This window comes from Dendrobates tinctorius, unplaced genomic scaffold (assembly GCF_039654945.1).
Source record: "Dendrobates tinctorius isolate UK_male_01 unplaced genomic scaffold, ASM3965494v1 ptg000003l, whole genome shotgun sequence".
Lineage (NCBI taxonomy): Eukaryota > Metazoa > Chordata > Amphibia > Anura > Dendrobatidae > Dendrobates > Dendrobates tinctorius.
Window position 1 is genome coordinate 77,635,026 of NW_027361671.1, and position 144,179 is coordinate 77,779,204.

The following is a 144,179-nucleotide window of genomic DNA, read 5'->3' on the forward strand; positions in this document are numbered from 1 at the left end:
TTGGCCTGATCATGAGGATTTTGTTCAAAAAACTGCCACACTGCACTCTTCCTACTTTGGCAGACATTTTGCGGCCTAGCACGCTGTGATCTTTTGACCCTCTGGACAAGCTGTCCAGCAACTCTTTTGATGTTTGGAACCTGTCTTTGGAGTGCTCCGGGCCTGCCAGATAACAGCTGTTGCGATGTCGATGTCTGCTGTGGATGCTCCTCATCTGAGCTATTGGAAGCAGCACCCTCTTCCCCCAATGGATGCCAATCTGGGTCAACAACTGGGTCATCCATCACCTCCTCTTCTATGTCATGTGCACCTTTCTCTGTGTCACCGTGTATGGTGGTATAGTGTGCGGGAAGGGGCACCTGAGTCTCATCAGGGTCAAAATCTGGCTCTGTACACTGCGAGGACAATGTAGTGCTCTGAGTGAATGTACCAGCAGAATCATCCATCAGCGGCTGTGCATTAGTGCACTCCATGTCAGATTCATCTTGGCCTGGGTAATTCACCATTTGACTTGATAATTCAGGCATGGTATGTGAAAGCAGCTCCATGGAGTAATCAGTAGTATGGCCTGCGTCATCCTTCAATCTTGGTTGGGGTGAAGGACACAAGGAAAGGTGTGGTTCATGAACATGAGCCTCCAATGACGACTCAGTGCTTTTACTTTTTACAACTGAAGAAGAGGAGGCGATAGAGCTGGAGGCTGAGTCAGCAATGTAAGACAAAACTTTTTCCTGATGCTCTGCCTTTAAAAGCGGTTTGCCAACTCCTAGAAAACTAAGCGTTCGAGTCCTTATGTAGCCAGACGATGACGCAGGGTCAGCACCTCCTGCATTCGGTCCTATTTTGCTCTTGCCACTACCATCAGATCCACCACCACCATCATTACCAGCTGCCAACCCCCGCCCAATTCCACGGCCTCTTCCACCAGCCTTCCTCATTTTTGGTAGAAATGTAGACAAAATCCAACAAACTATATAGTAATGTAAAACAAGGTACAAGGTGTCTATAGGACAGGGGAGTTTTAGAATTTCTGCACACACTTGTGGACAGTGGACACTTGTGGATTGTGTGCGGCCCACTGATATCTGAGCGCTATGTGACACGCTCGATGGCACAGCTGCCTGTGACCAAAGTGACGAGAGGATAATGGAGATTTTGAATCTCTGCGTACACTTGTGGACAGTGGACACTTGTGGATTGTGTGCGGCCCACTGATATCTGAGCGCTATGTGACACGCTCGATGGCACGGCTGCCTGTGACCAAAGTGACGAGAGGATAATGGAGATTTTGAATCTCTGGGTACACTTTTGGACACTGGACACTTGTGGATTGTGTGCGGCCCACTGATATCTGAGCGCTATGTGACACGCTCGATGGCACAGCTGCCTGTGACCAAAGTGACGAGAGGATAATGGAGATTTTGAATCTCTGCGTACACTTGTGGACAGTGGACACTTGTGGATTGTGTGTGGCCCACTGATATCTGAGCGCTATGTGACACGCTCGATGGCACAGCTGCCTGTGACCAAAGTGACGAGAGGATAATGGAGATTTTGAATCTCTGCGTACACTTTTGGACACTGGACACTTGTGGATTGTGTGCGGCCCACTGATATCTGAGCGCTATGTGACACGCTCGATGGCACAGCTGCCTGTGACCAAAGTGACGAGAGGATAATGGAGATTTTGAATCTCTGCGTACACTTTTGGACAGTGGACACTTGTGGATTGTGTGCGGCCCACTGATATCTGAGCGCTATGTGACACGCTCGATGGCACAGCTGCCTGTGACCAAAGTGACGAGAGGATAATGGAGATTTGAATCTCTGCGTACACTTTTGGACACTGGACACTTGTGGATTGTGTGCGGCCCACTGATATCTGAGCGCTATGTGACACGCTCGATGGCACAGCTGCCTGTGACCAAAGTGACGAGAGGATAATGGAGATTTTGAATCTCTGCGTACACTTGTGGACAGTGGACACTTGTGGATTGTGTGCGGCCCACTGATATCTGAGCGCTATGTGACACGCTCGATGGCACAGCTGCCTGTGACCAAAGTGACGAGAGGATAATGGAGATTTTGAATCTCTGCGTACACTTTTGGACAGTGGACACTTGTGGATTGTGTGCGGCCCACTGATATCTGAGCGCTATGTGACACGCTCGATGGCACAGCTGCCTGTGACCAAAGTGACGAGAGGATAATGGAGATTTTGAATCTCTGCGTACACTTGTGGACAGTGGACACTTGTGGATTGTGTGCGGCCCACTGATATCTGAGCGCTATGTGACACGCTCGATGGCACAGCTGCCTGTGACCAAAGTGACGAGAGGATAATGGAGATTTTGAATCTCTGCGTACACTTTTGGACACTGGACACTTGTGGATTGTGTGCGGCCCACTGATATCTGAGCGCTATGTGACACGCTCGATGGCACAGCTGCCTGTGACCAAAGTGATGAGAGGATAATGGAGATTTTGAATCTCTGCGTACACTTGTGGACAGTGGACACTTGTGGATTGTGTGCGGCCCACTGATATCTGAGCGCTATGTGACACGCTCGATGGCACAGCTGCCTGTGACCAAAGTGACGAGAGGATAATGGAGATTTTGAATCTCTGCGTACACTTTTGGACACTGGACACTTGTGGATTGTGTGCGGCCCACTGATATCTGAGCGCTATGTGACACACTCGATGGCACAGCTGCCTGTGACCAAAGTGACGAGAGGATAATGGAGATTTTGAATCTCTGCGTACACTTTTGGACACTGGACACTTGTGGATTGTGTGCGGCCCACTGATATCTGAGCGCTATGTGACACGCTCGATGGCACAGCTGCCTGTGACCAAAGTGACGAGAGGATAATGGAGATTTTGAATCTCTGCGTACACTTGTGGACAGTGGACACTTGTGGATTGTGTGCGGCCCACTGATATCTGAGCGCTATGTGACACGCTCGATGGCACAGCTGCCTGTGACCAAAGTGACGAGAGGATAATGGAGATTTTGAATCTCTGCGTACACTTTTGGACACTGGACACTTGTGGATTGTGTGCGGCCCACTGATATCTGAGCGCTATGTGACACGCTCGATGGCACAGCTGCCTGAGACCAAAGTGACGAGAGGATAATGGAGATTTTGAATCTCTGCGTACACTTGTGGACAGTGAACACTTGTGGATTGTGTGCGGCCCACTGATATCTGAGCGCTATGTGACACGCTCGATGGCACAGCTGCCTGTGACCAAAGTGACGAGAGGATAATGGAGATTTTGAATCTCTGCGTACACTTTTGGACACTGGACACTTGTGGATTGTGTGCGGCCCACTGATATCTGAGCGCTATGTGACACGCTCGATGGCACAGCTGCCTGTGACCAAAGTGACGAGAGGATACTGGAGATTTTGAATCTCTGCGTACACTTGTGTACAGTGGACACTTGTGGATTGTGTGCGGCCCACTGATATCTGAGCGCTATGTGACACGCTCGATGGCACAGCTGCCTGTGACCAAAGTGACGAGAGGATAATGGAGATTTTGAATCTCTGCGTACACTTTTGGACACTGGACACTTGTGGATTGTGTGCGGCCCACTGATATCTGAGCGCTATGTGACACGCTCGATGGCACAGCTGCCTGTGTCCAAAGTGACGAGAGGATAATGGAGATTTTGAATCTCTGCGTACACTTGTGGACAGTGGACACTTGTGGATTGTGTGCGGCCCACTGATATCTGAGCGCTATGTGACACGCTCGATGGCACAGCTGCCTGTGACCAAAGTGACGAGAGGATAATGGAGATTTTGAATCTCTGCGTACACTTTTGGACACTGGACACTTGTGGATTGTGTGCGGCCCACTGATATCTGAGCGCTATGTGACACGCTCGATGGCACAGCTGCCTGTGACCAAAGTGACGAGAGGATAATGGAGATTTTGAATCTCTGCGTACACTTGTGGACAGTGGACACTTGTGGATTGTGTGCGGCCCACTGATATCTGAGCGCTATGTGACACGCTCGATGGCACAGCTGCCTGTGACCAAAGTGACGAGAGGATAATGGAGATTTTGAATCTCTGCGTACACTTTTGGACACTGGACACTTGTGGATTGTGTGCGGCCCACTGATATCTGAGCGCTATGTGACACGCTCGATGGCACAGCTGCCTGTGACCAAAGTGACGAGAGGATAATGGAGATTTTGAATCTCTGCGTACACTTGTGGACAGTGGACACTTGTGGATTGTGTGCGGCCCACTGATATCTGAGCGCTATGTGACACGCTCGATGGCACAGCTGCCTGTGACCAAAGTGACGAGAGGATAATGGAGATTTTGAATCTCTGCATACACTTTTGGACACTGGACACTTGTGGATTGTGTGCGGCCCACTGATATCTGAGCGCTATGTGACACGCTCGATGGCACAGCTGCCTGTGACCAAAGTGACGAGAGGATAAGGGAGATTGGATTGCTTTTAAAAAAGCAGTTTGCGGAGCAGTGGGTAAACAGCAATGCCAGCGTGTCAGGAAGCCTTAAAAGGCAGCCCAACAACCAACACCACTGATACACCACAATATAGCCTCCCCTTGCACTGCACACACAGTGACTTGTGTGTTGTGCAGGCCAAATCGCTAGCAGCAGAAGCAGTTTTTTTGTCTTCTTCCCTGCCTAACGCTCTCCCTACAGAATCAGCAGCAACCTCTCCCTATACTAAGATCGGCAGAAGTAAGATGGCGGTCGGCGTGCACGCCCTTTTATACCCCCTGTGACGCCCACCAAAGCAAGCCAATCACTTGCATGCCCTTCTGAAAGATGGTGGTGACCCGTGCCTATGTCATCACGTTGCCCACAGTGTCCGTGGATCCTGATTGGCTGAAAAAGAGCGCAAAACAAACTTTTGAAACGCGACTTTGGCGCGTAAGTCGCCGACCTCGTGGCCGACCTCATCCTAGGGTCGGGTTTCGTTTCATGAAACCCGACTTTGCCAAAAGTCGGCGACTTTTGAATTTTTTCGACCCGTTTCGCTCAACTCTATTTATAACAATTTTGGTTTTTGCAACAGGTATTTCAGTTTCATATATCTAATAACTGATGGACTCAGTTATATTTCTGGATTCAAATGAGGTTTATTGTACTAACAGAAAATGTGCAATCTGCATTTAAACAAAATTTGACCGGTGCAAAAGTATGGGCACCCTTATCATTTTCTTGATTTGAACACTCCTAACTACTTTTTACTGACTTCCTGAAGCACTAAATTGGTTTTGTAACCTCATTGAGCTTTGAACTTCATAGCCAGGTGTATCAAATAATGAGAAAAGGTATTTAAGGTGGCCACTTGCAAGTAGTTCTCCTATTTGATTCTCCTATGAAGAGTGGCATCATGGGCTCCTCAAAACAACTCTCAAATGATCTGAAAACAAAGATTATTCAACATAGCTTTTCAGGGGAAGGATACAAAAAGTTGTCTCAGAGATTTAACCTGTCAGTTTCCACTGTGAGGAACATAGTAAGGAAATGGAAGAACACAGGTACAGTTCTTGTTAAGCCCAGAAGTGGCAGGCCAAGAAAAATATCAGAAAGGCAGAGAAGAAGAATGGTCAGAACAGTCAAGGACAATCCACAGACCACCTCCAAAGACCTGCAGCATCATCTTGCTGCAGATGGTGTCACTGTGCATCGGTCAACAATACATCGCACTTTGCACAAGGAGAAGCTGTATGGGAGAGTGATGCGAAAGAAGCCGTTTCTGCAAGCACGCCACAAACAGAGTCGCCTGAGGTATGCAAAAGCACATTTGGACAAGCCAGTTACATTTTGGAAGAAGGTCCTGTGGACTGATGAAACAAAGATTGAGTTGTTTGGTCATACAAAAAGGCGTTATGCATGCGCTGTATTGTTGACCAATGCACAGTGACACCATCTGCAGCAAGATGCTGCTGCAGGTCTTTGGAGGTGGTCTGTGGATTGTCCTTGACTGTTCTGACCATTCTTCTTCTCTGCCTTTCTGATATTTTTCTTGGCCTGCCACTTCTGGGCTTAACAAGAACTGTACCTGTGTTCTTCCATTTCCTTACTATGTTCCTCACAGTGGAAACTGACAGGTTAAATCTCTGAGACAACTTTTTGTATCCTTCCCCTGAAAAGCTATGTTGAATAATCTTTGTTTTCAGATCATTTGAGAGTTGTTTTGAGGAGCCCATGATGCCACTCTTCATAGGAGAATCAAATAGGAGAACTACTTGCAAGTGGCCACTTTAAATACCTTTTCTCATAATTTGATACACCTGGCTATGAAGTTCAAAGCTCAATGAGGTTACAAAACCAATTTAGTGCTTCAGGAAGTCAGTAAAAAGTAGTTAGGAGTGTTCAAATCAAGAAAATGATAAGGGTGCCCATACTTTTGCACCGGTCAAATTTTGTTTAAATGCAGATTGCACATTTTCTGTTAGTACAATAAACCTCATTTGAATCCAGAAATATAACTGAGTCCATCAGTTATTAGATATATGAAACTGAAATAGCTGTTGCAAAAAACAAAATTGTTATAAAGAAAAAAGGTTAACATTAATAGGGGTGCCCAAACTTTTACATATGACTGTAATTTGGGGCAAAACCTACTTGTTCTGCAGTCAGCTTAAGGTAGGTGATGTCTCAACTGATATTGATCTATGAGCCTCAACACTGCCTTAAGGTTGCAATGGTGGTTATAGTGAAAGTGAGTTCAATGTGCATGCACCTCATGTCTTGGAATTCTTTTCCACATTTCCGGAGGACGAATTAATTGCAGTGTGCAGGTTGTACTATTGGAAAATAAGCTGAATATATCTTGTCACACATCGACTAGGAACAATTTGAATCCATCTCCTCCTAAAAAGGCATTACCTTCTGATGTTATGAAAGAAAACTGACCATCAAGAATAGCAAAGCTCAGGCTGTCCCCCTTCCTCTCTTACTGATTGTCTTTCTGGTTCCATCATCATCCCCACCTATTGCTTTCCATGTACAAAGAAAAACAGATCAACTAATCCATAAAATTAAATTTCAAACTTTACTCCATATGATTAAAATTTGCACATTCTGATGATAGTTTCAGAAACACCACACTGAACTTGCTCACTGAGCCAGTGCACGTGTCCTGAGTAAAGCGAACAGTGCTCAAAGATACCTGTGGAGTGGGCAGCAGACGAGTAGATGCGTACTTCAGAGCCACAGGACCTGAAGCACGTGACTGCTAGGGGCGTGGCCTAAACTCTAGAGAGCTAGGAGCTGCAAGAGAACTCCTAGCAGGGTAACTGCGAGACAAAGTTACCAAGGGGCATAGACAGGGAGAATAGTCAGGATGTAGCCAATGAGTCACACACAGAGATAGCTGCAAAGTACAAGAGGAGCGAGCAGAGAGTAGTCAAATCACAGGCAATGAGTCATACACAGAGAGGATAGCGCAGTACAGAATCAACAGGCAAACTCACAACGGGAAACAGAACCGGGTCAGAGCCATATAAACAAGCTATAACAACGAACAGGCACAGGCACACGGAGGTCACCACACTCGGCCAAAGGCAAAAGTATAACTGGCAGGGATTGGAGCTTCCCAGGGGTTTAAGAAGCTCTCCCAGAACCAGAAAGAGGCCACAATTATTAAGCCCAGGTGTGCGGGTCAAAACCTGCACTGAGCTCCAGACATTAACCACTGACGTGCAGCTCAAAAACCTGCACTGGGATCATGACAGATAGATAAAAAAAACAGTTTGACTCGTTTCTGGCATTGATAACGCCCTTTGTTATAGAGCAGTGTTCCCCAACTCCATTCCTCAAGAGCCACCAACAGGTCATGTTTTCAGGATTTCCTTAGTATTGCCAAGATGATCATCGCATCACCTGGACAGGCAATAATTCCATCACCTGTGCAATACTAAGGAAATCCTGAAACCATGACCTGTTGGAGGCTCTTGAGGACCGGAGTTGGGGAACACTGTTATAGAGTATAACACAACATTATAGGTAAAGTCCGCTAATCATGTAGAACAACATTGTAATTAATGCTAATAAGCTGGAAAACAACATCTATAATTATAAGTGAATTACAAAGTAGCATATGAAACACAAAGGCACATCTTCCTCTGTTTAATGTTGTCATTCCTATAATTCATTCTTTTAGGCTGTTTCTTATTCAGTTTAATAATCCAAAAGTTCTGAACAAAAAACCCTTTTTTTCTGTCAACCACCTCCTCTATGAGAGGATTTAACTCTCACAATACCAAAAAAAAGCAGTATTACCTTTACCGTACTTCCAAAAAAAGTTATTGGTAATATTCTATAAATGTTCAGCTATTCTGTTTTTATTTTTCAACTGGTGCATCCGGTAGGTTTCATTTTGCAGACATTGCATTCACTAAAATATATTAGGCAAGAGGTATTACAATTAATGATAAAAGAATCAATATTAAAAAAGAGCATCAATTTGCTGTGTTAGTTTTGCATATTGGTACATATTGCACTTATTTCCAGTGCATTTAAAAAAAACTTTTAGACATAGCTACTGTAAGCAGTGTTTGTGTATATTTTATATTTACTCAGACGTAACATATTAACCAGAGATCTCCCCCTTCTAGCAACATATCTGGAGCCATTTTCCCAAATGGCTGTATGTACCGTATTTTTCGCTTTATAAGACGCTCCGGATTATAAGACGCACCACAAATTTTGAGGAGAAAAATAGGAAAAAAACACTTTTTTAATAAAATGGTGGTGCCTCTTATAATCCAGGTGTCTTATTGCTTACCGGGGGTGGTGGCTGCGGTGAAGTGAGGTCCCATGGTCGCTGCTGGAGGAGGCAGGAGTGTGGTGATACTGCAGGCCGCAGGGGGCTCGTGCTGCTACCAGGGGGGGCTCGTGCTGCTACCAGGGGGGCTCACGCGGCTGCCAGGGGGGCTGTACTACTGCCAGGGGGGCTCATGCTGCTACCAGGGGGGCTTTACTGCTGCCAGGGGGGCTCATGCTGCTACCAGGGGGGCATGAGCTGCTGCCAGTGGGGTCTGTGCAGCACCCCGTTGCTCTGCCCACATTTACTGGGTGTCCGTCGGCGCTGTGGGTGTCTTTCCGGGTGCCCAGCCGTGTCTTCACGTGCCCAGCGGTGTCTCCGGTTCCAATCCTGGGGCTCTGGCGACATTTTGCGACAGGCCAGAGCCCCGGGGCTCCCTCTCGGTTCCCTCTGTTTTGGGCTCTGGCAATATGGCGGCCGCTGCCGGGGGCGGCGCATGCGCTGATGGTGATCTCGGGACTGAGATCTGGAGAGATGAGATTTCAGCGAGATCTGTCCCGAGATCACCAAAATTGGGCAAAGACAGGTATGGCTGCCACGTTGCCGGATGAGACAATAAGTATGTCACTCATATAATAGCCATACCAGATTATGTGGGAGAAAAAGGATTGGATTTGGGAAAAAAACAATCTTCCCATGAAGAAACATAAAAAATAGCTAATGAAAGGGAAAATGCATAATGAGCGTAGACTTTGATTTTTTTTCAGTGTAATACTTCTTTCCATGCACTTCTTCCTTTACCTCCATTGCATCATCAGTTCTCCTTTTGTGTCCTCAAGAAACATGCATTCAGTCATCCAGTTAGGTGGAAATTGTACTCACACATTTCCAAGATGACCGCAATTGATGCCAGACCATCTGGATTCCACTGCCTTTTGCAAAAGAATTGCTGGGCACAAAATGCAAACTTTAATGTGTTACGTGCATATATTTTTCATTAGAAAAAACTGATCAAGATTTTTTAAAAGTCAAAAATTGTTGAAAATTAGCAAAACAAAATTATTTGACTTCCATGACTGCAATGTTCTTTACCAAAATTATTATTTTCTCCCAAATTTGTAAAAATTTTTGGGGCAAGGGAATAATAGTACTGCTATTGCTACTAATGATTATAACAATACATATAGTAATAAAAAATGAACATTTCTATCTATTCAAACTTCTGTGGGAAAAATCTATCAGTAACTTGAAATCAATCCTGCCTCTTAGTGATAGAAAATCTCATCTGGTTCAAAAAAGGTATCTCATTACCAATATGCTACAAAAGAAACATCTCATAATGGGTAAAATCAGTGAGCTGTCTCAGGACTTTCACAACCTTATTTTTGCAAAACATACTGATGGCTTTGAGTACAGAAGAATTTCTAAACTACTGAAGGTTACAATAGGCTACAAATTATTATGTCCTCAATATGGGACAAATATACTGTGTATATAGGTAGGGATAAAGTGACAAGTGCAATTAGATAAAGACCACAATTACAACTAAACAATATATCTAATATCCATTAAAGTAGCCCTAAAAGATAACAACAAAAGAAATAGGAAATAACGTTTATAAAAAAGAAGTGAAAAAATAATTAACATCACACCTGAGCAATACATGCCACTAGTTTCTCCATACAGGAGGCATCTTGAAGCTGTCGTCACTCGTCACCAATAAAGGCTTTAGTACAAAGTATGAAATAAATTTCCGTAAGCATATTCAATATGTTTTCCCTGTGTAATTTCTCATTATTACATATAACTTAATTATGTCCTAATGTGTTCAATGTAAGATAAATTTCTCAATATCATCTACGTTTTCCTGTAGCAGAATTTAGGTTTATACACAGGTGGTTACCGGAGCTGCTTCTTGAGAAATATCCTGAATTAATTACCGTATTTAACAGAAAAGGGTTTTATTTTTTTTTTACAGAATATTTGTTACCAAAAGAAAAACCAATTCCATGCAGTATCCATGACACCAGAATGACATCTGTGTATAGTTCTTCTTTTGTCAAGAATCTAAAGAGATTAACATTGTAGAGACGTAAACAGGTCATGTGTAACGTGAAGGTTAAACTGAACAGTGGCATCTCTTCTAGTCTTGGAGATAAAAAGAAATATTGATTTCTCCCATTCTATCACTTTATAATCAAGTGGACAATCAATAAGTATCATAATCAACACAGAATGCTTTTCATGTCTCCAAATATTTAACCTTTGCACCAGAAGATGTCTTGACATTTATAGCCATCCGGCGTACTGTGTGAACAGAGAAACGTTACCACTGCGTGATCCCGACCTGTCAAGTCTTAGGACAGGAGCCTCAGACTTCAACAGTGCCCTTTTAATGGATCGTGAAGCTGTTGTCAGTTTATATTAGAACTTTAAAGTAAAATAAAAACCTGAGCAGGCAGTGGATTGTGCAGCGCGCGCTTGTGCTTTTACGTAAGGACAATATAATAGGATTTCAGGTATTGCTGTAGTTCTTTAGCTAAAAAAAATTAAAGAGGGAGTGTAGAGGCAAAAAACGATTGGTTTTGAAAGATAGCCGTCGTACCCATGTTATTCTATCGGGCCATGCTTGTGTCCGATTTTTTCCTAACAGTAAGGAATTTTTGACTAGTCACCGCAGCAGCACCGCCCAGATGACTAGCTAGACATACAATAGCTAGAATTCGGTTTATAAATTTAATTTCTCTCTCCTTATAAAAGCAGAGATTTCAATTTATGAGCCACGTAGAATGCTGGCGGTGGATTAGTAATTCGCATTTCTTATGACAGAATTCCTTTAATGTTATTGTAGCAATCTGGGGAAATGGTATTAAAGCTACGGCTGCTTACACAGCTATCTCTGCACGCAGCATGGCTTAAAGCCATATTTGGTCTTATTATTAAAAATTTATTGACTAATTGTACTTTTCTTTGGCTCCCAGACATAATGTGGCTGGTAAAATAAATTATTAATGGCTTTCTGTTGTCGGAACTGGTAATGTTTTGATTCTGAAACTCTGCATTAGATAAATAAATCAAATTAGCGGTAATTTGGCACAAATAGTTTACCACCGAGAAGCTTATGGGAACAGGTTGTGTATATGGCTCATCATATAACTAGCTGGAATCCAGCTCTATGCTGGTGAGACTCAAATACCCACAAGAACCTGTCTCTATGTAAGTAATGTCAGTTGTGTTTGGTGTTTCTTTTGTCAGAGAGCTGGAGGCATCAAGTGTAAAATATTTTATTTTTGGTGGACTGTTTTTTTAAAGGGAATCTGTCATCTCAAAAACACTATTAAATTACAGATATGGCGTTAATATGTAGATTAATAGATTTCTAAATCATTGTGGCCGCTGCACTGAAAGCCCAGCTGTCGGGTGAAATGAGCAGTATTCCTCCTGGCAGGCTTGGGATTTCAGTCATAGAGGCGCGGCTCCAATAACTGCTCAGTACATAGTGAGTGGTGGCTGTAACCACGCCTTGGCACTGAGTGACAACCGGATCAGCACTGATGCACTGCTAAGTCAGCTGTCAATCAGTGTGGGGGACTGGTTATAGCAGCCGCTCACTATGTACTGAGCAGTGACTGAGCTGCTCCGACCACGCCTCTGTGACTGAAAGCTGGAGGCCGTCAGGAGGAATAAAGTTAATTTCCTCATGGTATCTAGGCTTTAATTGAAGTGGCCGCACTCATTTAGAACTCTATTAACCTATAGATTAACCAATTATCTACAGGTTAATAGTGTTTGGGGACATGACAGGTTCTCTTTAAATGCAAATAGGTTTCATATTTCGAAAAGCTAATTTTGCATTGAAAGCATCAGTTGAATAGTTTTCTATTCCCTGGACGTCAGTGCCGTCCTTGTTATCCTCTTCTGAACTCTCCATGCTTTCTGTACCTGAGGTTGGAGTTTAGACAAGAGGTAACGTAGATCCTGTATCATTTCACATAGGGCTCTTCGTTGATTGTACTTTGAAATGTAACGCACCACTGCTTCTCATCTCTGAAATATAGCCAGTGACAGACTAGGACTGCTGAATTCAGCATAGAATTGTCCTGACACACTGTGATTAGCAATGTCTATAAATGCTGCTGACATGGAGGCCCATATTCACTAAGCAGTACCCCTGTTCAATTATAGCAGACATGTTTTGCAAATTATTGATGATAATAAAGGCAAACTGAGATTTCTAACTTGAAAGAACCTTATATGAAATATTAAATAACATCAATTCATTATATTCCCTTCCAACCCATCACAAAGTTATAGTCTGCATCTTATTCAGAGACTCTAGAGAGCCATAAAGTGATTACGGTAATTGATTTAACTGTATTTGAGAATCTCGTCATACAGTTTTCTTGATTTCAATTTTAATTATTTCTAACCAGTGTGTATTAAAGGATTTCTCCACATAGTAATGGGTCGCCCCGTCTCACCCAGGGCAGCGGGGTACTTGGTACCGGGCCGGTGTCAGGGGGATGCGTGTCACAGCAGCAGTGACCGGGTCTGTGGCCCTGGGTGCCCAATATCAACGGCGGTGATGTTAATAGTGTAATAGTTTATTTGGATAGTTCATGACGCCACCCGTGGTGTTTGGCAAGTAAGATGTTGAGCCAACGCTGCATGCAGATCTGCTGGGACTGATGGTGTGGTGCAGCAAAGATGGTGTAGCTCCCCACAGGTGGAGCTGTAGTCCCAGGGCAGTGTAGGTGCAATGGATGAGGAGAGGCGCAGAATGGTATAGATGTTGTTACCCAGGTGTAGCGGTGCTGGAATAACTGGAGGACACCAGGGTGTGCAGTTCCAAGGCTTTACTCACTGTTTGCAGTTCATACACACGCCTGCCTCCATACTGTGTTCTCCAGGTCAGGGCTCCAGCCAACCTCCAGACCAGATAGGATTCTCCCTTCCACACTCCGCCAATATGTACCTTCACTGTACGACTCCTCCACTGCGCCTTTAGGTGCGAAGCACTCCAGTACTTAGTTACCCTGGAATGCCTCTCTCTAGGTGTTCCTAGTCTCTACTTGTATGACAGACAGCTGTAGCCTGCTTCGGGGACTCCTCACTGTGTCCCGGCTCTCTATTCAGTTGCTGTTGTGCCCCAAGTCTATGATGGGAGCAAGGCGTTAGTGGCTCACTACTCCTCCGGTGTCTGTTGCCGGACATAAAGATCCAATCGACCTCGGGATCTGGGCCCCGGCCTTTGCGCTCTGGACTGGAAGGGTTCTCTATCTTTCTTCAACCAGCTTCCCACCGTCCTTCTATTTTCCTTCGTTCTGATCTGTTCTATCTCTCTTATGGAAGGTTAGGTTATCAATCTTATCAGTCTCTTTCTTCTGGTCTTTCTCGTGCCAGCAGCCCTGATCACTGGGACCTGCTGCAGCACACCCTTCAGACACCCATCTTCTCTCCAACTAACCAACAACCTCTAACTCTCACTCTTCCCACTCTTTTATATCATCTCACTCCACCCGCCTCCCAGCACATCTCGTGTTACGAAGCAGGGTTCCACGAGGGGTGCCCTGCTAACCCCCAGCCTGAAGCTGTTAGGTGGCCCCACTGAACTATCCTGTGTGTGGAATGCAGGTGTGGAGTGTGGTCAGGAGTTCCCACCTTACCTGGATGGTGGGGCACTACACCTTAGGAGAAGGTGCAGTACCTCTGTGGTGACTGAAGCCTCAGGGGCGCCACAGTAACTATAAAGTAAAGATGATCTGTCACCAGATATTATAATACAAAGCTATTGAACAGATCTTAGACCTAATGAGACTGGTGTACATGCTTTGACAATCTATTGAGTTTATTCTGTGAAATTTGATGAGAGATCTACTTTAAGTATAATATGAAAAGAAAAGAATGCAGCAGCCTCTGTAAGCGCTAATATGTATGGAAACCCTGAACATATGATATTTGGACTGCACTACTGGTATATAAAATATACTTATAAAACGAGAGTAATTAACCCACATATTGGCCAATTCATGAAATCCCAACAGCCATGACAAAGTGAACTTTCTTTGATGGGACCCTAAACCTAACAATTATCATACATGCCTCTCCTATTCTAAAAGCATACATATTTAACGTGGCGTAATTTTACATACACATTCCCCCTGTCCATACGAGCCCAGAGAGGCATGGGAAGTGAAAGGATGTGGCCCCCACGCAGTCCCTGACGTGGTACCACACTCGCTGACAATCCTGACAGGCGGAGAGGCCCCTTTCACCTAAGACCAGGGAACCAAAGCCTTATCAGTATAGTAGGACTGCCACCAGTTCCTCATTACCTCGTTTGCTGCCAGCTGATTCTTGTTCCTCCCAGCACGTTACTCGATGTGGCCTCTCCCTTTAGAAGTGAACAGCAAGCATTGCCTTACACAAGCCTTTATCTCCTTGGTTGGTACCTCCTTTCCGCCTCTGGGAGGGGCCTTGCCCTCCTCCCCTGCGTGTTTGAAGCTAAAACTCCCAAAACCTATAAAGGATCATAACTTCCCAACAGAAGGTCATAGGGTGAAGGTTCTGGTGCCATCACATCCAGCCAGGCCCCTGTTACACTTGCACACCAAAACCAGCTTCTCTACCTGGCTTCTACTAGCCATTCTGTGTATCTCCCCACCCTGGGCTACTAGAACAGATTTAGACCCTTGCAAGAGTTTGGCTCTTTCCAGAGATCTTGAAAATGTATCAGGTATGTGGCTAGGATGTACGAAAACTCCATATTCTCCTTAAATCTTTTTATGAAATCTTATCTGAGTGGACAAAGCAGATACACAGGTGGGTTCCACAGGAGGTCATCTTGTATGAGCTTGGATACTAGCTGGTGTGACTGGACCACCTGCTGAGCCAGGTGTCCAATTACAGCTATACATGCTAAAGGAGGAATGTAAGCTGCCATTAAATCCCCCCTGATTCTTCACACATGTTCAGTATTTGGTCAGTATTTTACCTCAATATTCGTAAGCCGAAACCAGGAGTGGGTGAAAATAGCAGAAGTGGTGCCGATGTTTCTATTATACATTTCCTCTGATTGTTTCTCTCTTAATTTTGTCTTACAAATACTGATGTAAAATCTGACCACATACTGAACTTGTGAATGTAGCCATAGGCTGATTTTAGAATTACTGGTCATACAGTTTTCTTCATTTGAATTACTCCTAATCAGTGTGTATTACAGGATTGCTCCTCATAGTAACTATACATACACTAAAGGGACCTTGCCATGTTAAAAAAAATCTCTATTAACCTGCAGATATGGGGTTAATCTGCAGGCTAATAGTGTTCTGTAGCTGCCCTGCGATGGCACTTAGAGCCCCACTTCCGGGAGGAAATGAACTGTATTCCTTCTGGCAGCCAGGCTTCTAGGTGCAGGAGATATCCGTTGTGACTTCTCACTGCTCAGTGCATAGTGAATGGTTGCTGTAACCACATCTCAGCACTGACTGACAGCCAGCTCAGCATTAGGGCCGGCTTTCAGTCAGTGCCAGGATGTAGGTACAGCCGCCGCTCACTATGCACTGAGCAGTGACTGAAGCTGCGTTGGCCCACTCCTATGATTGAAAGCCTGAGGCTGCCAGGAGGAATACAGTTCATTCCCTCCTAGCAGCAAGGCTCTAAGTGCTAGCGACTGACAGCTTCATAACACTATTAACCTGCAGATCAACCTCATATATTCAGATTTAAAGTTTTTTTTCTACATGAAAGGTTCCTTTCAAAGAGTATCTGTCTCCAGAATTAACAATACAAACTGTATAAGCAATTGAGCTTATACTGTGAAATTTGATGAGACACTTATTTTAAGCATAATATGGATACTTGTATGTGATGCATGTTTGTAGCTTGTTTATAGGGATTTTCTGAAAATAAGGGTAAAGCAGTAAATTATATGAAGTAAACAGAATCCAGGGCAAGCACCACATTGTGCAACAGATTGACTCAAACTTTCAGTCACATAGTTATCTCACCTGTGTTATATATGTACGTCCAATTATTTGCATCTTACAGCTTAAATTTACTTCTGAAATGTGAAATTCGGAGCATTTACATGGTCACAAAACAAGAATAGGCACTTTGCAAGGAACATAATCTATCATTCCTGCTAAGAAGGTTTAGTTTAAATTTTTTTTAAAATTTGATTTGATAAGAACCAATCATTTAACCCCTCCTTTACTACCTCATAAATTGGATTGGTGATCTGATCTTACAAAGTCCTTTTGGAGACATAGAACAGGTTTTTAATTTTTCAAAGTGTCTTAAAGACAATTGCTAAAGGTCCCTGATTTGGCATTCCTGGATGTGTATTTAGAGATATTTCCTATTAAGTTTAGATTAATTATTCACCTCTTTCTTATTGCCATTAGGCTTGCAATTATATTATCGTGGAAGTTATAATTCTGTAGTGGATATTAGAAGAGGTAATAAACTGTGTCCTCACAAGCTAATATTATTTCAGCCCATGGCCTCTAACTAGTGATGAGCGAGTATACTCGTTACTCGGGTTTTTCCGAGCTTGCTCGGGTGACCTCCGAGTATTTTGGCGTGCTCGGAGATGTAGTTTCTGCCGCCGTAGCAGCATGATTTCCGACTGCTAGACAGGCTGATTACCTGTGTGGAATGTCTGTTTGTTAGGGAATTCCCACATGTATTCAGGCTGTCCAGCAGCCACAAATCGTGCAGCTAAGGCGACGAAAACTAAATCTCCAAGCACGACAAAATACTCGAAGGTCACCAAAGCATGCTCGAAAAAACCCGAGCAACGAGTATACTCGCTCATCACTACCGCTAACTCTTGTCTTAAAATACTTTGGCATCTGTGAACCCAATTTATACATGGTGCATAAATCTTTTCTGTTATGTACAGGTATAATACGTTAACAATCAGATGTACAATGCATTGGGAGTCATTGTAAATCTTGCCTTTTATGTAATTTTGCTTCTAAGTTGATAACAGCAATTAAGAATGTAATCATGAAGAAAAACAAAAACGTGATAATTGGTCATCAAAATCTAACAGAACTTTACATAAACCACAGCCCTATCATACGTAGAAATATATTCATGGGGAAGACTTTTTTCGCAGATTGGTTTTGGCACTGACTCATTATTAGAAAAGTATTTTATTACGGAAATTATAAAAACTACACATAGACTATTGGATGATGAAAGTAACAAATGCGCACAGCAAAAATAAATACCTGAAATGTATGATATAAACTTTTTGTTTCTCTGTTGGTAAGGGCCCATGACTGAAGCAGCCAGCCTAGACGTTGTTCACAGTGTTGTCTTCCTGCGGTGTATGTATGGATATTTCGAAATCCGGAGTACCTTGCCACGATGGAATTACATCTTTGTGCTTGTGCCAGTGTAATCTCAGCAAAAATCCAAGTGTCAATTTTTTTCCCGTTTATATTTATTTTTATTACTGGTGTAACAAATGCAATTACTGTATGCTGCCCATTAGTGATGAGCGAGTATACTCATCACTCAGGTTTTCCCGAGCATGCTTGGGTGTCCTCCGAGTATTTTGGAGTGCTCGGAGATTTAGTTTTTGTCGTCTCAGCTGCATGATTTGCGACTTGTAGACAGGCTGAATACATGTGGGAACTCCCTAACAAACATTCATTCCACACATATATTCAGCCTGTCTAGCAGTCGCAAATCATGCAGCTGAGACGACGAAAACTAAATCTCTGAGCATGCCAAAATACTAGGAGGACACCGGAGCATGCTCAGGAAAACCTGAGCAACGAGTATACTCGATCATCACTATTGCCCATATGTGGGTGGCCAAGTTCAATTTGGCTGTTAGAAAACCAGATGTACACAGTATTGTTTTCTGTGGCCCAATGGATGGTATATTGTTAATCCCATGTCACCTTATTAAATGAATAATGCTCATGCTCAATCTTTGCAAGACTTATAAAGAGCACATTAATTATTTATCATAATTTATCTGAGATTGTGAATTCTGTTTATTTCACATTGCCAAATGATGATGGAACTTTACTAGCCAAGTATGTTTAATGCATCTCTATTGAGAAGTTGGAGCTAAATCATCAAAGTTGTCACATTCCAGGGGACAACCAATGTATTAGTCAGATAAGGATCCTATTTTACAAGGGCTTGTCATGTCAGTCACTACAATGCTTCAGATGTCAATCTATAAGAGCGTCTTTTTCTGCTTTTAAGTGTGGAAAGCACAGAACAAAAAAGCTAAAAAAAACACCACCAAAGAATGAATATTCATTCTATGAAAAAATTACTTACATTTAATATACTCAGGCTTGTGGGGGTCTTTTAAAGTAACACTCCTGCATTTTTTTTTTACTGTAGTACTGGAGTGATGCTACTAATCCAAGTTCCCTGACTTGGTCTTATACGTACCAGCCACCATCTTCAGCTGTTCCCTGCATTGCTTCTGATGGTCTCCAACAATTTGTGACCTAATGGATGACTCCTGTGTTTTCTGAGCGATCCAGAAGTCACAACTCAGTGTAAATCTATTCTGGCTCCCATAGACTTACATTAAGCGCTTGCAACCATTACCCCTGACTTCCGGTCTATAAGAAGTTGTAGTCGCAAGACTGGTCTGGTGCCAAGAAGAGCTGAAGACGGTGCCTGATAACTTTCATAGTGGCATAGGTTGAAAAAAGACCTAGGTCCATCAAGTTCAACCTTTCTCCAATAATTTAACTATAACCAACAATGTTATGTATATTGAGGAAACCATCCAGCCTTTTTTTAAAAGCTGTCACAGTGTATGCGATTACTACCTCTTGTGGTAGGGCATTCCACAGTCTGACTGCTCTAACTGTAAAGAACAATTTCCTATTTAGCTGCCGGAATCGCCTTTCTTCCACTTGCAACCTCTTATGATATGAGAGGCCTTCCATCCCTTGTAATAATCTAGTTGCTGGCTTTGAACTGACTCTAACGTCTGAAATACTCTTTAAAATGTGGAGCCCAAAACCGGATCCCATATTCTAGATGTGACTTCAAAAGTGAATTATAAAGAGGTAATAATGCGAAAATAGGCTAGCGCCGAAACACGGAACCTGGCAGCACATTTAATCTTGGTAAATAATGCCTCTTGATTAACTTTACATATTTTATGGCAGCATTTTATGTTTAGCTCATTTGCTTTAGCACTAAAGCCCCTGTCACACACAGCGATCTCACCAGCAAGATCGCTGTGTGTGACACTTATCAGCGATCGGCCCCCCTGCCAGGTATCGCTGATTGTGCTCGAATGGCCTGGACATTTTTTTGATCGTTGGTCTCCCACTGGCCAGCACACATCGCTGCGTGTGGCAGGCGGGAGACCAGCGATCAGCGACCTGGACCTGGTAACCAAGGTAAACATTGGGTTTCTAAGCGCCGTGCAGCACCTAGAAACTCGATGTGTATGTTAGAAACCAGCGCGCTGGTGCAGGGAGTTGGTAGCCAAGGTAAACATCGAGTTTCTAAGCGCTGCACGGCGCTTAGAAACCCAATGTTTACCTTGGCTACCAGCTCCCTGCACCAGCACGCTGGTTTCTTAATGTACACTGCGGGTAACTAAGCGACGTGCGTCGCTTGTTACCCGCGTGTCGCTGTCCTGATCGCTGCTGAGATCTGCCTGTTTGGCAGCTCACCAGCAATCATGTAGCGACACACCAGCGATCCTGACAAATTCATATCGTTGTCAGGATCGCTGGTGAGTCGCTATGTGTGACAGGGGCCTTACATTAGTGACTCTGGCTACTTATGCTTTTGGTATCAACTCCTGAGTAGTGTTGAGCGATATCATCCGATATCCAGAAATATCGGATCGGATTGGATCGGCCCGATACACAAAAAGTATCGGGTATCGCCGATTCCGATACCGGAAGTCCCATTCAAGTCAATGGGACAGAAATATCGGATTTAAAAAAACCCCTTTCTTTCCTTGTACATCCAGTTCGGGAGGGGGGAAGAGTGTGGGTGGTGCGTGGGTGGACACTGTGCGTGTCTGTGTGTGCGGACGGGCTCTGTGCGGGCCTCTCGGGGGTCTGTACGGGCCTAATGGGGGTCTGTGTCGGCTGCCGGCGGTCTGTACGGGCCTGCCGGGGGTCTGTGCGGACTGCTAGGGGTCTGTGCCAGCTGCCGGGGGGTCTGTACAGGCCTGCCGGGGGTCTGTGCCAGCTGCCGGCGGTCTGTACGGGCCTGCTGGGGGTCTGTGCCGGCTGCCGGGGGTCTGTACGGGCCTGCCGGGGGTCTGTGCCGGCTGCCGGGGGGTCTGTGCCGGCTGCCGGCGGTCTGTACGGGCCTGCCGGGGGTCTGTACCGGCTGCCGGCGGTCTGTACGGGCCTGCTGGGGGTCTGTGTTGGCTGCCGGGGGTCTGTGTATGTGATGCCTGCTACAATGGCAGTGATTGACACATTAGCCAATGATGGGACAGTAGTAGTCCCATCATCCGGCTAATGTGTTGAATGTAAAAAAAAACAAACAAAAAAAAACAACATACATACTACATTTATACAACATTCATACAACATACATACTACATCCATACTTCATATTCACTACATTCATATAACATACATACATACTACATGCATACTACATATATACTACATTCATACAGCATACATGCATACTACATACATACTACATACATACAACATTCATGCAACATACATACTACATACATACTACATATATACTACAGTCATACAGCATACATACATACTACATACATACTACATATATACAACATTCATACAACAAACATACTACATGCATACTACATTCATACAGCATACATACATATTACATACCTACTACATATATACAACATTCATACAACATACATACATACTACATATATACTACATTCATACAGCATACATACATACTACATACATACTACATATATACAACATTCATACAACATACATACATACTACATACATACAACATACATACTACATTCATACAGCATACATACATACATACTACATACATACTACATATATACAACATTCATACAACATACATACATACTACATGCATACTACATATATACTACATTTATACAGCATACATACATATTACATACATACTACATAAATACAACATTCATACAAGATACATACATACATACATACTACATGTATACAACATTCATACAACATACTGTACATACATACTACATGCATACTTAATATATACTACATACATGCTACATACTACATATATACTACATTCATACAACATACATACATACTACATACATACTACATATATACTACATTCATACAACATACATACATACTACATACATACATACATACAACATACATTAAACATGCTACAGATATACTACATACATACTACATACTACATACAATACATTCATACAATGCATACATATAGACATACAGTACATATAACATAGAGTACATACTCACCATTACTTGTCACTTTGATCCCCGAAGCCAGTGTCATCTATGAAAAATATGAAAAAAACAAACCACCAAATATTCCCTGTTCCGCAGAAATCCACGAGTGAGTGTCCCACGACGATCTTCCGTGGAGAACAGCAGCATCAGCTGATGTGACCGTTCTCTAGGGGCTCCAGGAATCCAATGACGGGAGGTAGGTATCCTTCCGCACTGTATTCCTCTACCACTGTAAAAAAAATAGTCCCTAGTCTCACTTTTGGCATTGCTGTTGTGTTAGAAAGTTCCCACGCAGCTTTTGCCATAAAGTGAGACTAGGGACTATTTTTTGCGATACAGCAAATATCGGCCGATACCCGATATTTGCAGTATCGGAATGTTCAACACTACTCCTGATTTAATTATTAGCACATTTTATCTTTGCATTGCAGCACTTTCCTTATCAATTGCTTTCAGTAGTGACTTGGGCAGTGTATATTTTTGGTATTAACCTCTTATGTATATAACAGCACTATTGTTTCTTGCACTGCAGCACTTTCCACACTGTTTTTTTTTTTAGCAGTTTTTTGTGAAGTATTTTAGCACATTTGCACTTTGTGGTCTTGTTTGAATTTATATAATCTCATTGTGGTTTATTGTTTTTGATTTTTATTGAGTAGCATTTGTAGCACTTTGTCACTTTATTGTGGATCATTATTATGCACTGGAATATACAATATATTTTTTCATATATATATTGATGTATATATATATATATAGTTTATTTATTTCTTTTTTGCATATCATTATCGAAGTGCTTGTATGAACTTTATATAGCCATCTCTATATGTTGTTTTTAGTTTTTTTGGGCTTGTTTACTATATTAGCCTATTTGGACTTTACATCATATTTCTTAAACGTGCACCATTGATTTCTGCTGTTCTATTTTTAGTTTATTATTTGTTAACCCCTTAGCGACACAGTCAGTTTGCAGCTTATTGACCAGGCCAATTTTTACAATTCTGCCCACTGTCCCTTTATGAGGTTATAACTCTGGAACGCTTTAATGGATCCCACTGATTCTGAGACTGTTTTTTCGTGACATATTGTGCTTCATGTTAGTGATAAAATTTCTTCGATAAGTCTTGTGTCAATTTCTGAAAAAAATGGAAATATGGCGATAATTTTGAAAATTTTGCAATTTTAAAACTTTAAATTTTTATGCCCTTAAATCAGAGAGATGTGTCACACAAATTTCTTAATAAATAACATTTCCCACATGTCTACTTTACATCAGCACAATTTTGGAAGCAAAATTTTTTTTGTTAGGAAGTTATAAGGGTTAAAATTTGACCAGCGATTTCTCATTTTTACAACAAAATTTACAAAACCATTTTTTTTAGGGACCACATCATATTTAAAGTCATTTTGAGGGGTGTACATGACAGAAAATATCCAAAAGTGGCACCATTCTAAAAACTAGACACCTCTAGGTGCTCAAAACCACATTCAAGAAGTTTATTAACCCTTTAAGTGCTTCACAGGAACTAAAGCAATGTGGAAGGAAAAAATTAACATTTAATTTTTTTTTGCAAAAAATTTACTTCAGAACCAATTTTTTTTATTTTCACAAGTGTTAAAAGAGAAAATCAACCACAAAATTTATTGTACAATTTCTCCTGAATATGCCGATACCCCATATGTGGGGGTAAACCACTTTTTCAGCACACGGCACAGCTCGCAAGGGATGGAGCGCCGTTTGACTTTTTCAACGCAGAATTGGCTGGAATTGAGATCGGATGCCATGTTGCGTTCGGAGAGCCCTTAATGTGCCTAAACAGTGGAAAACTCCAACAAGTGACCCCATTTTGGAAACTAGACCCATTAAGGAACTTATCTAGATGTGTGGTGAGCACTTTGAACCTTCAAGTGCTTCACAAAAGTTTATAACGTAGAGCCGTGAAAATAAGAAATCCATTTTTTTCCACAAAAATGATCTTTTCGCCCCCAAATTTTTATTTTTACAAGGGTAACAGGAGAAATCATACCCCCACAGTTATTGTGCAATTTGTCCTCAGTACGCTCATACCCCATATGTGGGGGGAACCACTGTTTGGGCGCATGGGAGAGCTTGGAAGGGAAGGAGTGCCAATTTGGAATGCAGACTTTGATGGAATGGTCTGCGGGCATCATGTTGCGTTTGCAGAGCCCCTGATGGGCCTAAACAGTGGAAACCCCCAGCAAGTGACCCCATTTTGGAAACTAGACCCATTAAGGAACTTATCTAGTTGTGTGGTGAGCACTTTGAACCTTCAAGTGCTTCACAGAAGTTTATAACGTAGAGCCGTGAAAATAAAAAATCAATTTTTTTTCCACAAAAATGATCTTTTCGCCCCCAAATTTTTATTTTTGCAAGGGTAACAGGAGAAATCATACCCCCACAGTTGTTGTGCGATTTGTCCTGAGTACACTGATACCCCATATGTGGGGGGAACCACTGTTTGGATGCATGGGAGAGATCGGAAGGGAAGGAGTGCCATTTTGGAATGCAGACTTTGATGGAATGGTCTGCGGGCATCATGTTGCGTTTGCAGAGCCCCTGATGGGCCTAAACAGTGGAAACCCCCCACAAGTGACCCCATTTTGGAAATTAGACCCCCTAAGGAACTTATCTAGATGTGTGGTGAGCACTTTTAACCCCCAAGCGCTTCACAGAAGTTTATAAACGCAGAGCCATGAAAATAAAAAGTCTTTTTTATTTCCACAAAAGTGATTTTTTAGACCCAAATTTTTAGACCCCCAAAGTTGGTAAATAGTGGAAACCCCTCAATTCTTGCTCCAACCCTAACCCCAACACACCCCTAACCCTAATCCCAACACTAACCCTAATCTCAACCCTAATCCTAGTAGGCCCTAACCCTAATTCTAACCCTAGCCCTAACCCGAGCCCTGACCCTAGCCCTAACCCTAGCCCTAGCCCTAACCCTAGCTCTAACCCTAGCCCAACCCTAACCCAAACCCTAGCCCAATCCTAACCCTAACCCTAGCCCTAGCCCTAACCCTAACCCGAATGGAAAACTGAAAAAAAAAATATTTTCTTTATTTCATTATGTTTGCCTATATAAGGGGGTGATAAACGGGTGGTTATGTACTATTTTTTTTATTTTGATCACTATGATCGTTTATCATAGTGATCAAAATAATGAATGGAATCTGCCAGCCGGGGCCGGCAGATTCCCGGCGGGCGCACTGCGCATGCGCCCGCCATTTTCAAGATGGCGGCGCCCATCGGAGGACGCCGGCGGGACATGGGACCACCAGGAGGGAAGTGAGGACCACGGAGAGGTACCGGGGGGGATCGGGGACCCTATTTCTCTCTCCTCTGATGTGCGATCAGATCAGTGGAAAGAGAAATTTAATGCATAATCGCGGCTTCTTTTTTTTTTGCGGTCGCCGTTATAGGGGGGGATTGGGGAGCCTATTTCTATCTCCTCTGATGTGTGATCACATCAGAGGAGAGAGAAATTAAATGCAAAATGGCGGCTTTTTTTGCAATCGCCATTATAGGGTTAATAACGGCGATCGCAAAAGCGGGGTCGTTAAAAACCGACCGATTCATGTTCTCTGGGGTCTCGGCTACCCCCGGCAGCCGAGACCCCGGAGAAAATCCGACACTGCGGGGCGCTATGTACTTTCTCCACAGCGCCCTGAATTAATGGAGCTGTGGTTTTAATACCCTTAATTACCGCCGTTAAAAGGTGTATCGGCGGTCGTTAAGGGGTTAAACACTCTACTAAAATATATTTCAATTACTATTTTATTATTTTGTCTTTTTTGCTGTAGGATCTTATTCATTTTGTGCTCGACTTTTTATTCTATATACAATTTTTTCCATTTTTGATGTTGGGATCGCGGGATTTTCTCTCTCTTTTTCTACATCCTAAAATCTTTTGCGGCTGCAGCTTGGCATTGAGTACTGCTGCTCAGTTTACTTGTAACCAGAATACGCAAGTCCTTCTCCTGTCCTGTAGTCCCGCGTATGGTCCCATTTAATGTATATGCAGCCATAGGATTACAGGTGCATTACTCTACATTTATCTACATTAAATCTCATTTGCCAAGTGTTTGCTCATTCAGTCCTCTTATTCAGATCATTTTGCAATATTGTAATGTCATAGTCAGATTTTAATATTATACATAGATTGGTGTCATCAGCAAAGACTGACACTTTACTCTCAATCCCATCCACAAGTTCATAAATAAAGAGATTAAAAATAATCCGTCCTAGCACAGATCCCTGCGGTCCCCACTGCTCTCAGTACAGATCCCCAATGCTGACTATATCCCATTTAGAGAACGTAACATTTATGACGACTCTTTGTTTCCTGTCATTTAGCCAATTCCTTACCCATCTGCATATAGTTTTCCCCAGTCTATGCCTCTGTAGCTTCAGTATAAAGCTGTTACATGGTACAGTATCAAATGCCTTTGCGAAGTCCAGATAAACCACATCAGCCGCATTACCTACATCCAGATTTGCACTTACCTCCTCATAGAAACCCAACATGTTAGTTAGACATGACTTATTCTTCAAGAATCCGTGCTGGTTGTCAGTTATATAATTCTCTGCAATATATTTCTGCAGGTCATCTCTTATGATGCCCTGAAAAACTTTGCACACTACTGATGTCAGGTTTACCGTACGGTAGCTGCCCGGATCCACCTTCTTACCTTTCTTAAATATCGATACCATATCAGCCATCCTCCAATCCTGTGGCACTACCCCTGTTACAAGAGACTCTAAGAATGTAAGATACAGCAGTTTGTCAATTACTGAGCTCAATTCCCTCAGTATCCGTGGATGAATGCCATCTGGGCTGGGGATTTGTCAATCTTTAATTTGCTCAGAAGCAGGCAAATTTCTTCTTGTGTTAAACTAGTTATATCAGGTGGTGAACTTTGATTTTTGCCTGGTTGAAAGATCACTGGAACAAGTGATCATACAGGTCATTGGTGGACATGGTTGAAAAGTGCCTGTTTAATATCTCAGCCTTCTCTGTGTCCTCTAAAATTATCTTGTTATTATCGTCTTTTAAAGGGCAGATACCATCTGTTTTTTTTGGCATTGATGTATTTATAAAATGTTTTGGGATTCATTTTAATGTCGCCGGCTATTTGTTTATCTGTAGATAACTTTGTTAGATTGATTTATTTTTTGCATTTCTTATTTAGTTCTTTATATTCCTGAAATGCTATTTTTGTATTCTGGGTAATTGTCCTGAACTGTGGATAAGAACTTGCAGCTTTCATCACAACCAGAAGATTCTATGTCCCATTGAATGTCTGGATAGTTAAAATTATCCTTAATAAGGACCCTATTATTTTATGCAGCATTTTTAATTTGTTGCAGCATTTCATCCTTTACCAGTTATATTAGGGAGGCTTGTAGCAAAGTCCAATTAAGAGCATTCCATTATTGTCATCCCCATGTACATTTACCCATAGTGACTTTACATTGTCACAGCTTCCCCCAATGTCGCCATGAAAATACAAACCCCTCAACCTTTTTGTCTTTCCTGTCCTTTCTAAATGTAGTGTAATCCATGTCACCCATACATGGTTTTCATTCAGCCAGTTTCCATAATGCCCAACACATGGTATTCTGTGACCGACAAAAGAGTCTCCTGTTCATTCATTTTGTTTGCAAGGCTTGTTGCATTTGCCAGCAGACATTTAGTACTATCAGCACATTTGTTATACCTACTCAGCCTCCTACTTTCCTTGCATATCCCAGCCCCCCCGAAATCCTCATTGACCCCCCTATTGCCTCACTCTCTGTCTACTCTATTACCTTATTAGCACTTATTAACACTTATTAAAGCTCATCCATCGGTCTGAACATTTTTTTCCCAAGCATAGCTGTACTCTCCCCATTGAGGTGCAGCCCATCTCTACCGTAGAGCCTGTAGCCGACAGAGAAGCCGACCCAGTTCTTCATGAACCCAAACTCTTTTTTCCTGCATTCAATGTCTTTCTAGTGATGATCGTGGCATCGGCAGTATTTCTGAAAACACCACCTTGGAGGTCCTGACCTTCAGCTTCTGTCCTAGTACCCTGTAATAAATTTTAATGAACTTACACCTACCCTAACCCTAGCCCTAACCCTAGCCCTAACCCTAACCCTAATGGAAAAATTAAAATAAATTTATTTTTTTATTTCATTATATTTATCTGACTAAGGCTGGTTTCACATTCGCGCTTTTTAAGCGCACGCACGGCCGGGGGTAGCTCCGCCCCCGAGCCGGCTCTCTGCCCGGCGTGCCCGCCCCTTGCTTGTAGCGCCGCCTCCTAGTGGACAGCGGCGCCTGCGATCGGCGCACCCTATCTTTAGCATAGGGTGCGCAGATCGTGCGCAGGCCGTGCGCTAGTTGCGCTTTGACCTGCGCTGCGCACTTTTGACGGTGCGCCGTGCGCGCCAAAATCCGAAAAGTTTGATTTTGGCGCGCACGGCGCACCATCAAAAGTGCGCAGCGCAGGTCAAAGCGCAACTAGCGCACGGCCTGCGCACGATCTGTACACCCTATGCTAAAGATAGGGTGCGCCGATCGCAGGCGCCGCTGTCTGCTAGTAGGCGGCGCTACAAGCAAGGGGCGGGCACGCCGGGCAGAGAGCCGGCTCGGGGGCGGAGCTACCCCCGGCCGTGCGTGCGCTTAAAAAGCGCGAATGTGAAACCAGCCTAAGGGGGTGATAATCGGGGGGGGGGGGTTATTTACGCAGTGCACCGGCCGGCAGATACGCAGCGGTGCACTGCGCATGTGCCCCCCGTTTTCTTCCATATCCAAGAAGGCGGCGCCCACCGGAGAAGGCAGGAGGGACCCAGGACCACAGGGAGTGGACCCCGGACCACCGGGAGGTAGCGGGGGGGATTGGGGAGCCTATTTCTATCTCCTCTGATGTGTGATCACATCAGAGGAGAGAGAAATTAAATGCAAAATGGCGGCTTTTTTGCAATCGCCATTATAGGGTTAATAACGGCGATCGCAAAATCAGGGTCGGTAAAAACTGACCTGATTCATGTTCTCTGGGGTCTCGGCTATCCCCGGCAGCCAAGACCCTGGAGAAAATCCAATGCTGGGGGGCACTATTTACTTTCTCCACAGTGCCATTCCTCCTGACAAAACTGGTATAACTTATCCAGGGTTGTAGATGGCCTTGCACGCACCTGTCTTTTCAGCTTTGCCCATATATTTTTGTTGACAGCGGATTATTCAGAATACTCTCCAAGCGTGGGACAACAGAGCTTCTTTATTCAGGAACAAACAGGAACAGCTTAATAAATCAGGAATAAATAATTTGTGTGTCTCTATCTGTTCATCATCTACAGCAGGCTGCTTCTCGCATACACAGACACAGGAATAACAGGAAATACAGTCCCTGTGTGAGCATCTGGGAGTTTTTTTGTTCTAACTTTATAAACAGTATACAAATCTAGCAACTAAACACTCATAGACAGGAATGGAGTTGTTGCACCAAACATATTCCAACACCCTCACTCAACAGCTACTTATCCTGTTAGTCACATTGCAGTTCTGAAGTCCACAAACTTGGCTCTTAATAATGGCTTTGTCATCTTGTCAGACTCGCAATAAACAAACTCGAGTACATCACTTTCCACTAAGTCATGTAAGTGGTGATGCTTTACATCAATGTGCTTAGTCCTTGCACTAGTCTTATCACTGCTGGCAAGTTTAATGCCTCCTTGGTTGTCCTCATAGATGACTGTTGGTTGAGCTAATGGCTTGCCAAAATCTTCCAAAAGTTGTGTTATGGACTGGCAGAACGCACCTAATAAAATAGACGTAGCGGCTAGGTGCGTTCGCAGTCCGGGGTCCACCGTGCAGAGATGTTAACTGCTGCTGGACAACAACGGATGGGATATGATGGAGGATAGCGGAAAACCGGCGGGTAACCACTGACTCCTTGTGAACAGGAACAAACTCTGTTACTGCACAGAGTCCGCCCTTCCAAGCGTAGAGGCCACAACCTGTTATGCCTCACAGGCTATGGAGAGGAGAGCACTAGTGTGACATCACAGGACACTGCCCCAAGACATAGGGTCAGCGCCCCTCTAGACCCACTTGCGCACGGAACCGCTACAGCGATGCCAAGGGTATACCCTTAAGGTACGCTGTGCCCTGTTAACTGTCACAGTGTGCAGCAGACACTTGCTTACCACACAGAATGGGTATGGCGCCGCACTGGCGGACACCACTAAGCAGCCTCAGCTTCGAGCTGGAAATCGCACTATCTGCGCAGGGCGCCGCTCTGATGGACGCTACGGAAGCGCAGTACCAAGGTGTCGTGTGCTGAATGGCACCCTCAGGCGCTACTATGTCAATGGAGCTGAGAGCACTGTGGCACTAGGCAGTGCCAGTACTCGGTGCTAAAATATAATAAGTCATTCACCAGTCTCAGACATCCATCATAAAACACCACTTAGCAACAAGTCTCTATATTAGCGCATGGCCGGGCAGCCATGCAAACCTTTTATAGCTGCAGCCTTCCGGGACCTTCCTGGTGGTGCAATCAGAGCAGCAGCAGGACCTGAGCACGTGACCTCCGTCCTCCAATGAGAGGTCCTCCCACGGGAATGCCCAGTAGGGGAGAAGCAGGACTTAGTCCCAGGAGCATCTCCTTGCTGCTGACTCACGCATGATACAATAGTAGAGCCAGAAGAAACAACCAGACGCCTAGCATTAGCCTGGGCAAGGTGCTGGGACTGACATCTCCGCTGAGCAGCTTCCTCTTTGGCTGGAGAGGAATGGGAGACCACAGAAGGCAAGGCTCGAGTTCCCTCCTGTGAAGAGGCAGGAACCTGAGGCCTAACAAGTTGTTTCAACCAAATTGCTTCTTGACTTGTATAAGCAGCAGACATATATTCTGCTTCTGTAGAAGATAATGCGACTGACACTTGCTTTCTGCTGGACCAAGAAATTGAATTTTCTCCTAACTTGAACAAGTAGCCACTTCTTGATTTCTGATCACTTGAATCTCCAGCCCAATCTGCATCCACATATCCTCTGAGTGAGATCTCCTGATGCAGATATCTTAAGATTTAGCCTTTGATTTTCTTTAAGATATTGAAGAATTCTCTTAATTGCATTCCAGTCTCTTTGGCGTCGCTTGCTTACATGTCGGCGGAGAATTCCAACTGTGGGTGTGATATCCGGATGAGATGTGGTTACTATGTACAGAAGGGCCCCCACTGCTTGTCTGTAACTCTCATTGCTGGGTAGCAGATCTTCTTCTTCCAAATTTAAGTAGGACGGATCCATTAATGTTGATGCACCTTTGGCTTCTGACATTCCAAACTGGTTTAGTATTGGAGAAATTTTAGAATTTCGGTTGAGAAGAAAACTCCCATCTTCCTCTCTCTGGATTTGGATTCTCAAATAATATGTCACATTACCAAGGTCCTTAGTCTCAAAGTGCTGGTTGAGAATTTCACCTAGCTTTGCAATTTCTCTTTCATTGTGGTAGCTCAGTAAGCTCCCATGTGTGGAGTTGGTGAAGGGACTCCATCTCTTCATTAGCGGCATTCATCCACTTCTGTTTCTCGTGGACACGCAGTTTTTGCATCTCTTGCCATGACTGTGGTTGTGGTTCAGGAAGTGTTCTGACTATATAAGAAAGGTGTCTAACTGGGATACCTTTGTTTTGCCTTTCTGATCTCCTGACTGAAGGTTGACTTGGTTCTTCTGTGTCTTCCTTGGTGGTTTCAAAGCTTATCCACACTTCAGTGTTTTCCTTTTCGGTGTCTGGGTTTGGTGATTGAGATTCTTGTTCTTGCTTCTTAGGTTGAATAACTGATGTAACTTCAAGGAATTTGAGCAATACAGAGTTTTCATCAATCACTACATCTCTACTACTGCTACCTTGGATCTAATCCTTATAAACAGGGAGGAAATGGTTGAGGAGGTAAAAGTGGCTGGGACCCTAGGAGGTAGCGACCATGCTATTTTAGAATTTTGGATAACTAGAGGCGGAAGACCTGTGAAGACTCAGACGTCAAGGTTAGATTTCAGAAAGGCAGATTTTAAGGGATTCAGAAAGAGAATTGGAGGGATCCAATGGCTGGATATCCTTAAAGACAAAAATGTCCAGGAAGGATGGGAAATCTTGAAAAATGACATTCTCAAAGCACAGTTGTTAACAATTCCGAAAAGAGGGAAGAATAGGAAGCATTTAAGGAAACCAGGATGGATGAACACAGAACTTAAGCACATGCTAAAAAGGAAGAAAAAAATGTTTATAAAATGGAAAGAGGGAGGCATATCTAAAGAAGAATATAATGCTGTCTGCAGAACCTGCAGGGCACAAATCAGATTAGCTAAAGCTGAAAATGAATTGAGGCTTGCAAGAGATGTCAAAAGCAATAATAAAGGATTTTGGGGATATGTCAAAAATAAAAGAAAAGTCAAAGATGCTATAGGATTTTTACAGGATGAAAATGATGAAATGGTAAGACAGGATGTTGAGAAGGCTGAACTTTTAAATTCCTATTTTGCATCTGTTTTCTCTCAGAAAGGAAATGTAACATCAACTGTTATTCACTGTCCTATTAAGGGAATAGAAGAATCCAGGATATCTATAAACAGAAAGATAGTGAGGAAACACTTAGCTAACCTAAATGAATTCAAGTCTCCAGGTCCAGATGAATTACACCCCAGAGTACTGAAGGAGATAGCAGAAGAAATTTTTGAACCCCTCTCCATAATCTTTGAAAATTCTTGGAGAACAGGAGATGTGCCAGAAGACTGGAGAAGAGCAAATGTTGTTCCTATCTTCAAAAAGGGGAAGAAGGTGGACCCAGGCAACTATAGGCCGGTGAGTCTGACTTCTATACCAGGAAAGATCTTTGAACAAATTATTAAACAACATGTATGTCAATACCTGGATAAGAATGAAGTGATTAAACAGAGTCAGCATGGGTTTGTAACTAATAAGTCATGTCAGACTAATTTAATTTCCTTCTATGACGGTATTACTGATTGGGTGGATCAAGGAAATGCTGTAGATATAGTATATCTTGACTTCAGCAAAGCATTTGACAAAGTCTCTCATACAATCCTTATTGAAAAAATGACTAAGTATGGAATGGACAAGGCAACTGTTAGGTGGATTCATAACTGGCTTAGTGATCGGACCCAAAGAGTGGTCGTAAATGGCTGCACATCCAGTTGGAAGAATGTCTCAAGTGGGGTACCACAGGGCTCTGTCCTGGGCCCTGTATTGTTCAACATCTTTATCAACGATTTAGATGCAGGAATTGAGGGTAAACTGATTAAATTTGCTGATGACACAAAGCTAGGAGGGATAGCTAATACTAGAGAAGAGAGAGAGAGGATTCAAAATGGGCCCTGTAAATGCTGCTCCAGTGTCTGATGTCCACCTTTGGAATGTTCCAGTGTATGGTGGGCCCCATCTATCATTCTCCAGAGTATAGTGCTCCCCAAAAATTGCTGTCCCAACATTGAAAACAATCAAATAAGTCTCCTCGCTAGGGAATCCCTGTACTTGTCTGGACAGGTGCTGTAGCTTGCTTAAAAGCTCGCCAGCCGTTCTCACGCCCAGTATGGATTGCACGTGATTGCACAAAGGTTAGAAAGGGTACCGTATCCCTGGATAACATGTATGGATAGCGTACACATTCAAAATATATGTCTATACAGCATGAGGCAGGCTCAGACGGTGTTAGGCCCAATATGGATTGCACGTCATTGCACAAAGGTTAGAAAGGGTACCGTATCCCCGGATAACATGTATGGATAGCGTACACATTCAAAATATATGTCTATACAGCATGAGGCAGGCTCAGACGGTGTTAGGCCCAGTATGGATTGCACGTGATTGCACAAAGGTTAGAAAGGGTACCGTATCCCCGGATAACATGTATGGATAGCGTACACATTCAAAATATATGTCTATACAGCATGAGGCAGGCTCAGACGGTGTTAGGCCCAGCATGGATTGCACGTCATTGCACAAAGGTTAGAAGGGGTACCGTATCCCCGGATAACATGTATGGATAGCGTACACATTCAAAATATATGTCTATACAGCATGAGGCAGGCTCAGACGGTGTTAGGCCCAGTATGGATTGCACGTCACTGCACAAAGGTTAGAAGGGGTACCGTATCCCCGGATAACATGTATGGATAGCGTACACATTCAAAATATATGTCTATACAGCATGAGGCAGGCTCAGACGGTGTTAGGCCCAGTATGGATTGCACGTCATTGCACAAAGGTTAGAAGGGGTACCGTATCCCCGGATAACATGTATGGATAGCGTACACATTCAAAATATATGTCTATACAGCATGAGGCAGGCTCAGACGGTGTTAGGCCCATTATGGATTGCACGTCATTGCACAAAGGTTAGAAAGGGTACCGTATCCTCGGATAACATGTTTGGATAGCGTACACATTCAAAATACATGTCTATACAGCATGAGGCAGGCTCAGACGGTGTTAGGCCCAGTATGGATTGCACGTCATTGCACAAAGGTTAGAAGGGGTACCGTATCCCCGGATAACATGTATGGATAGCGTACACATTCAAAATATATGTCTATACAGCATGAGGCAGGCTCAGACGGTGTTAGGCCCAGTATGGATTGCACGTCATTGCACAAAGGTTAGAAGGGGTACCGTATCCCCGGATAACATGTATGGATAGCGTACACATTCAAAATATATGTCTATACAGCATGAGGCAGGCTCAGACGGTGTTAGGCCCAGTATGGATTGCACGTCATTGCACAAAGGTTAGAAGGGGTACCGTATCCCCGGATAACATGTATGGATAGCGTACACATTCAAAATATATGTCTATACAGCATGAGGCAGGCTCAGACGGTGTTAGGCCCATTATGGATTGCACGTCATTGCACAAAGGTTAGAAAGGGTACCGTATCCTCGGATAACATGTTTGGATAGCGTACACATTCAAAATACATGTCTATACAGCATGAGGCAGGCTCAGACGGTGTTAGGCCCAGTATGGATTGCACGTCATTGCACAAAGGTTAGAAGGGGTACCGTATCCCCGGATAACATGTATGGATAGCGTACACATTCAAAATATATGTCTATACAGCATGAGGCAGGCTCAGACGGTGTTAGGCCCAGTATGGATTGCACATCATTGCACAAAGGTTAGAAGGGGTACCGTATCCCCGGATAACATGTATGGATAGCGTACACATTCAAAATATATGTCTATACAGCATGAGGCAGGCTCAGACGGTGTTAGGCCCAGTATGGATTGCACGTCATTGCACAAAGGTTAGAAAGGGTACCGTATCCCCGGATAACATGTATGGATAGCGTACACATTCAAAATATATGTCTATACAGCATGAGGCAGGCTCAGACGGTGTTAGGCCCAGTATGGATTGCACGTGATTGCACAAAGGTTAGAAGGGGTACCGTATCCCCGGATAACATGTATGGATAGTGTACACATTCAAAATATATGTCTATTCAGCATGAGGCAGGCTCAGACGGTGTTAGGCCCAGTATGGATTGCACGTCATTGCACAAAGGTTAGAAGGGGTACCGTATCCCCGGATAACATGTATGGATAGCGTACACATTCAAAATAAATGTCTATACAGCATGAGGCAGGCTCAGACGGTGTTAGGCCCAGTATGGATTGCACGTCATTGCACAAAGGTTAGAAGGGGTACCGTATCCCCGGATAACATGTATGGATAGCGTACACATTCAAAATATATGTCTATACAGCATGAGGCAGGCTTAGACGGTGTTAGGCCCAGTATGGATTGCACGTCATTGCACAAAGGTTAGAAAGGGTACCGTATCCCCGGATAACATGTATGGATAGCGTACACATTCAAAATATATGTCTATACAGCATGAGGCAGGCTCAGACGGTGTTAGGCCCAGTATGGATTGCACGTCATTGCACAAAGGTTAGAAGGGGTACCGTATCCCCGGATAACATGTATGGATAGCGTACACATTCAAAATATATGTCTATACAGCATGAGGCAGGCTCAGACGGTGTTAGGCCCAGTATGGATTGCACGTCATTGCACAAAGGTTAGAAAGGGTACCGTATCCCCGGATAACATGTATGGATAGCGTACACATTCAAAATATATGTCTATACAGCATGAGGCAGGCTCAGACGGTGTTAGGCCCAGTATGGATTGCACGTCATTGCACAAAGGTTAGAAGGGGTACCGTATCCCCGGATAACATGTATGGATAGCGTACACATTCAAAATATATGTCTATACAGCATGAGGCAGGCTCAGACGGTGTTAGGCCCAGTATGGATTGCACGTCATTGCACAAAGGTTAGAAGGGGTACCGTATCCCCGGATAACATGTATGGATAGCGTACACATTCAAAATATATGTCTATACAGCATGAGGCAGGCTCAGACGGTGTTAGGCCCAGTATGGATTGCACGTCATTGCACAAAGGTTAGAAGGGGTACCGTATCCCCGGATAACATGTATGGATAGCGTACACATTCAAAATATATGTCTATACAGCATGAGGCAGGCTCAGACGGTGTTAGGCCCAGTATGGATTGCACGTCATTGCACAAAAGTTAGAAGGGGTACCGTATCCCCGGATAACATGTATGGATAGCGTACACATTCAAAATATATGTCTATACAGCATGAGGCAGGCTCAGACGGTGTTAGGCCCAGTATGGATTGCACGTCATTGCACAAAGGTTAGAAAGGGTACCGTATCCCCGGATAACATGTATGGATAGCGTACACATTCAAAATATATGTCTATACAGCATGAGGCAGGCTCAGACGGTGTTAGGCCCAGTATGGATTGCACGTCATTGCACAAAGGTTAGAAGGGGTACCGTATCCCCGGATAACATGTATGGATAGCGTACACATTCAAAATATATGTCTATACAGCATGAGGCAGGCTCAGACGGTGTTAGGCCCAGTATGGATTGCACGTCATTGCACAAAGGTTAGAAGGGGTACCGTATCCCCGGATAACATGTATGGATAGCGTACACATTCAAAATATATGTCTATACAGCATGAGGCAGGCTCAGACGGTGTTTGGCCCAGTATGGATTGCACGTCATTGCACAAAGGTTAGAAGGGGTACCGTATCCCCGGATAACATGTATGGATAGCGTGCACATTCAAAATATATGTCTATACAGCATGAGGCAGGCTCAGACGGTGTTAGGCCCAGTATGGATTGCACGTCATTGCACAAAGGTTAGAAGGGGTACCGTATCCCTGGATAACATGTATGGATAGCGTACACATTCAAAATATATGTCTATACAGCATGAGGCAGGCTCAGACGGTGTTAGGCCCAGTATGGATTGCACGTGATTGCACAAAGGTTAGAAAGGGTACCGTATCCCTGGATAACATGTATGGATAGCGTACACATTCAAAATATATGTCTATACAGCATGAGGCAGGCTCAGACGGTGTTAGGCCCAGTATGGATTGCACGTCATTGCACAAAGGTTAGAAAGGGTACCGTATCCCCGGATAACATGTATGGATAGCGTACACATTCAAAATATATGTCTATACAGCATGAGGCAGGCTCAGACGGTGTTAGGCCCAGTATGGATTGCACGTCATTGCACAAAGGTTAGAAAGGGTACTGTATCCCTGGATAACATGTATGGATAGCGTACACATTCAAAATATATGTCTCAGGAGGCAGGCTCAGATGGTGTCAGGCACAGTATGGATTTGACGGCCCAGATTACACAGCGGAGGAGCAGGGAGAGGTAAAGATTGCAAATGCTGGGGCCCTGGCCAAGCAAGGGGCCCACTCGTGGGCGTCGGTACTGGCACTGGGCCCCTCATAGTACAGCGGTGTGTCTGACGGCGGGTGTGCACCACCACCGTCAGAGACACTTGATTGCACTATGAGGGACCCTGTGCCAGTGCCCGCGCCCAAGAGTCGGCCTACCCACTTGTCCAGGGTAACGGCACTCGCACGGTGTCGTGCGGTAGGTGGTGACCCCGGCCATGGGGGGGAGGCAGCACAGTTAGGGAGTTTTAGAAAGTGGCATATGTTGATGTTGGACATTCAGCTGATGCAAAAGGCGAAATAGGTGAAGTACCAGGAAGAGGTGGACCAAAGCAAGCCATTTTTCTGTCACCCTATGTGTCATCAGGGGAAGGTGGGACAAAATCCTTGGAAACCCATGCATGGTTCATTTTAATGAAGGTTAGATCATCCACATTTTGGGTTGACAGACGGGTCCTTTTTTCTGTCAGGATTGATCCAGCTGCACTGAAGACTCTTTCCGATAGCACACTTGCAGCTGGGCAAGCGAGCTCCTGTAAGGCATATTGGGCCAATTCAGGCCAGGTGTCCAGTTTAGCGGCCCAATAGTCAAAGGGGAATGACCTGTGTGGGAGAACATCGATATGGGAGGAAAAGTAGTTTGTAACCATAGTTGACAACTGCTGTCTCCTGTCACTTTCCATCGATGCAGTATTACCAGTTGTGTGAGCGGTATTTGAAAAATCAGTCCACAACATTGTCATGAAACCCCTGTCTCCAACGCCACTTCTGCTGTGTGCACCACAAACACCTCTGCCAAGCTGCCCCCGGCCCGTACGGCTCATGTGAGAACCATCACCGCTGCTGTGTGCTGGGAATGCCTCAAGCAACCGATTTACCAGAGTTGCTTGTTTATTAGCCAATATTAGGTCAAGGTTCTCCTGTGGCATGATGTTTTGTAATTTGCCTTTATAGCGTGGATCCAGGATGCTGGCCAACCAGTAGACGTCATCGTTCATCATTTTGGCAATGCGGGGGTCCCTTTTTAGGATCCACAAGGCATAATCTGACATGTGGGCCAATGTTCCCGCTGTCAATGATGCACTGCGAGTGCTGGGTGGAGGAGCACTTTCTGGCAAATCCACATCCCTCCAGTCACGCACAAACCCTGTACCAGACCTTGCCATGCCAACATTTTCACTTGCCCCACGAGATGCATCCTCCTCCCCTAAGTAATCATCCCCATCATCCTCCTCCTCCTCCTCTTCTTCCTCCACCTCGTCCAGGAGAGGTCCCTGAGCAGACAATGGCTGAATGTCATCAAGGATTCCCTCCTCCTCTTCCTCCTCATCAACATTGGCTGCAGACGCCTGCTCCTTAAGGTGCGTCAAAGTTTGCATGAGCAGACGCATAAGTGGGATGCTCATGCTTAGGATGGCGTCGTCTGCTCTTACCAGCCGTGTGCATTCCTCAAAACACTGAAGGACTTTACAAAGGTCTTTCAGCTTCGACCACTGCACGCCTGTCAACTCCATGTCTGCTCTCAAAGTGCCTGGCCGTGTATCCTCCCACAAATGCATTATGGCCTGCCTCTGCTCGCACAGCCGCTCCACCATGTGCAGGGTGGAGTTCCACCTTGTTGCAATGTCGATAATGAGGCGGTGGTTGGGAAGGTGGAGCAATCGCTGCAGCTTCTGCATACGAACGGAGTGTACAGGCGACCGGCGGATGTGCGCGCACAGTCTTCGCACCTTCTGGAGCAGGGCTGTTAACTCCGGATAATTTTTGAGGAAGCACTGCACCACCAGGTTCAAGGTGTGAGCCAAGCAAGTTATGTGGCTGAGTTTTGAAAGGGCTATGGCTGCCACAAAATTACGGCCGTTATCACTAACTACCTTGCCTGCCTCAAGATGTACACTGCCCAGCCATGACTCAGTTTGTCGCTTCAAGTACTCGGCCAGCACCTCGGCGGTGTGTCTGTCGCCCAAACACATCATCTGCAACACAGCCTGCTGACGCTTTCCACTAGCTGCTCGATAGGGGGACACATCGTGTGCAACAGTGGCAGCTGCAGATGGAGTGCTCGTACGACTGCGCTCTGTGGACGAGCTTTCGCTTCTGGAGGAGGAGGAGGAGGAGGAGGGTCGAACGCCTACAGCCAACTGTTTCCTATACCGTGGGCTAGGCAGCACTGTCCCACCACCGATGTCCCCTGTGGACCCTGCATCCACCACATTAACCCAGTGCGCAGTGATGGACACGTAACGACCCTGGCCATGCCGACTGGACCATGCATCAGTTGTGAGGTGCACCTTTCCGCTCACTGACTGCTTGAGTGCATGGACAATGCGGTCTTTCACATGATGGTGGAGGGCTGGGATGGCTTTGCGAGAGAAGAAGTGGTGACTGGGTAGGTCATAGCGTGGTACTGCATAGGCCATGAGTTCGCGGAAAGCTGTGCTTTCCACCAACCGAAAGGGCATCATCTCAAACGAGATTAGTTTGGCAATGTGGGCGTTCAAACCCAGTGTACGCTGATGAGCGACTGAGTACTTTCTTGACCTACTCATAGTGTCTGGGAGGGTGAGCTGGACTTGAGAGCTGCATATGGTGGAAGTAGCGGTGGACAGGGCGGACTGAGAGAGGGTTGATGATGGTGATGGAGTTGGTGTTCTTTCTGATGGCCTAGAATCAGTCTTTCGTTGATATAACAGTGGGATTCCCTGACTGCTGTGGCCTTGCAACGACACCTCAACATTTGCTGCTGTGCTAACCGGTGGGCTTACAGTGGGGGAAACAATGTAGCGTTGCTGACTACCTTCGTTGTGATCAGTTGCACATGTGGCACTTGAGGTTTGGTGTTGTGTCCACGCTTGCAAGTGCATGGTGGTTAAATGTCTAAGCATGCAACTGGTATTCAAATTTTTCAGATTTTTCCCTCGGCTAAAGGTCTTTGCGCACTTCTTACAGATAACCTTGGCCTGATCATGAGGATTTTGTTCAAAAAAGTGCCACACTGCACTCTTCCTACTTTGGCAGACATTTTGCGGCCTAGCACGCTGTGATCTTTTGACCCTCTGGACAAGCTGTCCAGCAACTCTTTTGATGTTTGGAACCTGTCTTTGAAGTGCTCCGGGCCTGCCAGATAACAGCTGTTGCGATGTCGATGTCTGCTGTGGATGCTCCTCATCTGAGCTATTGGAAGCAGCACCCTCTTCCCCCAATGGATGCCAATCTGGGTCAACAACTGGGTCATCCATCACCTCCTCTTCTATGTCATGTGCACCTTTCTCTGTGTCACCGTGTATGGTGGTATAGTGTGCGGGAAGGGGCACCTGAGTCTCATCAGGGTCAAAATCTGGCTCTGTACACTGCGAGGACAATGTAGTGCTCTGAGTGAATGTACCAGCAGAATCATCCATCAGCGGCTGTGCATCAGTGCACTCCATGTCAGATTCATCTTGGCCTGGGTAATTCACCATTTCACTTGATAATCCAGGCATGGTATGTGAAAACAGCTCCATGGAGTAATCAGTAGTATGGCCTGCATCATCCTTCAATCTTGGTTGGGGTGAAGGACACAAGGAAAGGTGTTGTTCATGAACATGAGCCTCCAATGACGACTCAGTGCTTTTACTTTTTACAACTGAAGAAGAGGAGGCGATAGAGCTGGAGGCTGAGTCAGCAATGTAAGAGAAAACTTTTTCCTGATGCTCTGCCTTTAAAAGCGGTTTGCCAACTCCTAGAAAACTAAGCGTTCGAGGCCTTATGTAGCCAGACGATGACGCAGGGTCAGCACCTCCTGCATTCGGTCCTATTTTGCTCTTGCCACTACCATCAGATCCACCACCAACACCATCATTACCAGCTGCCAACCCCCGCCCAATTCCACGGCCTCTTCCACCAGCCTTCCTCATTTTTGGTAGAAATGTAGACAAAATCCAACAAACTATATAGTAATGTAAAACAAGGTACAAGGTGTCTATAGGACAGGGGAGTTTTAGAATTTCTGCACACACTTGTGGACAGTGGACACTTGTGGATTGTGTGAGGCCCACTGATATCTGAGCGCTATGTGACACGCTCGATGGCACAGCTGCCTGTGACCAAAGTGACGAGAGGATAATGGAGATTTTGAATCTCTGCGTACACTTTTGGACACTGGACACTTGTGGATTGTGTGCGGCCCACTGATATCTGAGCGCTATGTGACACGCTCGATGGCACAGCTGCCTGTGACCAAAGTGACGAGAGGATAATGGAGATTTTGAATCTCTGCGTACACTTTTGGACACTGGACACTTGTGGATTGTGTGCGGCCCACTGATATCTGAGCGCTATGTGACACGCTCGATGGCACAGCTGCCTGTGACCAAAGTGACGAGAGGATAATGGAGATTTTGAATCTCTGCGTACACTTTTGGACACTGGACACTTGTGGATTGTGTGCGGCCCACTGATATCTGAGCGCTATGTGACACGCTCGATGGCACAGCTGCCTGTGACCAAAGTGACGAGAGGATAATGGAGATTTTGAATCTCTGCGTACACTTTTGGACACTGGACACTTGTGGATTGTGTGCGGTCCACTGATATCTGAGCGCTATGTGACACGCTCGATGGCACAGCTGCCTGTGACCAAAGTGACGAGAGGATAATGGAGATTTTGAATCTCTGCGTACACTTTTGGACACTGGACACTTGTGGATTGTGTGAGGCCCACTGATATCTGAGCGCTATGTGACACGCCCGATGGCACAGCTGCCTGTGACCAAAGTGACGAGAGGATAATGGAGATTTTGAATCTCTGCGTACACTTTTGGACACTGGACACTTGTGGATTGTGTGCGGCCCACTGATATCTGAGCGCTATGTGACACGCTCGATGGCACAGCTGCCTGTGACCAAAGTGACGAGAGGATAATGGAGATTTTGAATCTCTGCGTACACTTTTGGACACTGGACACTTGTGGATTGTGTGCGGCCCACTGATATCTGAGCGCTATGTGACACGCTCGATGGCACAGCTGCCTGTGACCAAAGTGACGAGAGGATAATGGAGATTTTGAATCTCTGCGTACACTTTTGGACACTGGACACTTGTGGATTGTGTGCGGCCCACTGATATCTGAGCGCTATGTGACACGCTCGATGGCACAGCTGCCTGTGACCAAAGTGACGAGAGGATAATGGAGATTTTGAATCTCTGCGTACACTTTTGGACACTGGACACTTGTGGATTGTGTGCGGCCCACTGATATCTGAGCGCTATGTGACACGCTCGATGGCACAGCTGCCTGTGACCAAAGTGACGAGAGGATAATGGAGATTTTGAATCTCTGCGTACACTTTTGGACACTGGACACTTGTGGATTGTGTGAGGCCCACTGATATCTGAGCGCTATGTGACACGCTCGATGGCACAGCTGCCTGTGACCAAAGTGACGAGAGGATAATGGAGATTTTGAATCTCTGCGTACACTTTTGGACACTGGACACTTGTGGATTGTGTGCGGCCCACTGATATCTGAGCGCTATGTGACACGCTCGATGGCACAGCTGCCTGTGACCAAAGTGACGAGAGGATAATGGAGATTTTGAATCTCTGCGTACACTTTTGGACACTGGACACTTGTGGATTGTGTGCGGCCCACTGATATCTGAGCGCTATGTGACACGCTCGATGGCACAGCTGCCTGTGACCAAAGTGACGAGAGGATAATGGAGATTTTGAATCTCTGCGTACACTTTTGGACACTGGACACTTGTGGATTGTGTGCGGCCCACTGATATCTGAGCGCTATGTGACACGCTCGATGGCACAGCTGCCTGTGACCAAAGTGACGAGAGGATAATGGAGATTTTGAATCTCTGCGTACACTTTTGGACACTGGACACTTGTGGATTGTGTGCGGTCCACTGATATCTGAGCGCTATGTGACACGCTCGATGGCACAGCTGCCTGTGACCAAAGTGACGAGAGGATAATGGAGATTTTGAATCTCTGCGTACACTTTTGGACACTGGACACTTGTGGATTGTGTGAGGCCCACTGATATCTGAGCGCTATGTGACACGCCCGATGGCACAGCTGCCTGTGACCAAAGTGACGAGAGGATAATGGAGATTTTGAATCTCTGCGTACACTTTTGGACACTGGACACTTGTGGATTGTGTGCGGCCCACTGATATCTGAGCGCTATGTGACACGCTCGATGGCACAGCTGCCTGTGACCAAAGTGACGAGAGGATAATGGAGATTTTGAATCTCTGCGTACACTTTTGGACACTGGACACTTGTGGATTGTGTGCGGCCCACTGATATCTGAGCGCTATGTGACACGCTCGATGGCACAGCTGCCTGTGACCAAAGTGACGAGAGGATAATGGAGATTTTGAATCTCTGCGTACACTTTTGGACACTGGACACTTGTGGATTGTGTGCGGCCCACTGATATCTGAGCGCTATGTGACACGCTCGATGGCACAGCTGCCTGTGACCAAAGTGACGAGAGGATAATGGAGATTTTGAATCTCTGCGTACACTTTTGGACACTGGACACTTGTGGATTGTGTGCGGCCCACTGATATCTGAGCGCTATGTGACACGCTCGATGGCACAGCTGCCTGTGACCAAAGTGACGAGAGGATAATGGAGATTTTGAATCTCTGCGTACACTTTTGGACACTGGACACTTGTGGATTGTGTGAGGCCCACTGATATCTGAGCGCTATGTGACACGCTCGATGGCACAGCTGCCTGTGACCAAAGTGACGAGAGGATAATGGAGATTTTGAATCTCTGCGTACACTTTTGGACACTGGACACTTGTGGATTGTGTGCGGCCCACTGATATCTGAGCGCTATGTGACACGCTCGATGGCACAGCTGCCTGTGACCAAAGTGACGAGAGGATAATGGAGATTTTGAATCTCTGCGTACACTTTTGAACACTGGACACTTGTGGATTGTGTGCGGTCCACTGATATCTGAGCGCTATGTGACACGCTCGATGGCACAGCTGCCTGTGACCAAAGTGACGAGAGGATAATGGAGATTTTGAATCTCTGCGTACACTTTTGGACACTGGACACTTGTGGATTGTGTGCGGCCCACTGATATCTGAGCGCTATGTGACACGCTCGATGGCACAGCTGCCTGTGACCAAAGTGACGAGAGGATAATGGAGATTTTGAATCTCTGCGTACACTTTTGAACACTGGACACTTGTGGATTGTGTGCGGTCCACTGATATCTGAGCGCTATGTGACACGCTCGATGGCACAGCTGCCTGTGACCAAAGTGACGAGAGGATAATGGAGATTTTGAATCTCTGCGTACACTTTTGGACACTGGACACTTGTGGATTGTGTGCGGCCCACTGATATCTGAGCGCTATGTGACACGCTCGATGGCACAGCTGCCTGTGACCAAAGTGACGAGAGGATAATGGAGATTTTGAATCTCTGCGTACACTTTTGGACACTGGACACTTGTGGATTGTGTGCGGTCCACTGATATCTGAGCGCTATGTGACACGCTCGATGGCACAGCTGCCTGTGACCAAAGTGACGAGAGGATAATGGAGATTTTGAATCTCTGCGTACACTTTTGGACACTGGACACTTGTGGATTGTGTGAGGCCCACTGATATCTGAGCGCTATGTGACACGCCCGATGGCACAGCTGCCTGTGACCAAAGTGACGAGAGGATAATGGAGATTTTGAATCTCTGCGTACACTTTTGGACACTGGACACTTGTGGATTGTGTGCGGCCCACTGATATCTGAGCGCTATGTGACACGCTCGATGGCACAGCTGCCTGTGACCAAAGTGACGAGAGGATAATGGAGATTTTGAATCTCTGCGTACACTTTTGGACACTGGACACTTGTGGATTGTGTGCGGCCCACTGATATCTGAGCGCTATGTGACACGCTCGATGGCACAGCTGCCTGTGACCAAAGTGACGAGAGGATAATGGAGATTTTGAATCTCTGCGTACACTTTTGGACACTGGACACTTGTGGATTGTGTGCGGCCCACTGATATCTGAGCGCTATGTGACACGCTCGATGGCACAGCTGCCTGTGACCAAAGTGACGAGAGGATAATGGAGATTTTGAATCTCTGCGTACACTTTTGGACACTGGACACTTGTGGATTGTGTGCGGCCCACTGATATCTGAGCGCTATGTGACACGCTCGATGGCACAGCTGCCTGTGACCAAAGTGACGAGAGGATAATGGAGATTTTGAATCTCTGCGTACACTTTTGGACACTGGACACTTGTGGATTGTGTGAGGCCCACTGATATCTGAGCGCTATGTGACACGCTCGATGGCACAGCTGCCTGTGACCAAAGTGACGAGAGGATAATGGAGATTTTGAATCTCTGCGTACACTTTTGGACACTGGACACTTGTGGATTGTGTGCGGCCCACTGATATCTGAGCGCTATGTGACACGCTTGATGGCACAGCTGCCTGTGACCAAAGTGACGAGAGGATAATGGAGATTTTGAATCTCTGCGTACACTTTTGGACACTGGACACTTGTGGATTGTGTGCGGCCCACTGATATCTGAGCGCTATGTGACACGCTCGATGGCACAGCTGCCTGTGACCAAAGTGACGAGAGGATAATGGAGATTTTGAATCTCTGCGCACACTTTTGGACACTGGACACTTGTGGATTGTGTGCGGCCCACTGATATCTGAGCGCTATGTGACACGCTCGATGGCACAGCTGCCTGTGACCAAAGTGACGAGAGGATAATGGAGATTTTGAATCTCTGCGTACACTTTTGGACACTGGACACTTGTGGATTGTGTGCGGCCCACTGATATCTGAGCGCTATGTGACACGCTTGATGGCACAGCTGCCTGTGACCAAAGTTACGAGAGGATAAGGGAGATTGGATTGCTTTTAAAAAAGCAGTTTGCGGAGCAGTGGGTAAACAGCAATGCCAGCGTGTCAGGAAGCCTTAAAAGGCAGCCCAACAACCAACACCACTGATACACCACAATATAGCCTCCCCTTGCACTGCACACACAGTGACTTGTGTGTTGTGCAGGCCAAATCGCTAGCAGCAGAAGCAGTTTTTTTGTCTTCTTCCCTGCCTAACGCTCTCCCTACAGAATCAGCAGCAACCTCTCCCTATACTAAGATCGGCAGAAGTAAGATGGCGGTCGGCGTGCACGCCCTTTTATACCCCCTGTGACGCCCACCAAAGCAAGCCAATCACTTGCATGCCCTTCTGAAAGATGGTGGTGACCCGTGCCTATGTCATCACGTTGCCCACAGTGTCCGTGGATCCTGATTGGCTGAAAAAGAGCGCAAAACAAACTTTTGAAACGCGACTTTGGCGCGTAAGTCGCCGACCTCGTGGCCGACCTCATCCTAGGGTCGGGTTTCGTTTCATGAAACCCGACATTGCCAAAAGTCGGCGACTTTTGAATTTTTTCGACCCGTTTCGCTCAACTCTAATAGTGACCATTAGCTAAGATAATCTTTTCTGACTTGCTTTCATTAAGGTCAGTGAATAAATCCTTGTTATATGTCATATGGCTGCTTGCACCAGAATCTATAAACCATATATGCTTTGCAGATGGGCCTGTACTGGCATTAAATGCAGCTTCTACATATGCAGAATTTTCCTTTACAGCTGTTCTAACCTTTTGATGACTGTTCTGCTTTTTATGCTGACTCATTCTTGCTTTCCAAATTCTGCAGTTTGCTTTAAGGTGGCTGGGCTTTGTACAGACAAAACATTCACAAGTTTCTCTTAGATTGCTCTTATATTTAGGGAAATCCTGTGTCTTTAATGCTGTTTCTGCTCTGTATTCATTACTGCTGCTTACATGCTGTATCTTTCTCTTGAATTCATCCACAAGTTTGCCTTTAACATACTCGAGTGTCAGCTCATCATCTGGCTGTGCATCTAGTACAGTCACGAGTGTGTCATAACTTTCTAGAACACCGCTTAATAGAAGTGCAGCAGCATGAAAATCTTTAATTTCTTCTCCAATACCCCTGAGATTCTCCACAATCTCTAGGGTGTTTACTATATAGTCCTGCATATTCTGTCCATCACTTAGCTTAGACTGATACAGCTTTCTCATGAGATAAAGCTTATTGCTGAGATTTGATCTTTCATGCACTTTCTGTAACTCATCCCACATGTCCTTTGCAGTTGCACACTTACATATATGCACAATCTGATTATCATCTACACTGAGGGAGATTGTGCTTTGTACTTTCTGATCCTTCTCTAGCCAATCATCTGGTAATGGATGAGGCACTTGTTCCTGAGTATATTTCCATGTACCTCCTCTTATGAGCAGCATCTTCACCTTGAATTTCCAGGACTGCTAGTTCTGGTTAGTGAGGCTTAGCACTGTGAACTTGACAAGATTGCTGCTAGTGGACATCTCTGTTGCTCTGTGCTGCTTTTGCTTTGGGCTTCTGTTACTGTGTTACTCTGGGGTTCTGTGTCACTCTGGGCTCATAACGTGTTGGTAGCGGATTATTCAGGATACTCTCCAAGGGTGTGACAGCAGAGCTTCTTTATTCAGGAATAAACAGGAACAATATATGATAAGCTTAATAGACCAGGAATAAATCATTTGTATGTCTTTATCTGTGCAGCATCTACAGCAGGCTGCTTCTCTCATACACAGACACAGGAAAACAGGAAATACAGTCACATGCTCTTCATGTATGAGCCTCTGGGAGTTTTTTTTGTTCTAACTTTATAAACAGCATACAAATATAGCAACTAAACATATTTCAGCAATTTTCTATAGGATTGAGATCAGGGCTTTGTGATGGCCACTCCAAAACATTGATTTTGTTATGGTTTATTCTGATTTCATGTCAGATATTGAGAAAAACATGCAAATGTGTCTTTTTATATAGTGTATGTAAACTTCTAGTTTCAACTGTATGTTCTTTAGACACTATATTGTGTTTACATTCAAGAGTTATGAATAATACAAAAATAGCATAACATCCGACTATCAACTACATTCTGGTTCTTCAGACGGAACCTCAAAACCCACCTCTTCAAGAAAGCTTACAGCCTGCAATGACCCCATGGCCCCTCACCACTACCGGAGCTACCGCCTCACCAACACCGGAGCTGCCGCAACCCCTCAACCTACTGTCTCCTTCCCTACCATCTTGTAGATTGTAAGCCCGCAAGGGCAGGGTCTTCTCCCCTCTGTTTAAGTCTGTCATTGTAATTTTGTTTACTGTGATTGATATCTGTAATTTTTATGCAACCCCTTCTCATGTATAGCACCATGGAATCAATTGTGCTATATAAATGAATGATAATAATGATAACATATAATGTTGTCTGTGTAGTGCGCACTGTACAATGTATTAGGTAAGAATTTCTTGTCTTCTTGCTTGAAAGAACACTTAAATCCTGGTTTATCGTGTGATACAATGGACAGCCTGTTGTTTTACTCTGCAGCATGTAATATAATTATATGAAAGGGAGCAGCCTATGTTACATTTTCTCAAGGGTGTTGGACCCAGGAAATCCGCCATTCTCTGCATAGTTATACACCTGTGGATGAGCAACAAGCACTAAGTAATTGGAATCTGAATGTGTCTTGCAGTTCAGCAGTGCTGAGTCGCTGACGGAGGCTGCGGACTGTGAGTGGCATCCTTTTGCATGCACCAACAATCCTTAAGTTCTTTTCAATTTAATTTTTAAAGCCATAGAAGCCATAGAAAGTGACGCGCCTTATATGCTTCAATGATTTGTTTATGGACAGGACTGAAGGACACAAATGGGGATCACCATGAAGTCTCGCCGGCATATGAGTGCTAATTGGAATGAAAAAATAAAAAACAGCTGATTGCTGACAGTAATCAATAAAGTGGGAGAGGTACATTTTCTGAACGCATGGCTGTGTATGGTGTGGGAATACCCTGCGAAGTCTGCACTGCCGGTGAATTTCAATGTCCTTCTGAAGAGGATTTCAGACAGGCTGCACAACTGCTTCTCATCTACGGAATACACTGAAGCGAAGGGCTGCTGAGATAGGATGGAAATCAGCCTCGGAGAACATGGGTCAGCTCATCACATCTAACATTAAGGAGTCTGACTACATAAAAGTTACTTCCATTTTATTGCTTTACCAACACACTAGCCAAAATGTCGGGAAATAAGCTATTCTTACTTGGCTGGGTGGGAAATGGCAAGAATGACACTTGAAAATATTCACAAATAACTAACACGCCTGGGAATGGACCGAGTTTTCTATCGTCTAGAACAAGGTAAACCGGAAGCATGTCAACATCTGATGTACATTTCATTCTTCTCACTTTCTATGTATTATTTGTCTCATCTGCGTGACTCATTGCATGGTGACTGATAGAAGATATTCATATCTCCAGGCAAGAACACTGACAACATATGAGAATGGGAATCAACATGATTCTCTGTATCTCTCTCTCTATATGTTACTAATATGTTCCATACGTCATTACTCAATAAGCGTGTTCGGAGAGACCCAGAACACCAAAGTTTTGGGATACAACAGCATGCTAATGATCCTAAGACCACATTTACACTTTCAGTATTTGGCCAGTATTTTACATCAGTATTAATAAGCCAGAATCAGGAGGGGATGTTAAATACAGAAGTGGCGACGTGTTTTATCATGCTTTTCCTTAGATGTTCCATTCCTGATTTTGACTTAATATTGATGTAAAATACTGACCAAATACTGATAAGTGTGAAGTTACTACTTAAAGAGTTTACGTTTTCTGTTACTTAGTATTTTCCCGGTTGATCGCTTTCCATATGTGTGGCACGTCCATTATAAAAATCTCAATAATCATTGTTTAAAGATCGTACATTGGAAAAGAATATACCTAAAATTCATTATGATTTTTCCTTCCTTGATTTTACATGAAATTCTGCCATGCCTGTACAGGAAAAAGTCATTCTCATAGTTATAGTACATTTGGTTTGTTTGCCATACTGTAAGTAGCAGGAGGGAGTTATGGAATAGAATCATAATTACCATGTATATAAGGCATATAAATGGCTTGCATGGACATTGGATACTCCAGTTGATCTGTCGGTAACACAGAGTGCTATAACCTCAATAGTAATATTGATATACATATAACTTCTACGCTGGAAAGTAAAATTCAGTCTTTCCTTTTTAACAAAACAAAATGATTTGTCTTCAGGAAGAGTGTCCATACAGATGACCACACTTATTGCAACATGATTAATCACTTTTAGATCATTTTTTTAATTTGTTTCTTGTAGCTTTTTTTTTCTTTTTGACTTTGATGTGGATTCAATGAAATATTACAAATAGAGTGAATTTACTAAGCAATTGCACATGCAGGCAGCTGTTATGCATCAAATTAAAAGTTTGAAAATTAGCCCAGTTTATTTCTCTTAATATTTATTTTGGTGCAAAATATTGGTGCAAAAATGCGCCATGCATGAGGTGAACTAAGGAATAGAAATGTGTCCACTATGCCTTGTGAATTGCATAAAATGTAGAATATGTAGTTATGTGCCCCATTTCAAGAAGTAGAACTCACTGTTCACCGATTAGCAATGTCATGCATCCTATGGTCGTTAAACAATAAATAATTTAAAAAAATCTCCCCAATATTTTTATCATTTTACACAGATCTGATCTCAGATTATCTGACACAAATATGATCACAGATTATCTGACACAGATCTGATTCCAGATTATCTGACACAGATCTGATCCCAGATTATCTGACACAGATCTGATCTCAGATTATCTGACACAAATATGATCACAGATTATCTGACACAGATCTGATCCCAGATTATCTGACACAGATCTGATCCCAGATTATCTGACACAAATATGATCACAGATTATCTTACACAGATCTGATCCCAGATTATCTGATGCAGATCTGATCCCAGATTATCTGACACAGATCTGATTCCAGATTACCTGACACAGATCTGATCCCAGATTATCTGACACAGATCTGATCCCAGATTATCTGACACAGATCTGATCCCAGATTATCTGACACAGATCTGATCTCAGATTATCTGACACACATATGATCCCAGATTATCTGACACAGATCTGATCCCAGATTATCTGACACAGATCTGATCCCAGATTATCTGACACAGATCTGATCCCAGATTATCTGATACAGATCTGATTCCAGATTACCTGACACAGATCTGATCTCAGATTATCTGACACAAATATGATCCCAGATTATCTGACACAGATCTGATCCCAGATTATCTGACACAAATCTAATCCCAGATTATTTGACACAAATATGATCTCAGATTACCTGACACAGATCTGATCTCAGATTATCTGACACAGATCTGATCTCAGATTATCTGACACAGATCTGATCTCAGATTATCTGACACAGATCTGATCTCAGATTATCTGACACAGATCTGATCTCAGATTATCTGACACAAATATGATCACAGATTATCTGACACAGATCTGATCCCAGATTATCTGACACAGATCTGATCCCAGATTATCTGACACAGATCTGATTCCAGATTACCTGACACAGATCTGATCCCATATTATCTGAAACAGATCTGATCCCAGATTATCTGACACAAATATGATCACAGATTATATGACACAGATCTGATCACAGATTATCTGACACAGATTTGATCCCAGATTATCTGACACAGATCTGATCCTAGATTATCTGACACAGATCTGATCCCAGATTATCTGACACAAATATGATCACAGATTATATGACACAGATCTGATCCCAGATTATCTGACACAGATCTGATTCCAGATTATCTGACACAGATCTGATTCCAGATTATCTGACCCAGATCTGATCCCAGATTATCTGACACAGATCTCGTTCCAGATTATCTGACACAGATCTGATCCCATATTATCTGACACAGATCTGCTCCCAGATTATCTGACACAGATCTGATCCCAGATTATCTGACACAGATCTGATCCCAGATTATCTGACACAGATCTGATCCCAGATTATCTGACACAAATCTAATCCCAGATTATTTGACACAAATATGATCTCAGATTATCTGACACAGATGTGACAGAGTTACTCATACCAGTATCCTAAATGTACAGTGGCAATTTACATGTAAATGCATCAGGCAGAGGGACAAAAAGCTTATATTAACTCCTTCCAGACACACAATTTCTTATTTCAGCTCTTTTGTTTAAACCTTCCAAGAACTCTACCTTTTTATTTTTCAGTCAACATTACCTTATGAGGTCTAGCTATTTTGCAGGATGAGTTGCATTTTTAATGGCACTTGGTTGCTATCGACAGCAGCATCTATGGGGTTAAATTGCTGCCATCGGAGTCATCTCTCATCCGAGTGGTTGCTGAAGAGAGTCTATATAAAACAGCGGGCACCCTCTGCCAATGGAGTGGGCTCAGCCACTGAACAACTGTTACTGGTTTTTGACAAACATATATAGCGGAAGTTAGGGAACCGGTGATTGAAGCTTATACTTTATAAAGTAAAAATTATTATATGAGAAATAAAAGGTGGAATAAATCTATTATAGCTGTACAAATGTATGGTAAATTAAAGATGTAAGTGATACAAGTTTTCAAGATGAAGGTAATAATCAGCTGATTGAAAGCTATTAGATTCTATAATCCATACAATTTTAACCCCTTAGTGACAGCTAATTTTGTACTTAATGGACAAGCCAATATATACAATTCTGACCGCTGTCATTTTATGAGGTTAAAGCTATGGAACACTTCAACGTATCCCACTGATTCTGAGATTGTTCTTTTGAGACATATTGTACGTCATGTTAGTGCTAACATTTCTTCGATATGACTTGCATTCATTTATGAAAAAAAATGGAAAATTGACAAAAATTTAGAAAATTTTGCAATTTTCAAACTTTTAATGTTTGTGCCCTTAAATCCAAGTATCATATCACACAAAATAGTTAATAAGTAACATTCCCCACATGTCTACTTTACATCAGCACAATTTTGGAAATAATTTTTTTTCTTAGGACGTTATAAGGGTTAAAAGTTGACCATCGATTTCTCATTTTTCCAACAAAATTTACAAAACCATTTTTTTAGGGACCACCTCACATTTGAAGTGAGTTTGGGGGGTCAATATGACAGAAAATACCCAAAAGTGGCACCATTCTAAAAACTGCACCCCTCAAGGTGCTGAAAACCACATTCAAGAAGTTTATTAACCCTTTAGGTGCTTCATAGGAATTTTTGGAATATGAAAAAAATGAACATTTTACTTTTGTCACAAAAAAATTACTTTAGAACCAAGCGTTTTTATTTTCACAAGAGAAAATGAACCACAAAATTTGCAATTTCTCCTGAGTACACCGACACTCTGTATGTGGGGGAAAGCCACTGTTTAGGTACATGGCAGAGCTCAGAAGGGAGGAAGCACCCCTTGACTGTTTGAACCCACCATTGGCTGGAATCAATGGCGGGTGCCATGTCGCGTTTGGAGACCCCCTGAGGTACCTAGACAGTGGAAACCCCCCAATTCTAAGTCCAACCCTAACACAGCCTTACCCCTGACCCTAATCCCTTATCTAACCCTAATCACAACCCTAACCTCAATTCCAACACCACCCTAACCCCCAAATCCCAACCGTAACCCCAAAACAACCATAACACCAACACAATCATAACTCCAACACAACTAACCCCAACACAATCCTAACTCCAACACCACAACCGTAACCCAACACCACAACCATAATCCCCATACCACAACCATAACCCCAACACCACAACCGTAACCCCAACACAACCCTAGCCCAACACTAACCCTAGCCCAACCCTTACCGTAGCTCTAACCCCAACCCTAACCATAGCTCTGATCTCAACTTTAGCCCCATCCCTATCCGTAGCTATAACCTCAACCCTAACCCTAATGGAAAAATGGAAATAAATACCTTTTTTTTAATTATTTTTACCTATGGGGGGTGATAAAGAGGGGTTTGATTTACTTTTTTTATTTTGATCACTGTGATAGGGTTATTCTGTGAATAACAGTGATTGCAACACTGGGGACAGTATAAACCGACCCGAATCATGCAGCTGAGACCCCAGAGATTTTCTCACTCTGGGGGGCAATATAACCTTATTTCTCAGCGCTGTTAAAAAGAGGCGCTGAGGAAAAAGTACCCTTAACTGCCGCCATTAAAACGTGTATCGGCGGTCATTAAGGGGTTAAACACTAATGCTAGAAATTCACACAACTTATTCCAGCATGCTGGGTAAACGTGTACAAGAGTATAAGTTGTGCATTCTGAACATATTTCTTGTTTTTCTGCAATACTTTATTTTCTTCATGCAGTGATCTTTCAGCATGACTGGCAGATTCATTGATAAATGCAACACGTTGGATCATATTTGGTGTCACTCTTACCTAACCTTTACAGTTGGCAAGAAGGGAAGGTTATTATATTTAACTGGCCTTTCAATATATACTTAAATATTCCTCTGATCGCCTATGTGACACTATATGAGTACTTTTTTTACTGGACACCAGATGTGGTCTGAATTTTCATAAAGTTCTTAGATGTGGTCTGCATACTAAGTTTGCTGCTAATATTGTCTGCATATCGAAGTGGACACTACATGTGTTTCTGAATATTAAACAAGACATTAGATATTGATCTAAATATCTAACTACACATAAGTTTTTGAGCTCGCTCCCACTCACAATTAAATTTGGATTAAATGCGTACCAATTTAATCCTATGCTTGTGTTCTCAATTTTTTTCTGATCGCGATTGGATGGAAAAAACACAGCATGCTATGATTTCATGTGAAATTCGAATTGCATGTACCCATATAAATCCATGGGTGCATGTGAAACATCGCACTGCACTCAGATGTCACCCGAGTGCAGTGCATTTCCCTCAGATGCCAGCAATGGAGTAGATGGAGAAACTAATTTCTCAGTCTTCTTCGCAGTTGTGCTGCAATAGTCTCATGTGAGAGAATAGGAGCACAGAGCACTGATACTTGGCTCCTACTCGCAGCAGAGCAGCAGCTGAGTATCATTAGCATATTACATCTGATGGTGTCGCATCCAATGTGATACGCTAATGTGACTCCGTATAGATGAGCAGACTCGTAGCTGTTTGGGTTCGTCGGGCTCTGCTGTCCAAAGCTCAGTTTGGGCATCAAAACTTGACCCGAAATTAACCCCGAACCCAAACCCAATAGAAGTCAATGGGGACCCGAACTTCAGAGCTGTAAAATGGCTGTGAAATAGTCAAAGTAAGGGCTAGTGGACTGCAAAAGGAAGCATAATTGAGGTAGGAGCAGGACAATTGCCCTGCAAATAAATGTGGATAGGGAAATGACATAAAATAACAAAGAATAAAAAAAATAAAATTAATAATAATCTTGAACCAGGATGCGGAGGTCCAAGTGGAGGTGGACGTGGCGGTGTAGGTGGAAGAGGAGGAGGAGGAGGAGGAGGAGGTTGCCCACATTGTTTTTGTGGTTTGTTTTGCTTTGTTTTTTTTCTGGAAATGACTTAAAATAACTTAAAATAAAAAATAATGAAAAGCAACAATCTTGATCCAGAAGACTGAGGTCCACGTAGAGGAAGAGGTGGAGGTGGCTGTGTAGGTGTAAGATGTGGAGGAGGAGGTAGCCAGCACTGTTTTTGTGGGGGCTTTTAGGGAAATGACTTAAAATAACAGAATAAGAAAAAATAAGAGGCAAATGAGGAGGAAGCCAACATTGTTTTTGTGTTTTTTTTAATGGAAATGACTTAGAATAACATAAAATAAAAATAAATAATAAAAAAAGCAACAATCTTGAAAAAGAAAGCGGAAGTCCACGTGGAGGAGGAGGTGGATGTGGCAGTGAAGGTGGAAGATGCCGAGGAAGAGGTAGCCAGCTCTGTTTTTTTTTTTTTTTTTTTGGAAATGGCTTAAAATAACATAGAATTAAAAAAAGGAACAAACAAACAAACAATCTTGAACCAGGAGGCAGAGGTCCAAGTGGAGGAGGTGGAGGTGGACGTGGCAGAGTAGGTGAAAGAGGCGGAGATAGCCAACACTGTTTTTGTGATTTTTTTTATTATTTCAGGAGGCCCCGAAACATTGGGAATGGTAAATAGAACAAACAAACTTTGGTGGAGTATAAGAATGGCTGGGTGGGCTGGTATAGTTCTTTAGAAAGCCAAAGGTACGGGCAAGTCCTGTAGGATCCACTCCTGGCTCATTTTAATGAATGTGAGCTTGCCCACATTGGTTGTGGATGGTCGATTGTACATGTCTGTGATCACACCCTCCTGCCACGCTAAACACATTTTGACAACACACTTGCTGCAGGGCAGACCAGCACCTCTAAGGTGTAAAGGGCAAGTTCAAGCCAAGTGTCCAATTTGTAGACCCAGAAGTTAAATGGGGCAAATCCATCACTCAACCATGTTGTTGAAATGCTGACTTCTGCTAATATAGACCATATCAGTTAGCGATCCAGGATGTTGTGGCATGCTGAGGAAGGTTTTCCACATTTTGCCCATACTAACCCTTCCTTCTGACCTGGTGACGATGTCCCAGCTGCATTGGTGACTTCCTCCTCCTCTGCTTTGTTCTTTCACTGAGCCCCTGCTGTCTGGTGGGTACGCAGTCAGTAGTGCATCCACCAGCGTGCACCTGTATTCCCACATTTTCTGAACCCGCTCCAGTTACAGAAATAGGGGTAGAACATTGTCCTTGTAGTGGGGATCCAGCAGGTTGGCAACCCAGTAATTAGCATTAGTAACAATCCAGGAAACTCCGTGGTCATTGCGCATGCACAGCAGCATGTATTGGCTCATGTGTGCCAGGCTGCCCAGAGGCAACGACACACTGTCCTCGGTGGGAGGTGTATCATCTAGGATCTCTGTATCCCCCCAGCCATGCTCCAGTGATCCCCTCTGAGCCATGTGTGGACGACTAGTCTGATAATGGTGTGAATGTTCCCCGTCCTTTATCCTCTTCCTCCTGTGCCACCACCTCATCCATCATCCCATCCGCGCCTGAAGCATTTTTTCAAGAAGGTATAGAAGTGGGATAATAACGCACATGATGGTGTCATCAGCCCTGGCGTTGTTGGTGGAGTACTCGATGCAGTGCAGCATGGCACACACGTCCTGCATGGAGGCCCACTTGGTGGTGAAGTGGTGTTGTTCTGCAGAGCAACTCACCCGTGCGTGCTGCAGCTGAATCTTCACTAATGCCTGCTGCTGCTCACAGTCTCTCCGGCATATTCAAGGTAGAGTTCCACTTCTACATAAAAGTTGTTTGTTACTCCTCAGCTGCGGCTGCGACTTCTACAAGACTTCCTTGATTCAATTTTTACAGGACACCCATAGGATTAATAGTACAGTTCGACTTATAGACATACATTTTTGGTGGTCTACCATGGTTGGAAGCTACAAAGAATATACGCTCCACTGTGTAAGGTCAATATAGAATTGTCTTTTTCTTCTGCCCACCACCCAGAGACCAATAATAAGACAGATCATGGTAGGTCTATGATCATCAGTTTGACTGGGTAGAATATCTTCCCTTAACTAAGTTTGCTATTAATAATAAATATCAAAAATCTATGAAAATGTTTTAGTTTTTTCTGTAATTTTTTTTAATCATTCTCGATTTGGTTCTTTTTTACCCTCCACAATCATTCCTCCAGAGGCTGAAAAAACCTGTGGATATATTAAAGATTATATGATTTGAAGCCAGAAAGAACTTGAGAAAAGTGCAGAGTAAACAGACCTTTTCTGCTAATAAGAGACATATTGGTGGACCAAATTTTTGGGGTTGAGGACAAGGTGTGGCTATAGCATTTCAGAGTGCAGCTATATTTTCTTAGTTATATTGAAAAGTCGTGATGGTTTGCACCTGTTCACACTTGTCTTATTCTATTTGGAGGTGATGGTTAGACTTTTGATATTTGTAATCACTCTGTGGGTGGTACAGGTACTGGAATACCTGAACTATTTTACTGGCACTACACCAGTATTACACCCTGCTGCTAAAATATTTACCTAACCTTACCTGCCATCAATACCTACCTTAAGAATGCTTGTCCCATATGCTACTCAGGTTGAAACTTGTATTAACGGTCTTTTTGTAACTCATGATCGATGCATGGCTTATATTGTATATACAGTTGTGGCCAAAAGTATTGACATCCCTGCAATTTTGTCAGATAATACTCAGTTTCTTCCTGAAAATGATTGCAAACACAAATTTTTTGGCATTATTATCTTCATTTAATTTGTCTTAAATGAAAAAACACAAAAAGAATTGTCCTAAAGCCAAATTGGATATAATTCCACACCAAACATAAAAAAGAGGGTGGACAAAAGTATTGGCACTGTTCGAAAAATCATGTGATGCTTCTCTAATTTGTGTAATTAACAGCACCTGTAACTTACCTGTGGCACCTAACAGGTGTTGGCAATAACTAAATCATACTTGCAGCCAGTTGACATGGATTAAAGTTGACTCAACCTCTGTCCTGTGTCCTTGTGTGTACCACATTGAGCATGGAGAAAAGAAAGACCAAAGAACTGTCTAAGGACTTGAGAAACCAAATTGTGAGGAAGCATGAGCAATCTCAAGGCTACAAGTCCATCTCAAAAGACCTGAATGTTCCTGTGTCTACCGTGCGCAGTGTCATCAAGAAGTTTAAAGCCCATGGCACTGTGGCTAACCTCCCTAGATGTGGACGGAAAAGAAAAATTGACTGGAGATTTCAACGCAAGATTGTGCGGATGTTGGATAAAGAACCTCGACTAAAATCCAAACAAGTTCAAGCTGCTCTGCAGTCCGAGGGTACAACAGTGTCAACTCGTACTATCCGTAGGCTTCTGAATGAAAAGGGACTGTATAGTAGGAGACCCAGGAAGACCCCACTTCTTATCCCGAGACATAAAAAAGCCAGGCTGGAGTTTGCCAAAACTTACCTAAAAAAGCCTAAAACGTTTTGGAAGAATGTTCTCTGGTCAGATGAGACAAAAGTAGAGCTTTTTGGGCAAAGGCATCAACATAGAGTTTACAGGAGAAAAAAAGAAGCATTCAAAGAAAAAAACACGGTCCCTACAGTCAAACATGGCGGAGGTTCCCTGATGTTTTGGGGTTGCTTTGCTGCCTCTGGCACTGGACTGCATGACCGTGTGCATGGCTATTGAAGTCTGAAGACTACCAACAAATTTTGCAGCATAACGTAGGGCCCAGTGTGAGAAAGCTGGGTCTCCCTCAGAGGTCATGGGTCTTCCAGCAGGACAATGACCCAAAACACACTTCAAAAAGCACTAGAAAATGGTTTGAGAGAAAGCACTGGAGACTTCTAAGGTGGCCAGCAATGAGTCCAGACCTGAATTCCATAGAACACCTGTGGAGAGATCTAAAAATGGCAGTTTGGAGAAAGCACCCTTCAAATATCAGGGACCTGGAGCAGTTTGCCAAAGAAGAATGGTCTAAAATTCCAGCAGAGCATTGTAAGAAACTCATTGATGGTTACCAGAAGCGGTTGGTTGCAGTTATTTTGGCTAAAGGTTGTGCAACCAAGTATTAGGCTGAGGGTGCCAATACTTTTGTTTGGCCCATTTTTGGAGTTTTGTGTGAAATGATCAATGTTTTGCTTTTTGCTTCATTCTCTTTTGTGTTTTTTCTTTAAGACAAATTAAATGAAGATAATAATGCCAAAGAATTTGTGTTTGCAATCATTTTCAGGAAGAAACTGAGTATTATCTGACAAAATTGCAGGGGTGTCAATACTTTTGGCCACAACTGTAGTGCATATATGTATATTGACATTTATGCAGTGTTTTTTTTTCACAGCAACATTATGAATAAGACCCAGGAAGGGTAAAAACATTAACGATTTATGTCTCATATCCCTGCACCCGTCATGTCTATGCATACGTTTATTTTCTGCATGTGAAATAAAACTCTTTTGCATACCCAAAGAAGTGTGCAGTGAATTACTATCACTAGTCGTCCGGGGTTACACACCCCACTTCACCATGCACTAAATGCACGCCAATCCACCTTCTTGCTGGTACTGGAGGAGACATCATGAACAGTATATTTTGTGAGGCAGGGTGGCATAGATGTTGTCCATCAGAGATTAGTGTGTTGTAAATCAGTTCAATAAGTGTAGCTGTAGTAAGGTGGCCCAGCTTGGGGGGTGGTCCCCTGTTTACCGCGAACAGATGTCACAGACACGAGATGGAGGCAGATTTTGGGTACAACAGGTCTGAGTTTATTGGCCGTCCTCCTGACGACCTCAGCAATACACCGCAGCACTTCCACAGCTCTCCGTATTCAGGCCCGGGTACCTACACCTTTCGTCTGTCGCAGTGATGTTCCTCGCGGCTCTTTCACTGGGGCTGCGCTAGGCCTATCTACCGCCAGCACTTCACCGTTCAGAGGTCATCGTCAATTTGGTACCCCCCGGGGCCTCGTCTGTTCTGCGGTTCTTCGTGTCGGGGCCACCCCCCTGACTTCTTTTCTCCTCAGTCCCCTAGTTGAGTTCCCCACACTGTTCATACTCCTTCACTGACTCCTCTCCTACTGAGCTCCTCCCGGGACTGGAACTTTCTGGAACCCTCCTGTCCTATTTATCACTTTCCCGGGTCCCTGTTACCCCGCCCCCCATGACTAACGGTTTCTAGAGCCATAAGCTGCTGTCAAGTCCTGTACTCACACTCCCCCCTGCCATCTTGTGGTCAAACCAAGGTACTGCACTCATTCTACACTTTTTTCCAGCTGTTTCCCTTCTGTCATTACTAACATCTGTCTAAAGTGCACAAACTGTCCCTCCTTCCTTCTGACAAGTCCGTTCGTCCGGTCACCTTCCCCACATAACCAGCTGTGGCTAATGGGGCAGCATCACATTCTATGTAAACTCCAGGCATTATGCTAGTAATTGCAAAATATTGAGCTCAGTTACGTTTGACTTTTCTTATGCTGCTCCCATCATTGACTCAGCTTTTGTCTCGAATTTGTCTTACCTTTTGTCCCTCCTATTTCTGAACCCGGCTTGTCTGGCTTCGCTTATGACTGGCCTCCTCCTGTCTGACTCTGGCTTCCCCTCTGGTTTTGTCTGCTGTTTCTGTATCGGGTTTTGTCCCACTTGATAGTGCCCAGGCTTTGCTTGACAATACTTGCTGCAAGTTCAGACTTTACAAACATATTATGCCACACAATGAAAAGGGAAATGCCTTGGTGGTAAAAAATGGGACTGCAATACATGCATCTTGGATTTCTAGAGGTACAGTTGCTGAAATAACTTTTCAACTCTAAAAGCCTCCCTCATGCACCAGACTGTACTTGGCCCCTGCACCTCAACAAACATATACACAGACGCCCACATGCAAGCCAATATGTGGCCAAATCATCACATTTCGGACAACCACATAGCTCCAGTTCAGCATGTGGCAGAAGTTGTGTGCCTGAACAACAGTTGAAATCTCGACTCCTGATTTGCCACTGAAACTCAGTTTTAGCACAAAGGATTTGGAGTAGCTAATTGGGCCTCGTGGCTGCAACACTATATTAGGCCTAACAATTTTTAAGTGGAAATCTTGCCTTCTAATTTGTCACTGAAAAACAGTTTTAGCACAAATGATTTGGAGTACCTAACTGGGCCTCGTGGCTGCACCACTATATTAGGCTCAATGATTTCTTTGTGGAAATTGGTCCTTCTGATTTGGCACTGAAACTCAGTTTTAGCACAAAGGATTTGGAGTAACTAATTGGGCCTCGTGGCTGCATCAATATATTAGGCCTAACAATTTTATATGGAAATTGGTCCTTCTGATTTGCCATTGAAACACAGTGTTAGGACAAATGATTTGGAGTAGCAAATGGGGCTCCTGGGGACTGTCACACAGTATTTGCACAATCTTCTTTGATGCTGGAAGATCAATTTCACACAGGACAGGATCCTATCTATTTCACTGGCAAGCTCATTTTTAGCAGCACTAGCTCTAGCGCAGGAGTGACCTCTCTGCACTGTGACACTAAGCAAATGGCGTTAGCAAAACAAGATGTCCGATTTTTATATGGCCAAGGACATGTGACTTTGGCAACCAATCACAGAAGACCTTGTGTGATGACATTGTGGATGGTTTCTGCGCCCTGATTGGTTGCTGGAATCAACACACATAAAGTTAAGAGAAAAAAAAAGGTTGCGCCGCTCCTGTAATCTCTTCAGACGCTTCTTTAACCCTTCCACACCCCTCCCCTCATCAAATGTGTCCCCCCGCTCATCATAACAGCACCACTTTCCTAACCAAAGTCATACAAAAGCATTAGTGGAAATGCAATGATTTACTGAACTGTGACCGACTTTTTCCGACTTTGAGTAAAAATGCTCGTGAAAGCTAACACGACTCCGAATGTGCTACGTTTGTGACAAATTTGAGATTGGCAAACGTTTTCCGAACATGTTCACTTATCTCTAGTCAAGACACTCAGATGTGTTCACATCATTAATCCAATAGCTGGTCTGATGACTGAATGGAAAAGACTAGAACAAAGCTTTGGCAGTCCTGAGGCCATAGAAAATGCACCGTTCAAGCAACTACAGGATTTTCCAAAAATATCCATTAAGAACAGTTCAAAATTCCAAGAGCTCAGTGACCTCCTATTAGAGCTTCAGGTGGCCAAGGCAGACTCGCATCAACCTTCCTGGCCTCAGCTTCCTGGACACAGCTCGCAGAGTAAACCCAATAGTTTCTAAGCTGCTGTACTGTATTGAATAAAAATGGACCACACTTGTGTTAAGATATCAAAGAGAAAATCAATTCTCTTTTCATCCATTTTCCTACTTCTGTGAGTTTGTAAAAAATATTGCAAAATGTAAGACCGATTCAAGCTTTTTCTTTGGAAAACCCAGCGGCCCTGATTTATCTCTTCCTGAATATGAGAACCCATGTTCTAATAAGAGAAACCATAGAGTATCAGCGTCAGTGAAAAAAACTGATATTCTTCCCACACCTACATCAGCTCCAGACAAGAGAAGCAAAAGTGAAAAGGTTGAAAACCCTAATTGACTGTGTTCCATTCATAGGAGGCAACATCCCCTAAAAAAGTGTATCGGCTTCAGAAAGAAACCTCTACTTGAACACAAGGAGCTTCTAAAGAAGTATGGGGTTTGTTACAGATGTTGTGCTTCCACTGAACACTTTTCTAAAGACTGTAAAATGACTAATAAGTGTTAGAAGTGTGACAGTTAGGATCACGTACACCGCTTACGTCTTCTCTCACTGCAAGGCATGGTGGGGAAGGTGCAGATCATGCAGTGAATCCTACCACAGTATCGTCTTCATTCACAGAAGTCTGAGGAGAAGGCTTCTGGGAATAATTGTGTGTGAAGATATGCTTGGTTAAGTTGCACCCCAAGGGTCAACCAGAGAAAACCACAAAAGTGTACGTAATCCTGGACGATCAGAGCAACTGATCACTTGCAAGGTCAGAACTCTTTGATCTGTTCAATTTAAAGGGAAATGCTTACCTCTACACTTTGGGCATATGTTGTGATGTTACAGAAGTATCTGGGGGAAGAGCCATTGGACTTATAGTAGCTTTTCTTGAGAACAATGTGAAGATACCCTTACTCTCTCTTGTCGAGTGCAACCAAATACCTTCCATCAGAGAGGAAATCCAAATGCCAGAGGCCGCTCTTCATCACCCTCATCTAAAGACTACAGCTAACAACATACCAACCCTTGCACAACAATGCAGATATCCTGATTCTGCTTGGTTGAGACATTCTCCAGCTTCACAAGGTAGCAAATCAATGAACTACATAATGCTCCATTTGCCCAACACTTTGATCTTGGCTGGGTTATCATAGGCAATGTCTGCATAGAAAAGATGAAGAGTTCTACCTAATTTCCTCATTTAAGACTCATATCTTGCCAAATGGTCACATCACTTAATTTCAACCATGCCCACATCATTACTGAATGAAAGAACCTCAATCTGAGTTCTGATGTTCCTCGTATGCAATGCAGCCTTGGTCTGCCTTGGGGAATTAAACAGGACACATTGCAATTCCAGTTTTCAGCTAGAGACAAACCCTTCACCAAGCAAGGAGTCTTATCTGTTGTAAACAGCATCTAGAATCCTCTTGGGCTTATAGCACCCATTAACATTCAAGTCAAGATACTGCTGAGATAGTTTACCACTGAGAACAAAGATTGTGACACTCTGCTACAGAAACAACACGCGTGGGAGACATGGAAGAAGTCTATGAAGGTCTCAAGTCCCACGTAGATATTCCTTTTCAGCTGCTATCAGAAAGGAGGTCCATATATTCTAGGATGCATCTACAGAGGCTATAGCTGCAGTAGCCTATCAGAAGACCTCAGAAGCCAACAACAAGGTACCCGTACATTGTAGATTTGTACTGGGTAAGGCCAAACCAACCCCAAAACCCACTCACTCTGTACCAAGGCTTGAATTTTTTGCTGCTGTACTGGCAGTGGAGAATGTTGAAGTTACAAAGGACAAAATGGACATCGCTATTGATTCATTTATATTCTACACATATAGTAGAGTTATGCTTGGTTACATATACAACCAACTAAAACAATTCTACGTCTATGTCAGCAATAGAGTAGAGTGCACTAGACACCTTTCTACTAGTGATCAGTGGCACCACATTTCCACTGACATGAACACAGCTGACCAAAGGACAAGTCTCACAGTGGCATCAAAGCTCAATTACATGTGACTGTCGCCTCCAAGTCTCCTATATGAAGATTCTTGTTCATTGGCAAAGAAATCAGACCAACCATCTCTATTTACTACAGTTCTGTGATACCAGAATGGAAGCTAAAGTCTCATATCGTTGAGCACTTCTAAAGTTGGTCATCTGCAGTGCAGGCCATAGCTATTCTTATTCACATAGCTTATTGCTTTTCAACAAATCATCTGAGTGTTGAGGCTGGCATATGTGTAAAGGACACCTCTACTGTTGCTGACATTGAACTTGCTTTTGTAAGAATGAAAAAAATGTGTAATTGAAATGCATCAGAATGAAAACCACATTGATCAAGCGTGCAATGGCTGGCAGCTGCAAGCTCTTTTTTTGGTATTTTCAAATTCAAGATTTTATTGAGAACGTTTTTAACACACAGCAAACAAGATAACACACAACATAATGACAATTAGCAAATGTGGTCAATGCGGTCAATTGAACTATAAATGACCAAATCTAGGAAAAGAATGTCCAACAAGAAACCATGATAGAGCTCTTCTCCCTGACCACACAATCTTTAAAAAGAAAGTCCTATGGACAGGGTAAGACTGGTAAAGGGGACTGAAGGAAAAACCTTACATAACAGATAGAACTATATGAACCTTGGAAAGATGAATAAGACGAGGAATAGGTTAGAAGGTAGACTAAGAAACATAAGAGGGGGCCCCATGCGGAGATCAAGCATCATAAAGAATGTAATTGGTACAAGGCGCAGTGTTTTAGAAAATAAATACGGTATGCTATTAGGAACAGCTGCTAGCTCTCTTATCTATGTACCCTATTATTCAATCTCTGTTTTAGTCTATTTTCTTCAGACACTAATCTTCACTGCTATGCTGTCACACATATCATCTGTACAAATTATTCAGTATTTTATGACTTTCTCTCTTATTTCTAAACTGTGACCTTTTCTCAATCCAGATTTGCCACAAAATGGCTGCTGTATTTCTTCCTTTTGCTTTTATTCAGGCTCTGATAGTCCCTTCTGATTGGCTGTACTACAGCATGTCATGTGACAGCTGCAAGGTTTTATGTGTAAGCCTGCCCAGCCACTCCCGGGGTCATGTGTAATCTCTGGGTAATACAATCTACTTTAATGTGTAAAATGGTGGCTATTTTATGTAATTCACGCAAAACTAATCTCAAATTCTTTGTATTCATCAGGTTCAGTGAATTCCAAAATCTTTGACACAAATTTAATTAGCATCAAATTGTTTATCTAGTAAGTATTTTAATTTAATTCATAATACAGAAGTTGACAAAATTGTTGGTACCCTTCAGTTAAAGTAAGAAAAACCATTAGAATTGCTAAATCTAAAAACTTTGTTATGTCAAAACCGTTGTTCCAAGTAAACTAAGTGATACATTGTTGTCTTCATGGTTTATATACCTAACTCATGCTGCTCTTAGATGCTTAGATGAGGTAGCAAAGTCAGCAAAATACTGCTGATAGATTCACTTTAAAAAACAAACTATAGAAAATTACTGTCCACGTCTTTATATGGGAGTACCTAAAATTGATAGTGGTGTCTCTTGCACGCTCAACACAATTTAATTGGCAAAATTTCAGAATCTATCAGAACTCTCTTCCATCATAAAGTATATATGTTGGAATATGTTTGGTGCAACAACTCCATTCCTATCTATGAGTGTTTAGTTGCTAGATTTGTATGCTGTTTATAAAGTAAGAAAAAATTCCCAGAGGCTCACACAGGGAGAGCATGTGACTGTATTTCCTGTTTTTCCTGTCTGTGTATGAGAGAAGCAGCCTGCTGTAGATGCTGCACAGATAAGAGACATGCAAATGATTTATTCCTGATCTATTAAACTTATATATTGTTCCTGAATAAAGAAGCTCTGCTGTCACACGCTTGGAGAGTGTCATGAGTAATCTGCTGCCAACAGGTTATGGGCCCAGAGTGACACAGAACCCCAGAGTAACACAACAGTAGCCCAAAGTAAAAGCAGCAGAGAGCAACAGAGAAGATGTCCAGTAGCAGAAATCCTGTCAAGTTCTCAGTGCCAAGCCTCACTAACCAGAACTACCATTCCTGGAAATTCAAGATGCTGCTCATAAGAGAAGGTACGTGTAAATATACTCAGGAACAAGTGCCTCATCCATTACTAGACGATTGGCTAGAGAAGGATCAGAAAGCACAAAGCACGATCTCCCTCAGTGTAAATGATAATCAGATTGTGCATATATGCAAGTGTGCAACTGCAAAAGACATGTGGGATAAGTTACAGAAAGTGCATTAAAGATCAAATCTCAGCAAAAAGCTTTATTTCATGAGAAAGCTGTATCAGTCTAAGTTAAGTGATGGACAGAATATGCAGGACTATATAAGAAACACCCCAGAGATTGTGGAGTGTCTCAGGGGAATTAGAGAAGAAATTAAAGATTTTCATGCTGCTACACTTCTATTAAGTGAAATAAATAACACTGAATGCCAAAGATACAAAAAAATGGCACAAAGAATGTGAGGTACAAAATATAAATAATTTTATTCCTTCTGAAATTCACATACCATACAATCACCTAGGTCGCGGTGACAGCTTGGACACACACAGGTATCGCCAACCTTATATTCAGTAGCGCTTTTATGGTTGTACCCTTCACATAGATAGGACTTAATCCGCGGTATAGAAATCCAGGCACTATGTTTAGGATATGAATTGTCATTATGGCCATTTTTACAACATGGATTCTTAGCGGCATTATGTATGATTAGATGGGTATTGTATGCCATTCCATGCACTGGTTTACAGTTTATATAGTGGATATGGAAGTGTTTCTCTGTCCAAGCTGCTAGCAATTTTTTTGATATTTTGAGGCATCTATATGTGATTGTATGGTATGTGAATTTCAGTAGGAATAAAATTATTTATATTTTGTATCTCACATTCCTTGTGCCATTTTTTTTGTATCTTTGGCATTCAGTGTTATTTGGTCATTGCGGAATGTACCCATGGTTGGTTTTGGGTTTTAAGGACTAATATGTATACTTCTATTAAGTGGTCTACCAGAAAGTTATGAGACACACGTGTGTTGTGAATTCGCTTTCTGGCCTCCCTCTGGTTATTACTGAAGGTAGTGGAGCTGGTCAGATTGACAGAGGGGTTGCGAGTTCTCTTTCTGGGTTCCCTCTGGTGGTTAATGGAGGTAGTGGCGCTGATCTGATTAACAGAGGCTTGCCACCTGATAATGAGGACGACGATTGGAGATCTGGGGTTTCAGATTGGGATTTAAGACAGCCGACTCCCTCTATCCCTGCTGGTGATTTTCTTCTGCCTCCTGAGGTCTGATGTTTCCAGCTCAGTCCCTGCATGTTCAGGTAAGTATATATTTGCTATTCTGTTTGCATTTGATCTGGTTTTGTCTATCTCAGTTTTGTGTGGGTCAGCCAGCTCCGGTTGGGGCTGTGCTGAATCACCGTCCATATGTTACTGCTTGTGCCAGTTTGTTTTTGTCCCTTTTTAAATTGGCTTCTTTTTGCTCTGCTTTCAGAATATACCAGAGTGCTGATATAATGGGCGAAGTCGTGCGACTTCAGTGTTTTTTTGCATCAGACGTGTTGGACTTTTTGCAGGGTTTTTTGCGTGATTGCAGACAGCGTCTTTCCTTTCCTGTCCTATCTAGTCAATGTGGGCACCATCATTTGCTCAGTCTATTTTCCTGCCTGCGTTTGTGTTTTCACCTTGTCTCACCGACAATATATGTTTGGGGGCTATCTATTCCTATGGGGTCTGCTCTGGGGCAGTTTAGATTTCCCCTTTCTTGCTTTAGGCTTAGTTAGCTCTCCGGCTGTGCCAAGGTGTCTAGGATCATCGTAGGTACGCTCCATGGCTACTGCTAGTTGTGTGGATAGGATCAGGGGTCTGCAATCTGCTTAGTTACTGTTTTTCTGTGGCTTAGCTTGGGCTTGCTCTCCTCCTTGGTGACCCATTCATAACACTCGTGACTGTATTAGATGCATGGTCAGATGATGAGCTGACACTAGAGTATGTTAAAGGCAAACTGGTGGATGAATTCAAGAGAAAAACACAGCATGTAAGCAGCAGTAATGAATCCAGAACAGAAACGGCATTAAAGACACAGGATTTACCTACATATAGTGCCTTGCAAAAGTATTCGGCCCCTGGAACTTTTCAACCTTTTCCCACATATCATGCTTCAAACATAAAGATACCAAATGTAAATTTTTGGTGAAGAATCAACAAGTGGGACACAATTGTGAAGTTGAACAAATTTTATTGATTATTTCAAATTTTTGTGGAAATTCAAAAACTGAAAAGTGGGGTGTGCAAAATAATTTGGTCCCTTTACTTTCAGTGCAGCAAACTCACTCCAGAAGTTCATTGTGGATCTCTGAAAGATCGAATGTTGTCCTAAATGACTAATGATGATAAATATAATCCACCTGTGTGTAATCAAGTCTCTGTATAAATGCATCTGCTTTGTGATAGTCTCAGGGTTCTGTTTCATGCACAGAGAGCATCATGAAGACCAAGGAACACAACAGGTAGATCCGTGATACTATTGTGGATAAGTTTAAAGCCAGATTTGGATACAAAATGATTTCCAAAACTTTAAACATCCCAAGGAGCACTGTGTAAGCGATCATATTAAAATGGAAGGAGTATCACACCATTGCAAATCTACCAAGACCCGGCCGTCCCTCTAAACTTTCATGTCAAACAAGGAGAAGACTGATCAGAGATGAAGCCAAGAGGATATGATCACTCTGGATGAACTGCAGAGATCTACAGCTGAGGTGGGACAGTCTATCCAAAGGACAACAATCAGTCGTACAGTGCACAAATCTGGCCTTTATGGAAGAGTGGCAAGAAGAAAACCATTTCTGAAAGATATCCATAAAAAGTGTTGTTTAGAGTTTGCAACAAGCCACCTGGGAGACACACCAAACATGTGGAAGAAGGTGCTCTGGTCAGATGAAACCAAAATCGAACTTTTTGGCAACAATGCCAAACGATATGTTTGGCGTAAAGGCAACACAGCTCATCACCCTGAACACACCATCCCCAATGTCAAAATGATGGTAGCAGCATCATGGTTTGGAGTTGCTTTTCTTAAGCAGGGACAGGGAAGATTGTTAAAATTGATGGGAAGATGGATGAAGCCAAATACAGGACCATTCTTGAAGAAAACCTGTTGGAGTCTGCAAAAGACCTGAGACTGGGACAGAGATTTGTCTTCCAACAAGACAATGATCCCAAACATAAAGCAAAATCTACAATGGAATGGATCACAAATAAACGTATCCAGGTGTTAGAATGGCCAAGTCAAAGTCCAGACCTGAATCGAGAATCTGTGGAGAGAGCTGAAAACTGCTGTTCACAAACGATCTCCATCAAACCTCATGGAGCTTGAGCTGTTTGCCAAGGAAGAATGGGCAAGAATTTCAGTCTCTCGATGTACAAAACTGTTAGAGACATACCCCAAGCGACTTACAGCTGTAATCGCAGCAAAAGGTGGCGCAACAAAGTATTAAGTTAAAGGGGCCGAATAATTTCAGTTTTTGAATTTCCACAAAAATTTAAAATAACCAATACATTTTTAAATGCAAAGACCTCAGTGACATTATCACTATGTCAAAAATAGGGGGTAAGGCTATAAATAGCCACCCTAAACAAAGGAACACCTAAAGCACCCACTCCAATAAATATGCATGCAAGGAGGAAATAAGAGTAACTGGGTGAATATAGTAAAAATGCATCTTTATTAGTTTACATATGTATCACATTGTACAAACACAGACAGAGTAAAACGACACCACAGGAAAGAAGACAGAATTACCCGGGAGAAACACCCAGCCACATAATATCAAATAGCAAGACAATAAATATGGTTTGAGAGCAAATATAGCCACAGCCAGGTGAACTCCTACACCAATTTGTGGAGCCATTATAGCAACCAGTGCACAAAAATAAATCTCATATGGCCAAGTATAAGAGCGATGTCTTACCAGATATAAGGATGGAGGCTAAGTGGACCCGGGACCAGGTAGGGGGAACGCCCGACGCGCATTTCGCGTGACTAGAAGCATGCTTTCTCAAGGGAAGTATGCCGGGGGGTGAGCACAGGACCTTCTTAAGCCCATGTGACTAATCACATGGCTCCCAATGAGCCAATCAGAGCGGTTTCACACGGCGCATGCGCGCTGTACGCCCGAAGCGCCGGACAATGCAGGAGAAAGCGTCATACGTTACCCCGGGCAGCAGGGGAGGGGAAATCCCCGGGAGCCCGGAGGAAGGCAAAAGACACTCCTCCACATGTCGGCCACAAGCAGGGACAGCGGACTTTCCTAAAATAAGCATCACTAGATCTGCACAGCCTGTGGATCTGATACATACAGATGTATGTGGTCCAATGAGTTTCAAACTCCTAGCAAGAAGAGATATTTTCTTACATTTAATTGATGACTACTCCAGATATACAGTCGCCTACCTGCTTGACAGTAAGGATGAATTTCCACAGAAACTTGAAGAATATCTTGCTGTACTGTTTAACAAATTTGGAAGAATTCCAAAAGCCCTGCGTGCAGATAATGGAACTGAATATAGCAAGGTGACATTAACCCCTTATTACCCGATATGCCACCGCTACACAGTGGAAAGAGAGGGGCTAAGTGCCAGAATTGGTGCATCGCACAGATGCACCATTTCTGGGGCAGCTGCGGGCTGGTATTTGTAGCCAGGGGGGCCAATATCCATGGCCCCTTCCTAGGCTATGAATATCAGCCTGCAGCTGTCTGTGTAGCCTTTCTGGCTATAAAATATAGGGGGAACCCATGTCATTTTATTTTGGGGTCCCCCTTTTTTAATAGCCAGTAAAGGCTGTCCACACAGCTGTGGGCTGATATTCATAGCCTAGGAAGGGGCCATGGATATTGCCCCCCCAGCTACAAATACCAGTCTGCATCTATTGATATATCTATGGATATATCTATGGATATGTCTATGGATATATCTATGGATAGATATGGATATATATCTATCTATCTATCCCATATCTATCTATCTATCTATCTATCTATCTATCTATCTATCTATCTATCTATCTATCTATCTGTCTATCTGTGTGTGTAATGGAGTGTGGGTTGGATAAATGCAAAAGAGGTTGAACCAGAAATGACATCAAAAATCTTTTTTTTTTTGTTAAATAATATATCTTTATTTAGCTTACAAAAATGCATCCAATCCGCATGAAAAAATGCATGAAAATCCGCATAAAAAATGCATCGAAAATGCATAAAAAATGCGCAGATTTTTACCTGCGTTTTCTGCCTAAAGGTGCAGATTCTGTGCAGAAAATTCTGCAGGAAAATCTGCAACATGTGCACATACCCTTAAGCTTATCATATATTGTTCCTGAATAAAGAAGCTCTGTTGTCACATGAGTGGAGAGTATTGTGAGTAATCCGCTTCCAACTATTTATTTTGCAAAATCTAGGTTTAATGTTTATATAAGGACATGCGACTTCTGGAGAATGTTGGTACCAAAGATTTTAAAGATGTTTAGCCAAGATTTAATGTAACAAACTATAGTGAATTGTGAACCTGAAGTTGGAAACTATTCATACCACAGTCACTAATACTGATAATCCAGATAGCTGCTGTTAAGAACAAATTAAAATATGTGTTTAGTAAAGCTGACAATATAGCCATGTTGTCAAACAATTTCTTTTGTGTGCCCTCAGTGTTTTATAAACGCCATTCAAATCCATTCATGCATTGGGAGAACAAATGTAATGATTGCTGCTTTTCCTATCTACTCTTTTTTGGGGGTTAGAAAAAAACATTATGATGACAACTGTTAAAATCAAGTTTCTTTAGGAAAGATCATCAATATCACTTCTGTGGGGATCCAACATCTAACAACCTCTTAAAATATGCTGATTTGACAGTGGCTGGAAGTAAACAGAGACGAGAGCAAGAACAGTGGCTACCTTCACTATGTCGTAGCCAGTCCGGTGCTACAGCTGCGGCACTGTTCCTATAACTTTTTTATTCTTACGTTGACATAACTGTGTGACTAGAGTTGAGCGACTTTGGTCGGATCGGGTTTCTTGAAAGCCGAATGAAACAAAATTTGAGTCGGATGAAACTGGTCCGACTAGGGCAAAAAAAGTCAGAGTTTCGTCCGAAACCCGACCCCAATGCAAGTCAATGGGGAATAAAAGTCGGCATTGAGTTAATGAATGTCATTCAATTACTCCAATTAGATTAGGCAGTAAATTATTATTTAATATATTTTGGAACCACCTTCATGATTGTTGGCCAGTTAATTCTCAAATGATAGGTGAAAATATTTGGAAAATCTAAACTCCACGCATAGAGTTCAGCTAAAAAAACTAATAAAAAACAAGCAGCCAAAAGAAAAAATGACTTTAACCCCTTTCTAACATTAGACGTAATAATTCATCCCTGTGACCTGTGCCCATTTGACCAGGAACAAATTATTATGTCTGCACGATCACCCATGCACACGAGTGGTGTGCGGGCGATCGCTGCTAGGTGTTAGCTGATTCTGACAGCTGACACCCGGAACTAAGTGCCAGGAGCAATGACACAGCACTCCCGGCACTTTAACCCCAGAAATGTTGTGATCGAACGAGATCGCAGCATTCCAGGAGCCTTTGGATCGGAGACCCCCGGCATATTCTCGATCATTGCCATGGTGACCCGATGTCGTCATGACGACATCCACTTCACCAGAGCTAGGAAACATGCTGATCATGCACAAGTGTATGATCAGCAAGCTTCTCTGTCAGTGCAGAGATGACAGTTTCTGCAGCTGTCAACCAGCCTGCAAAAAAGATAGTACCATAGTGGGACTAAGTAAATAAGAAAAAAAAATGTAATTTTTTTTAAATAATTGTAAAGATATTTAAAAAAAAATAAAATAAAAATTAATCATTAAAAAATCACAAGATATTGTATCTATAAATAAATATTTGAATGAAACAAACAACAAAAAGTACCAATAAAAGTACATATATTTGGTATTGCCCTGTCTGCAAAGACCCGTCCGATAAAACTGTACCACTAGTTAACCTCTTTAGTGGTCACCATAAAAAATAGATAAAAAACAAGGCAAAACACAATGCTTTTTCATCATACTGCCAAACAAAAAGTGGAATAAAACACGATCAAAGAGACGGATGTAAATAAACATGGTACAGCTGAAAACATTATTTTATCACACAAAAAAGAAGGCACCATACAGCTCCATCAGTGAAAACATAAAAAAGTTATTGTTCTCTGAATAAAGAGATGCAAAAATAATTATTCGGTTTTTAAAAAAGTTTTTGTGTGAAAGCTCCAAAACATATAAAAAAATATAAATGGGGTATCACTGTAATCGTACTGACCTACAGAATAAAACTGCCTTATCAATTTTACCACACATGAAACAGCATAAACCCCCCAAAAAATTCTTGAGTTGCTGTTGTTTGTTCATTCTGCCTCCCAGAAACCGGAATAGAAAAAAAAGTTATATGCCCGAAAATTTTGCCAATAAAAACGTCAAATTGTCTTATATTTTGCAATAAAAAGCGTCTTTTAGTGTGTGACTGCAGCCAAACATAAAAACCCAATATAGATCTGGTATCGCACCAACCCGAAGAATAAAGTCACCTAATCACTTACACCACACAAGGAATGGCATAAAAAATAAATAAAAACAATTCTTCAACTGCTGTTGATTTTTTCATTCTGCCTCCCAAAGATCACAGTAAGGCTTGGCGCACATTTATTCTGCATTTGCGTTAAGCACTTTCATCAGGGTTTCTATGTAAATATCAGAAATATGTGATTCAGATGGAACTTCTGGTGGAAGATTCCCTATAATGAGACAAATGGAGGCACTGTGGACACCATCTGACCTGTGATCCGGCAGTGTCCGTCATTTTTGGATTGCATAAAAGTGCCGTCAGCCACAGTTTTCTGCACTTCTGAAAAGAAGGACGCCACTGAACAGAGGCCATACGGAGTCCAGAGTAACTCTGCTGCCTCATTATAGTGAACTAGATGGTGGCCCGATTCTATCGCATCGGGTATTCTAGAGTCTCTGTTAAAATGAAAAATAGTTATATACTCACCTTCCGACAGCCCCGGACTCTTTCTCTCCTCTCCACGCTACCGGCATCTTCCGGTTTCAGTAATGCTTTGCGCGAAACACCGCTGATGACGTCGTGCTCTTGCGAGAGTGACATCATCTTCAGCCCTTCTCGCTAAGCATTACTGGAACCGGAAGATGCCGGGCGCGTGGAGAGAGGAGGGACAGAGTCCGGGGGCCGTCGGAAGGTGAGTATATAACTATTTTTTATTTTAACAGAGACTCTAAAATACCCAATGCGATAGAATCGGGCCACCATCTAGTGTATTATACTCCTGTTATACCCGGAGCTGGTGTCACTGTTCTGCTGTTACCTAATGTATTGTACTACAGTTACAGCCAGAGCTGCAGTCACTGTTCTGCTGTTACCTAATGTATTGTACTCCAGTTACAACCAGAGCTGCTGTCACTGTTCTGCTGTTATCTAATGTATTGTACTCCAGTTACTCCCAGAGCTGCAGTCACTGTTCTGCTTTTACCTAATGTATTGTAGTCCAGTTACACCCAGAGCTGCAGTCACCATTCTGCTCTTACCTAATGTATTATACTCCTGTTACAGCCAGAGCTGCAGTCACTGTTCAGATCTTACCAAATGTATTGTACTCAAGTTACACCCAGAGCTGCAGTCACTGTTCGGCTGTTACCTAATGTATTGTACTCCAGTTACACCAGATCTGCAGTCACTGTTCTCTTGTTACCTAATGTACTCCTGTTACACCCAGAGCTGCAATCACTGTTCTGCTGTTACCTAATGTAGTGTACTCCAGTTACACCCAGATCTGCAGTCACTGTTCTGCTGTTACCTAATGTATTGTACTCCAGTTACACCAAGATCTGCAGTCACTGTTCTGCTGTTACCTTATGTATTGTACTCCAGTTATTCCCAGAGCTGCAGTCACTGTTCTGCTTTTACCTAATGTATTATACTCCTTTTACAGCCAGAGCTGCAGTCACTGTTCAGATCTTACCTAATGTACTGTACTCCAGTTACACCCAGAGCTGCAGTCACTTTTCTGCTCTTACCTAATGTATTGTACTCCTGTTACACCCAGAGCTGCAGTCACTGTTCTGCTCTTACCTAATGTATTGTATATGTACAGGACTGTGCCTGTGTAATGAGCGCTGCAGCAGTGATGCCTTTAACGGCTGTAATGTGCCTGTACAATAAGCGATGCGGCCATATTGCTGTGACGACTAAGCGACTGTCGCTGATTGGTCACGGCCTAACTGCCGCGACCAATCAGCGATGCAGGATTTCGGTTACAGACAGACATGATAAGACAATTATATATATAGATGGATCTGTCGGGGGTTTCACCTGAATCACGGCACTTAGAGATTTAGATGGAATCCCCAAAGTAAGTTCTCAGCGTAGAGCGCCAGATAACTGTGATCCAAAATGTTATGTAAAATGTTACCAATAAAAGATTCCACTCAATCCACAAAAAAGCAAGTCGCAACTCAGATCTGTCATCTGTTAAAGGAAATATAGGGGGCTTCCATGGTCCTGGTAGTACAAAGGCTCTGGAAAAGTGAAATGGCTTCTCACCTGCCAAAAGAAATTCAGCAAATTCTGTGCTCTCAATTCCAAATGCCCCCTCCCTTCTGAGCCCAACAGTGTACCTAAACCACATATTGCGTCCACGTTTGGCATTTCTGAAGCGATGAGAGCTAACTTATGGCTGCATGCCTCCAGAAGCACGGGCGGGTCATAATGTGCTGGTGACTGCAACGTACTGGTCACTACAGCCTACTAGTCACTACATCCGCAGTTTGCAAATTTCTCTTGGCAACATTCATTGATGCTTGTTTCTGGAATATTTCCATGGATTCAAAATTGTCACTACATCTGTAGATAAATTCCCCAAAGGGTATAGTTTCCAAAATGAGGTCACTTGAGGGTTATTCTGCTCTTCTAGCAATTAGGGGCTCTGTATATGGAGTCCCCAAATTGTTCTAGGAAAATCTGCGCTTCAGGAGGCAAACAGCACTCCATTCCTTCCAAGTCTCTCCGTAAATGCTAGGTAGTACTGTACAGCCACATATGGGGTATTGCCACATTAAATAGATTTTTATCCCTTTTTACCCACTTGTGTGAAAATGTAAAATCTGGGGCTAAAACAAAATTTTGGTGGTAAAAATGTAGTTATTTTTTCTTCACTGCCCAATGGTATAAAATTCTGTGACACACCCGTGTTGTCAAAATGATCACTGCACCCATAGATGAATTTATTGAGAGGTTTAGTTTATAAAATGGGGTCACTTATGGGGAGCACTGCTGTTCTGGCACCTCATGGGCTCATGGCACCTGCAAACCATAACAGCAAAATCTGGCATCCCTTGCCTTCTGAGCTTTGCACTTTGCCTGACAAATATTTTCTGATTGCATGTAGGGTATTGGCGCAGTCAGGAAAAAATGGACTTCAGTTTGTTGTAACATTTTAGTGGTAAAAATATAATTTATTCATTCTTCACAGCTTAGTGGTATAACATTCTGAGAGGCACATGTGTGGGGGTTCAGTTGCCACAGAGGTACTGCACCTCCTCCTGAGGTGTGGTACCCCACCATCCAGGTGAGTTGGGGGCTCCTGACCACGCTCCAACACTCGCATCCCACACAACACGGTAGTTCAGCAAAGCCACATTGTGGCTCCCTGCTTGGAGTGTAGCAGAGCACCTTTGGTGGCTCCCTGCTTGGAACACGAAACGTGCTGGGAGGCGGGTGGAGTTTAGAATACATAAAAGAGTGGGAAGGTTCAGAATTTCAGTGAGTTCGAGGTCAGTCAGTCAGAGAGTCACTCAGAGAGGAGTGAGGGAAGAAGATCCCTGAGAGAGGGATGGAGGAAGGAGTGCTGCAGCTGCCTCAGTGATCTGAACCAGCTGGCACAGGAAAGGAAAGAAGGACTGTAAATGCACTACTCCCATCTAAGACTTGGGGGCACCTGTGGGGAGCTTCACCATCTTGGCTGCAACACACCACCAGTCCCAGAGGATCTGCATGCAGCGTTGGCTTAACACCTCCCTTGCCAAACACCACAGGTGGCGTCAAAAACTATTCATCTATTCTATTTCATTGTTCTTTCAACCCCCTTTTGCAATGGAGCCCAGGGCCACGGACCAGGTCACAGCTTCCGTGACAACTCCCATTGAGATCAATGGGCCTGGTGCCGAGTACCCCCACAGCCTTGGTCGGGGTGCTCCATTTTCTGGCGTCACGAACAGGATGACGAGACCCGATGCCATCGGGTTCTGTGTGCCTAAGATTTGTTGGACTTAAAACTTTTGAGAATGTGCAGAAGACCCAATTTGATAGACTGTAAAATGAACACTAAAAATGGCCGACAGCCTGGAGAAGAAGGGCGTGATCATATGGGAGGTCCTAAGAAAAGACCGCGAACAGTCCTGGGCCTCCCCTGCCTGAATTACTATGCAACGGCAACATGGCCCACCCCCCGAGGGGTTCGTATACTGGCTTGGTATGGAGGAGCTGGAAGAAGACGCCGCCCCAAGAAGGAGGAGCGGAAGCCAGTGGCGGGAAAAGAGCCAAGACAGGAAGAAGAACGCCAGAACGCCATGATGGAAGAAGAGGGAAGGAGGCCTTTGGAGGGCGGGGAGGTTGAGCTGGATCTCCCTGGTGCCATGGCTGAAGGCTCGGACCCTGCTTCTAGGATGAATCGTCAGCAGCTGGAGGAGATTGCCCGGCTGACCCAATGTTTGCAGCTGAGGCAGGAGGCCTTGTGGAGGCTGAACTGGCAGCAGGCCCGGGAGGGGCCTACACCTGCGGTAACCGCCGCTGCTGCACCGGAGCTTCCCCAGGAAGATTCCACGGAGCCTGCAGCCGCCATCACACCACCAGCAGCATCCAGCTGGCACAGGAAAGGAAAGAAGGAGAAAGACATTGAACTGAAACTTGATCTTCCATGAGAAGGAGAGATTAGTACGGAACAAAGGAGTAAAAGAGAACAGAGGACGTGGGTTAGAGGAGAACCCTGCCTAGAAGTTCTAAGTGCAAGGCTGGGGCCCGGTCCCCGAGGTTGTATGGATGCTAATGGTCCTGCAGCAGACACCGGTGGAGTAGTGGGCTGTAAATGCACTACTCCCATCTAAGACTTGGGGGCACAACAGCAACTTGGATAGTGAGCCGGGACTCAGGAGTAAGGAGTCCCCGAAGCAGGCTACAGCTGTCTGCCGTACAAGTAGAGTTCATGGGAACATCTGATAGGAGGAACTCCAGTGTAACTCAGTACTAGGAGATCTTCACACTTAAAGGCGCTATAGAGGAGACTTTCAGAAAGGCACATGTTGGCGGAGTGTTGGAAGGGAGCATTCCATCTGACCTGGAGGTTGATTGAGCCCCTGACCCGGAGGACACAGTGCGGAGGCAGGCACCTGTGTGTACTACAGACTGTGAGTAAAGCTTTGGAATTACAAGCCCTGATGTCCTCCATTCACTCTTGCGCCAACACACCTGGTACCGCTACATCTGGGTACCAGCTTCTACACTACCTGCGCCTCTCAGCTACCCCTACATCTACACTGCTCTGGGACTACCGCTCCACCTGTGGGGAGCTTCACCATCTTGGCTGCAACACACCACCAGTCCCAGAGGATCTGCATGCAGCGTCGGCTTAACACCTCCCTTACCGAACACCACAGGTGGCGTCACGAACTATTCCATTTCATTGTTCTTTCAACCCCCTTTTGCAATGGAGCCCCAGGGCCACGGACCGGGTCACAGCTTCCGTGACAACTCCCATTGAGATCAACGGGCCCGGTGCCAAGTACCCCCACAGCCCTGGTCGGGGCGCTCCACATGTGGTGTTAATATGATCACTGCACCGATAGATGAATTCATTGGGAAGTGTAGTTTGTAAAATGAGTTCACATATAGAGGTTTTCTGTTGTTGTGGCACTTCAGGGGCTCTGCCAATGTGACAAAGCACCCTCAAATCATTCCAACAAAATCTGAACTCCAATATGGTGCCTCTTCCCTTCTGAGCTTTGCACTGTGCCTCAAAAGTAGTATTCCTCTACATGTGGGGTATCAGTCTACTCAGGAGAAATTGCACAACAAACTGTATTGCAAAATTTCTCCTGCTACTATTAAGAAAATGCAAAATTTGGGGCCAAAATAACATTTTTGTGAGGAAAATGTGATTTTTTTTATTTTCACTACTCAATGTTATAAACTTCTATGAAGAACCTGGGGGTTCAAGGTGCTTACCATGCATCTAAGTACATTCCTTGAGGGGTTTCCAAAATGGGGTCACTTGTGGGGGGTTTCCACTCTTTAGGCACATCAGGGGCTCTCCAAATGGGACATGATGTCCGCTAATGATTCCAGGAAACTTTACATTCAAAAAGTCTAATGATGCTCCTTCCCCTCTGAACCCTGCCATGTGCCCAAACAGTAGATTTCTCTCTCATATCGGGTATTGGCATACTCAGGATAAAATGCACTACAAGTTGCATGGTTCAATTTCTCCTTTTACCCTTATGAAAATGCAATATTTTGTGCTAAAAACATATTTGTGGGGAAAATTAGATTTTTTTATTTTTACGGCTCAACGATATAAACTTTTGTGAAGCACCTGAGGGTTCAATGTGCTCACCACACATCTAGATCAGTTCCCTGAGAGGTCTAGTTTCAAAAATGGTGTCACTTACATGGGATTTTCATTGTTTAGGTACATCAGGGGATCTCCAAACGCGATATGGCATCTACCAATTGTTTTAGCAAATTTTGCATTCAAAAAGTCAAATAGCCTTCTGAGCGCTACCGTGTGCCCAAACAGTGTTTTCCCTCATGTGGGGTATTGGCATGCTCAGGAGAAATTACACCACAAATTTTGTGGTCCATTTTTCCTGCTACCCTTGTCAAAATAAAAAAAAATGGATTTGAAGTCAATTTTTTGTGAAAAAAGTTAAACGTTAATTAATTTTGTTTTCAAAAAATTCCTGTGAAGCACCTAAAGTGTTAGTAAAACTTATTGAATGTGGTTTTGAGCATCTTTAGGGGTGGAGTTTTTAGAATGGTGTCAATTTTGGGTATCTTCTATCATATAGACCCCTCAAAGTGACTTCAAATATGATGTGGTCCCTAAAAAAAATGGTTTTGTAAATTTTGATGGAAAAATGAAAAATCGCTGGTCAATTTTTAACCCTTATAACTTCCTAACAAAAAAAATTTTGGTTCCAAAATTGTGCTGATGTAAAGTAGACATGTGAGAAATGTTATTCATTAACTATTTTGGGTGACATATCTCTGAGATTTAAGGGCATGAAAATTCAAAGTTGGAAATTTGTGAAATTTTTGCCAAATTTCCATTTTTTCACAAATAAACGCAAGCCATACCAAATAAATTTTACCACTATCTTTAAGTTCAATATGTCACGACAACACAGTATCAGAATCACTGGGATCCGTTGACGTTCCAGCGTTCCAGAGTTATTACCTCATAAAATTACAGTGGTCAGAATTGTAAAAATTGGCCCGGTCATTAACATGCAAACCACCCTCGGGGGTAAAGGGTTTAAAAAAAAGGCAGAAGCAAAAATATGGCACAAAGAAAAGGAGAAAAACACTGGAAACTCTAGAGAAAAAAAACATGCACCGATTAATTTACGTTTTCCTAAGTCACTTTTCTCTTCTGTCTTGTGATTTTCATTCCTGTTTCTTGTGCCACATTCTTCAAAATAGCTCACATATGTGATAAATATTGTGGGAAAAAAAATTCTCTATGACCCATTTTGGGTCTTCTTAGTACAAAAAGGTCACGCTTTTTCAAAATTGCATAAAAAAATGACACCAACAAAAATGAAAGTTCACCACCACCTGATATAACTAGATTAACACAAAAAGAAGTATGCCGGCATCTGAACAATTTAAATAACAAATTCTCTGGCCCATATGGCATTCATCCACAGATATGAGGGAATTGAGCTCAATAATTGACAGACTACTGTATCTCATGTTCTTAGATCCTCTTGTAACAGGGGTGGTGCAACAGGATTGGACGAAGGTACCAATATTTAAGAAGGGTAAGAAGGTGGATCCAGGCAAATACCATCTGGTAAGCCAGACATCAGTAGTGTGCAAAGTTTTTGATGGCATCATAAGATGACCTGCAGAGATATATTGCAGAGAGTAATATAATAACTGACAACCAGCCTGGATTCATGAAAGATAGGACGAGTCTAACTTACATGTTGGGTTTCTATGAGGAGGAACAGTTGTGGCCAAAAGTATTGACACCCCTGCAATTTTGTCAGATAATACTCAGTTTCTTCCTGAAAATGATTGCAAACACAAATTCTTTGGTATTATTATCTTCATTTAATTTGTCTTAAATGAAAAAACACAAAAAGAATTGTCCGAAAGCCAAATTGGATATAATTCCACACCAAACATAAAAAACAGGGTGGACAAAAGTATTGGCACTGTTCGAAAAATCATGTGATGCTTCTCTAATTTGTGTAATTAACAGCACCTGTAACTTACCTGTGGCACCTAACAGGTGTTGGCAATAACTAAATCACACTTGCAGCCAGTTGACATGGATTAAAGTTGACTCAACCTCTGTCCTGTGTCCTTGTGTGTACCACATTGAGCATGGAGAAAAGAAAGACCAAAGAACTGTCGGAGGACTTGAGAAACCAAATTGTGAGGAAGCCCATTTGGCCCATTTTTGGAGTTTTGTGTGAATTTATCAATGTTTTGCTTTTTGCTTCATTCTCTTTTGAGTTTTTTCATTTAAGACAAATTAAATGAAGATAATAATACCAAAGAATTTGTGTTTGCAATCATTTTCAGGAAGAAACTGAGTATTATATGACAAAATTGCAGGGGTGTCAATACTTTTGGCCACAACTGTATAGATAAAATTTGAGTCCTCAGTGGTTGATACCTTTTAATGGCTATCTGACAAGATGGTAACAAGTTGTGAGCTTTCAAGACTACTTGGGTCCTTTTGTCAGGTATTTTATGCTTAATGAAGGGACCTGAGTAGACATTAAAAAGTATCAACCACTTAGGACTCTCAAATGTTATTATTTTTCAATCTACCGGCTAACACGGTACAAAGATATATATTTTACTTCTCTGTCATGTGAATCTACCGTTAAACTGACTTATCAAATTATACATTTTTAAAAGTCACAATTTGGTTTCTCAAGTCCTCAGACAGTTCTTTGGTCTTCTTTCTTTTCTCCATGCTCAATGTGGTACACACAATGACACAGGACAGAGGTTGAGTCAACTTTAATCCATGTCAACTGGCTGCAAGTGTGATTTAGTTATTGCCAACACCTGTTAGGTGCCACAGGTAAGTTACAGGTGCTGTTAATTACACAAATTAGAGAAGCATCACATGATTTTTCAAACAGTGCCAATTCTTTTGTCCACCCTCTTTTTTATGTTTGGGGTGGAATTATATCCAATTTGGCTTTCGGACAATTCTTTTTGTGTTTTTTCATTTAAGACAAATTAAATGAAGATAATAATACCAAAGAATTTGTGTTTGCAATCATTTTCAGGAAGAAACTGAGTATTATCTGGCAAAATTGCAGGGGTGTCAATACTTTTGGCCACAACTGTACTCACATACACACACACATGTACTCACATACACACATACTCACATACACACACGTACTCACATACACATACATGTACTCACATACACACACCACACACATACTCACATACACACACACGTACTCACATACACACACATGTACTCACATACACACATACTCACATACACACACACGTACTCACATACACACACGTACACACATGTACACACACGTACTCACACACACGTACTCACACATTCACACACATGTACTCACATATACACACACACACACACACACTCACACATGTACTCACACACACACGTACTCACATATACACACACATGTACTCATATATACACACACACTCACACATGTACTCACACATACACGTACTCACATACGCACACATGTACACGTACTCACACACACATACGTACTCACATACACACACACGTACTCACATACACATACACACACACGTATGTACACACACACACACACATGTACACATACATATGTACACACACGTACACACTTGTACACACGTACTCACACACACACATGTACTCACATATACACACACATGTACTCACATACAGTTGTGGCCAAAAGTATTGACACCCCTGCAATTCTGTCAGATAATACTTGGTTTCTTCCTGAAATTGACTGCAAACACAAATTCTTTGGTATTATTATCTTCATTTAATTTGTCTTAAATGAAAAAACACAAAAGAGAATGACGCAAAAAGCAAAACATTGATCATTTCACACAAAACTCCAAAAATGGGCCAGACAAAAGTATTGGCACCCTCAGCCTAATACTTGGTTGCACAACCTTTAGCCACAATAACTGCCACCAACCGCTTCCGGTAACCATCAATGAGTTTCTTACAATGCTCTGCTGGAATTTTAGACCCTTCTTCTTTGGCAAACTTCTCCAGGTCCCTGATATTTGAAAGGTGCCTTCTCCAAACTGCCATTTTTAGATCTCTCCACAGGTGTTCTATGGGATTCAGGTCTGGACTCATTCCTGGCTACCTTAGAAGTCTCCAGTGCTTTCTCTCAAACCATTTTCTAGTGCTTTTTGAAGTGTGTTTTGGGTCATTGTCCTGCTGGAAGACCCATGACCTCTGAGGGAGACCCAGCTTTCTCACACTGGGCCCTACATTATGCTGCATAATTTGTTGGTAGTCTTCAGACTTCATAATGCCATGCACACAGTCAAGCAGTCCAGTGCCAGAGGCAGCAAAGCAACCCCAAAACATCAGGGAACCTCCACCATGTTTGATTGTAGGGACCGTGTTCTTTTCTTTGAATGCCTCTTTTTTCTCCTGTAAACTCTATGTTGATGCCTTTGCCCAAAAAGCTCTAGTTTTATCTCATCTGACCAGAGAACATTCTTCCAAAACATTTTAGGCTTTTTCAGGTAAGTTTTGGCAAACTCTAGCCTGGCTTTTTTATGTCTCGGGATAAGAAGTGGGGTCTTCCTGGGTCTCCTACCATACAGTCCCTTTTCATTCAGATGCCGACGGATAGTACGGGTTGACACTTTTATACCCTCGGACTGCAGGGCAGCTTGAACTTGTTTGGATGTTAGTCGAGGTTCTTTATCCAACATCCGCACAATCTTGCATTGAAATCTCTTGTCAATTTTTCTTTTCCGTCCACATCTAGGAAGGTTAGCCACAGTGCCATGGGCTTTAAACTTCTTGATGACACTGCGCACGGTAGACACAGGAACATTCTGATCTTTGGAGATGGACTTGTAGCCTTGAGATTGCTCATGCTTCCTCACAATTTGGTTTCTCAAGTCCTCAGACAGTTCTTTGGTCTTCTTTGTTTTCTCCATGCTCAATGTGGTACACACAAGGACACAGGACAGAGGTTGAGTCAACTTTAATCCATGTCAACTGGCTGCAAGTGTGATTTAGTTATTGCCAACACCTGTTAGGTGCCACAGGTAAGTTACAGGTGCTGTTAATTACACAAATTAGAGAAGCATCACATGATTTTTCGAACAGTGCCAATTCTTTTGTCCACCCTCTTTTTTATGTTTGGTGTGGAACTATATCCAATTTGGCTTTCGGACAAATCTTTTTGTGTTTTTTCATTTAAGACAAATTAAATGAAGATAATAATACCAAAGAATTTGTGTTTGCAATCATTTTCAGGAAGAAACTGAGTATTATCTGACAGAATTGCAGAGGTGTCAATACTTTTGGCCACAACTGTATACACACACACACTCACACACACATGTACTCACACACACACGTACTCACATATACACACACACATGTACTCACATACACACACATGTACTCACATACACGTACTCACATACACACACGTACACATACTCAAACACACGTACTCACATACACACACAAACGTGCTCACATACACATACACACACACATAATCACATACACACACGTACTCACATACACATACATGTACTCACGTACACACACCACACATGTACTCACATACACACACACGTACTCATATACACACACACGTATTCACATACACACACATACTCACATCTCCAGCAAGCCACCCTCTTTCCTGCCGGCTGCGGGACACACACACATGTACACACACACACGGACACACACACGTACTCACGTGTGGTATTTTGCAGTAGGTTATTTGTGAGTTGTGCACTTTGCACTTTATATATTGTGTCCTACCTATATCACATTTGTATACATTATAAACACTTTTTCTGTGCACTAGTTATATTTGTATTATTTGTATTTTATTTCTCTGTTTGGGACTCCTTTTGGCTTTGATAAATACTTTGGCTGTGGCTAATATATTTTCTGGATATATTGGAAATGTACTTACTTATGGGTCAATTTTAATATTAGTATAGTTTTATTAGTATTTTCCATGGAGCGGTTACTTGTGCATGCAGTGTAAATTTACACCCATCTATCAATAAAGGTATTTTAACCTAATAACTATTTTTTGTCATATTTTTACCCCTTTCTTTTGATCACTGATCCAGTACCTCTTCTGTTTATCCAAACATGACATGGTGTCCGCTATCTATTACAGTCAATTTTGCACTCCGAAAGTCAATTGGTGCTCCTTCCCTTCCAGGCTCTGCTATGTGCCTAAACACTAGTTTTTCAACACACAAGGGGTATCCGTGTACCCAGGAGAAACTGCACAACAAATTGTATGATTGGTTTTCTCCTGTTGCCCTTGTAAAAATGGAAAATTTGGATCAAAAACATTCTTGTTGGAAAAATTTATTTCTTCAAATTCATGGCTCAGTGTTATAACATTCTATGACACACTTGTGGGTTTAAGGTGATCACCACACCTCTAGATAAGTTTCTCGAGGGGTATTTTTTCCAAAATGGGATCACTTGTGGAAGGTTTCTGCTGTTTAGGCACATCATTAGGCTCTGCAAATGCAACATGGCGTCCGTTATCTTTTTTCAGTCAATTTTGCACTTCAAAAGTCAATTGATGCTCCTTCTTTTCTAAGCCCTGCTGTGTGTCCAAGCAGTAGTTTTCTATCAAATATAGGGAATCGGCATACTCATGAGCAACTGGGTGGTCTATTTTTTCCCATTATCCTTGTGATAATGCAAAATTTGGGACTAAACCAACATTTTTGGGGAAAAAAGAAAATTTTCATTTTTTTCTTCCACATTGTTTTAATTCCTTGAAGCAACTGAAGAGTTAATAAGAACTAAACCAAAAAGTGGCCTAGATTGATGGCACTTTCATCAGATAAATTAAACCTATAAACAAAAGGAAGTCTTGCCGAGTATATAAAATAATATAATATTCTGGGGGTGGATAGAAATACAAAGTATTACTACACTCATGAAGTGTAATACAAGTTCATCAAGAATAACTACATATGTTTACACGATTAACCAATTAATCATGAGGAATACTTCACAGGATTGCATATACTGTAACCAATGTAAATACATTAGAAAAGGGAATAGTATCACAAAGCGGTTTCACAAAGGGTTAATAAACTTCTTGAATGTAGTTTTGAGCACTTTGAGGGGTGCAGATTTTAAAATTGTGTTAATTTTGAGTATTTTCTGTCATAAAGGCCCCTCAAAGACACTTCAAATGGCATGTGGTCCCTAAAAAATAGGTTTTGTAAAGGTTGTTGGAAAAATTAGAAACTGTTATTCAGCTTTTAACCCTTCCATTCTTTTTTATTAAGTTTAAAAAATTGTGCTGATGTAAAGTAGACATCTGGTAAATGTTTTTATTAACTATATTGTGTGATAGATAAATCTGGCTTACGGGCATAAAAATTAAAATGTTGAAAATTGCAAAGCTTTCAAAATTTGTGCCAAACTTCTGATATTTTAACAAATAAACACAAAACATATCTACCTAAATTTACCACTTTCATAAAGTACAATGTGTCATGAAAAAAAGAGTCTCAGAATCAGTGGGATACGTTGAAGCGCTCCAAAGTTATTACAACATAAAGTGACAGTGGTCAGAATTGGGAAATTTGGCCTGGTCAGGAAGGTGAAAATAGGCTCAGGGTTGAAGGAGTTAAAGAAGACCTCTCACCAGGTTAAAAGTGGACAGTTTTTAATTTTATTTTATTACCAAAGTGCCAATGAGTAATTAATTTTTTTGTTTCTTTTTTCAAATGCACCTTATGTTTGCAGAGATATGGGCCTTTTTATTTAGTACTACTTTTTATGGTTTTCAGCAAGGGGGCATTACGCACAGGATTCTTTGGGAGTATATATCGGCTGCTCTGCATAGTTACCTTGTAAGCAATGCCCCCTTAGAATATACAGTAAAGATTAGAACCAAATAAAAATGGCTCATATATTTGAAACCAAAAATAAATATGGAATAATTAGGGGAGCAGAAGGAATTAATTAAGAGCAAAAAATTATTACTCTTAACCTGGTGACCGATGCTTTTTAAATAGGTTAATATTAGTGATGAGCGAGAACTAAAATGCTTGAGTGCTTGGTACTTAAATCGTGCCGAGTTTACTCTCGGACGGGCTTGACATGAATAACGAGTATAATGTAAGTCAATGTGAAACTTGAGCTTTTTTCTGGAAGACCCTAACAGGAAGGTTGGGGGAGGGAGCAGTAAAATTGCTGAAATGGGTGCAAACAGCACTCAAATGGAATGGGAACAGCATAAAAAATACTACCCCATTTGCCAATGCACCAGTGCAAATGGAAAGAGCCAAGCAAAGTGCCAGAATTGGCACATCTAATGTGGAAGTATTATTATACTGGGAAGGTGCCAATATCCATAGACTTTCCCAATTATCTACAGTATTTATTAGGTTAAAATGTTAAAAAAAAACCTTTAGTGCAATATGCCATATAAAAGTCACTAAAGGGTGCAGCTTTATAACATTTTGGGGGGGGCATTAATCTAAGCTCTCCCTCCTGGTTCAACTACTGCTTCTAGAGGATAGTATGGCGAGCATCACATCACCGGGTCTTCTATAAACCCGATGACGCAATGCGGTCAGCTAATCACGGTAATGTCAGTAGTCAACATGGCTACAGCATTACCGTGTATGGCAGGCAATCCTGCATGTTTATTGGCTGTGAAACATGCGGGCTTGTGACTTGAGCATGCCAGTCGACCACCCGCGATACTTGATCAAGTAGCAAGCATGCCCCAGCGCCCCAATGATCGAAAGAGTATCGAGCATTGATGAGCACGCTCGCTCATCACTAGTTAAAGGGGTTTTCTGGTCTAAAATAATAAGTCCGAAGTCATTCTGCTGCGAGAATTTGCTGGATTATGAGCAAGCTATTACATATGCAATATACATACTTCTGGCCACAGCTTTTCCAGTGGGTGCAGCTTCACTCCATACACTTGTATTGAGTGAGGCAGGCCTCAACTAGCGATGCGGCCATCCAGTTGGTGTGGTTGACTAGTAGGTGAGGCTTCTATGGAGCGAGGCTGCACTCACTAGTTGGGTTTTTGCCAGGAGTATATATGTGCCGACTGGGGGGTGGTCCCTTTTTCACCGCGAACAGACTGGAGAGAGAAACCGATGTGCATTCAACAGGTCCTCTTTATTGGCCGTCCTCTCGACGACCACAACACCACACAGCAGCACGACAGCTTCTACGCACAGGCCCGGGTACCTTTCACTTTTCTTTTCTTTCATCTTACAGTGACGTCACTCGCGGTTCTTTCACTGTGGCTGCCATTAGGCCCATGGCCACAGCGCTTCCCCTGTCTGAGTCTATCCGGCTGGTACCCCCGGGCTTCCTCTGTCCTGCGGCTCTCCTGTCAGGGCCACCCCCCTGAACGTCTCTCTCCTCAGTCCCTCCTGGAGCTTCTTCTCTGTCCGTCTCTCCCTTCTCGTCTCCTCTTCTCCTGAGCTCCTCCTCCTGGACTGGCTGACTTCTGGAACTCTCTCTCTCCCTTCTTATATTCCCCTCCCTGGGAATTCCCCCTCTAGAGCTCCTGTAACTCCGCCCACCATGACTCTGCGGTTTCTTAAGCATTAGCTGTTGTTAGTCCTTTCCTCACTACTCCCTGCCTCCATCTTGTGGCCAAACTTTAGTACTGCACCGTCTTCTTTTTCTGCTGTCCTTGGTCTCCCCTAGTGGCCAAACCCAGTACTTTACCATCCTCCATTGTCTCTAGCTGTCTCCCCACATACATACACAGCAGTCCACGTCAAGTACTTTTACATTTTGCATTTACCTTCTTGCTGCAGACAGGTCCATAGGACAGTCCACTTCCCTACATATGGGTACTCTCTGGTCCCAGCTCAGATACCTGTGAGCTGGTTGCAGGAGGCAGTGACAGACAGGAAGCAGAGCAAGGGTTAACAGTTTGATTTAACAGGGGAATACTCCATGCAGGGAGGTAAAGGGTTAAACAGTGGATTACACAGTATAAATGGCAAAGGATATTGGGAAGTAAAGAATAACGGTTCTAGTAATGGCAGTTTTGATGACAGTCAGTGATTCCTAAGTCCATTAATTGGATAGTGCCGACAACAGCTGTTTTTTCCAAAGGGTTACTGTGGGCATCAATGCCTCGTCTTCTGGCGGCAGCGGGCGGTCTCCGATACCTTCCACTGAGCCCTAGTCCATATACTGATGTGGCCGGAAGAGCGTGGGCCACGGCACTGTCTGAGCCCGACGTGGCCCCTGCATGACTCTCCTCACAGTCTCTGTCAGCGGTGGTGGTGCTTGGGCATGTGCCTACGCTGTACGGATGCTCTGGGACCAAAGCACTCACTGGTCCCTGCTGCAGTGTCTGACAAGGGTATGGGCCACAGCCCAACGTGGTTCGGCAAATATTTACTGGCACAGTCAGGGTGCAAGTGTCTGTCCTGTCCCCGGTCACTCTTATGGGGCATGTGTGTTGTACTCACGGACACGGAGCGTTCGGCACACTGCATCTCTCTCTGTAGTCACTGGGCACACTGCACATTCCTCTCCCTCTCTGGTCCCCGCTGCTGTCGGCAGGAGATGGCAGACACTGGCCTGCATGATGCTGATGCTCCACGGACGGAGCACTCCTCTCTCTGGCTGCTGCTGCTGGATACACAGCTCCACTCAGCCCAGCAGTCCCTGTTTTTCTGGTCTGCTGCAGCACGCCTGGCCCTTCTCTCTGCTCTCTCTCAGTGGGGCCTGTCGCAGAACTAGTACTCTCTGGAGGGTGGGAGCGCAGCGCTCCTCTCTCTGTGCGCTGCCCCAGGTTCACGCCAAAAGCCCCCTGCTGTGCGCGCTTCTCTCTCTTATCCTGCAGTTGCTGCACATGGTTTTTCTTCATCTTTTCCCACCTCCTTGGGACAGAAGGAAGGTCCACCTCACTATCGCTTCTCCCAGGCAACACGGGGAAGATCTGCCTCACTAAAGCTTCTCCCAGGGAATGCAGCATTTTCAGATCTGGACCCGGCACACAGGTACCCGCGGTCTAGTCGTCCCCCTTACACTCCTCTCCTTTATCTCGCCATTCCATGGGCGAGAGACAGTGGCATAACTACAAAGCTATGGGCCCCGGTGCGAACTTTCAAATGGGCCCCCCAATGCCAAAATACACACATCTCCACTCTGTACACCTCGTACACCCGCGGCTCCGCTCTGTACACTTCGTACACGCGCGGCTCTGCTCCGTACACATTTCCGATCCACTTCGTACACCTCGTACACACTCCACTCCATACACCTCGTACACGCGCGGCTCCGCTCCGTACACCTCATACATGCTCCGCGCCATACACTTCGTACACTTGTGGCTCCACTCCATACACACATGGCTCCTCTCCGTCCACCTCATACACATGCAGCTCCACTTCGTACACACATGGCTCCGCTCCATACACTTCAAACACACGCGGCTCCTCTCCGTACACTTCGTGCACACATGGCTCCGCTCACCTCGTACACACACGGCTGCACTCCATACACTTCATACACATGGTTCTGCTCCATACACCTTGTACACACACGACTCTGCTTCATCCACTCTGTAAACCCCTCCTGACCCCACACATAAACTTACCCTCATCCAGCAGTGCACCATGACAACCAGCATGGCAGAGTCCTGCATACATGGAGGCTCCTGATCATGTGACCCCTGACTCCTCCCCTCTTGTGACCTCATCAGAGGCCCTGTGTGCCTAGGGCAGCCATCGCGTCAGGCCAATTGCAGCCTGGCAGCCAATCAAAGAATGGAGCTGCAGAGCCAATGAGCAGCTGCAGCTCCGCGATCGGGCCCCTAAGGACTCCGGGCCCCATCACAGCTGTGACCGCTGGGACTGTGATAGTCCCGCCCCTGGTGAGAGTTCTTCATGCTCCTCTATGTCCTCCTGAAGTGGGACAGATGCCCACAGTTCACTCATCCATTTCTGTCTCTCTGCACTACATTTTGCCAAAAGAAATCTTTCTGTGCATTCCTCAGGGACAAATCATCAGCATGGTAACACAAAGTACTCAGACCTTCAGGTTGAGTGGGCGAGGACGGGGTCGAGCCCAAATTTGAAGGAGTAGTCAATTCAGGAGCATGTTCCTCTTCTGGGTCAATATGTGGCGGCTCAAAAAATTCATCCTCTATATTCCACAGCTGCAGAAGGAGATTTCTCAGGTCCACTTTGCATCTCTTCTATTTGGTCAGGATCCCTTGGGCTGGCGGGCAGTAAACTATTCAGTTCAGAGAACGAGGCGAGGGATTCTTCCTCATCACAATCTGGAACTGTGGGAGTGGGCGTTTCAAGAACACTTGTCACTTTCTCCCCTTCTTCGGGATCTTGTAGCAGGCAAGGTAGCACTATACTTTGATGGACTACTCGGGTAAGCATCCCTTCTTCCACTTCAGGTTGACGAGACGAGACGAGACATTCGGATCCAATTTGGAGTTTCACCAGTTTTGCCTCCATGCTCCTGGGCAGTGCAATCATCTCATCGTAGACAGTCGACGCCTTCTCCCTGCTGTAATTCGCGATACCACTTTGGCCCTTCCTCATTCAGGGTGGATACCTCGCACCTCCGGACCATCCCTTCCAAGGATGTAACCCCCTGCTACTGCTCTTTAGCGCGATTCTGCCCCCATCTCTGAAAAAGTCATGCACAGGTTAGCTCGCAGGTGCTCATGCAAGGCTTGCTTAAGCAGCGCATCTCTACAGCCTGTCACTAGTTGGTCTCACAGCACTATGTCAGGGGGTCATATGCCTATGCCATCTCGCTTACCAGTTGCAGCCTGGAGCTCCTGCAGCGTGTTCATGTTTTGGGTCACGGACTCCCCCTCCCTTTGGACACGGCAGAAAAAACACATACACAAGTCTCTGACATCTGTGGGGTCCCCATACATCTCCTTTAGAGTCTGTAGCATCTTGTTAAAGGTATCACGCTCATGGGAAGGCTGTAACATAATGGAAGCCCTCGCTTCTCCGTCCACAGCCATTAGGGCAATCTCTGCCTCCATTACGGGGGTCACGGGGTACATCCTCAAGATACCCCTGGCTCACTCAGTCCAGTTCCATAGCAGAATGTTGCTCCCTTTAAACTTAGGGAGATTACTCAATATTGTCTCCAACGGTATACTGACCCTTGGGGCACCCCTGACCGCTTTGTCTGCCACATTTGTGTATGTATACTGCATCCAGCATACTACGCCCAGTGTGAGCAGGTTGCGGGATGCAGTGACGAACAGGAGGCAGAGCAAGGGTTAACAGTTTTATTTAACAGGGGAATACTCCTCGAAGGGAGGTAAAGGGTTAAACAGCGGATTAAACTGTATAAATGGAAAAGGATATTGGGAGGTAAAGAATAACGGTTCTAGTAATGGCAGTTTTGATGAGTCAGTGATTCCTAAGTCCATAAAATGCATAGCGCCAACAACAGCTGGCGTGGTGTTTTTTGCAAAGAGGTACTGTGGGCATCCTGCTGCAGTGTCTGACAAGGGTACAGGCTACAGTCCTATATAAGCCCAATGTGGTTCAGCAAATATCTACTGGCACAGTCAGGGTGCAAGTGTCTGTTCTGTCCCCGTTACTGTTATGGGGCACGTGTGTTGTACTCACGGACACTAAGCATTCGGCGCCTTGCTTTCTAGTAGTCACCGACACACTGCAGCACCTCTCTCTGTAGTCATCGGGCGCACACTGCCTGTTCCTTTCCCTCTCTGGTCCCCACTGCTGGAGGCGGGAGATGGCAGACGCTGGTCTGCACAATGTTGGTGCTCCCTGGATGGAGCACTCCTCTCTCTGCCTGCTGCTGCTGGACACACAGCTCCCCTCAGCGCAGCAGTCCCTGTCCTTCTGGTCTGCTGCAGCACGCCTGGCCCTTCTCTCTGCTGCGACCCCCTGCAGGTGGTGGGGCCTATCGCAGCACTGGTACTCTCTAGAGGGACAGGGTGCAGCGCTCCTCTCTCCGCGTGCTGCCCCAGGTTCGCGCCAAAAGCCCCCTGCTGTGCGCTTTTCTCTCTTATCCCCTCTGCTGAAGCATGCGCTTTTTCTCCATCTTTCCCCGACCCCTTTAGGACAGCAGGAAGGTCCGCCTCACTATCACTTCCCCCAGGCAGCAGGGGAGGGTTCACCTTACTAAAGCTTCCCCCCGGGAACAGGGGATGCACCCTTTTCAGTTCAAGACTCGGCACGCAGGTACCCGCGGTCTGGTCACCCCCCTTATACATACCGGCGACTACCTGCTGCGCACAGTGCATGTACTGGGGGGATTCATAAGCCTGCAGTCACACAGAGTGACTGCAGACTTATCAGTTTGAACCGGAGAAACCCTTTAATCCAAATAAAAGTATGTAATACGTAAAAAAAATATTTTCAAACATTTTTTATAAATTAATTTAGCATAAAAACCTGATTTAATCATTGGGTCATTTTCTGGTGTCACATTCTCTTTTAAGGATGCTAGCAAGTCTGTTATACTAGTCATGAAAATTTACCTGTAGTTGTACTTTAAGATGCTTTAACATTTTAATTAATGGCATTGAAGGAAGTGTAGATGGCCGTATTCTGTTACTCTGTCTAGACTGATATGTCAGGGGTGTTGGCAGCACGGTACATTCTCTGTAACTTCACAAGTGACAGGCCAACTGTAAAATGGTATAACAATGTACCAAAATCACATATTGATAACAACAATAGCGATGATTATCACAATTGACTTTCCAGTGAACAAAGTCAGATAACGAGGACAACTTCATTTTTATTTCACATATTGTATAAAAATCAAATCTGTAGTATTAATAACTAGTACTTTACATTACTGACAGTTCATTTTAAACCTCACCATTTGAATCCTTTCTTTCTAGATTCCCAGTTCAAGTCAAAATATTTCCATCATGAATTTGGGGAAGTAATGAAGAAGAAAAATACTTTGTGGAATTGCCTATTTCCATTTTCCTGGACAATGGATGCAGAGACATTGCCCTCTACAATGTTGCCCACACTTAATGTATCCTATGGCTCGTCCATGACCCTGGAACAGAAGACAACATTTGCTTTTGTGATTCTTTTATTCATTATTCTGGGGGTGCTCATTGTCAGGTGTTTTAGGATCCTTCTTGATCCTTACAGAAGTATGCCAACTTCTACCTGGGCGGATGGAGTTGATGGACTTGAAAAAGGACAATTTGACTATGCTCTTGCATAGTGATCAAATGAAAAGGACCGTATTGAATATAACTAGCAGAATATAAATATATATTAATATTATAAACAATACACAGCTATTATCCAAATGTTATTGACATACAGAAGAGCTAATTTTGCAGTATTAATATACATATTGTATAAACTTTATTGTTGCAAACATTTTTTTAAAATCAAAATTATGCTATATCAACCAACATTTTTTTTCCCAGATACTCCAATACTATAGGTGCCCCTCTAATGTATATGAGATTGTAGAAACACTAGATGTAAACATGGATTTACTGTGACTTATAGGGGAGTCTCAATATTTTTCACAATTATTTTAACAAGCTCGCAATTTGAAGATTCCATAATCATGGAAAAAAGGAAATAAAATGGTTCTGCCAGGAACATACACAATATTATTAATTTTTACTGAATTAATAAAAAAGTTGCAGCCTCCTGTGTCTGTGTTCTAGTTTGTAGACGGGAGGGTCAGAATATGGCAAAAGAAGCAATGGTCCATGCCCTCATCCTGGGTAATCGGAAAAATGTTTAATAGTCTTGAAATTATTAGATCCTTTCAAGAGAAAGGGACCAATTCATCAAAGATTTTAAGCCAAGTAAGTGGAGCAAAAGCTTTGAAAAGTCACAAAATTTAAGTGTAATGCAGAGCTATGCAAAAAAAGAAATTGTAAATTTTGGTGTCAGTTTGAACCAGCTCTACCAAAATGGGCAGAGCCGACAGGATTTGGAGTGTGGTATGGCCACATCAGCCGATGATTCTTCAAAAGTGCAAGTGTTTGTCTTTGTTTTCCTGCCATTTCAACTTTGACTCACCACGATGAGCTTTTGGTGAGTTTTTGAGGCTGCAGAATTTTTGCATCTGTTATTTAAATTAGGTTACTTGCGTTTTTTATTGCATTTTTAACAAGCATTTTTATCTCGTTTTTGACATTGCCGTTTTTTTGTCTCTTCTTGGTTTGTCATATTTTAAATAAAACTGTTTTTTTTTTTACTACTTTCTGGTATTTGGCTTTGACAAAACTTTATTGACATACTTAGATGTGGATAACATGCATTTTTGATGAGTTTCAGGACGGAAACACTCTTAAAATGTGTTTTTTGCCTGCAGAATTTGCACCTAATGCAACTCTATGGGGAAAATCTGCACATAAAACTCAGTGTATCTGCAAAAAAAATTGACATACTGAGGATTTGAAACACGAACAGCGAGTCAGTTTACATTGTGTTAAAAAGAAGCACAGTGGGCATGAAGTTTCTATAAATCCCATCTACTTTGCTAGAACTGTAAGATGCTACATTTTTAACACGGCAAAAATATGCAGCTTCAGAAACTCTTTGAAAGTTCATCATGGGAAAACAACCTTAGAATCTGTCCTCTTGGACATCATAATGAGCTCACTGTCAAATTTTCAATTAACTCATTTTGTAGCCAGCAGTGATGACCGAGTATGCTCGTCACTACTAGGTACTCGCCCAAGCATCTCACTGCTCGAGATGCTCGGAGTTCGCCGAGTATTTACGGGGTTGCTCGGCGGGAGACCAAGTCCCCCCCTGCATATTTGGCACTTTTTAGAGAGCCAATGAACATGCTGGGATTGTCTGCCATACACTGAAATGCCACAGCCAACCGCAGCCATGTTGGCTGTGGCATTAAAGTGATTGGCTGGCCGCACAGTGACATCAAGTCTATATCAGACCTGGCACCGCCATGCTCGTCGTAGTCTACTACGGAATCAGGCAGTGTAGGGAGAGTTGGTGCTGAGCTAGGGAGAGATTTGCTTGTGTCTTAGTTAGCGTAGGTATACCACAATATATTATACACATATCCATCTCAACTAACAGTCCTTCTGAGAACTAATCCAGCTGCATAGATATCAGTGCTAGGCAGGCAGGCAGTGTATGTGGGAGACTGCAGTGCATATAGCAAGAGGGTCCATTCGAGTTCTGTCTGCTGCTGCTGCTTTTACAGATATTTCTAGACATAGCCCCAGGTATCAGGGAGCAGGATGAATTTTTTTTGGATCTTAATCCTGATTATTTGCTTAAAAAGCAATCCAGAGAACACCATTTTTCTGCTCCATTTGCTTGTTGGCACTGCAGAATATATCCAGATCCTTTCCATATTACAGCGCTAAAAATCAAGCTATTTAAAACTGTGGTTTGTCCATCACACTGATCACATATAAGAGCGCTCAAAATTCTGCCATTTCTGGCCTCCATTTAAATTTTGTTGCAGTGTGTTAGCACATTTATTGACACCAGTTTGCTGTAAAAAATAGTTATCTACAGGCCATCTATTTAAAACTGTGGTTTGTCTGACACACGGATCACAGATGAGTTTGCTCTAAATTCAGCCACGTGGAACGTGGAAAATATTGTGCGCCATTTAAAATGGGCAAGGCGCATGGCAGGGACTGGGAACTGGACATGATGATGATGATGGTGATGGTGCATGCAGAGGCCGAGGCCGTGGGCAAGCTGAAATTGTGCCACAACAAACACCCACATCTTCTCGCCCAACCTTCCTGTCCCAATTACTAGGGGAATCGCAGCACTCCACTATTGAATCAAGAGCAGTGTCAAAAGGTTGTTTATTCGATAGCGGATAATGCTTCCAGTCACTTTGCCACCACCACCCTGTCTTGCACATGGTCAAGTCTCAGTAACTGTGATTTTGGACTGTTTATTCTTCACCCTGATCCTCCTTCCTCCCACCATGCCGAGTGCCCGAAGACAACTGATCCCACACTTGGACACTCCAAAGAGCTCTTCACTTTTCCATTTATAGATTCATGCCTCTTGCCTGATCCACTTGAAGCAGGGCAAGAGGAGATCGAATGTAGCAATGCCTAAATATTTGAGCAGCCACGGTCACACAAAAGTGATGGTGGGAATATGTCACAAGAGGTGGACAATGATGAGACACAATTACCAGAAAGTCAGGAGGAGGACCAGGGTGCGGAAGTGGAAGACAAAGTGGTGGATGATATAGTAACTGACCCAACCTGGCAGGAGGACATGCAGAGCGAAGACAGCAGCACACAGGCAGAGGGAGGCGTAGCATCCCAACAGGCAGGAAGAAGCAGTGTGGCGGCTGCAGACAGAAGACGGGCAACTGTTCCCCATAACACCAAACTGTTCCCCATAACACCAACACGACGGAAGTTGCCAGTACAACTGTTAGATCTTCTCGAGTCTGGTTGTTTTTTAAAGACTCTGTCAATAACCTCAAAAAGACCATTTACGCCACCTGCCAGGCCAGCATCAGCAGGGGTAGCAAAACTGCCAGCTTGACCACCACCAGCATGATCAGGTACATGGCAGCAAAGCACCCGACTTTGTGGGCCGAAGCTCAGGGTCCAGGAACAGTGTCTGCGGGTGACATCACTGCTTCTTCCGCTGTTGTGCGTGCAAGCCAATCCCCTGTCCATGGTGCATGCATAGATGCCTTCTACCCTGCTCTTGTCATTGCACACACTCAATTAGCACCATCAGCAAGCATGTCTATGTCTTTTTCCCAGTGCAGCGTTCAGCTATCCATACCCCAGTCCTTGGAATGCAAGCGCAAATACGCAGCCAATGCCCCACAGGCCACACTACTAAATTCCCACATTTCGTGACTACTTGCTCTTGAAATGTTGCCTTTTAGGCTTGTGGAGACAGAAGTTTTCCGCAACCTGATGGCAGCGGCCGTCCCTCGGTACTCGGTCCCCAGCTACCACTATTTCTCCTGGTGTGCAGTCCTCGCTTTACACAAGCACATGTCCACAACATCAGCTGTGCTCGCAACAATGCAGTTACTGTGAAAGTCCACCTAACCAACCACGGACATGTGCACAAGTGCTTTTGGCCAGGGAAGTTACATCTCGCTGACGGCACACTGGGTTAGCAAAGGGGAAACCAGGACCCAGTCAGACCTTGGGATGGAACACATCCTCCCGACACCAGGGATTGCAGGCCCTATGTCAATCAGGGTTGCCCCCACTGTGTACAGCTCCTGCACCTCCTCCGCCTCCTCTTCAGCCTCCATGTCCGAAAGGAGCACATCAGTCACAAGCTGGAAGCACTGCAGCACTGCCAAACCAAAGCGGCAACAGGCTGTGCTAAAGCTAATTTGCATAGGTGACAAACCGCACAATGCTGAAGAGTTGTGGACAGCTCTGAAACAGCAGGCATATGTGTGGCTGACACCGCTGAATCTCCAGCCAGGCATGGTTGTGTCACAATGGCAGGAACCTGGTGGCGACTCTGAGGCGAGCCTGGCCCATGTGCTTAATTTCATGGTTTAACGTTTTCTAAAAAGCTCTCCGGAGCTGCCGGATCTGCTGGTTAAAGTACGCCACCTGTGTGACCATTTTGGAAAGTCAGCTAAAGCTTCAGCCGCCCATGCTGTGCTTCAACAGCGTTTGCAGCTTCAGGCTCACCGACTGGTTTGTGATGTGACTCCCCACGCATTGGAACTCTACACTGCAGATGTTGGAAAGGATTTGTGTGCCGAAGAGGGCAGTTGATGACTACCAGCATCAACAAGGCTGTCGATATTCAGTACAGGCTCCACACATAAGACCTCAGGACTGAACATGAATGTCAGACATATGTACCATCCTCTAAAACATTGAGGACTCCACTAAGATAGTGAACATCGATGATGCCATAATTAACGTCAACATCATGCTTCTCTGTGTTCTAATAATAATAATAATTGTTATTTATAGAGCACCAACTTATTCAACAGCGCTTTACAGTTTAACAGTTTCAAGCATAGCAGTCCTAAGTAGCAACAATAATACTACAATAATTAAATCTAAATTAAACAACCCTGCTCATGAGAGCTTACAATCTACAATGAGGTGGGGGAGATACAAAGTACAGGTGTATATTTACAATGATGTATTTACAATCTGTATTTACAGTCTGTATTTACAGTCTGGCACGCATGGCTGAGTTTAGGTTGCGCTGCCTTTCACGTGACCTTCGCGTTCACAAAATTTTGGGCGACAGGCAATACTGATTGGTGAAACTTCTAGACCCATGCTGCAAGGAGAAATTTATCTCTCCTATTCCTGAGGCAGACAGGTGTACTAAAATGTTACACCACCAGAGGGCCCTTCTTGCAGAATTATTACAAAAATTCACATCTGAAAACGCTGGCGGCAGATGTCACAGTTAGAGATGAGCGATTTTGCCTTTTTCAGGGTCGAGTCAGGTTTCATAAAACCTGACTTTTGCAAAAGTCGGGTCGAACGAAATCGGCCGACTAGAGATGAGTGACTTTGCCTTTTTTCGGGTCGAGTCGGGTTTCATGAAACCCGACTTTCACAAGAGTCGTGTCGAACGAAATCGGCCGATTATCGTGAAAGTCAAAGGCCGACTGAAACACGAAACCCAATGCAAGTCAATGGGGAAGAAAAGTCGGCAGGGAGTGGATGACAGGAAACACACCTACAGTGCCCATTTTAATGCCAAAAACATCAATTCTTATTACTTAAGCTTGTCTACCTTAATTTACTTTATAATAATAGTTAGGCATTGAAAACTAGGGATTATTTGGCTAAAGTTGTGGGGGGGGTAGGGCTGGCTCCAGATTTTTGTGGGTCCAGGGCCAAAGAGTGTCAATGGGCTCCTTTAACAAATTCAAAGAAGCTTTATTGGCAGGACTAAATACACATTAGTTTTGCCAAAGCAAGTGTACAAAAGGGAGTAGGGATAGGGACTGTAGGGATGTTGGGAAGGGGCTGTAGGAAAGGTGGTTGAGGGCAGATCCAGGATGGGGGCTATAGAAGTCCATGGCATAGTGAAGGTGGATGGGGAGATGGGGGCAGATCCAGGATGGGGGCTATAGAAATCCATGGCATAGGGAAGGTGAATGGGGGCATGGGGCAGATCCAGGATGGGGGCTATAGAAGTCCATGGCATAGGGAAGGTGGATGGGGGATGGGGCATATCCAGGGTGGCGGCCATAGAAGTCCATGGCATATCATAGTTCTCTTTCTCGCAGTCTATGACATTCGCTCACATATTGCGCTGCTATCTCCACTGCTCTCACTTCTTTCCCCAGCAGGATATTTTCTCTTCCTCCTTCATGGTGATGAAATCCGGGAAGAGTTGTGAGAGTCTCCTGAAGTAAAGGTCCCTCACTGCTGAGTATTTGGAGCAGTGTAGCAGGAAGTAGGTCTCATCCTCCAGGGCCTCCTGGTCACAGTGTTGGCACAGTCTTTCCTCCCTGGGCTTGTAGCTCTGCCTGTGTCGGCCAACCTCGATGGCCAGACTGTGGACACTGAGTCTATATCGGCTCAGGATCTTGCGGTCTCTGGGGTCCGGGAGTTTCTCCAGATATGGGGCCAGTCTGTAGTCTCTCTGTAGACTCTGGTACATGGTCAGTTTCTGTGAGCTGATAATGTCATTCTTCCAGTCACTTAGGTACCTCTCCTGGCCTTCGTCTACCATCTTCCGGATTCCGACTTTTGTCAGGTTGTTGTGATTGGTGTTCTGGTCAGGTTGGGTTTGGGTGGGCTGTTCCGAGGGTCCTGGTTTTTCTGTTTCCCCTACATGTGTCAGGGCTTTATGGTGATGGGAGCTTGGATTGCTCCTACGTAGGTGAGCCCGGAATGACAGTGCCCTCTTTAGAACCATTATGTGTATAGGGAATCTGCCCAGCTCGGCCCGGCAAGCACTGTTGGAGGTGCTCCGATGGACTTGGAGAAGGTGCTTGCAGAATTCCAGGTGGAATATTTCTGTTGGGCTGGAATCCCACCTTGACCAGTCTGGATAGGTGTGAGGGCCCCAGACTTCGCTGCCATACAGGAGGATTGGGGCGATGATAGATTCAAAGATTTTTAACCAGACCCTCACTTTTGGCTTCAGATGGTAGAGTTTCCTTTGGATGGCATAGAAGGTTTTGAGGCCTTGTCTTTCAGGGTCTCTATGGCTTGTTTGAAGCTTCCTGACGGTGAATCTCTAGGCCCAGGTAGGTATTATTGTCCGTTCCTGTAAGGGCGCAGTTGTTGAGGACAAATGAAGGGTGCTGGTCTGATTTTCTCATTCTCTTCTGGAACACCATGATGTTGGTTTTCTTTAGGTTGACCGGAAGTGCCCAGGTGGAGCTGAATTTCTCTAAGATTTTCAGGTTTTCTTGGAGGCCTTTCTTGGTTGGTGACAGAAGCAGCAGGTCATCTGCGTACAGCAGGAATTTCACCTGCGCATCGTGGAGGGTGAGACCTGGTGCTGAAGAAGATTCCAGAGCGGTAGCCAGCTCGTTGATGTAAATGTTGAAGAGCGTTGGGCTTAGGCTGCAGCCTTGTCTGACTCCCCGGCTCTGCTGGAAATAGGCCATTCTTCTGCCGTTCACACTCACACTGCAGAGGTTCTCAGTGTAGGAGCTTTTGATGACATCGTAGGTCTTTCCTCCTATTCCGCTCTCCAGCAGTTTCAGGAATAAGCCTGGGTGCCACACCGAATCAAAGGCCTTTTTAAAGTCCACAAAACAGGCATATATCTTCCCGTTCTTTGTATTGTGGACGTGGCTCTGATTGAGGCTGTGCAGGGTGAAGATGTGGCCAGTGGTGCTGTGGTTTGGCATGAACCCTGCTTGGCTTTTGCTGAGGACGTTGCGCTCAGTGAGGAAACTGAGGATCCTCTTGTTCAGGATGCTTCTGAACAGTTTTCCCAGGTTGCTGCTGACACATATTCCTCTGTAGTTGGCATGGTAGTACCTGTCCCCATTCTTGTGGATGGGTGTGATGAGGCCTTGGTTCCAGGTACGAGGAAAGTAGCCAGCACATAGCACAATATTGAAGAGTTTAACCATTGCGGCCTGTATTTCTGGTGGGCTGTACTTTAGCATTTCTGGTGGGATTCCATCCAGGCCACCGGCTTTTCTACATCTTATGGAAGAGATTCTCTCTGCAACTTCCTGTAGTGCGATTGGTGTATCAACGGGGTTTCGGATACACACACATGCCACATGCCACAATTCATGATCCTCTGATACGGCAGAGAAATAGCGGTATAGTACAATGAAAAATACACTTCTTAAATCACATGACTGATATCCATTTTAAATTCTCCAATAGCTCCAAAAACGGACAGTATATTACTCCATACAGTATTATGGCCACCGCATAGTGTGCTATAGAGAGTAATAAGGCCCATATATTTCTCCATACAGAATCATTGGTCCCATATAATGTTCCATACAGTATATGATGAGCTCCACATAATGCTACAGTATATGTTGGTCCCCATGGATGAAGCTCCACTGTCTTATGGGCCCAAATAATGCTCCATATATAATGGGCCCCATTTCGAATGCTCCAGTGTATAATGGGCCCTGTAAATGCTGCTCCGTGTCTGATATCCACCTTTGAAATGCTCCAGTGTATGGTTGGCCCCGTATATCATTCTCCAGAGTATAGTGCTCCCCAAAAATTGCTCCCAACCTTTAAAACAATTAAATAAGTCTCCTCGCTAGGGAATCCCTGTACTAGTCTGGACTCCTCGTCGTCCCCATCTTCCATCTCTCTGCACTTGGACTGTTTAGGCAGAGGGCGTACAGATGTGATGTCATCGCGCTCTCTGACCAGAAAGTCACTGTCAGGAAACGCGGAAGACATCACGGCGGTGGAGCAGGGAGAGGTAAGTATTTCAACTTTGCAAGTGCTGTGATCCTGAGCAAGCAGGGGGGACCCACTTGTTGGCGACAGCACTGGCACAGGGCCGCTCATAGTACGACGGTGTGTCTGACGGCGGGTGGGGGTGGGGGTGGGCCCTCCTGGTGGGCCCTCCCACCGGCAGAGACACTTTTGTGTACTATGAGGGGCCCTGTGCCAGTGCCGTCGACCATGAGTATGCCCCCCCACCTGCTCAAGCAACCTGCACTTTCATCTGCATCTTCCTCTTTGTCACCGTGTAAGGTGGTATAGTATGCGGGAAGGGGAATCTGAGTTTCATCAGGGTCAGATTCTGGCTGTGTAGAGTACAAGGGGAATGTAGTGGTCTGGGTCAATGTACCAGCAGAATCATCTAGCAGTGGCTGGGCATCAGTGCACTTGTGGCGCCCCCAGGAGTACGGTCGCCACAGTGGCATTATCTTCCTCCTAGGGAGTGTGATATCATGCTTGGAAGCAACGAAGGATCTCTCTAGCAGTTAAACCAACACACAACACAATTCCCAGGCCAGCAGGGAGAGCTCTGAACCTGACTGCTGAGGAGCTGCTCTCTGTGGTCGGGAGGAGGGAAGTTAGGGCAGTCTGTGAAGGGAAGGGGAAGTGTGTGGATGTGAGAAGGGAAGCTGGAGGATGAGCAGAGTTAAGGCTCACTCCTAGCTGGAGCGCATGGTTGGGATTCCGGTCTCCGAGTTTGTAGGGACACTGATGGTCCTGCAGCAGAAACCGGAGGAAGTAGCAGCTGTAAATGCTCTGTACCCAACTAAGGCTCGGAGGCCCCAGCAGTGATTTGTGTGAGCCAGAAGGAAAAGGATACGGCTGCCTGCCATACAAGAAAGTTTCAAAAGAGAGTCAACAGGGGGAACTTCAGTGAACTCAGTACTGCGAGTACCTCAGATAAGCGCTAGAACGGAGGCCACACTACCTATCTGCAGAGACAGAATTCCTAATTTGCTTCCAGGCTGACCAACTCCTTCTCCATCTGTACTCTGGGACCTGTACGGCACTTACCAAGTACAGGTTAAGGAACTGTACGACTGTGTCTGTCATCTTTCTCCTGCGCCTGGCGCACGGCTCTGCTACATCCTGCACTGCACACCATCTACCAACTCTTTCATCTGCCCTGCGACTACGGCCCTACCTGTGCAGGGCTTCTACATCTTAGCTGCACCACAACATCTGTCCCAGAGAAGCGACACTGCAGCGCTGGTCAATCTGATCAGAAACCACAGGTGGCATCACGTATCATTCACCTATAAACGTTATTCACCCCTTTGCATGGATGCCCATGCCCACAGACCGGGTCACCACCACCGTGACACATCCCTCTGAGACACTGGCACGGTACCGATTAACCCCACTGCCCTGGCTGGCCACCCACACTCGATGTCAGATTCATCTTTGACTGGGGAATTCACGATTTGACTTGATAACCCAGGCATGGTATGTGGGAAAGAGCTACATGGACTAATGTGAAGAGTGGCCTGCTGCATCATTCACTTTTGGTGGGCGTGAAGGACACAAGGAAAGGGGTTCTTCCTGACCAGGAGCCAGCACTTGACAACTCAGTGCTTGCATTTTTTGAAACTTCAGAAGAGGGGGGCATATTTGCTGGAGTCTGTTTTGGCAATATAAGCCAAAACCAGTTCCTGATGCTCCGGCTCTAAAAGCGGTTAACCTACTCCCAGAAAAGGTAGCCTTCCAGGCGTTCTGGAGCCAGACCATGACACAGGCTCAACACCTCCTGCCTTAACTGCTATTGTGCTTTTACCACTACCAGCAGATGCACCACCACCATCAGTACCAGCTGGCCCCTCCACGCCCACGTCCGCGGCCTGTTCCACCATACTTCCAAATTTTGGAGAAAATGTACCCAAAATAACATCAGATAAATGGTACTGTATCAGAAGCATACAGCTCTATACAGTCAAAGGATAATTGTCAATCTCCCTATATATTTCATGAGTCATACAGAGACGCTCACAGGCTCAGCATGGATTAGACAAGAATATAAAAAGTAGAAAAAGGGTACAGTATCATCAGATACCAGGTATATATAGTATAGTTTAAACATTCTAAATCTCCGTATATATTTCAGGAGGCAGACACAGACGCTGTCAGGCTCAGTATGGATTACAACACAATATAAAAAGCCGTAAAACGGTAATAGATCTGAAGCGTTCAGCTGTACACAGTGTAGGGGTCATTGTCAATCTCAGTATTTATTTCCACAGTCAGAAACAGACTCTCACTTGGTCAGTTTTGATTAGACCAGAATATAAAAAGCAGTAAATGGGTAATGTATCACAAGCGTAGAGCTGTATACAGTGTTGGGGCAATTTTTAAATTTACATATAAATTGCAGGAGTAACCCACAGACTCTCACACGCTCAGGATGGATCACACCACAATATAAAAAGAAGATCCGCAAGAAATAATCACACATGTGGACCAATGTTCCAGGTGTCAATGATACACTTAGAGTGGTGGGTGGAGGACGACTTCCTGGCAGAAAGGGTACAGTATCACCAGATACCAGGTATATATAGCATATTTTAAACATTAAAAATGTTCGTCTATATATCAGGAGTAGTGTTGAGCCACCCCGCTAGAGTTCGGTTCGGTTCGTCGAACAGGAGGCAAGTTCGTCGAATGTTCGTCGAACGTTCGACGAATACCGTCGAGCCCCATTGAAAACAATGGCAGGCAAACACAAACACATACAAACACATAGAAAACAATTGCAAAACACCTTAAAAGGTGTCCCAAAGCAGACACAATGCTCAGAAGACAATAATAACATATGGAAAAGGGAAGCTACATATAGAACAGAGGTGGAGAAGTAAAAGGAGGAGGAGGAGACACAGATATAGGCATGTCATGCCCTTATAAAGTCAAGAAAGGCTGGACTAAAAATCTAAAATATAAAAAAAATCTAAAATTCTAAAAATCGAAGACGATCATATACCGTTGGACTTCCCACCATAAATTATGCCAACTGCCGATAGAGCGGCGTTATTCCCACAACCCTCCGAACAGCGTCCATGAAGGCAAAGTGGTTTCCGGGGGCAGTATGGTTGCAAAGCTGAACCTTAAAGGAATGTCCAGAAGGGCACCATCAGGAGTGGAGCCTGCGGCTTAATTGGACTCCACACGGGCAGCCTCAACCATGCCAGCAACGGAAAAGATGGACAGATTGCAAGCTTTGTCGATTCTGTGGGTGGTGGTGCATGGCCGTTTTTAGTTGTGCTAGCGATTTGTCAGCTTAATTCCGTTAACGAACGAGACTCCGGCATGACCCCGTGGTCCGCGTCCAGCTTACTAGAGGGACACGCGAGGCTCTGGCACGCGAGATCGAGCAATAACAGGTCTGTCATGCCCTTACATGTCCGGGGCTGCATGCGCGCTACACTGAAAGGATCAGCGTGTGTCGCTTACAGGTGCGGATAACCTGCTGAACCCCATTAGTGATGGTGATCTGGGATTCCAATTCTTCCCCGCGAACGAGGATTTCCCAGTAAGTGCAGGTCAACCGGAATTCCGGAATTAGGCCTAACTGGCATTACAGAAAGAATGTGAAAAAATTAATTGTCCAAACCACAGGTGCTGTAGCTTGCTTAACAGTTGGGCTCCTCTGCTGAGTAGCAAGCAGTTCTTACTTAAACAGGCGGCATAGCTTGGTTCACAGGTGGGCAACTCTGCTGAGTAGCAGACAGTGCTTACATAAACAGGCGGCATAGCTAGGTTCACGGGTGGGCTCTTCTGCTGAGCAGTAGACACAGGTACTAGGCCCAAAGTATTGACTGGGCTAAATGGAGTTAAAAAATGGTTCTTACATAAACAGTCAGAACAGCTTGGTTCACGGGTGGGCTCCTCTGCTGAGTAGCAGACACAGTTAGTAGGCCCAAAGTATTAACTGTGCTAAATGCAGACAAAAACTGGTTCTTTCATAAACAGGCGGCATAGCTAGGTTCACAGGTGGGCTCCTCTGCTGAGTAGCAGACAGTGCTACAAGGCCCAAAAGGATTTTCTGGACAAGATGCTGTAAAAAATTATTAGAGACACACACGGTGTAGCTCCTTGACAGGTGCACTACACCGCTGGCTACCAGACACCGCTACTATGCCATGAAACTGTCTATTAACATTTAAAACCATTATTAATGTGAAAATAAAGGTACACTTTTGGTGAACGAACCGTTCTCGAACGGAACCTCGAACAGTCGAATTTTAAGCAAAGTGTTCGAGTTCGACGAACTGCTCGAACACCGCCCAAAACAGCTCGAATTTGAACTTGGCGAACAGGTCGACTCGAACACCGCTCATCTCTATTCAGGAGGCAGACTCAGACGGTCTCAGGCCCAGTATGGATTCGACAAGATTGTAGAAAGTTGAGAAAGGGTACAGTATCACCGGATAACAGGTATATAAATCATAGTTTACACATTAAAAATCTATGTCAATATATCAGGTGGCAGACTCAGACGGTTTCAGGCCCAGTATGGATTCTACAAGATTGAAGAAAGTTGAGAAAGGGTACAGTATCACCGGATAACAGGTATATAAATCATAGTTTACACATTAAAAATCTCCGTGCATATTTCCGGAGTCTGACAAAGACACTCACAGCCTCAGTATGGATTAGACAAGAATCTAAAAAGTAGAAAAAGGGTAATGTATTCGAAGCGTACACCAGTATATACTGTTGGGGTATTTTTCAATCTTCGTACTGTATATATTTCAGTCTCAGTAAGACAGTCCAGACTCTCCGCAAGAGGAAACGAGATGGATACAAGTACAGACGGAAAGTCGAGTGATTGCAGAAATTTTGGAATTACTAATCATGGGAAAAACTCCCGGGAGAATTCTCAGAGGCGATGCTGACCCTCAATTACTTTGCCTGTGGAGACAGCGAAAACAGTTCTTTGTGAAGAAAAGTTTGCTGTATCGCAGTACCGTGGATCCCATCACCGTTACTCATCTCCATCAAATTGTGATCACAGGGAGAGATGTAGACATTGTCCTCACTGCCTATCATGATCTGTCAGGTAACTTTTGAGTGCAAAAGACAGAAGCCACAGGCCGTAGGCGATTCTATTGGATTGGCATGAGAGGACACATTTAAAAATGTGGGCAGGAATGTCACACGTCTGTGAGTAGGAAAATCGTGAAAGCTGATGATAAACCACAACTGCATCTCATTGTGAGTCGACGTCCATAAGAAATGGAAGCCATTGATCATCTGAAGATAGAGCCCAGCAGGACAGGGCATAGCTATGTCTTAACCATCATCTATCAGTTCACCAAATTTGTATTGGCAGTCTCAGTGAAGGATTTAACAGCCCAGACTACACAGCGGTGGAGCAGGGAGAGGTATGTATTGCAAGTGCTGGGGCCCTGAGCAAGCAGGGGGGCTCACTCGTGGGTGGCGGTACTGGTACAGGGCCCCCCATAGTACGCCAGTCTGTCTGACGGCGGGTGTGCACCCCCGCCATCAGAGACACTTGATTGTACTATGAGGGACCCTGTACCAGTGCCGTCGCCCACCCACCTGTCCAGGGTAACGGCACTCGCACGGGTGCGTGCGCCAGGTGGTGACCCCGACCCTGGGGGGAGGCAGCCCAGAAAGTGAGGTGGAAAAAATGGCATATGTTGATGTTGGACATTCGGCAGCTGCAAATGGAGGAATTGGAGAAGTCAGAGGAAGAGGAGGACAAAAGCGAGCCATTTTTCTGGCAACCTACGTGTCAACAGGGGAAGGTGGGACAAAATCCTTTGAAACCCATGCATGGTTCATTTTAATGAAGGTTAGATCATCAACATTTTGGGTCGACAGACGGTTCCTTTTTTCTGTCAGGATTGATCCAGAAGCACTGAAGACTCTTTCGGATAGCACACTAGCAGCAGGGCAAGCAAGCTCCTGTAAGGCATATTGTGCCAATTCAGGCCAGGTGTCCAGTTTACAGGCCCAATAGTCAAAGGGGAATGACCTGTGAGGGAGAACATCGATATGGAAGGAGAAGCAGCTTGTAACCATAGTTGACAACTGCTGTCTCCTGTCACTTTTAATCGATGCAGTATTAGCAGTCGTGTGAGCGGTTCTTGAGAAATCATTCCACAACATGGTCATTAAACCCCTGTGTCCAACGCCACTTCTGCTGTGTGCACCATGAATACCTCTTCCATGTTGCCCTCTATGGCTCGTGGGAGAACCATCACCGCCGCTGTGTGCTGGGAAAGCCTCAAACAAATGGTTTACCAGAGTTGCTTGTTTGTTAGCCAATATTATCTCTAGGTTCTCCTGTGGCATGATGTTGTGTAATTTGCCTTTGTAGCGTGGATCGAAGATGCTGGCCAGCCAGTAGTTGTCATCCCTCATCATTTTAGCAATGCGGGGATCCGCAAGGCATAATCGCACATGTGGGCCAATGTTCCAGGTGTCAATGCAGCACTGCCACTGCTGGGTGGAGGAGCACTTTCTGGAAAATCCACATCCCTACAGTCATGCACAAACACTGTACCTGACCTTGGAAAGCCAACATTTTCTCTTGCCCCCTGAGAAGCATCCTCCTGCCCAAAATACTCATTCCCCTCCTCCTCCTCCTCTTCCTCTTCTTCCTCCACCTTGTCCAGGACAGTTCCCTGACCAGACAATGGCTGACTGTCATCAAGGCTTCCCTCCTCCTCCTCCTCCCCTGCAGATGCCTGATCCTTAATGTGCGTCAAACTTTGCATGAGCAGATGCATAACTGGGATGCTCATGCTTATGATGGCGCTGTCTGCGCTTACCAGCCGTGTGCATTCCTCAAAACACTGAAGGACTTTACAGAGGTCTTTCAGCTTTGACCACTGCACACCAGACAACTCCATGTCTGCCCTCAATCTGCCTCCCCGTGTATTCTCCCACAAATGCATTACAGCCTGCCTCTGTTCGCACTGCCTCTCAACCATGTGCAGGGTAGAGTTCCACCTTGTTGCAACGTCGATAATTAGGCGGTGCTTGGGGACGTGGAGCAATTGCTGCAGCTTCTGTATACGAGTGGAGTGGACCTTTGAGTGACGGATGTATGAGCACAGTCTTCGCACTTTATGTAGCAGGGATGTTAACTCTGGATAATTATTAAGGAAGCACTGCACCACCAGGTTCAAAGTGTGAGCCAGGCAAGGTATGTGTGTTAGTTTTGCACGGGCTATGGCTGCCACAAAATTATGGCCATTATCACTGACTACCTTGCCTGCCTCAAGATGTAGACTGCCCAGCCAGGACTCAGTTTGTCACTGCAAGTAGTCGGCCAATACCTCCGCGGTGTGTCTGTTGTCGCCCAAAGACATCATCTTTAACACAGCCTGCTGATGCTTACCACTAGCTGTTCGATAGTGGGACACCTTGTATGCAACACTGCCAGCTGCGGATGGAGTGCTCGTGCGACTGCACTCTGTGGACGAGCTTTAGCTGATGGAGGAGGAGGAGGGTCGAAAGCCTACAGCCAACTATTTCCTATACTGTGGGCTAGGCACTGTTCCACCGCTCCTGTCCCCTGTGGAGCCTGCATCCACCACATTAACCCAGTGCGCAGTGATGGACACGTAACGGCCCTGGCCATGCCTACTGGTCCATGCATCTGTTGTGAGGTGCACCTATCCACTCACTATTTTAGTGCATGGACAACGCGGTCTTTCACATGCTGGTGTAGGGCAGGGATGGCTTTTTGAGAAAAGAAGTGCCAACTAGGTAGGTCATAGCGTGGGACAGCGTAGGCCATGAGCTCGCAGAAAGCTTCGCTTTCAACCAAATGGTAGGGCATCATCTCTAATGAGATTAGTTTGGCAATGTAGACGTTCAAACACAGTGTACGCAGATGAGAGGATGAGTACTTTCTTGTCCTACTCAGAGTGTCTGGTAGGGTGAGCTGGACTGGAGAGCTGCATATGGGGGAAGTAGCGGTGGACCGGACGGAGTTAGAGGGGGTTGGTGATGGTATTGGTGGTGATGGCCTAGACTCAGTGTTGTGTTGCAAAACCATTGTGATTCCCTGAGTGCTTTGGCCTTGCGATGACATCTCCACATTTAGTGCTGGTGGTGTGCTTAACGGTGGCAGTGGTCTTACAGTGGGGGAAGCGATGGAGCGTTGCTGACAACCTTCAGTCGGAAGCAGGTGCACATGTGCTACCTGAGGTTTTGTAGTCCGTCGACGCCTGCAAGTGCATGTTGATTAAATGTCTAAGCATGCAACTGGTAATCAAATTTCTGAGTTGTTTACCTTGGCTAAAGGTCCTTCCGCACTCCTTACAGGTAGCCTTTGCCTCATCAGTAGGACTTTGGACAAAGAAGTGCCACACTGCACTCTTCCTACTATGGTATACATTTTCTGGTCTTGCACACTGTGCTAAGTTGACCGTCTGACCAAGCTGTCCTGCAACTCTTTTAGTTTTTGTTCCACATTTTTAGACAGCTACGGGCCTGCCAGATAACCGCTCCTGCGATGTCAATGCCTGCTGCGGATCCTTCTCCTTATCTGATCTATTGTCAACGTCACCCTCCTCCCCCAATGGATGCCAATCTGGGTCAACAACTGGGTCATCCATCACCTTCTCTTCAAAGTCATAGGCACCTTCCTCTTTACCTTCCTCTGTGTCACCGTGTAAGGTGGTATAGTATGCGGGAAGGGGCACCTGAGTTTCATCAGGGTCAGATTCTGGTTCAATAGACTGCGAGGGCAATGTAGTGCTCTGGGTCAATGTACCAGCAGAATCATCTAGCAGTGACTGTGCATCAGTGCACTCCATGTCAGATTAATCTTGGACTGGGGAACTCAGGATTTGACTGGATAACCCAGGCATGGTATGTGAAAACAGCTCCATAGAGTAATCTGAAGTGTGGGCTGCCGCATCCTTAACTTTTGGTGGGGGTGAAGGACACAAGGAAAGGTGTTTTTCCTGATCAGAACCCTGCACTGATGACTCCGTGCTTGCAGGTTTCGAACGTTCCGAAGAGGAAGCACTAGAGCTGGTGGCTGTTTCGGCAATGTACACCAAAACCTGTTCCTGATGCTCCGGCTTTAAAAGCGGTTTTCCTACTCCAAGAAAAGGCAATCTTACAGGCCTTCTTGGGCCAGACGATGACTCAGGCTTAACACCTCCTGCCTTGGCTGCTATTGTGCGTTTGCCAGAACCAGCCGATGCGCCACCACCATCAGTACCAGCTGCACCCCCCTGCCCACGTCCGTGGCCTCTTCCACCATACATCCTCATGTTTGGGAAAATGTACCAAAAATACCAGCAGAGAGATGGTACTGTATGAGGAGCGTCCATCTGTGTAAGGTGTATTAAAAAAATTAAATCTATGTATGTATTTTGTTAGTCACAGACGCTCTCACAGTATGTATTTGACCGTAATCCAACAAGCAGATATACGGGACCGTTTCAGAAGTGTACAGCTGTATGCGTTTTTTGTGTAACTAACAATCTCTGTATATGTATTTACGGAGTGTCACACACACGCACACTGACTCTGTATAGATGTGACTGTAATGCGAACGGCAGATATACAATACTGTTTGAGAATCGGACAGCTCTATACGGTGTCTGTATGGAAAATTGTCAATCTCCGTCTATTTTTATACGGACTGAGTCACGCTGTCTCTGTCTAGTTTTGACCGTGATCAAACAGCAGATATATGAAACTGTTTGAAAAGCGGACAGCTCTATAAAGTGTAGGTCTGGAAAAATGGAAAATCTCCTCGGCTTGTTTTTCCAGAGTCACACCCAGATAGCTTATATTTGTCCGTGATAACAGCCGGTACATGGTAGTGTGTGAGGAGCGTACACCGCTATACGGTGTGTGAAAAAATGAACGCTCAGTAACTCACCAGAACAAAATAATAAAAGTTGGAGTGCTTTGAAAAAAGCAGTTTGAACAGCAGTGTGCACAAAGCAATGCAGCTAGCAGGTAGCCTTAAAAGGCAGCCTAATCACCACCAGCGCTACTGCACACAACAAAAATCTTCCCCTTTCACGGCACACTAACTGTACTGTGAAAAACGCTATCAGCAGAAGCAATTTTTTTTCTTTTTCCCTGCCTAACGCTCTCCCTATTCAGAATCAGCAGCTGCAGCACCTCTCCCTATTCTAAGATCGGCAGAAGTAAGATGGCGGTCACGGCCTTTTATACCCACTGTGACGCCACACAAAGCTAATCACTTCAATGCCCTTCTCTAAGATGGTGGTGGCCGCTGCGCATGTCATCACATTTTCCACAGTGTGCGTCCTCCATCATTGGCTGAGAAAAGGCGCTGGAAGCATTATTTTAAATGCGACTTTGGCGCTCTGCTTGGCGACTTCATGGCCGACCTCACACTATGGTTGGGTTTCAATCGGCAAAACCTGACTTTAGCTAAAGTCGGCTATTTTTGAATTTGAGCGACCCGTTTCTCTCAACTCTAGTCACAATTCATTTGACAACCAAGGAGCACAAGTGTGAGAGACCTAACTCAAATCCGGCAGAGGCAGTGGAATACTGGCCAAGTTCTGGGAGAGTTTTATCAGATCCTCCCATCACCCTGGCCCTGAGGAACGGGGCACTCTCATAAGGAGTGCAACATTTTGGAATATGCTGAGGGAGTACCTTGCTGACCGTACCAACATTCTCCGTGGTTCCTCTGTGCCTTATATTTATTGGGTATCCAAGCTGGACACGTGGCATGAACTGGCTGTAATGTCACGTGTGACTGGATACACCGCCTCCAGCAGGGCGAATTTCTATAACACCCGTGAACCTGGATACACCACCTCCAGCAGGGCAAATTTAAACAGAGTTAAGGGAAACACCGGGAAACCATTACAATGGAGGGCCCTGCAATAGGGAACGGGGACATGGAGACCTCCTGCACTCCCCTGAGTCAGTGTCCCTACACTCCTGACGATCCATAGGCAGGTTCTGCACCTGGCGACGAGCTGGATACCTCAAATCCCTAGCTCGCCCTGCACCTATCCCTTTCTAGTGAACTGGACAGTGCAGAAACTAATATCACCACTGCACTAATACACACACAAGAAAAATCACAAACAGGGAAAAGCACGACTTAGCCTTGCTCTGTTGCTATTGCTCCCAGCAGCAGAGTACAACACCAAAGTTCAACTTCACCCCTGAAGCTCGACACCTGAATTCAGCTTCCGCCTGAAGCTATTACACGAGAGCTCCCCTGAGCTGCCAGGAACTCCTCTCTGTAGTTCCTTCCTTCACCAGACCTGGTTGGAAATGAGCAATATCAACAAACGTCAGTGAGACCACCTGCTACTCCTTTATAGATAGGAGCCAGGGTATCACACCTGCTTCATAATCACGTGCACTCACACTAGCGGCCACCGTGGGCAACTGAACCAAAGTAACCAGAGTGCAATGACCCTAATGGCCACCGGGGGTAAAACTAGAACCAAAACAACCACAGTGTAATGACCCTAATGGCCACCGGGGGCAAAACTAACTTTAAGCAAACATCAGCGATCTGTGATGCAGATAAGCTTAAAGGAAAAAAAAGGTTACTTGTGCAAAATCTGTCATCATCCAACCTGGATCATGACAGTACCCTCCCTCAATGAGGGGCCTCTGGACCCTCAAGACCACTTTTCACCAAAACAAAACACCTACAGTGGGGACACCCAGATCCAGAGTTCACCCCAACCACTAGCTGAACTTCAGGTTTATGACAAACGAGCACCGCTGGTATTGGCAATGTATGTTCTGGAGGCACCACCCATCTCCAAAGCGCTGATCTGGGGAACGAGTGGTGTACAGGCAAGTTTGTGGGTATCTCCAGCTGGAAAGTCTCCGGGCCCTGGATAGCCAACACAAGATACGGCCCGATCACCTGAGAATTCCAGACCCCCGCAACACACATCCACTGGATGTTTTTGGTGGCCACCCATACATGCTCGTTCACACACAGGTCCGGACCTGAACCTTTATTGCCACACATTCGTTTGTCACAATACGGTGAACTCTTTCTGGAACTGACAACAGAGGTGTCCCCATGTGTCACCACACTCACACCCCCGCAATTCACCAAGGGATACACCACCCTCCAACCCCTCCCACTATGAGGTCTGTGCCTCTCAGGGTTGGCTAATGGTGAGAGTTGAGCCTTGCCCCTACTCTCCTGCAGCACCTCAGCTGCTACCACTGGAGAGGAAGGGGGCGATTGTAGAGAGATGGCAGAGACAGTAGCCCCTAGGCAGCAGCCCTCACATGACTGCTCCCAGCTGACTACTTCCCTAGTCTGCCAATCTAAGACCGGGTTGTGTTTTTTAGACCAAGGGGGGCCCACAACGATAGGTGCTGGCTTTTCCTCCAAGACGTAGTATGACTGGGACTCATCATGATGTCCACTATGCAGCACAATGTCTTCTATGACCTGGTTTAACCCCACCTGGCTCAGTGGGACAGAGTCAATGGCTTGCACGCTTATGGGTTTGTCCGGCGTCTCACACCTCAGACCATGAGTCTGAACAAACTGAGCATCCACCGGACTGACTTCTGCTAGACTGTTAACAAGCACCGGTATGCCCTCAGATACCTCGCCAACCATCACCTCTGTGACATAGTACCTTCTGAGGGTGAGGAGGAGATATACACTCCCAGGTCGTCTTCTTCCACACGACCAGGGGGACAAGGCTTCTCTGATATTACCGAAGTTTCGGCGTGAGTGCCAAGGACTAAATCATTAGTCTGCTCCCTACAGGGACGTACCCCTTCACCTTGGGGAACACCAGGCAGCACCATGGGGACACCAACTCCTCCCACCTGCCTGGGTACATCCACCTGTAAAAGCAAGTCCTGCTCCCCAGCAGGGACTCCAGGGCGCATCTTCGCCAAAGCCGCAAATGGACCCTCTAGTTGAGGCAGAGGGTAGGCCTCAGACACATAATTCCGCTGCAGGTGCTGCTTAAACACGTCATTCAGCTCCTCACTCATCTCAGTGAGGACCAGCAGCAACTGCTCACCGGTCTGAACTTGGCCCATGGCTCACCAGAGAAAAATGTTAAGGTTGGTGATAATGTAATGTCACGTGTGACTGGATACACCTCCTCCAGCAGGGCGAATTTCTATAATACCCGTGAACCTGGATACACCACCTCCAGCAGGGCAAATTTAAACAGAGTTAAGGGAAACACCGGGGAAACCGTTACAATGGAGGGCCCTGCAATAGGGAATGGGGATGTGGAGACCTCCTGCACTCCCCTGAGTCAGTGTCCCTACACTCCTGACGATCCCTAGGCAGGTTCCGCACCTGGCGATGAGTTGGATACCTCAAATCCCTAGCTCGCCCTGCACCTATCCCTTTCTAGTGAACTGGACGGTGCAGAAACTAATCCCACCACTGCACTAATACACACACAAGAAAAATCACAAACAGGTAAAAACACCAATTAGCTTTGCTCTGTTGCTATTGCTCCAAGCAACAGAGCACAACACAAAAGTTCAGCTTCACCCCTGAATTCAGCTTCTGCCTGAAGTATTACACCAGAGCTCCCAGGAACTCCTCTCTGTTGTTCCTTCCTTCACCAGACTTGGTTGGAAATGAGCAATAACACCAAACATATTAGGCGTCAGGTTCCTGCCACTGCACAGCAGAAATCCAGAGCCTTGCACCCAGCGGTCTCCCATTCTTCTTCCGCCACAGTGGAGCTTGCTCAGCAGATTCATCAGTCCCAGCACTCTGCCCAGGCCAACTCCGTGGGTTTGCTTGCTGCTGCCACCTCTGGCACAGCTATGACAATGCATGCTGCTCAGCAGCGAGATTCTCCAGGGACTAAGTCCTCATGTCAGGCCGCTGAGCATGCCTGTGGAGTGATCTCCCATTGGAGATCGAGGGTCACGTGCTCAGGTCCTACTCGTGTTCGGATTGGCCCATCCGAGAAGCCAGGAAGGTCCCGGACGCCCGTGGCTATAAAAGGTTCGCATGGCCGCTCGCCCATGCGCTAGGATAGACTGTATTTATAGACTATAAGGTTTGAGAGATGTATGCACGTATGAATTTATCTGGTGATTGACTCATTATGAAACCCCTACCCTTGGTACGCATGTGTTGTGCAGCCTAGCCTGCTAGCGCCCAGGCTTAGGTGTAGGTAGGTCAGGGTTTGAGTCAGACATTGGTCCTCACCAGTGATCCAGCACGCCTCAGTGCACATGCTCCACACTCCACTGCCAGCGTCTTTAGCGGCGATCGTGGCAGCGATGCCACGCGCTCAGTGGGCCTAGAGGGACTCTAACCCCATGTCCTTGGGGTAGCGTTCTGTGGCCGTACACTGTGCGCTCTTTTAGCCGAGCTCTGTGAGCACAAACAGGCTCCTGCGTTTATGTTCAGCGGTGGTGCGGCTCTGTGAAGCAACAGAGTCCGCCCCCGTACACACCGGGTGACGATAACCCGCGTGTGTCTTTATAGTATACCGCCATATAGCATCCGCCATTACTGAGCAGCAGGTTACCACCCCTGCACGGTGGACCTTGGGCTGCGAACGCACCTTATTACCATCTTTATTATTTGGTGCGTTCCGCCAGCCCTAACATTATCCTAGCGCCAGGGTCTGGCTCTTAATGTCGGATGAACAGCGACTGCTGCAGTACATCCGGCAGCTGCAGGGCAGGTTGGCAGCTCTCGAGCGTTCAGCCTCAGCTGCGGAAGTTACTGCGGTCACTGTCCAGGCAGCCACAGAGGCTGTCTCTTGTGTGACCCCAGCCATCCCTGCCCCGACTTTGTCCCACCTCCCGCTGCCCGAGAAGTTCTCGGGTGATAGTGCTTCTTGTAGTGGTTTCGTAAGCCAGTGCTCTATACAGCTGGAGCTGCTGGCCGCACGATTCCCCTCTGAGCAGGCTAAAGTGGGATTTATTATTTCCCTTTTGTCAGGCAGGGCTTTGGAGTGGGTCACACCGCTGTGGGGGCATGGTGATCATGTGGTGCAGAGTGTCTTGCGGTTCTTGGACACTCTGAAGCAGGTCTTCCTGGGACCACGAGTCACCCATGACACCGCGCTCCGGCTGCTGGCATTGTCACAGGGCTCATCCATGGTCAGCAACTTTGCCATCCAGTACCGGACGCTGGCCTCAGAGTTAGAGTGGCCAGATAAGGTCCTCATTCTGGCATTCTGGAGAGGTTTGGCTGGCCATGTGAAGGACGCTCTGGCCACCAGGGAGATTCCCGCTACACTGGAAGAGCTTATCACTGTCTCCACCAGTATTGATCTTCACTTCGCCAAGCAAAGGTTGGAGCGGGCCCAGTGTAGGCAGAGGTTTAGGTTGGCACCTAGTTTTGCTAAACCTCTGGAATCTTCCATTCGGGCGTCCGAGCGTCTAGGCCCTGGTCCGCTCGAGCTCATGTGAGCTGTCATGTTTGCCGGCAGACCGGTCACCTTACCAACCGGTGCCCACAGCAGCTGGGAGAACGCTCGCGCCTAGTGGCCGTAGGAGGCGGCACACTAGAATCAGCGGCGTTTTCCTCCAAGCTGTCCTTTAAGGGGACACTTGAGTTTGATTCATTAACTCCGGCAGTGGAGGTTTGCGTGGATTCCGGGGCAGAGGGCAATTTTATGTCGTCAGCCTTTGCTCAACGGCACGCTATACCCCTGGTTATGATGTGTACACCAGTCACCGTCAGAGTGGTGAACGGCGCCACTCTACCCTCACAGATAACCCACCAGACCGCCCCCTTGTTACTCTCACTGGCTCCATCTCATCAGGAGATTATATCCCTCCTCGTCATGCCCGAGGGTATTGACCAGGCACTTCTAGGGGTCCCCTGGTTGCGGTACCACTCCCCCCACATAGAGGGGTCCTCAGGGAGGATTATTGGATGGAGTAAATCATGTGAGGGTAAATGTCTGAGGGAGTGCGTTTAGGTTGCCTCCACCGAGGTTTCCGCAGATCTCTCCTCGCTCCCCAAACACTATCGACTGTATGCGGGCGTGTTCTCCAAAAAGGCGGGGGAGACCCTTCCACCACATTGCCCCTATGACTGTCCTATTGACCTCTTGCCTGGTGCTGAGCCTCCCCGGGGTCGAGTCTATCCCCTTTCTCTCCCGGAGACAGAGGCCATGTCTCAATACATCAGTGAGAATCTGGCAAGAGGATTCATTAGGAAGTCAGTGTCACCAGCGGGGGCGGGATTCTTCTTCATCCAGAAGAAGAGTGGGGAACTACGTCCTTGCATTGACTACAGGGGTCTTAACGCCATCACCGTTAAGAATAAGTATCCTCTGCCCCTGATATCAGAGCTGTTTGATAGGCTACGGGGAGCGAGGGTGTTTTCCAAACTTGATCTGCGGGGGGCTTACAACCTGATTTGCATCCGTGATGGGGATGAATGGAAGACGGAATTTAACACCAGGGATGGGCACTATGAATACCTGGTGATGCCCTTTGGCCTCTGTAATGCCCCGGCCATCTTCCAAGACTTTGTGAACGATATCTTCCGGAATATGCTTACCACCTCGGTTGCAGTCTATCTGATTGATATTCTCATCTACTCTCCAGATATTGACTCCCACTGGAGAGATGTTTGCAAAGTTTTCGATCGCCTGCGGGCAAACTCCCTCTATGCCAAGTTGGAGAAGTGTGTGTTTGAGCAGGAGTCCTTGCCTTTCCTGGGCTATATCATCTCCGCCCAGGGATTGGCAATGGATCCAGCCAAGCTACAGGCGGTGATGGATTGGCAGGAACCTCATTCTCTCAAAGCGGTGCAGCGCTTTATGGGGTTCATAAATTATTATCGCCAATTCATCCCCCACTTCTCGACTTTGGTAGCACCCTTGGTAGCCCTCACCAAGAAGGGTGCAAATCCCAAGTTGTGGTCGGAACCGGTCTCCAAGGCCTTCTCCTCTAAGGCTAGTTTCACACTAGCGTTTATGAGCGCAGCGACGGCCTGCGCACGGCCGCCGCTAAGCCCCGCCCCCTGCCGCGCCCCCGCCGGTAGCTCCGCCCACCGGCGCATGACGCTGCATGTGCCCTGCGTCCCCTATCTTTATCACAGGGGGCGCAGGCCGTGCGCAGTATGCGTTTGGCGGCGCATGCGCCTTTTTGACGGTGCGCCGACGCAACCAAACTGCAGCAGGTTGCGTTTGGCGCAGGTCGGCGCACCGTCAAAAGGACGCATGCGCCGCCAAACGCATACTGCGCACGGCCTGCGCCCCCTATGATAAAGATAGGGGACGCAGGGCGCATGCAGCGTCATGTGCCGGTGGGCGGAGTTACCGGCGTGGCGTGGCAGGGGGCGGGGCTTAGCGGCGGCCGTGCGCAGGCCGTCGCTGCGCTCATAAACGCTAGTGTGAAACTAGCCTAATAAGTCCCATTTCGCTAGCGCTCGCCCCGATGTAGATAAGCCCTTCCTTCTGGAAATGGATGCCTCTTCCGTCGGTGCTGGAGCGGTCCTGTTTCAGAAGGACACGCAAGGTCAGAAGCACCCATGCTTCTTTTTCTCCAAGATCTTCACACCGGCGGAGAGGAATTATGCCATCAGGGACAGGGAGTTGCTAGCGATGAAGTTGGCCTTCTCGGAGTGGAGACACCTCCTGGAGGGGGCTCGCCACCCTTTCCAGATGTTCACCGACCACAAAAACTTGAACAGCCCAGCGGCTAAATTCTCGCCAGGCCAGTTGGTCTTTGTTCTTTTCCCAGTTACACTTCTTGTTCTTTTCCCGGTTCCACTTCACCCTCCATTTTCTCTCCGGAGAGAAGAACGTTTGGGCCGATGCTCTCTCCCACTCCGTGGTGTCATTGGAGGAAGAGGAGGAGGAGCCTCGGCTGATCGTCCCATCTGAGAGCCTGAGAAATGTGGTGTTATGCGAGGCTTAGGTCGAAGGAGGCTGACAAAACCCGGGCCCCTGCGGAGTCCCTCAAACTAGGGAAAACCCTGTCTGACCCTCAACCCAGGGTTTTTGCTAAAGGTGCAAATGCCTGAGCCTCCAGCCTCTCCTTATCTCCTGCTCAGCCCTAAGCTGAACCCTCCACCCTCCACCCAGTGAGTTGTCAAACCACCAAAACCCACACAGTAATGACAGACAGGGAGAACTCAAACCACACCGCGCCGCAAACACACAGGACAATACTATAATGTGAACAGGGCAAAACAAAGCACAAATATAGGAAGGCGAAAAGGTAACAACGGATCATACGACACCAGATATGAATTTCTCTCTCCAACACCTCCACTCCAGACCGGAACCACTTGGCACAAAACACAAGCTATAATCGGCGACGCCCACAGGCCAGCAAGACTATTTAAAGACCGTGGGCGTGACCAAACATCCCACCTGATTTCCAGCTAGATTAACCCCAGATAACCTGAGTAAAATCAAGCCGGCGCCACTGAGGCTATAGTGGACGGAGATGGAACTACCGCTGCCTGCCGGACGCTGTGGTGTGAACAGCGTCCGACATGACATGTGGCTCCAGTTGCCCTTGAGTCAGTACCTCCGGGCAAGACTTTTGTCCCTGCCCGTCTGCGATCGGAGGTCCTCTCTTGGGCTCATTCGTCCAGGGTGGGTGGACAAAACGGACCTCTGAACTTCTGGCGAGGACGTACTGGTGGCCGCATGTGGCCTGTGACGTCAGGGACTATATTCAGGCGTGCATCTCTTGCGCCCAGAATAGGACCTCTCTGCAGCGGCCCTCTGGGCTTCTTTATCCTCTGCCGGTAGCGGACTGGCCCTGGGAGATGGTCGGTATGGACTTTGTGGTGGGGCTACCCAAGTCCAGTGGCTGTACGGTCATTTGGGTTGTCACCGACCATTTCTCTAAGATGGTGCACCTGGTACCTCTCTCCCGGCTACCTTCTGCGTGGGGCCTGGCAGTGTTGTTCATTAAGAACGTTTTCTGCCTGCATGGCATGCCGGACAAGATTGTCAGTGACCGGGGTCCTCAGTTTGCGTCCCGGTTTTGGAGAGGGCTTTGTTCCCTGCTCAGCATTGAGCCGAATCTCTCCTCGGCCTATCATCACGAGACGAACGGGTTGGTAGAGAGAGCCAACCAGACCCTGATCACATATCTTCGATGTTTTGTCTTGGCCAGGTAGGACGACTGGGCATCCTTGCTGCCGTGGGCAGAGTTCGCTTTGAACAATGCTGTGGACGACTCCACCGGTCAGACCCCATTCCTCCTAAATTACGGCCAGCATCCGCGCATCCCTGTGCCCATGCCCGTGTCATCCACCGACTCCAGGGTGGCAGACTGGGCGGTGGAGGCACATGACATTTGGGATCGCAACCAGGATGCTATCCGGGCTTCCAAGGAGAGAATGATGACCTCCGCTGATGCACACCGGCGCCCTGCTCTGACTTTTGCCCCTGTCGACTTGGTGTGGCTCTCTGCCCGAAACATCAGGCTGTGGGTAGAGTCCGCTAAGTTCGCACCGCGCTACATTGGCCCCTTCAAGGTCCTCGAGCAGATCAGCTCTGTGGTCTACCGTTTGGCCCTTCCACCACACTTGGCTATCTCTGATACATTCCACGTGTCCCTCCTTAAGCCTGTTCACTTGTCCCAGTTCTCCAAGTCATCTGCCGGGACATCAGACTTGTCCTCGGACGAGTTTGAGGTCAATGCCATCGTGGGATGCAAGGTGATGTGGGGCAAAAAGTTTTAATTGGTGGATTGGAAGGGTCATGGTCCAGAGGCTCGGACCTGGGAGCCAGTGGAGAACATCCACGCCCGCTCCTCATTGCGGTGTTTGGGCGTAGCGAGGCTCAGAGGGGAGGGGGCCCTGGGAGGGGGGGTAATGTTAGGCATCGGGTTCCTGCCACTGCACAGCAGGAATCCAGAGCCTTGCACCCAGCGGTCTCCCATTCTTCTTCGGCCACAGTGGAGCCTGCTCAGCAGATTCGCCGGTCCCGGCGCTCTGCCCAGGCCAACTCCGTGGGTTTGCTTGATGCTGCCACCTCTGGCACAGCTATGACAATGCGTGCTGCTCAGTAGCGAGATTCTCCAGGGACTAAGTCCTCATGTCGGGCCACTGAGCATGCCCGTGGAGTGATCTCCCACTGGAGTTCGAGGGTCACGTGCTCAGGTCCCGCTCGTGTTCGGATTGGCCCATCCAAGAAGCCAGGAAGGTCCCAGACGCCCATGGCTATAAAAGGTGCGCATGGCCGCTCGCTCATGCGCTAGGATAGACTGTATTTAAAGACTATAAGGTTTGAGAGATGTATGCATGTATGAATGTATCTGGTGATTGACTCATTATGAAACCCCTATCCTTGGTACGCATGTGTTGTGCAGCCTAGCCTGCTAGCGCCCAGGCTTAGGTGTAGGTAGGTCAGGGTTTGAGTCAGACATTGGTCCTCACCAGTGATCCAGCACGCCTCAGTGCACGTGCTCCACACTCCACTGCCAGTGTCTTTAGCGGCGCTCGTGGCAGCGACGCCGCACGCTCAGTGGGCCTAGAGGGACTCTAACCCCATGTCCTTGGGGTAGCGTTCTGTGGCCGTACACTGTGCGCTCTTTTAGCCGAGCTCTGTGAGCACAAACAGGCTCCGGCGTTTATGTTCAGCGGTGGTGCGGCTCTGTGAAGCAACAGAGTCCGCCCCCGTACACACCGGGTGACGATAACCCGCGTGTGTCTTTATAGTATACCGCCATATACCATCCGCCATTACTGAGCGGCAGGTTACCACCCAGGCACGGTAGACCTCGGGCTGCGAACGCATCTTATTACCATCTTTATTATTTGGTGCGTTCCGCCAGCCCTAACAAAATGTCAATGAGACTACCTGCTACTCCTTTATAGATAGGAGCCACGGTATCACACCTGCTTCATAATCACGTGCACTCACACTAGTGGCCACCGGGGGCAACTGAACCAAAGTAACCAGAGTGCAATGACCCTAATGGCCACCGGGGGCAAAACTAGAACTAAAACAGCCACAGTGTAATGACCCTAATGGCCACCCGGGGCAAAACTAACTTTAAGCAAACAGCTTAAAGGAAAAAAAAGGTTACTTGTGCAAAATCTGTCATCTTCCAACCTGGATCATGACACTTGCTCTCTCTTCTGCACATGTGCACTGTACTCACGGTGTTGGAGCCCATGGCGCCTCGCTCTCTGGCGATCTCCGGGCACACATCGCCTTGCTTTCTGCCAGTCCTGCTGTTAGCGGCGGGAGCCAATGGGAACAGTCCTTCGCGGCGCCAGTGCTCTAAGGACGAAACATGCTGCTCAGCCTCCTACACACTGCTTGTACCTGCCAAAACTCTCTGCTGTCATGCGCTCTTTCTCATAGCCTCGCACCCTGCCTCTAGACCACCGGGTCTGTCTTCTGCAGTCTGTCGCAGCGCTTGCGCTTTGGGTGCATAGCGCGCTGCCACCCTTGCTGCTCTCACGCTGACAGCAGGAGACTCGCTACAGCTTTGCACGATTTTTCCCTCAGTTTCCAGGTGGGTTCCCTGTCCAAACACTCCCACTCTTCCTGGGTAATGGGACCTGTCTGTTCCCCTATTCCTTCCCCCGGGAAACAGGGGACACAGCCTTGACAGTTCTGGAATCGGCGCAGCACAGGTACCCGCAGCCTGGCCTTCCTCCTTACATATCTGGCCAATCAATTCTTTAATGCAAGCATCATAAAACGCATGTTATTCAATTTTCAAGTGCAAATTGTACATTACATCCAGAACAGTTTTACTTTGAAGGACTGTGGCTCACATCAATCCACAAAATAATACTAGTATCATACTTCAAAATTTCAGTGTTAAATCATTGCCAAACAGAAAGGTTCTGTGTTCTGACTTCTGTAACATCATTTGGGTGATAATTAGAGATGAGCGACTTTGCCATTTTTTTTCGGGTCGAGTCTGGTCTCACGAAACCCGACTTTCGCAAAAGTCGGGTCGAACGAAATCGGCCGACTATTGTGAAAAGTCGAAGTCCGACTGAAACGCGAAACCCAATGTAAGTCAATGGGGAAGAAAAGTCGGCAGTGAGTGGAGGACAGGAAACACACCTAGAGTGCCCATTTTAATGCCAAAACCATCAATTCTTATTCCTTAAGCTTGTCAACCTTAATTTACTTTATAATAATAGTTAGGCATTGAAAACTGGGGGTTATTTGGCTAAAGTTGTGGGGGGGGGGGTAGTGCTGGCTCCAGATTTTCGTGGGCCCAGGGCCAAAGAGTGTCACTGGGCTCCTTTAACACATGCCATAATTCATGATCCTCTGATACGGCAGAGAAATAGCGGTATAGTACAATGAAAAATACTTCACTTCTTGCATCACATGACTGATATCCATTTTAAATTCTCCAATAGCTACAAAAACAGACAGCATATTCCTCCATACAGAATCATTGGTCCCATATAATGTTCCATACAGTATATGATGAGCGCCACATAATGCTACAGTATACACTCACTGGCCACTTTATTAGGTACACCTGTCCAACTGTGTGTTAAGACTTAATTTCTAATCAGCCAATCACATGGCGGCAACTCAGTGCATTTAGGCATGTAGACATGGTCAAGACAATCTCCTGCAGTTCAAACCGAGCATCAGTATGGGGAAGAAAGGTGATTTGAGTGCCTTTGAACGTGGCATGATTGTTGGTGCCAGAAGGGCTGGTCTGAGAATTTCAGAAACTGCTGATCTACTGGGATTTTCACGCACAACCATCTCTAGGGTTTACAGAGAATGGTCCGAAAAAGAAAAAAAATCCAGTGAGCGGCAGTTCTGTGGCCGGAAATGCCATGTTGATGCCAGAGGTCAGAGGAGAATGGGCAGACTGGTTCGAGCTGATAGAAAGGCAACAGTGACTCAAATTGCCACCCGTTACAACCAAGGTAGGCAGAAGAGCATCTCTGAACGCACAGTGCGTCGAACTTTGAGGCAGATGGGCTACAGCAGCAGAAGACCACACTGGGTACCACTCCTCTCAGCTAAGAACAGGAAACTGAGGCTACAATTTGCACAAGCTCATCGAAATTGGACAGTAGAAGATTGGAAAAACGTTGCCTGGTCTGATGAGTCTCGATTTCTGCTGCGACATTCGGATGGTAGGGTCAGAATTTGGCGTAAACAACATGAAAGCATGGATCCATCCTGCCTTGTATCAACGGTTCAGGCTGGTGGTGGTGGTGTCATGGTGTGGGGAATTTTTTCTGGGCACTCTTTGGGCCCCTTGGTACCAATTGAGCATCGTTGCAACGCCACAGCCTACCTGAGTATTGTTGCTGACCATGTCCATCCCTTTATGACCACAATGTACCCAACATCTGATGGCTACTTTCAGCAGGATAATGCGCCATGTCATAAAGCTCGAATCATCTCAGATTGGTTTCTTGAACATGACAATGAGTTTACTGTACTTAAATGGCCTCCTCAGTCACCAGATCTCAATCCAATAGAGCATCTTTGGGATGTGGTGGAACGGGAGATTCGCATCAGGGATGTGCAGCCGACAAATCTGCGCCAACTGTGTGATGCCATCATGTCAATATGGTCCAAAATCTCTGAGGAATGCTTCCAGCACCTTGTTGAATCTCTGCCACGAAGAATTGAGGCAGTTCTGAAGGCAAAAGGGGGTCCAACCCCTTACTAGCATGGTGTACCTAATAAAGTGGCCAGTGAGTGTATGTTGTTCACCATGGATGAAGCTCCAGTGTCTTATGGGCCCAAATAATGTTCCATATATAATGGGCCCCATTTCTAATGCTCCAGTGTATAATGGGCCCTGTAAATGCTGCTCCAGTGACTGATGTCCACCTTTGGAATGCTCCAGTGTATGGTGGGCCCCAGATATCATTCTCCAGAGTATCGTGCTCCCCAAAAATTGCTCCCACCCTTTAAAACAATTAAATAAGTCTCCTCGCTAGGGAATCCCTGTACTCTGGACTCCTCGTCATCCCCATCTTCCATCTCCCTGCACTTGGACTGTTTAGGCAGAGGGCGTACAGACGTGATGTCATCGCGCTCTTTGACCAGAATGTCACTGTCAGGAAAAGTGTTTGGTTTCCGGGGGCAGTATGGTTGCAAAGCTGAACCTTAAAGGAATGTCCAGAAGGGCACCACCAAGAGTGGAGCCTGCGGCTTAATTGGACTCAACACGAGCAACTTCAACCATGCCATCCACAAAAAAGCTGCACAGATTGCAAGCTTAATTCCGTTAATGAACGAGACTCAGGCATGCCCCCGCGGTCCGCGTCCAGCTTATTAGAGGGACACGCGAGGCTTTTTTTCTGTCAGGATTGATCCAGGAGCAATAAAGACTCTTTCAGATAGCACACTAGCAGCAGGGCAAGCGAGCTCCTGTAAGGCATATTGTGCCAATTCAGGTCAGGCGTCCAGTTTAGAGGCCCAATAGTCAAAGGGGAATGATCTGAGAGGGAGAACATCGATATGGGACGAGAAGTAGTTTGTAACCATAGTTGACAACTGCTGTCTCCTGTCACTTTCAATCAATGCTGTATTACCAGTCGTGTGAGCGGGACTTGAAAAATCAGTCCACAACATGGTCATGAAACCCCTGTCTCCAACGCCACTTCTGATGTGTGCACCACGAACACCTCTTCCATGTTGCCCCCTACGGCTCGTGTGAGAACCATCACCGCTGCTGTGTGCTGGAAATGCCTCAACCAACCGGTTTACCAGAGTTGCTTGTTTGTTAGCCAATATTAGGTCAAGGTTCTCCTGTGGCATGATGTTTTGGAATTTGCCTTTATAGCATGGATCCAGGATGCTGGCCAACCAGTAGTCATCATCGTTCATCATTTTGGAAATGCTTTTAGGATCTGCAAGGCATAATCTGACATGTGGGCCAATGTTCCAGGTGTCAATGATGCACTGCGAGTGCTGGGTGGAGGAGCACTTTCTGGCAAATCCACATCCATCCAGTCACGCACAAACCCTGTACCAGACCTTGCCACTCCAACATTTTCTCTTGCCCAACGAGAAGCATCCTCCTCCCCTAAATAATCATCCCCATCATCATCCTCCTCCTCCTCTTCCTCTTCTTCCTCCACCTCATCCAGGAGAGGTCCCTGAGCAGACAATGGCTGACTGTCATCAAAGCTTCGCTCCTCCTCTTCCTCATCCTCCTCTGCTGCAGACGCCTGCTCTTTAATGTGCGTCAAAGTTTGCATGAGCAGACGCATAAGTGGGATGCTCATGTGTTATGATTGAGTCACCGTAGGAGGCAAAAACAGAAATGCTAGCTAAGTCCAGAAAACCAGAGAAGTTGGCAACTATCAGATTGCAGACCCCTGAACCTATCAACACAACTAGCAGTAGCCGTGGGGGGTTCCTACGATGACCTAGACCCCTCGATCACAGCCGGAGAGATACATAGGCCTAAAGAAGGAAAGGGGAAATCTATCTGCCCCAGAGCAGACCCCAAAGCAATAGGCAGCCCCCCACATATAAAGACAGTGAAGCAAGATGAAAACACTTACACAGACAGAAAGACAGACTGAGCAAAGACGGGGCCCAAAAACTACCTAGATAGGAACGGATAGGAAGGCTGCTGTCTGCAATCTGCCAAAACCCTATCAGAGACAAAAGCCAACAAGCTGATATAAAAATGGCCCTGAAGCAGCTAAGCTTCAAAAACTAAATCAGCACTCAGGTACTTTCAGAAGACAGAGGTAACGGAACACTGCACACTCCAGCAGGTAGTGGCAGGATCCAAAAAGCAAGAAAAACAAAAGCAAATCTTAAATGCAAAAGGCAAAACAGAAAACTTAGCTTTAGGAGAGCAGGAATCAGACTGGTGTCCAAGAGTCCACAGAGAAATCACCCGCAGGGCAGAAAGGGCGTAGGGTGCCTTAAATCCAGTCAGTGACTCCACTCAGCCAATCGTCTTCATCAGTCCCAGGTGCCTGATAATCAGGCTCACTACCTTCCTTCACTAGAATAGGGAGTTGACCAGGCCTCAGTGACGGAGGGGAAAATGAACTCACAACAGTACCCCCCCTTGAGGAGGGGTCACCAAACCCTCAACAACGCTACCAGGGCGATCAGGGTGAGCCCGATGAAAGGCACGCACCAATCTTTTGGCATGAATATCAGAGGCAGAGACCCAGGAATTATCCTCCTGACCATAGCCCTTCCACTTAACCAAATACTGGAGTCTCCGTCTAGCCAGACGGGAATCCAGAATTTTCTCTACCTCATATTCCAAGTTAGCTTCAACCAATACAGGGTCCGGAGGTGCCACCTCAGGCACAACTGGCTCAACAAACCTCTTCAACAAGGACTTATGGAACACATTATGGATTTTAAATGTGACAGGAAGAGCCAAACGAAAAGAGACCGGATTAATAATCTCCAAAATCTTGTAAGGTCCAATAAATCTAGGCTTAAACTTAGGAGAAGCCACCTTCATAGCAATATTTTTTGATGATAACCACACCATATCACCAATCTTAAACTGGGGACCAATGGTCCTATGTCGATTGGAAAACCGCTGGGCCTTTTCCTGGGAGAGAGATAACTTATCCACCACTTGGTCCCAGATCTGGTGCATTCTCTCCACCACAGTGTCAACACCTGGGCAGGCAGAGGGCTCCACCTGCCCTGAAGAAAATCGAGGATGAAACCCAAAGTTACAAAAAAAAGGTGACATCAAAGTGGCAAAACTAGCTCTATTATTCAAAGCAAATTCAGCCAAGGGCAAAAATGAAACCCAATCATCCTGATCAGCGGAAATAAAACATCTCAAATACGACTCCAAGGTCTGGTTTGTTCTCTCTGTCTGCCCATTGGTCTGAGGGTGAAAAGCAGAGGAGAAGGACAACTGAATTCCCAACTTGGAACAGAACGTCCTCCAAAATTTAGACACAAATTGAACTCCTCTGTCAGATACAATGTTCTCAGGAATCCCGTGCAAGCGAACCACCTGTTGCAAAAACAGGGGCACCAACTCAGAGGAAGATGGCAACTTAGGGAGTGGTACAAGATGAACCATCTTAGAGAACCTATCACAAATCACCCAAATAACAGTCATTCTTTGAGAGACCGGCATATCAGAGATGAAATCCATTGAAATATGGGTCCATGGCCTCCTGGGGACCGTCAAAGGCATCAACAACCCACTAGAGCGAGAACAAGATTTAGACCGGGAGCAAGTCCCACAGGACTGCACAAAATTCCTGACATCATGAGACAAGGTGGGCCACCAAAAAGAGCGACTCACCAGATCTCTAGTACCAAAAATACCTGGATGACCAGCCAATGCAGAGCAATGAACTTCAGACATCACTCTCTTCTTCCACTGGTCAGGAACATACAACTTTCCACTGGGGCAACGCTCAGGTTTGTCCTCCTGGAACTCTTGCAGAGCAAGTCTCAAATCGGGCGAGATGGCAGAAAGAACTACCCCTTCGCCTAAGATGGTAGCAGGCTTGGTCACCACAGGAGAATCAGCAAAGAAACTCCTAGAGAGGGCGTCTGCCTTGACATTCTTAGTTCCAGGAAGGAAAGAGACCACAAAATCAAAACGTGTAAATAACAAGGCCCACCTAGCCTGTCTAGGGTTCAAGCGTTTAGCCGACTCTAGGTAAATCAAATTTTTGTGGTCAGTGAGGACCACAACTTGATGTTTGGCTCCCTCCAACCAATGTCTCCACTCCTCAAATGCCCATTTCATGGCCAACAGTTCCCGATTCCCCACATCATAGTTACGTTCAGATGAAGAGAACTTTCGGGAAAAGAAAGCACAGGGATTCATTTTAGATGTTACCGGATCCTTTTGGGACAACACCGCTCCTGCACCAATCTCAGAAGCATCCACCTCTACCTGAAACGGGAGTGAGACATCAGGTTGCCGCAGAACAGGGGCGGAGGTAAATCTACGCTTCAGCTCCTGAAAGGAAGCAACCGCCTCCGGAGACCAATTCAACACATCCGCACCCTTCCTGGTCAGGTCAGTCAATGGTTTGGCAATACTAGAAAATTTTGCTATAAATTTCCGATAAAAATTAGCAAAACCCAAAAACTTCTGGAGGGCCTTCAAAGAAGTGGGCTGAACCCAATCATAAATGGCCTGTACCTTGGCCGGGTCCATTTCAATAGTTGACGGAGACAAAATAAATCCCAAAAAAGAAATCCTCTGTACTCCAAAAAGGCATTTTGATCCTTTGACATACAGAGAATTCTCTCTCAAGATCCGGAACACAGTCCGAATATGTTCCACATGTGCATCCCAATCCTTGGAGAAGATCAAAATATCGTCCAGATAGATAATCAAAAATTTATCGACAAAGTCTCGGAAAATATCGTTCATGAAGCACTGGAAGACAGAAGGGGCATTAGTGAGCCCAAAAGGCATCACCAGGTACTCAAAATGTCCCTCCGGAGTATTAAACGCCGTCTTCCATTCATCCCCCTGCTTAATGCGGATAAGATTATACGCCCCCTGAGGTCAAGCTTGGTAAACCAGCAAGCACCTCTGACTCTAGAGAATAGATCCGAAATCAGGGGTAACGGATACTGATATTTAATAGTGATTTTATTGAGGGCACGATAATCAATACAAGGCCTTAAAGAACCATCCTTCTTGGCCACAAAAAAAAAACCGGCACCTAAGGGTGAAGAGGATTGTCTAATATGACCCTTCTCCAACGCCTCCTTAATATAGGACCGCATAGCCTCGTGCTCGGGTACAGATAAATTGAAGAGCCGACCCTTAGGAAATTTACACCCCGGGCTTAGTTCAATTGCACAGTCATAACTCCTATGAGGAGGCAAGGACGCAGACTCATTCTCACTAAATACATCATAGAAGTCCGCCAAATAGTCAGGAACCTCATGCGACTGTGGAGAGGTGGAAAAAACCGGAGCCTCACTAAAGGTACACCGGCAACCCCAACTCACCACAGACACAGACTTCCAATCCAAAACTGGATTATGAATCTGCAACCAGGGAAACTCCAGAACAACGGCATCATGCAGACCATGCAACACCAAAAATCTGCAATTTTCTTGGTGGTCTGGGGCGACCCGCATGACCAACTGGGTCCAAAACTGAGGTTTATTTTTAGCCAGAGGGGTAGCATCAATCCCCCTCAAAGGGATAGGCGTCTGCAGAGGTGTCAACGGAAATCCACAACGTTTAGCAAAATCCAAGTCCATAAGGTTTAGCGCTGCTCCCGAATCCACAAAAGCCTTGGCGGAAAATGTGGACAGGGAACAGATCAGAGTAATCGCCAAAAAAAACTTAGGCTGAAGCCCACCAACAGAAAACGTGTGTGCAAAGCGTTTCTCACGTTTAGGACAAACAGAAATAATATGTGAGGCATCTCCACAGAAAAAACACAGCTTATTACGCCTTCTGAATTCCTGACGTTGCGCCTTAGACAAAACTCTATCACATTGCATAGGTTCAGACGTCTGTTCAACCGGTGGCAACACCTCTCATGCAATCCTGCGTTCATGCAAACGCCGATCAACCTGAATGGCTAAAGACATAGAATCGTCCAGACCAGAGGGAACAGGAAATCCCACCATAGTATCTTTTACGGCTTCTGACAAACCCTTCCGAAAGAGAGCAGCCAAGGCCCACTTTCGGAACTTTTGACAGTACAACTCTGCAGATTCTCGACCCTGGTTCAATGCTAACAGGGTCTTTTCAGCCTGATCAATAGCATTAGGTTCGTCGTACAGCAACCCCAAGGCTTGAAAAAATGCGCTCACATTAGTCAGAATAGGGTCATCTGGTTTAAAAAAAAAAGGCCCAATCCTGGGGATCGCCGCGCAGCAAAGAGATGACAATTTTAACCTGCTGCGCGGGGCTCCCTGACGAGTTAGACTTCAAAGCAAAAAATAATTTACAATTATTTTTGAAACTCAAAAATTTAGATGATCCCCAAAAAATACATCAGGTGTAGGAATCTTTGGTTCAACAGCATGTGAACGAGCAAGATAGGCGGAAATTCCTCGCACTTCAGCAGCGAGCTGCTCCACACGATCAGACACTTGCTTAATCTCCATTGAGAGAAAAAAAAATTCCCCCTACGGCCTCAGAGATATAGAGGAAAGAATATACAAACTCCTCTTTTTTTTTTTTTTTTTTTTTAAGCGCAATTCTTTCCTGCTATTGAGTACCCCAGGATCTGCGGTTTGGCGGGTGATTCTGTTATGATTGAGTCACCGTAGGAGGCAAAAACAGAAATGCTAGCTAAGTCCAGAAAACCAGAGAAGTTGGCAACTATCAGATTGCAGACCCCTGAACCTATCAACACAACTAGCAGTAGCCGTGGGGGGGTTCCTACGATGACCTAGACCCCTCGATCACAGCCGGAGAGATACATAGGCCTAAAGAAGGAAAGGGGAAATCTATCTGCCCCAGAGCAGACCCCAAAGCAATAGGCAGCCCCCCACATATAATGACGGTGAAGCAAGATGAAAACACCTACACAGACAGAAAGACAGACTGAGCAAAGACGGGGCCCAAAAACTACCTAGATAGGAACGGATAGGAAGGCTGCTGTCTGCAATCTGCCAAAACCCTATCAGAGACAAAAACCAACAAGCTGATATAAAAATGGCCCTGAAGCAACTAAGCTTCAAAAACTAAATCAGCACTCAGGTACATTCAGAAGACAGAGGTAACGGAACACTGCACACTCCAGCAGGGAGTGGCAGGATCCAAAAAGCAAGAAAAACAAAAGCAAATCTTAAATGCAAAAGGCAAAACAGAAAACTTAGCTTTAGGAGAGCAGGAATCAGACTGGTGTCCAAGAGTCCACAGAGAAATCACCCGCAGGGCAGAAAGGGCGTAGGGTGCCTTAAATCCAGTCAGTGACTCCACTCAGCCAATCGTCTTCATCAGTCCCAGGTGCCTGATAATCAGGCTCACTACCTCCCTTCACTAGAATAGGGAGTTCACCAGGCCTCAGTGACGGAGGGGAAAATGAACTCACAACACTCATGCTTATGATGGCGTCGTCTGTGATTACCAGTCGTGTGCATTCCTCAAAACACTGAAGGACTTTACAGAGGTCTTTCAGCTTCGATCACTGCACACCCGACAACTCCATGTCTGCCCTCAAAGTGCCTGGCCGTGTATCCTCCCACAAATGCATTACAGCCTGCCTCTGTTCGCACAGCCTCTCAACCATGTACAGGGTGGAGTTCCAACTTGTTGCAACGTCGATAATTAGGTGGTGCTTGGGAAGTTGGAGCAATCGCTGCAGCTTCTGCATTCGACTGGAGTGTAAGGGCGACCGGCGGATGTGCGAGCACAGTCTTCGGACCTTCTGGAGCAGGCCTGTTAACTCTGGATAATTATTGAGGAAGCAGTGCACCACCAGGTTCAAGGTGTGAGCCAGGCAAGGTGTGTGTCGGAGTTTTGAAAGGGCTATGGCTGCCACAAAATTCCGGCTGCTATCACTAACTACTTTGCCTACCTCAACATGTAGACTGCCCAGGCATGACTCAGTTTCTTGCTGCAAGTAGTCGGCCAGTACCTCCGCGGTGTGTCTATTGTCGCCCAAACACATCATCTTCAACACAGCCTGCTGACGCTTACCACTAGCTGTTCGATAGTGGGACACCTCGTGTGCAACACTGGCAACTGCGGATGGAGTGCTCGTGTGACTGCGCTCTGTGGATGAGCTTTTGCTTCTGGAGGAGGAGGAGGAGGCGGGTCGAACGCCTACAGCCACCTGTTTCCTATACCGTGGGCTAGGCAGCACTGTCCCACCGCCGCTGTCCCCTGTGGACCCTGCATCCACCACATTAACCCAGTGCGCAGTGATGGACACGTAACGGCCCTGGGCATGCCTACTGGACCATGCATCTGTTGTGAGGTGCACCTTTCCACTCACTGATTGCTTGAGTGCATGGACAATGCGGTCTTTCACATGAAGGTGGAGGGCTGGGATGGCTTTGCGAGAAAAGAAGTGCCGACTGGGTAGGTCATAGCGTGGTACTGCATAGTCCATAAGTTCGCGGAAAGCTTCGCTTTCAACCAACCGGTAGGGCATCGTCTCTAGCGAGATTAGTTTGGCAATGTGGACGTTCAAACCCAGTGTGCGCAGATGAGAGGATGAGTACTTTCTTGTCCTAACTCATAGTCTCTGGTAGGGTGAGCTGGACTTGAGAGCTGCATATGGTGGAACTAGCGGTGGACATGGCGGACTGAGAGAGGGTTGGTGATGGTGATGGTGTTGTTGGTGGTGTTGCTGATGGCCTAAATTTAGTCTTTTGTAGCAATAACATTGTGATTCCATGACTGATTTGCCCTTGCAACGACACCTTGACATTTGCTGCTGGTGGTGTGCTAACCGGTGGGCTTACAATGGGGAAAGCGATGTAGCGTTGCGGACTACCTTCATTCGGACAGGTGCACATGTGGTACGTGAGGTTTGGTAGTCCGTCCACGCTTGCAAGTGCATGGTGGTTAAATGTCTAAACATGCAACTGATATTCAAATTTCTCAAATTTTTCCCTCGGCTAAAGGTCTTTGCGCACTTCTTACAGATAACTTTTGCCTGATCATTAGAATTTTGTTCAAAAAAGTGCCACACTGCACTCTTCCTACTATGGAAGACATTTTGAGGCCTTGCACGCTGTGCTAATTTGACCGTCTGGCCAAGCTGTCCTGCAACTCTTTTGGTTTTTGTAACCTTTTTTGGACTGCTACGGTCCTGCCAGATAACAGCTGTTGCGATGTCGTTGCCTGCTGCGGATGCTCCTCCTCCTCTTCTGAGCTATTGGCAGCGGCACCCTCTTCCCCCAGTGGATGCCAATCTGGGTCAACAACTGGGTCATCCATCACCTCCTCTTCAATGTCATGTGCACCTTCCTCTTTACCTTCCTCTGTGTCACCATGTAAGGTGGTATAGTATGCGGGAAGGGCCACCTGAGTTTCATCAGGGTCAGATTCTGGCTCAGTACACTGCGAGGACAATGTAGTGCTCTGAGTGAATGTACCAGCATATAAATCTAGCAGTGGCTGTGCATCAGTGCACTCCATGTCAGATTCTTCTTGGACTGGGTAATTCATGATTTGACTTGATAACCCAGGCATGGTATGTGAAAAGAGCTCCATGGAGTAATCTGTAGTGTGGCCTGCCACATCCTTTACCTTTGGTAGGGGTGAAGGACACAAGGAAAGATGTGGTTCCTGACCATGAGCCTCCAATGGCGTCTCAGTGCTTTTATTTTTTGAAAGTTCACAAGAGGAGGTGATAGAGCTGGAGGCTGTGTCAGCAATGTAAGCCAAAACTTGTTCCTGAAGCTCCGGCTTTAAAAGTGGTTTACCTACTCACAGAAAAGGGAGCGTTCGAGGCCTTGTGGAGCCAGACGATGACGCAGGCTCAACACCTCCTGCATTAGGTGCTATTGTGCTTTTGCCACTACCAGCAGATCCACCACCACCACCAACACCATCATTACCAGCTGGCAACCCCCACCCACTTCCACGGCCTCTTCCAACACACTTCCTCATTTTTGGGAAAATGTACCCAAAATACCACCAGCAATATGGTACTCTAAAGCAAGGTACAAGGTGTATATAGTATTGGGGAGAATTTGAATCTGCCTACAGACTTGAGGGCACTGAACTATTATCTCAGTCCCAGTGTAGATTACACCTCAATATAACAGGCTGAAATTGGATGGTGTATAAAATGTCTATATAAGACTGGGGAGAATTTGAATCTCCCTACAGACTAGAGGACACTGAACTATTATCTCAGGCCCAGTGTAGATTACACCTCAATATAACAGGCTGAAGTTGGATGGTGTATAAAATGTCTATATAGGACTGGGGAGAATTTGAATCTCCCTACAGACTTGAGGACACTGAACTATTATCTCAGGCCCAGTGTAGATTACACCTCAATATAACAGGCTGAAATTGGATGGTGTATAAAATGTCTATATAGGACTGGGGAGAATTTGAATCTCCCTACAGACTTGAGGACACTGAACTATTATCTCAAGCCCAGTGTAGATTACACCTCAATATAACAGGCTGAAATTGGATGGTGTATAAAATGTCTATATAAGACTGGGGAGAATTTGAATCTCCCTACAGACTTGAGGACACTGAACTATTATCTCAGGCCCAGTGTAGATTACACCTCAATATAACAGGCTGAAGTTGGATGGTGTATAAAATGTCTATATAGGACTGGGGAGAATTTGAATCTCCCTACAGACTTGAGGACACTGAACTATTATCTCAGGCCCAGTGTAGATTACACCTCAATATAACAGGCTGAAATTGGATGGCGTATAAAATGTCTATATAGGACTGGGGAGAATTTGAGTCTCCCTAGAGATTTTAGCAAGCTGACAATGATGCTCTCAGTCCCAAGTATGGCAGCAGGCAGCCTAATAAGCAGGACTGCTGCACACAAAAGTGTGGAAAAATGAACGCTTGGTAACTTGGCAAAAAAGGGGATGAAAGGTATTTTTGCTTTTAAAAAAGCAGTTTGCACAGCAGTGTGAAAACAGCAATGCAGCTATCAGGGAGCCTTATAAGGCAGCCTAATAACCAACAGAGCCGATGCACCAAAATATAGCCTCCCCTTGCACTGCACACTAACTGGTGTGTTGTTCAGGCAAAATCTCTAACAGCAGAAGCAGTTTTTTGTATCTTCTTCCCTGCCTAACGCTCTCCCTACAGAATCATCATCAGCAGCAGCTCTCCCTATTCTGAGGGCAAAACCAGGGGAAGAGTCTTGAGGAGATCATTTGCATATTCCCAGTGCCTTCTGGGATAAGTGAAGAGTCTCCGCGAGCTCAACGATCACTGGGTTTTGGCGTTTGCAGCTGAAAAGAGGAAATCGGAAAACCAGGGGAAGAGTCTTGAGGAGATCATTTGCATATTCCCAGTGCCTTCTGGGATAAGTGAAGAGTCTCCGCGAGCTCAACGATCACTGGGTTTTGGCGTTTGCAGCTGAAAAGAGGAAATCGGAAAACCAGGGGAAGAGTCTTGAGGAGATCATTTGCATATTCCCAGTGCCTTCTGGGATAAGTGAAGAGTCTCCGCGAGCTCAACGATCACTGGGTTTTGGCGGTTGCAGCTGAAAAGAGGAAATCGGAAAAACCGCGCGCCGATAATTTGGCTCATCTTTCATCGTTTTTAAGAAATCTCAAGATGGAAGAGGCCAGGAGCCATTTGGTGAGCTGCATTTCTTGCTACATGTTCACAGATTTACCAGTGGAAAAGCCAAACTTCACATGCCACAAATGCAAGCTTGTGTCCCTGTTGGAGGAAAAGTTGCAAAATCTCGAAGAGAGGTTAGCTACGTTGAAGATCATTAAGGAAGGTGAAGAGTTCTTGGACAGAGCAGAATTATCTCTTCATGTTACAGAAAGAGAAGAAATTCGAAGTGCACCTGAAGAAACAGAGGAATGGAGACATGTGACCCAGAGAAGCAGGAGGATCAGGAGGCAGTCAGCACCCATACTGCTCAGAAACCAGTACCAGGCTCTCACGCAGGAAAACGATGAAGAAATACATCAGGATAAGACTTTGCCAACAAACAGCAACCTTGTACACCCTCAGAGTCCTCCTGGATGGAGAAAGAAAAATGTTGTGAAGAAGAAACGGAGAGTGGTGGTCATGGGGGATTCCCTGCTGAGAGGAACAGAGGCCGCTATCTGCAGACCAGATATAACTACAAGAGAAATGTGCTGTCTTCCAGGTGCAAAAATTAAAGATGTGTCTGACAGGATATCAGGACTCTTCAGACCTACAGATGACTACCCATTCCTGCTACTACATGTGGGGACAAATGACACCGCAAGAAACGACCTGGAAATCATCTGCAGAGACTTTGAAGACTTAGGCAAGAAAGTGAAAGAACTGGGAGCGCAGGTGGTCTTCTCTTCCATCCTCCCAGTGGATGGCCATGGAACAAGGAGGTGGAATAAGATTCTGCAGGTGAACAACTGGCTACGTCGATGGTGCCGTCAGCAACGACTTGGATTTCTGGATCACGGAGTGAACTACTTATACGATGGACTACTTGCTAGAGATGGGGTGCACCTTACGAAGACTGGAAAGCATGTATTTGGAAGTCGCCTTGCTACACTTGTAAGGAGAGCTTTAAACTAGAACAACATGGGAAGGGAAGCAAAAGACCAGAAAAAGCCATACACCTGACAAATGCTATTGAGAACTCTGCTATTAGAAGTGGAAAGGAAGAACAAAGACGAAAGAATCTAATTAATAAAAATATTGGAGAAAGAGAAACCAATCACAAACTAAAATGTTTCTATACTAATGCACAAAGCATGGGCAACAAACAAGGAGAATTGGAACTACTAACACAGGAACAGAAATATGATGTAATTGGAATCACTGAAACTTGGTGGGACAATACACATGATTGGAATACAAGACTAGAAGGATACAACTTATTTGCAAGAAACAGACTTGATAAACGAGGAGGGGGTGTCGCATTGTATGTTAGAAACGCGTATATCTGCACAGAGATTGAAGCTTCAGAGACTGGGAGTTCTGTGGAAACTGTTTGGGTAAGAATACAAGGACAGAACAATGGAAAGGACACCATTGTAGGCATTTACTACAGGCCGCCTGTGCAAGCCGAAGATATAGATGAACTCTTTATGCATCAGATGGCCAAGTTCTCCAAAAAATATGACATAGTTGTCATGGGAGATTTCAACTATCCAGACATTTGTTGGGAATCTCTCTCAGGCAAAACTAACAGGTCAAGGAAATTCTTATCCTCTCTTGCTGACAACTTTATCTTCCAAAAGGTAAGGGAGAAAACAAGGGGAACTGCTACCTTGGATCTAATCCTTATAAACAGGGAGGAAATGGTTGAGGAGGTAAAAGTGGCTGGGACCCTAGGAGGTAGCGACCATGCTATTTTAGAATTTTGGATTACTAGAGGTGGAAGACCTGTGAAGACTCAGACGTCAAGGTTAGATTTCAGAAAGGCAGATTTTAAGGGATTCAGAAAAAGAATTGGAGGGATCCAATGGCTGGATATCCTTAAAGATAAAAATGTCCAGGAAGGATGGGAAATCTTGAAAAATGAAATTCTCAAAGCACAGTTGTTAACAATTCCGAAAAGAGGGAAGAATAGGAAGCATTTAAGGAAACCAGGATGGATGAACACAGAACTTAAGCACATGCTAAAAAGGAAGAAAAAAATGTTTATAAAATGGAAAGAGGGAGGCATATCTAAAGAAGAATATAATGCTGTCTGCAGAACCTGCAGGGCACAAATCAGATTAGCTAAAGCTGAAAATGAACTGAGGCTTGCAAGAGATGTCAAAAGCAATAATAAAGGATTTTGGGGATATGTCAAAAGTAAAAGAAAAGTCAAAGATGCTATAGGATTTTTACAGGATGAAAATGATGAAATGGTAAGACAGGATGTTGAGAAGGCTGAACTTTTAAATTCCTATTTTGCATCTGTTTTCTCTCAGAAAGGAAATGCAACATCAACTGTTATTCACTGTCCTATTAAGGGAATAGAAGAATCCAGGATATCTATAAACAGAAAGATAGTGAGGAAACACTTAGCTAACCTAAATGAATTCAAGTCTCCAGGTCCAGATGAATTACACCCCAGAGTACTGAAGGAGATAGCAGAAGAAATTTTTGAACCCCTCTCCATAATCTTTGAAAATTCTTGGAGAACAGGAGAAGTGCCAGAAGACTGGAGAAGAGCAAATGTTGTTCCTATCTTCAAAAAGGGGAAGAAGGTGGACCCAGGCAACTATAGGCCGGTGAGTCTGACTTCTATACCAGGAAAGATCTTTGAACAAATTATTAAACAACATGTATGTCAATACCTGGATAAGAATGAAGTGATTAAACAGAGTCAGCATGGGTTTCTAACTAATAAGTCATGTCAGACTAACTTAATTTCCTTCTATGACGGTATCACTGATTGGTTGGATCAAGGAAATGCTGTAGATATAGTATATCTTGACTTCAGCAAAGCATTTGACAAATTCTCTCATACAATCCTTATTGAAAAAATGACTAAGTATGGAATGGACAAGGCAACTGTTAGGTGGATTCATAACTGGCTTAGTGATCGGACCCAAAGAGTGGTCGTAAATGGCTGCACATCCAGTTGGAAGAATGTCTCAAGTGGGGTACCACAGGGCTCTGTCCTGGGCCCTGTATTGTTCAACATCTTTATCAACGATTTAGATGAAGGAATTGAGGGTAAACTGATTAAATTTGCTGATGACACAAAGCTAGGAGGGATAGCTAATACTAGAGAAGAGAGAGAGAGGATTCAAAAAGATTTAAATAAACTGGAGAAGTGGGCAGCAACTAACAGAATGGTTTTTAACAGGGAGAAATGCAAAGTACTACATCTGGGCAATAAAAATGAAAAAAGCATATATAGAATGGGAGGAATAGGGCTAAGTGACAGCACATGTGAAAAAGACTTGGGTATACTAATAGATCACAGACTGAATATGAGTCAACAGTGTGATGCAGCAGCAAAAAAGGCAAATGCAATTCTAGGATGTATTAACAGAAGCATACAGTCTAGATCACGTGAAGTCATTATTTCCCTCTACTTCTCTTTGGTCAGACCTCATCTGGAATATTGTGTCCAGTTTTGGGCACCACATTTTAAAAAAGACATCAACAAACTGTAGCAAGTTCAGAAAAGAGCGACCAGAATGGTGACCGGTCTGCAAACCCTGTCTTATGAGGAAAGGTTGCAGGATTTGGGAATGTTTAGTTTGCAAAAGAGAAGACTGAGAGGAGACTTAATAGCTGTCTACAAATATCTAAAGGGCTGTCACATTGTAGAAGGATCAACTTTATTCTCATTTGCACAAGGAAAGACTAGAAG

General features: G+C 45.1%; 1 protein-coding gene across 1 annotated transcript; it reads left to right on the forward strand.

Moving 5' to 3' along the window:
- The first annotated feature begins 49,718 nt into the window (after positions 1–49,718).
- Positions 49,719–97,544, forward strand: CTXN3 (cortexin 3). The gene is made up of 2 exons (XM_073577468.1): positions 49,719–50,358; positions 96,389–97,544. Exons 1-2 carry the CDS (start codon positions 50,328–50,330, stop codon positions 96,727–96,729), a joined length of 372 nt encoding a protein of 123 aa, XP_073433569.1. The 5' UTR covers positions 49,719–50,327; the 3' UTR covers positions 96,730–97,544.
- The last annotated feature ends 46,635 nt before the right edge of the window (positions 97,545–144,179 follow it).

What these genes read in the sequence shown, in the direction of transcription:
- CTXN3 (XM_073577468.1), top strand. Translation starts at nt 50,328, where the DNA reads ATGGACCGAGTTTTCTATCGTCTAGAACAAG. An exon ending in TTTCTATCGTCTAGAACAAG is followed by an intron (nt 50,359 to 96,388) that starts GTAAACCGGAAG and finishes CTTTCTTTCTAG; the next exon opens with ATTCCCAGTTCAAGTCAAAA.